At 41.7% G+C, this 144,179-nt stretch overlaps 2 protein-coding genes across 2 annotated transcripts; both read left to right on the top strand.

Annotated features, from left to right (window-relative positions):
- Window positions 1-28,388: 28,388 nt before the first annotated feature.
- LOC139638315 (CXADR-like membrane protein) lies at window positions 28,389-94,577 on the top strand. Its single transcript, XM_071512417.1, has 8 exons — window positions 28,389-28,410; window positions 78,537-78,578; window positions 87,631-87,788; window positions 88,556-88,754; window positions 90,904-91,071; window positions 91,732-91,854; window positions 92,821-92,962; window positions 94,202-94,577. The coding sequence occupies exons 1-8, from the start codon at window positions 28,389-28,391 to the stop codon at window positions 94,575-94,577; spliced, it is 1,230 nt and encodes a 409-aa protein (XP_071368518.1).
- Window positions 94,578-106,493: 11,916 nt separating this feature from the next.
- LOC139638312 (protein Aster-B-like) lies at window positions 106,494-143,992 on the top strand (the record flags this gene model as incomplete). The annotated part of the gene is given in 10 exon segments (XM_071512415.1): window positions 106,494-106,579; window positions 124,412-124,438; window positions 129,545-129,800; window positions 135,088-135,108; window positions 141,889-141,973; window positions 142,593-142,601; window positions 142,604-142,695; window positions 142,857-142,952; window positions 143,448-143,528; window positions 143,877-143,992. Coding segments are annotated over 10 exon segments (869 nt in total), but the record flags the coding sequence as incomplete, so codon positions are not given.
- Between the last annotated feature and the right edge of the window lie 187 nt (window positions 143,993-144,179).

The raw sequence follows: 144,179 nt of genomic DNA, 5'->3' as shown, positions 1-144,179 counted from the left end.
TTTATTTTCTAATCCAACAGCATATTCTCTAATCCAAACCATTCCTTTTAACCACTGGCTTGATAATATGCCTTCATCTGTCATATACTCAAAACGTTTTTCTTCACTATATGTCATCTACTGTTTTTTTCTCACTGCGTCACTGAGTTTTAATTTGGCTTGATGAAAAGAAGAAGACAAAAGCACCAAGGTCTTTTGTCTTTTTAAAGAGTAACTACTGTAACCATTTTTTTCAAATTGAAGTCAATATTACCTATTAAGTCCCAATATATGTGCGCATGTATGAGTAATTTTATATTGTCACAGCTTATTACTCCCTCTAATGGATCAAATCTCCCTTTGAAAATTAGAGTGTAATTGGGTACTTTATCTAAAAATGACGTCTTATGGGATTTCCCACCCTTGCTTTAGTTTCTGCTAACGAAGCCCCTGTTCACCCTCTTGTGCTTATGGCCAAAAGACATTGTAGTATTTTGTCTTTTGAAATGGTAAAGGGAAGGGAGAGCATCCAAAACTGACGGTGATTTCACAATTTAAAGAAAGCTTTGATTTGATATGTCACAGCCCTTTTATTTGAATATTGGCCAGTCAATGTTGTCCACTTGCACAATTGATAAAAAATATACTGGTTGCTTATAGGAAGCCCTTAACCTAAATTGATTCTAATGCGACATTTTGATCATATTCCACAGACGCACAAATATGTTGTTATTATTATTATTATTATTATTATTATTCCTGGGTTTCACTGGAGAGTTTTAGTGTCTCATGGTCTGAATGCTGTTTCAGAGGCTTTTCCATTCTGCCAAGAATCAAATTCTGGAGGAAACACTTAATATTAATAGTAATATATGTGTATACTTTTGACATGAAAATGGTCAGATTTGAAGATATTGAATGTCAGCAAGAATATTGGGTGGTGTCAGCTTCAGTGCAAAAATATCAGCATCGGCCTTTAGAAAAAGACATATCAGTCGAAATCTAGTTTGCATCATAAATGAAGGGGCACAGTAGGGGAGTTTCTTAAATGAGCCAGTTAAGATGAACATCCAGTTACTGGAGCTGTCTTGTTTTCCTCTCCAGTGAAATAGTGATTCCCAGGATACACCATGAATCATTCAGCAGCGTTGCATACATGCTGCCCCTGGCTCACCTCAGTCAGTAGCTGTCGCTGCTCTCTGTAAAGTTAGGGGAGAGAGTGACACACAGCGCAGGCACACACACAGCTCGAGCTTAGCACTGACACACTCACAAGGTCATGCATGAACAGTCCAGACACTGTACATGACAAAGGGCTAACGAGAGGGGACAGTGCGTCTGGGAGTGCAGCCATTTTAAGTTCTTTAGTTGAGCCCTGTCGCAATGAAGAGACACCTGCCAGCGGTTAATAGGCCGAGATGGAAAAATCCATAGAGTAGTGCAATGCTAATGCAAGCTGGCCGCCAAGTTTGCAAAGACTGTTGTTAAAGCTGTGCTAGGCAAGACTTTAATGTAAAAATACACCCGTATTATCAGCTTAAATCATGAAGTGGGGCTGCAGTAGAGCGTCCCATTCCACTGATTGAGTCATTCTCCAAATTTGCCCAAATTACTTTCCACTGACATCTTCTCCGCTGGAAGTGACAAATCAAAATTTAAGAGCGCAATGCAAACAGCAGTGAGCAGCACTCTGTCCAGAGAAAGCTGGACTCACCAACGTTAGATCTTTAGCATCTCTTGTCCCTTTGGTTTCCTTTGGTATAAAGCATTGCAGCCCGGCCGGGTTGGTAAACATGAGCGAGCTGTGTGCAGTTTACTGACGTCACCGTACAGGATTTCTGAGTATAGAAGTCAAATAATTCAGTTACCTCTTGCTGCAATGTGGATATCCTAATTTGAAAATTGATTTATATGTTTAACAAGTGTTATTTTTCATCATTTACACCATTTTTATGTTTCATTTGTGGTTCAACGAGCATCACAAAATTAGTTGTACCCACAAGACGGCAGTTTGTAGGTTACTGCATTCACAACAGGGTGTTCCTCACTGTATGTGGCAGAGAGAAATAAGAAAGCTCACTGTAGATGAAAAACAATAAGGAAAAGCTTGACAACAGTAAATGAAGCTGGTCGTCCCCAGCTTGCAGATAAACAGGGTGCCAGAGGGGAAATCTGATATTACTTACATAGCCTAGTAAAAATGTAGCCGCAAGTGGTCGTTATGGGGTCCAAGCCCATGGGACAAATGATTTGACAGTGACAATATAAGCTTGATGCATTTTGGAAAAGTTCTGCATCCCAAAGAGAGAACATTTCGGTGAAAGTCTTGCAATTGCAGGTGAAATAGTGTCTGACATATTGACATTTGAAAAATTGCTAGTTCATAACAGTCTGTTATTTTTATATCATATTGTGTGTACATTGTCCTTGACGTTTAGCTTCAGAGGTTAGTTTTAGTAGCTTGTAGCTTGTCTCATTTTCTCACTTTTGAGATAATGCTACTATCACTCAACATAGTGTGCTAAAGTGTTAGCATGGGGCCTACTATCACTCAACATAGGCTGATTATCAAAACCAAGAACGCCAAGTCCTTACTTGTGTCCTTGTGGAGAACGTTCTTCCCAAGTTGTAAGTAAGCACAGAGAAGCTTCCTTGCAATGTGAGCTGGACTGTGTGCTCCACATCCAGCAAGTGATTAATTAAGACACACAGCTGTTAATTTTCTGCAGACTGCAGCGCTGCTCGCCGTTGTCGCAATGAATCTTGGGGCTTTCAATTCGTTCTCGTCGGTCAAGTCACCATCCGATGCATCCTCGATATTTTGAGGTTGGCAAGGAAACTTCCGGGGTTTCTATCCGTCCTCAGTCCTATCGTTCTTTTGATTTGGAATCGTGCTTCGGCGGTTAGATATTACGTAAAACGCTTCACGGAGGACACAAGAACGCGTATTGATAATCAGCCATAGTGTATGCTAAAGTGTTAGTATGGAGAACTGGAGCCAATGATCTATTGAGGACACATGGATGATTTTGGTGTCTATCACTTAACATGTAGGTTTACCAAAATACCAATCTCCCAAACACTTGGTGTGTTCCTTTAAGGGCTCCAAGTGAATTGATACAGTACATTATCTTAAATATATATATATATATTTATATATTTCCAAATTTCCAGTTGAATCAACATGGCCCCTTGATGAAGTCTCTCTTGTTTGTTCAAAACAACAGTAGCAACATCCCTCCCTCACTGCCTCTCTCCTCCTTCCCTCATCCCTCTCTCCCCCTCGGTACAGCCCCTTCCAGTGCATCAGAAAAATTACAGCAGATTGATTTTGCTGGGGCCTCAGTGGAGTAAAGTTCAACCTGAATAGTGTGTGTGTGTGTGTCTGTGTGTGTGTGTGTGTGTGTGTGTCCAGCGCGCAGCCGACCAATGAGGTGGGACCTGGCATAAAAGTGCTGATGCAACTCCTTGGCTATATGGGATTGTCTCATCCCATCAAGTGACGTTATGGATTGAATATTGATGTGCACCTGCCTGCCAGCCACTGAAACAAGACGGCAAGGACAACAGCTACAGTACCACCGAGGCAGCCGGTGAGCCAGCGCCTTTTTAGGGCTTTTTCCGTCTTTTGCCAGAAATTGAATTTCTTAGCCCCTGCAAGAAAAAGATGGGGCTATTAAGTATACACCGCATGTCTGAAGGGGACAACTCTCAGGGAATAAGACATAGAGCTTTTGAATAATGCATCCGTTTGCCAATTAGAGGTAGGACTTGTGCTTCTAACAGATGCTGCAGATCGTACAAGTTTCTTTTATTCCATGAGTACTATTGGATGTCTTGAGATACGATACAAACTTAGGTCAGCAAGTGACTCGCAATCACTATTAATATTCACTTACAGGACATCCAATTGACCTTATGACCTCATCTCACGTGTCTAGTGGGCTAGATGGGAGGTTTAGAGCTGAAATAGGATATATACAGGATGTATAAATATTAAATGCACTGACAGCCTAGCAAACCAAACCATTCTTGGGTCTTTCCCTCATCCATGTCTCCACATGGGGCTCAGGGAGGCGTCTATCAGGACTCCACCGGGGGAAACATCAGCGCTGTACCACAGCATGCCGCTTTTTGATTGGGACGCCGACCGCAGATGCAACTGGACACAGGTGAAGGCTAATCATTAGCCGTTCTTTAAATAGATTTGGTTGGAGTAATGGGAGAAATCCGATGGTGGTGTGGACAGGGGGGTGGGTGGGGGGATTGCTTCGGGCTCTCAGCATTAATCTGAATTGACCTACGGGGACGGATTGATCTCCCGCTGCGCCGTGCCCCAAAGCACCCCGGATAAATGGGAGGTGACAAAGATGCTATCGTGCAGGGAGAGGGGAGAGTTAAAAATGGCACATGTGATTTTTTTAACGGTGCCCTAGATTTTGGTCCAACTGTGATTTTGAAATAACCTCTATTGACAGATGTAAATGCTTTCCAAGTATTTAAGCTTTGGCTAATTGAGAATTCAGTGGGGAAGAATAGAACAGAATAACACTGTTGAAGCTGGATTTCGTCTGGATTTCGACTGTATTGCATGAGGAAATGGTTCTCAAAGTGGGTCTGGGTACCCCCTGCGGTCCTTGAGGGGGTCCCAGGCCCAGGAGTCCCCAGCAAAATGAAGAAGAAGAATAACGTAATTTTACTACAATTTATTTCACTAGAAATGATCCCAGTTGGAGAATGTAGAAAAACGACTACTCTAATCATAGATTTCACTGTCTCCACTATTATCTCCCCACATACAGTGTAGAGAGTTATACAATTCAGTGCTAAACCAACAACAGCAACAATCTTTTGGGGTTCCTGGGACTAAAGCTTATCAAATGGGGTTCTGTGGCCTAATGTGTGTCTATGTGGGGGTCCATGACTTGAAAACGTTTGAGAACCCCCCCTTTATAAAATAGTTACACACATTTTTACCGTTTTTGATTTACTTTTGAGGTCCAGAGTGGAGAAATATGTGTAATTTAGATCAGTGGTTCTCAACGTGGGGTCCGACGACCACCAGGGGTCCTTGAGGGGGTTCCAGGGGGTCCCCAGCAAATTGATGAATTGTTAAACTTCAACATTATTTCATTTACAAGAAGTTAACACAGTTAGAGAATGTAGAGGAATGACTATTTTGATCATAGTTTCACTGTTATCTCTCTACCTACAATACAGATAGTCATGGAATTCTGGACAAAATCATATCTAACAATAAAAATATTCTCAGATTTGGGTCCGAGAGACAAAATCTCATCAAATGGGGGTCCGTGGCTCTAATGTGGACTAAATTAGGGGTCCTTGATATGAAAAAGGTTGAGAATCACTGATTTAGATCAATGCCTGATTTTCTATAATCAGGCAATGATTCAGTTTATGTATAGTATATTTATATTGAGTGATACATTCAACAGAATTTCAATTTTCAATTCAATTCAATGTATATTTCCTGGTTGCATGTGGTTGATTTTAACAAAATCCTTTTCACTATAACAGAAAGGTCTGCTGGAGTGTTCAACAGCGTTTAAGAAGTTTTATCTTATTTTTTCTCTCTCCCCCCCCCCCCCATCAATAAATGCCAGATATTTTTAGAACTCAGGCAAAGGTGTTGAGTAAGAAACTGCGTGTGTTGCACCGCAGAAGAACATACACAGAAAAACACTCATTCAAACACACAATCCATCTATGCCAGTTGACTTTGGCAGAGGAATCAGATTCTGGGTTCAGACGGTTATCAACACTGCAGTCGGAAACTCTCCTCCTCATTCCATTCAGATCTATCGCTCAATCATTTCAGAACTAACTTTACTCAAGGTGACTTTGGTGATCCGCATTCATCTCTGAGTGTACAGTAGTTGTCACATTGAAGAAGTGACTCAGATGTATACAGGTGTCTGCACAATGTTGGTTTCACATGGCAAAAAATCAAATAAACCATAAGACATCAACAAAACCTACATGGGAGCAGTCATTTCCTTCATCGGTCAGAAATTTGGTGCAGAAAGGACCGGGGAAAGTAAACAAACACCGTAATGCATAGTGGTTTCTGTAGTTGGATGGGATTAAAGTCGGGATTGCTCCAGGGTTGGTTTGGAAACACACCAAGAAACGTCCCTCTCCACAAGGTCTTGGTCTGACTGTGCTGGTCCAAACCCGAAAGCGATTGCTGTGTTCTCATTCCCCCAAACAAACCGACTTCAGAGGGAAACCTTCTAGGTGTGAAGTTTCTCTCTCTCTCTCTCTCTCTCTCTCTCCCTCTCCTTCTGTCCTTGTAAGCAAACAACCCTCCTTCACCATTCACATCCATGATTTTTGAATGAGTTGGAGGAAATCGTGTGTGTGTGTGTGTGTGTGTGTGTGAATGTCTGTCCTCTATACAGTGCAATCCTCCAGGACTGCAGCTGAAATGTGGCAGCTTGCCTCTATTGCCATTCTCCAGGGCTCCAGTGCCTCTGCTGCTGCTGCTGTGTGCCCAGGACTCTCCCAAGGTGACCCCCTTTTATCATCTTGCTATCGGATCCTGGACTGCTCTCTGCCTGTCATACGGTACACACACACACACACACACACACACACATTCACAGAAAGAGCGAGATACTGCAGGCCATGCGGCTGAACTGCAGTTTTGCAGCATAATGCATGATGATAAATGATAATGACAATGTTGGTGCGATATAACGCCATTATCCACGAAACCCATCGAGGCTCAGCGGCACGTTTCAAAGGCATCACTGTTCTTGCGATGGAGGAAGAAATATTCTGGTAGGATTCAAATATCAGCGTGTCAAAAACTCAACCCCAGCTCAGGCAAATAACTCCAACAACAGCTCCTTCTTCATGGGATTTCTATTTCTGCGACATGAATATATATTTTCACAAATGGATGCACAAACCTATCCGGCTCGGCAAACGCTTTGAGACAAGACGCGCGCCAACGTCTCCAAAGTGATGACAGCGGCATTGACGGAGGCCATCTTCGCTGGCAAATCCTAAGAGCTGGAGAGCTTTGCCGCGGGCGAAGGGGGGGGTGGGGGTGGGGGTGGGGGATCACCGATGCCACTGGAGCGGAAATGAAACGTCGAATTGCGCGAGACAAGTTCAGATGTAGGAATATGTTTTCCCGCTGTCATCGGTAGGTGAAACCTTCAGAACGGATCTTCCGCTACAGCTCCGGGATTCCGCACTGGTCAGAGGTCGCGTATCTAAAATAGCTTTGGGATATGTCTGAGCGATTCATATGGTAGACAACTGCTTCTCATTCAATGGCACCCTTTTTAAGGTTATGCAGTGTATTGATTATTGTGTGGGATTATTGATTATTGAGGGTCTGCAAAGAGCATCCCGTAGACCTCTGACCTCTCAGCCCCAGAGAATGAATGATATTTAAACTGAAAGTGGGCTAAGGCCTGTGCGCTATATAAATGCGACGCCGTGGGTTCTAATCCATCCCAGGACCTTTGTCATCTCCCTCTCTCTACTTTGAACTGTCCAATAAAGGCGAAAATGCCAAAAAAATAATGTAAAGAAGAAAAAAAAAAAACTTCTTAAAAAATGGGATTCTGTGCCCAGTTGCATGCAAGTCAGTTTTAGCCCTAAACGTTTCCTTTCTGGTCACCTAATCCTTGCCTGAGTTACATAAAACCCCCTCTCTGCCGTCCTTACGTTGCAGGGATCATCCGTTTATGATCATGAGATTAGCATTTTCTGTTGCTTAAAGCACCTTAAGGGTATTTTGTTTTCTTATGGATATGCTAAATAATACCAGAGAGGCCAATACTGTTTTCCTTGTGTGATTTTGAAAGTGTGAGACCACAGGTTTGTACAGAAAATTAGCCGAGGATAAGTCATGGTGATTTCATTTCTAAAATTTAAAGCAGCAGATGGTAGCTTGGCCTTGATGTGACCAAAGGCACGTTTTTCTTATCAGTGAGAAAGCTCAAGCCCAAGGTTTTCTGGATGGATGTTACCAATTGAATCAATGATAACACTTTCTCCATGACTTTTTTTTATGAAATAAGACAAATGATGGGGACTGAATGGTTAGCTAACCAAATGGAGAAGTAAGCTAGCTTGGTAGTTGACCTAGCTGTTTGAAGCTAAGGTAAACAGGCTAGCCACCAAGCCAGGCTAGTCTGCTCACAGCACCCGAGAGACAGCTGCCAGGGAGAACTAGCCGCTAGCCAGGGATGAAGTAAATACGTCAGGCTGTAAGATAGCAAGTCCGACCTTGTGTAAGTGGTAGTTAACTTGAGGAAAAAGTGAAAACGCAGGTTCCTTAATGAGAGAAACAGAAGCAACTGAACACTCCATGGTGGGGTTGAACAGTTAAGCTGAGAACCTAGCTAAATCTAAAGGAAGCTATGAATAGGCTGTGTATACCTACAAAGCAAGTGAAGAGGCGAAGAATGAGGATTTGGGGCTATGCAGGTGCTTGAGCAGTGGGGCTGCACACCTGCTTAGCCCTGATAGGCCCCTAGGCGTGACTGTATAGGGATTCAGCGTATAACCTTCAAGTCGGCGGGTCCCATGTGCGATGTCAACTGAGAGAGAACAGCGCTTTGCTTTTTGGAGATGTGAATGGTAAATGTCCCAGACTTGATCAAAATCATATAATGTATAAAAGGCGAAAGAGGGATTTCAAACTGTCACCTCCTCAACATCACCTGTGCCAAGAAAACCAAGGGGCATGGATCATTTCTGACGGTTTATGGGCTGTGTTACTTTTGATGGAGAACGAAATAGGAAAAAAAGACTGCACACTGGATTGATGCTCGTTTAGTGGTTTAATCAGCCACCTTTTGACCTCAATTGGTCTTTCTCAGGCGTGTATCTTTTTTTTTCTATTTCATTGTCTCTCCTTTTGCATTAAGCAGCGGGCCAGAACTTTGGGTGTGCATACATTACCTCTTTGCTGGGTGTTTGATGGAGCTCATTACGAAAATGGGTTTTGATTTGACAATATTTATCGCTTTTAGTTCAAGGTAAGCAGGATGGGGTTATGAATGACTATATACCACAGTCTAAAACGGAGTCTTAATTAAAACATTTATGGTCAGATTATCAATCTGATAAGTCAATGGCAGTGCCAATTTAATAAATGAAATGTACAATGTCCTCAGCAGTGGGCAGTATATGAAACAAAATTCAGTTTAACAACATTGATTGATTATCAAAGTTGTGGCATATGCGGGATATTGGAAGGAAAAGCCTCCAGTTCTTTGAGTATGAAGAAGGTGGAAATCTAAAGATTCAGTGATTAGATCTGCTGGTTGGGGAGGCCATGAAGGAATTTGACTACATCCTGCTGTTAACGAAGCCAGAGCAGTGTGTATTGGGGCATTATCATCCTGGAATATGGCAACATCATATCATCATACAATGACCAGGTTATGCTTATCTGCGCCCTGTAAACCTCCGTTCCTCTTTGCCGACGCAGTTTGTCACGATTTTTCTGTTCCCCTGTCGGTGGCCTCGTGTCACTTTGAAAACTCACAGATGAAAGGCCTCTTCTAAAGCCGACACGTACCGCTAATAGACGCGATATCTTCCTAGGGCCGAGATGTCTCAGTTTCAAAATTACAGAGAAAAGCCATTAAAACGAGTCCTCTAAGCATGTACCGGAATTCCCGGCTATCCGCCCCTGTCCCTTCCCATGGGGCGCTCGGCTGAAGTTCAGATCCTAGGAGCCGCTCTGAATATCATCGTGCTTTTATGCAGTCTTTCTGGCTCAGATTACCATGTGCAGTTAACACTATATGTATTATATGTATTGAATATCGTTTTTCAAGTACTTATATTTCTATGCTATGCACTTGTGTTTTTAAACCTTTTTAAGGGTATTATGTATTACACAGATTTTCATGGAGTTCTTATTGAAGAATATTGTGTCCACTGATTCTGAGGCTGTAGCTTTTCTCTTGACATTCACACATACTGTATACCATTATTTGCACTAACCAACAGATTTACTTTCAGTTCATCCCGCTATTTAATTTACCGACCCTGAAAATGACATGCTCTTTGATTGTGCTGGTGTCAGGGGGATGAGCCACAAATTCCTGTTTGATGTTTGCAATGAAGTGGAAAATAGACTTGACAGATACATAAATAAGATCTGTATTCCCAAAGCAAAGACAGGAACAACTCAAATTGTGTTTGTTTTGTTATTGTCTGCATACAGTTCTGGGTTAAGTCTGGGTTACTGTCCTCAGACCAAACCTTAGTTTATTAACTGCAAATGACAGCTGTAGGATGTGACCATTTTGGACTATTGAAATCAGGATTTACAGTGGTGACAAACTACTTGGGGCATGATATCTAATCTTTATGGAAGACAATCCACTTTTTGATAAATTTTCAACCTACAGATATACTTTACATTGACATATATGAAGATCAGTATACCAGCTTTTTTCAGGAAAATGTTTTGTTCCATGTATGATTAAAAAACTAATACAGCAAAGTGTTTTTTTCTTCTTCGTTGAGAATAACTGCAGCATTTCATCTTTGAAAACAAGTCTGCAACTCGGCACACTTGATATACACCGGCCACAAAACAATAGAACCCATAGATCCAAACAAAATATGGCATTTTCTGCCATGTTTTTATCCCACCACACCCACCTGCAGCGTAGACCCGCACATCTCATTATTCATCATCGCCTCCTGTAGAATTTCAAATTAATCCAGATGCATTGTAGCTGACATAAATTGTGTATTCAGTCAAAGTTCCCTTTGTGAGAAAGGTGTTGTTGTGAAACTAATGAAATTAACTACCATATTTCACTGGGAAATGAAATCTGGTTTTATTTCAGACTTGGACTAATGTATGCAGAAGGCTGTGCATATTAGCATAATTGCAGCATCTTGGAAATAAGACCCTGGCACACTTATGAATATTGTTTGCCATGCCATACAGGAGATTTGCCCGTCTTAGTTTTCGCTGCAGATAGAGCGGAAATCGCCCGTCCCATCAGACAAAATCAGAATGTGCCACTAAAATTTTAAAGTCATTCTGGGAGCTTACTTAGGGAGCCAAATCTTTGCTGTGTGACACTCTCATTCTTGAAATTCTTATATTTTTTGTTGTTGTCGAGCGTGTCGAGGGCATCCTTCATGCGTTCCGATTCCGCTTGTTTTGTGGGGAGAAACTGTGCCAAATTTAAGGTCAGATATGCAGAATAAATAAGGATTAGCACCGAGAGTCATAAAGCCAACATCATTTGCAAGTCTAATGGCTCGCCGAGGCCCGTGCCGCAGCCTTTAATGAATTTAAATAACCCACTTAAAATTATGACACGTGCGGCGGACAGTGATTGATGCGCACATCATTCACTTCCCCCGCTCCGGAAGCCTCTGAGGCCTCTTGAGTCTTTTCGGACCCGCCGGTGTGATCCTGCACCCGGCGTGAAGGAACCGTTATAATGAGGAGGCTTATACGTTTCTGATTCCCTCGGGGAAAAAAAAGAAAAAAGAGTGTTTACCTGTGAGTGATGCCAGTCAGTAATTGAAACTGTCCCAAGGTTAATTAGTGCAAATCATCTCCCCGACACGTGAAATGAATCCCCCCCCCGCTAGGGACCCTCGCCCGCTTGTTTGCTCTGGAAACCCGGCGTTTATCCCCTTTCATCCATCTGAAGGCTGGATCCGGAACCTTGAAATAGCACCGCAGTCACCTTTTTCCTTTGATAATGATGTGCGCATGTAGCACCTACTGCAGCTGTGGCGGGGTGGGGGGTGGGCGGCTCTAAGGTAGCTATACTTCGGCCAATTGAGTCCCCCCACTATTTTTAGCCTGAATCCTGTGGTATGTGAGGTGAGTTAATTACCTGCCTGGCCTTTTCCCCCCTATCTCTGCTTCACATGAACGTGACCACCAGGAAAGATCACACTGCACTGTCTGCTCCTCCTCTCTCTCTCTCTCTCTGTCTTTATCCTTCTCTCTCTTCTTCTGCACCTCCGCCAGCTTTCTCCTATATACTTCTGCTGCAACCCCCCCCCCCCCCCCCCCCCACCTCTCTCCACCTCTCTCCGGTCAAGCAAGCCTTTCTAGTCTAAAGTCTGCCTCCTGTTCCTTTTTAAGCCGTAAATTATTCATGTTTTTTTTTTTTTTTTTTTTTTTTAATGTAAAGAAACCGCCAGTATGCACACAAACTGGGAAAATCCTCCGCTCTCCTCCTCCGTGTGTTGTTTCTTTCACACTTCTCGCAAGGCAACGCGCATCAGGTTGTTCATTAGGCAAATGCGGTCCAAAGCCCTTGTGTATTTTCACTGCAGGGTGATGCATGACCCCTCCCGGTGTGTTTTTTTCCTGCATACTTGAGTGGAGGTGTGTGTGTGTGTGTGTGTGTGTGTGTGTGAGTTAAAATCCTTTTTGAGAACTAACAGTATACAGTATGCGCTGTGCATTGTGGTTAATGCCATGCCTTTTAGTGACTTTCTCAAGGGCAAGAGTGCAGAGTTTCAAAAGGGCACCATCCATCTAACAGCGCCATTAGGGTGTGAGGGCATGGTTGTCTGGAAAGAGATTTTTTTTTTTTTTTTTAATGGATCATAAAAACACATTTCTGGTGACTTTTTGGGGGGTTGTGACTTTCAAAGTGTAATCTTTTGAGTTTATCATTATTTTGTGTTGTCGTCTTTGTTGCTAAGTGTTTCTGCACTGCACTTCCCAGAGATCAGCTGTCAATCAAACAGTGTGTGTGTGTGGGGTGGGGGTGGGGGGGCCTTGACTCACAAGGCCTTCAGACAAGCAGAAGGAAGGAAGGACAGACGGGGTCTACGGAGAAGCTCAAAGGAAGATGAGAGGTAGAGATAGAGATGTGGAATCTGTGGAAAGGGAGAGTAAGGAAACAGGTGGAGGAGGAGGAGGATGGAGGAAGAGGGAAGGAGAAGCCACTGGGAGGAGGATGAGGAAGGGCAGCATGAGGGTTAGATGTAGAGCAGGGGACCGAGACGAGGAAAGGAAAAGCGAGATAGGAAAACAAATGAATACTTAGCTAAACTAGACCTTCTTTTTTTACGCTTACAAGGTGCAGTTTGAATGAAGTTTTGAATGAAGTATGTCATGTTTTGTTATTTTTTTGTTTGGTTGTATTTAGAGTCATTTTTTCCCCTTTTCTCCATAAGTTATACCAAGAAAATCCTTGGTATCGCTACTGTCATTTTTTGCTCTAGCTCTAACATGGCGCCCCCTAGAGGCTGTTGAATTCACACACTTGCTGATGGTATTCACTTTGGTCCGCAACACAAAGCATGCCTTGAATATTTTGAGCCCAGAGTCTTCAATGGATCTTCTCAAAGTCGTTTTTATCAGCGACTCTAAAGGATAGGAGGATAGGTTTCTCCTAAATAATTTGGCATAATGATTATAATGAGTGAATATGAATTTGCGCTACATGCAAGCAGCATAAGTTGTCTTTGACTGTGATCCGTTATCTTCACAGATGTCGGATGCACATATATTCATAACCGAATCAATTGAGTAACCCTCCTAAGAAACGTTTATGCTAATATTCAAAGTGGCAGGTGTGACTATCTCCCACCATATGGTGTTGATTTCCTTACACTTTCAAAGATGCATGCAGACCTCGCTGGTCTATTTTTCTTAGGATCAAAGTTTGGAAATCCTCATCCTGAACACCATATGTTCATAATATATCTGCTCCTCGCTGGCCCGCCACCAAAACAGAGTTAATTGCTTCTTGTAGAAAATGAAATACTCTGGTTAGTATCAACTGTGCCTGGTGTGTGTGTGTGTGTGTGTGTGTGTGTGTGTGTGTGTGTGTGTCCTCTATAGAATCCTTCACATCCAGATGGGAGTGGTGGCTTGGCTGAAGGGCTGAAGGGAGTTACTTGTGGGAGGCTGCATGACTGGCTTCTTGCCACCAACTGTACCAGTGCAGGAAAGTTGGGCATGCAACTGCAACAAAAGAACAAATCACACACACACACACACATCTGCACACACACATAAACCCACACATAGCATCGCACACAATGAATATCTATCAAGCTGACCTTTGGCTAATATCCCAGACAGGAAGAGAGTACATGACCTGAATGATGATCATATAAGTAGACAGCACCTCAATAAATATGATTTATGCAGCAAACATTTTTTTCATCATTAATTCTGAAACTGCTGGACATTAATAATTCAAATGCTGTGAGCCTTAGGTCATTGGGGCAGTAATCCTTACCAGCATGTTTCACTATATTTCAGTCGAAGCAATCTCAAAGCAAAAAGACTGGCATTGTTGAGCTGGTGTTCATTAGCAACCAAAATAAATTGCTGTTTTTTTCTGTTTAATTTTCATTTTAGAAGTGAGAAAACGTTTTTTGTATTTTTGGTGACTCGCCGCGAACCTGACTGCACCGGAGTGAGAGGAGAGGCACAGCGGGGGGGCGTGTCAGTAACGATCAAGCGGCGCAGCATCGAGGATTACCGGGATTTGCGCGCGTGTGTGTGTGTGTGTGTGTCGCCCGCCTGTTCAGACCGGGTCAAAGACGCATGCCGCAAAGCACAGTCATGTCCCGTGCTATTTTGGTGGCTTTACCAAGCGATGCACACAGCCAAACACTACTCAAAAAGCTTTCCGACCCTTTTTTGTGGACGTTGGCCAATTTGACTTTGATATAAATCCCTCAAGCAGGGAAAAAAACAAGATGCAACATTTATCATTCTAACTATACACACGTGGCTGAGGTGTGAATGACTGTCATCCAGCATAGAGCTGTCAGTATGTGCCGTGACGCACAGAGTGAGGATGGCTGTAGATGTCAGGGACTGGCTGCTGGATGACCCACTGGCTAATATCATTGCACCATTTCCTATATTGAGCAACGGTTCTCCTAGGAGCAGAGCAACACGGTAACCAAAGGTGTTATCTCCTCCCAGTTGACTTTACAGTGCTGTGTATTGGCCTGGGGCGATTGTGCTCCTGCCGCACAGCACAGGGACATCAGTTTCCTCTAGGGAGAGGTGGAGCAGAGCCCACTGCTTTTTAAAGGGAAGGAGAAGAGGTGATTTGTTTTGGTCATGACGACACCAGCCTCCACTTTCTGGACAGCTTCAAGATCAGAATGAAGACCACGTTTCCCATGAATTGATAGCACCCCTTAGAAACAGCCAATATTCATTGTGAAGTTGAAATAAAGTTGTGTATTACTTGCGAAGAGAAACGGTTTCCTGCCTTGTATGACAAAGCGATCCAGCAGATTTCCCACTAAATCTGAGCCGTTGGCACACAGTTTAAAATGCGGTTTAGAGGCCGCTAGAGTCTAGAGAGTGATGTTAAAATGCTACATGTATCACCTTATCACCGTACAATTATTTTAATATCATATTATTGTTACAGCCACTGATCCAACATGTCTACTGTGTTTATATAAAGAAGTGTAAGGGTTTTTAAAGGGCGATTCCACCAATATTTCCCCAAATTTCCCACCAATAAGTTCTCGAGCTCACGAGTTTCTGAAACTGCAACACAGATTTTTTTTCGAACACAAAAATGTGTTATCACAACTAATTCCACAGCAATATCCAAATCAGAAAACATTCCGCTTAAGTTCAGGCCTTGACTAGAAGCACTTGTACTCCATATCACGTTATGGAGGAGAGCGCATAACTCTCCTCGAGGAGTTCATTTATCAAGTGTCTAAATAAAGCAGCACTCCCAGATAAAATGGTTCACAGTCCTAACGTACCCTCTGTGGGTGCTTAAAGAGTACTGAAACACACTGTTGTCGGCCTGTCAGCTGCGCAGTTTGAAGAACTGGGTGGAGAGCGAGAGGGAAAGAGGGGTGCATCTCTGTGACCCAAAAATCAGGCTCAGTCACACAGCTGGCTCCGACTACAGTACAGAAGTCCTTGCTTTGATAGATCCACTAATGTCTTGTTGGGGGCGGCAACAATGTTCTACTCAGATTTTGTGGTACTATTGCGTTGAGTGTATAAAAACCTAATCTATGTCCAGAACTGATACACTTCACCCTATAGATACAAGCAGGTTTACGGCTCAAAAAATGAGACTTAGGGTTTAACCTTGTAAACACACTCTAAACACACCATATTGAAACCAGCCGGAAAGCTAGGCTCAATTAAGAGCAGTCATCAGTTCAATGGGAATGCTGAGACAGAGGTGGGAAAGAAGAAATTCCAGCATCACTTACGGTATTAAGAACAAAGACTTATTAGTAAAACTGACATGTTTCAGTATGTCACCTTCATTAGGGTTCATCCCATGGGAGTCATTCCTATGTTCCCAGGGTCCTGTGTTCCCCAGATTTATATGGCACATAATGGGAACATGACAAAGGGTCCTATGTTCCCCAGTTCTAGGGTTAGGGTTAGGGTTAGGGTTAGAGACCTTCAAAATCAAATAAAATGATAACCACTGGTTTTGTTTTGTTTATATAGCTGTTTAGAAGCCTTGTTCCACGGGTCAAAAGGGGGTCGAAATGGGTCAAATCTGACCCGAACACAATAGGAGGGTTAATGTGTGTTAACAGAATATTGAACTGGAGAACATAGGACCCTGGGAACTTAGGACCCTGGGAACATAGATACGCTCCCCATTCCATGCACCTTCCCATACAGTGCCGTTCACTCTAGTGGAGTTCCCAGACCCGAGTTCCTCTACCACTGCTGGTACCCAACAAGCAGGACCAAGCACTGTGGTTCAGCCAGCTCAGGAACAATCTAAATTCAGAACACCCGGCCTGAGCTGTAGACGTCGCTTCATACACTGTACATGTATGGGCAGCTTAGATACAGCAAAGGAGCAGCTGTGCACACTGGGCTCCGGGGTATTAAGCGGGTAATGCTCCACTGGCAGAGAGTTAAACCACAGTAAAGCCTCCATACTGTGTGCATATCAAGGTGGGAGCAACCAGGGTGGAGGCTCTGAGGCCCCCGTCGTACATAGCTATCGTCTGGATCGTGTCTAGATATGATGTGGTTGGATTACATCTACACCTGGCATTAACATGCGTTTCCGGGAACACACATTCAAATCACATTTCTCACCCCCTCCCAGTCCTGAACATTTTCTCATAATGGCGGAAACAATGAAGCAAGGGAGTAAACTTAGTAAACTAGTAAACTTGCTACCTCCCTCTTCAGTTGTCAGTGTAGGACATGTAAACAGGTAAAGCAAGAGTGGTAACTGGTGAAACTTCTCCGTAGGTACGTTTAGCTTAGCTGTTAGCCTTTATGCTTTGCAATGTATGTCCTTCGCTGGCTTCCGTAGTGCAGTGGAGGGAGGGAGACAGTTTCCATGGTTTTTGTTTGCTTTCACTTGCGCTTGTGATACCTGTTATCGCCTCACCTGTTATCGCCTCACAGAGTTGGCCTATAGATAGTAAAAACATGGCAGAAGAAAAGAAGACAAGAAAACCAAATGTGTCAGAGGGCGAAAAGATTATACTTCTGGAGGAATACAATAAAAGAAAGCACATACTAAGAAGTAAATTTGATCCGCAAATAACAGCAAACAGAAAACAACGAATGTGGGAGGAAATTGCAACGAAAATTAATTCAAGAAGTCTGGTGAAGAGGTTCATCCAAGAGGTCCAAAAAAAATACGACAGCTTCTTCATTTATCGCCATAAACTCGGCCATGTTGCAGTTAAGATAGAGTCAGAGGTACCTTAAGTTTTTTTTTCCTTATTCTGGTGGCTAAGGTCTTTTGTGCAACGGTTTAGCTAACTTTAAGGGACTCCTTAAGTATAAGACCAAGATAAAGAGAAAACCTTAATTACTTCAGTGAACATTTTAAGGACACCTTAACTCGGACAAGGAAAATCTTAACTTGTGTTTTGTGCAACCGGCCCCAGATCCTCAAAGCATTTTCAGTGTGTTTACACCTGGGTTTTATGTGTTTTTGCACTGCCGATTACAATCTCATCACCCAGGTTGCCCGCCAGGTGGAAAGGGGGAGTGTGTGTGTCTGCATTCGAAGCCTCAAGAGACGTCCTGCAGTCTGGGAACACCGGCAGAAATGGAGCAACCCTGGGTATTTGCTTTGATATTTGCTGTGGGTATTTTCAGTGGGCACACTAAAGGCTAAGGCCTCTCTCTGTAACCTCTTTGTTATTTCATGTGGTGGTTTGGTGATGTTTTATTCATTCCCTATTTTAATGACTTGCTACATTTCTTTTACACAAGGAGCCACACCTGTCCCAAGCAAGGAGCACGGCAGTAAATATAAAACACTCAGTAGACCCCTGGATGGCTGTGACGTTGTGACAAAGGACAATAAATTATAAGCATAAATAAAACCCTGGGGTAAACAGATGGTTGTACAGATGAATTGCACATGGCTACAGTATAATAAATAGAATTGCATTGTTTCTTCCCCTGCTTGGGCACTTTTCTGTTAAAAACTTGTATGTTTATCCTCGGCTCTGGAACAACTTCCAGGATGAGATCAGGCTATCCAACTCAGCGTCTTCCTTGTTTCTTTTCATTTTGTATGTATTTTTTATACATTTTCTTAATTTAATTATCCATGTGCATTTGCTCTATTTTATTTATTTATTTATTTTGTCTATTGTTAATGTGTTGTTAGTTGTAGAATTTATATTATTAGCATTAGTAGTGATATTATTCCCACATTCCTTTAAAAATCATCATACATCAACAACACTTTGTTCAATGTAGAATGAGCATGATTTGCCCAAAATGTGGAACATGTCATGACTCACATGATGTTTATTTAGATATACATACATTGTGGTTGAATTTTGCTGTTGTTTGTCTGACCACAAATATCACCAGAGAACCAAAAATCTCAATCTATAATCAAATTCCGACTTTATCAATTTTGCTCAATAGACATTAAGTTAACTACAATACTGTCATTGTATATTTCAATCTGCATCAGTATTTTTCTGGTTAAGTTAGGAAATCTGATGTCAGCTATACAGACAGCATTTCATTTGGATCATGAAGGAGCTTGTTTGTGTTATGGCTCTAAAATGTACGCTTTTGTTGACATTATTCTGACACTATGTCCAGAATAATGAATTATGTTTTAATCTCTAAGTAGATGACGAAAATAATGAAGATTTTTTTGGTATTCATCAACCCTATCATGCTTTTAGTTTCATATCAGCACCTAAGGAGAGAGTTTTCTGCAGCAACAGCGGTGCCTGAATATAGAATGGTCTTTGTTTAAGCCGGGGAATTGCTATCTAAAGACCCTGTTTGTGAACAGGTGGGCTAGGTTAGTTCCCACTGACCTAAATAAGGATGCTAAACTTAAATGCCTTGTTACTGAGGATCTTAAATTAATCATTGCCAAGCCTTTTCGCTGTCTCCAAAACGGGCTGCTAACAAAGCTTCCTTAAAGGAGAAATCCACCCTCGCATTCTGTTACACTCTTATATATAATCGATTTGTGATGTTCAATGCATTCCAAGAGTTATTTTATGATGAAGTGTTTTTTTTGTTTTTTTTTGTGTAACCACTTTCCCTCAACCTGCTTCATCTACTTCTACATTTTTGATTTGATTTCCTACATTTCCCAGAATGCCTTTCAACAACGCCCAGAGAACAGGCCTGAATTTGTTGCTTGTTAAGTGGAGAGAGTTGCAGAGATTGAGATAGCGTAGTAAGAGCATAACAGCTAATTTGTAACTTGCAACATGTCTTGTGGCTGCATTGCATTCTGGTCTATGGATGCTATACCGTCTGTGGAGAAATTGGTATCTCTTCTCCTTCTATGATGAATTTCTCCCTGTATGATTGTTGACAAAATGGTGCAAATGGTGCAAAATGGTGGCTTTAGAAAGAAGCCCTTGCTCTTAGATAGCTGGAAATATCTTGACATGACGTGACGTTGTCTATATTTGTCCAGTTATCCACAGGAATAAGAAAAGCACACCACCAAACAACAAAATGGGCCCAGGAATTCAAGAGACATCGCCAATAACTGTTTTAACAATGTTAAAGCATTTTAGCATGGAAGTTGAGCATAATATTCTGCTTTGACAGCTAGAGATATAACTTAAGAGAAACAAAACTGAGTCATGATCCATGAATACCAGAGCTTTTCTGTCTCACTTATGACTAACATAACACAGCATGTTCAAACTAAAGTCTTTCCTTGTCCGTCATCGCTTTCATTTTCATCACTTTAAGAAAAAAACCCAATAAAAATACAAATCCCATGAATGTAAGGGCATTGCGTTCGTTGGCCACTTAACTTGAAAGTAATTCTCGTTCCTTCTGGCTGTCAACTTTGACAAGGGGCTGGCTGTATTGCAGTGTTGCCAGTCTCTACTTTCCTTTAATCAGGTCATGATAATAAGTTCCAAACTCCCTCTGTGCTCTCCTCTTTTTCACAAGAAGACCTTCATGAATAATTGGGGGTGGGTTGGGGGGGAGGGGGGGCAGGCCAAAGCAGCGAGGCTTTTGAAGTTGTCCATTCCATAACACAGAGAAAATAATCTAAGCAGAGGAGGGAAGAAAGTCCCTGGGCGAGTTGAATGAATATGGCTGTCCTCAGTAATAAAACATAGGATGTCTGAAGACGGGATTTCAGCTAAAGACAAACTCGCTGACTGTAACAAATGTGTTTGTTTCTATGCCTGCCATTCCAAAGAAGAAGGAAAAAATGATAGGGTTGCTCCTTTAACGTCTGAAGAATAACAAACTTTGTCAGTCAGCTCTGAGGTAAACAGTCTATAATGATTTATGTCATTATAGAGTGGATATAAAGGGATGGCCACAAATAGGCCAGATATTAGTGTTTATCTGATATAATGAAGAACCTGTTTTTCATTGTTAAGCTTTTAGAACCTGCTTAGCTTTAGATCCATTGTTTTTGGGGGTTTTTTTGCATTAGGACCCAAATTGGACATTGTATTCAATAACAATATATTCACAAAGCTGCCTTCATGAGAAAAATCAACAAAGAAAAAGAAAACAATTGATGTCGGCTTCAGCAATGTGCCTGTTATGTCTTAAAATCAAATTAAAATTGATCACCGCTTTCACAGACTTGAGACCCCAAATTATTCCCATGCATGAGAAGACATGGTGCGCTTTTCAATGAGTACACAGGATCTGATGTAATCATCCTTAAACTACCAAGAACAGCTACATAAAAACCTGGCTCGGATGTTCTGAAATCCAGCAGAGCTCATACACTCACCTACACTAAACCGATAACAACACCCATCTGTACCATTTGGTTTAGACCACACTTAGCTCTCACCATCCACACCCAATTTCCAACCCAATCGTAAATCTCATAGGCTAATGGGATGGCTGACCCTTTTCGCTTGTAACGGCCCACTCAGCAGTTCAGACTGTATTGTGCGAACATTCATAGGCTAAAAGAGCGGCTGCAATGTATCAGCAAACAATAGACTTTTGTTAAAAGAACTACCCCAGGAACTGTGGACATTGCATAACTACCCACTTGTGCTACAATGTGTATGCCGCCATATGATTAATTAAAGCTCCTATCTTGGGTATAGATTTACACACTTTGGACCCCGACTGGTGTCCTTCCTTTTAAGCTGGCGCCACTGGCTCCTCTTTGTAGCCTCTGACAACAGATCCAGAACTCCCTGAGTAAACTGCTACAGGATGTGGACACAAATCCACAACAGGTCCAGTTTCACAGGGCCTAACCCAGTGTTTCAGGTGTTTATTGTTCAGCATTGACTGCTACATCAGTGTGTCTCAGATTCTTCCTTTCATATGCCTCTTCCACTGCATCATCCTAATGACACAGTGGGCCTCATGCAGCAACGTTCTCTTAAATTTCTCTTTCTGTTAAGTGAAAAAAATAAGAGAAGTCAACTCCAAATGCGCCAAATGTTCTTAACCATCCAAATCTGCTCTTACCCAGGTGTGCTGAATGATGAATCCCACTTTATCATAACACACGCAATATCATCCAAGGGTTTTTATAGTCTTAATTGGGATCAATGAACCAATAGTATTTCTTTAGCCCATGAATTTAATAATCCTATCATTATAATTACTCTAAAACATGTAATCTAAATTTGATTATATGATAATCATGTGTTTTTTATATGTTCTTTAAATTTAAAACGTATGTTTACTTGTGTTGGACAATCAATTTGTGGACTGTGAAAATGAGATTTTCTTATCTTGGTAAGAGTGCTCTCGACCACTCGTAAAATTTTCTCTTACCTAAGAGAAGAGCAAAAATAAGAAAACACTGGTGAATCCCAGAAATCAATGGGTACTACCAAAATAAGAACAAATTGTGGATACAAAAAAAAAAATTTGTTCGTATATCGCTTCCTGCGTGAGGCCCATTGTTGGCGTTTCCCGGTCCTTTGCCTTCCTTAGCTGCCCTAACTTGTGCCTACTCAATAATGATTCTCTCCTGATTTGTATGTGTATAAAAACAATTCGATTCATATGGTTCTCTCTTCTTCGTTAGTTTACTTTCTGTGGTTCAGGAATAATAGCGTTTGTAAAGGGAGGGACGATTATGCTGCACCACCAGAGAATAACGGACTACAAGCCCACACAAGCACTATACTGAACCATCCAGTCCCTATGAATGGTATAACTTAAATTAGATAAATATCAGTCTGATGCTACCTGACGGTACCTTGCTGGCAAACCAATCTCCTGGTTGGAAGGGGGTAGTGGCACTCAGGGGACCCCATTTAAACTCTCATTAAGTGGTGCGAGGAAAGCGGGGCAGTCAAATATAAGGGACAGTATACTCTATAAGCCCTTATTGCTTTCTGTACTAAACCATTTGGGAGATGGACAGAGATTTGCATCTTTGCATGATACAACTTCTCAGCCAATTGAATTGGAGGCACCACACGGGGGGACATAAAGCGGTGAGTGCTCCTCATCAGATGAGTCATCGTACAGCTCACTGGAGAGCGGCGGTTATCCCGCAAGTTGCTCACTTGTAATGAGAGGCTTGCAGCATTTCTGGGTGGGAGGGGGAAGTGTTTATCACAAGTCTGGAGTGCTTTTTGTGGTGGGTCTACGGGAGTGGGACATAATGGGACACACTGTTGCACGCAGCAAAATCGTGTTTTAATTTAACTCTGAGGGTGTAAAAATCAGTTAATTTAAGTTAATTTAACAGTTTTTGATCTGAACAGCCACAGCAGAGCCATATCAGATCTATGAGTAGACAAACAACTCTCCAATCGACACTTGTCAACATGAAATAATTGTCGCTGAAAAATGAACACTTATTAAAGAGTAACTAAACCCCAAACCCAAATCTTAGGTGAATCGTGAAACCAAATGGTGAAAAGTAGGGTACTAAACTGTCAATCTGCTATTGACTGGTCTTTGAGCCAGATGATGTCACCTTCTATAGAGTACAACAGGTGGTGACATCACCTGGCACAAAGACCAGCCAATAGCAGAAGGCCCGTTCAGTTCACTTTTCACCATTAGGTGTCAGGCTCCACCACAAATTTGGGTTTGGGGTTTAGTTCCTCTTGAAATTTGCTGTGTGGGAAAGTCAGTCAATCAGTCAATGGAGGGAGCTGAGATCTTTGAAGTGAACGTTACCTTCTCTTCATCAAAGCACAAGCACAGGGATGGGGATGGACACATACAGGCCTACAGCTTGACGGAGTACCCTCTGTCCCCTCAGGGAGTCAGATCTGCCTCTGTTCTACAGATACGTTGCACCTCCTGTGTGTTGTCAGGCTCCCTGCTCTGTTACACTAGTGCAGGTGAGTGGTGAAGGCTGGTGGGGTAATGGAGGCAGAGGTGGAGGCTAATGCCTGGTTCATACTTTCTGTGCGTCTTCATGTGCACAAGCTCTGTATGAACGCAGACGAGCCAGTTGTGTACCTTGGCATTCACGCTTTCATGACGACTGCACCCCTAAAACCTCCAGTACTTTGAATATGATATGAATGCTTAGGATAATATGTGAAAGCATATGCAACATCTCAACTTTCAAAGGAAGAAGAGTCCAGATGATTTCTTCCATATTACATGGCTCTATTTTGACCTGGCTCTTATATTTTCTATCAGTGATAGACGCCAATGTTGTTCCAGTGTGTCCTTTTAAAGTTCTGTTTGCACGTTGTTGCCTTTTAATGCCATTTGGATGTTTTTATCGTCCGTTAAGGAAGAGTCATAAAGAGGACAGTATTTTTGGACCTCTTCTTGACATCTTTCATCAAAATTATCCAGTGACTTATAGGTAAACACTGAGCTAAAAACCTCTTTCTTCAGTTTGTTAGTGCCCACGTTGGTTCAAATTCCACGTGGTACATGACCTCGCACGTGACTCAAATACAACGTGCCCAATCATTTTGGCCACAATTATGCTATTTTGGCCATGTGCACTATGCAACACACGTGTTTCCGCACAAAGCCCAAACCAGCCATAATGCTGCTTTCTTCCTCGCTCTGCATTTGGTGTCAAAGAGCATCGGGAGGAGGTTGAGTGTTTGGAATGGAACAGATGCTTCATCAACAGCACTTTTTCCTCCTGTCCAGCCCGTATCTTCTCATTGGTTGCACCTCCCTTGCATGAAACCTTCCTCAGGAGGACCAGGCCACATCTGCTACTATTGCTGCTTTTCTTTATTCTTCATTAGGATCCCCACAGGCTGGTGAAGACCACCCATCTTTCTGGGCTCCACAACAGGACATCATTTTACATAATAATTTGACATCACAAGACAGAGTACGACATGATAAATATTAACAAACATAGATGATACAACTTAATAACATTTTGAGGAATTCAACAGACATCTCCTAAAAGTGATATATAGCCTATATGATGAATGTTGAGGATACAAGATTAGTTTAAAACATCTTAAGGCAAAGGTATTAGTCATGGGAGATTCAAGGTTTTGTTAAATCTTTGGCCTCAAAAGGAAGGTGTGGCCTGTTTAAATCAAACTCAGGTAATCTAAAGAAGAAGACCAAGAAAATAGAAATGTTGCTTGCCCTCTTGTAGCATTGATGAATTTTAGTGACATTAAAAATACCAAGTTTGAGCAGTAGAGCTGGCTTCGTCACATTCTGAAAATAAAAAAACAACATTTTGAAAGCCTGCACTAATATTTGTTGGATGCAACAATGGTGATGGTGCAGCTCATCAGTGTCACATTATCAGGTAATCAATACAGTAATCTATGACTCAATAATAACATGCAATAGCTAGGAAGAGAAAACTGAAAAACAACATAAAACATTAATAGACAAAAAAAAAAATCGTAGGCTGTGGTGAAAATAACAACTTATCTATCCAGTGTTTTATTCCTACATATATATTTCTAGTTTTAAGCAGTGGTTCCTTTCCTATTTCAGATACTGAGAACTGAGAATACAGGGTGGTCCGAGGAAAATTACCTATTGCCTCCTCACAGTCAGTCTTGCCAGAGTGAAATCCTTCAAATCAAGGTTGGCAAGGCGTTGACGGTCACTGAGAAAAAAAGGAGACTGATGATAAAGGGGAGGAGAAGCTCACTGTAAACACAGATACTGAGTCCACTGCTGAGTCCTGCATGGTCTGCTGCAGTGACATGCCCACCACCACCCCAGGCACTTGGATCCGTCATCTCCATCTCCAGCTTCATGCCCGATTCAAACTTGGCTGCCTCAAGAGGGACCTTCTCGCTTCAGGTGGAGCTTGTGGCGGTTCTGGGTACGTCTCCTAGTGCTTTTCTGGAATCTTTACGGGGGTTGCCAGCTTTGTCCAGCAGTCCAGCGTCACACGAGTGGCAATGTTTTCATCTATCGAGTCCGGGATTTGCTTGATGATGCCACTGGGTAGCAGATCTCATGAAGAAAAGTGGGAGGACTGAAATGATAGCATGTAGCTGACAATATGTATATAATAAAATGAGCCAGAGATTGATTATACATGTAGACACAATGCTGAACTTTCGGAGTGTTCTCAAAGCAGTTAGAAACAATGGTGGAAATGAACTCCGGAATGAAAGGCGTGGTTGGAAATGATGATAATGTCCTTAGCCTTTATTGAGCCATGAAGAATCCCTGAGCAAGGAGAAACACAGGGGCTGCTGTACCCTTGATACATTTTTAATGAGCCTGTCTTTGTTCCGCTCCCTGCTATTTCAGGAGGATTTTCACAGTCAACACACATTTGATCATGTAGACGCCTCTTGTCTCTGTTATTCTGGTGCGAGGAACGAGTCAGTTTTGATGGTTCCACTGGCCCGGGGATGTTAATAGGTGTAATTTTAGGATTAATTTTAGATTGGTAACATATGTAAGATCACAACCTTAAAACTAACACTAACACTTCTTTCCAAGCCCTTTGTAAATTATAAGATTAGTGTGGAATTTAGCTGATATTGATGTTTTCAAAGCAAGGTCTTTTTTTTAAAGGATAATTCTGGTTATTTCCAACCTGGGTCTTATTTTCCTAGTTTTTTGCCATCTGATGATTGATTGTGATCGAAATTTAACTGTAGAGCTTTACCAACCTCCAGTTTGCAGTGAGTCCTGCTCTCTAACACACACACACACACACACACACACAGAGGGCCAATGTAATCTCCAACAGTCAAACCCAAAAAGCGATTAAAACATGTCCTTTCAACATAGGAACACTCACTCTGCAATGACACCTGCTTATATTATTTCCGATTATCCAGTTTCTGCATATATTGCAGTATTATGTTATTTTAACTAGTCTGCAAGTAGACCGTTCAAGTATGTGTATCAGATTTTTTTTTGTAAATACAAACTAGTCAGCCAACTGGGAAAAAGCGTTCACGTCCGCCTCCTAGTTGTAATTACAAGACGAGAAATACAAGAAACATCTGCTGTAGTTCATTTATTGCTGATTTTAAATTCATAAGTACAAATCATTTTGGATGTGAGCGCTCCAACAAGTAAACCGACTAAGACCAGCAGCCAGCAGAGTAAACAAGGAAGTGTGTGAGCAACTATCAAAAGGAGTATAACTGAAATGCTGCAATAACTGTTCAATCACAGCTATATAAAAGCATGTGGAACTGCAGTGTGAGTTATGGTGATGAAATGCCGTGTTTTAATTGCTTTTTGGGTTAAACTATTGAAGATTAGGTTGGCCCTGTGTTTGTCAATTGGACAGCAGCACCTGGCAAACTGGAGGTACATAAAGCTATTGACCAAATTTTGAACACAATCAATCGTTACGATGGTAAAAAACAAGGAAAATAAGGCCCAGGTTGAAAATAACTGGAATTATCCTATTAGTTTATTAATGTAGTTATTCAGCCATGTTAGAGAATAATTCTTTCTGATACTTTTCATGTTCATGGTGCATTTAGTTTAATTTAATTAGTGCTTGTCAAGGAATTACAACAAATAGGTAATTTATTGCATGATTTACTGTTCTTGCATATTTTCTTGCATATTCAAGCATATATTCTAATTGTGTATATTTACACTGTGAGATACATGTGTTCACTTTATCCGCTTCTCTGCAGGAGCAAATCTTTTAATTTTTGCCTGAGTAACAAATTGTTATGGACAAATAACCTTGTTATAGATTCTACGCATTAATTACCCCATCTGCTCTCTTGGTGAATGTAAATGTTGAATGCTGTTTCTGATGCTTGTTATGAAAGCATCATCCACCAGAAGTAATATTTCAGCATTACCATTTTCAGTTTCTGTTTGCTGCTTTTGCTAAATTAGCTAAATGGTCCATATTATTGTTTTCTAATTGCATATAGTTAATAGCGTATTTCTTGAAAGAACGTGAAGATTAAAAAGTAATATGTACAGTATAACAAACACAGTACTGGTCCTGTGGTCCAGGCACAGGACCAGTTTGAGTACTGTCTTTCACCACTATACACTATAATGTCATGTTTACTTTAACAAATCATTAAGTCACCCCCCATGGTCAGATTGTTTCACTTCCAATGGATTTTAAGACTCAATATTACATCAAATGACTTGTTAAAATACTTAGTTTTGCAAAGGACCACAGTTGTATCGAGCTATCAAGCTTTTCTAGCACATGCTCATGTGCCCTTGAGTATACACTCAATAGAACTTTAGCAAGTACGAAGGTGTGCTAAGGACAAATTAATATGTCAAATAAAGCAAAGATTAGGTAGCTTTAAGTTAGCTCCAATTAGCCATGTGGCACAGCTAGCTGAACATTCCTTGAACATTTCATTAAGGCTTATATTTTTTTTCATGGAAACCCAAAAAATTATTATACTTACCTATCACTCTGGTGTAAAGATTTCATGGAGGAATAGAGTCTTTCATCATCTCCTGCCTGTCATTAGTGATCCCTGTCTCCCAAAATTGTGTGCAATGACCACCAATGTCTTAAAATGCAAATGCATGCTCCATGCACGAAAAGTGAGACAATGTTTTCCCATGACAAAAGGTTTAAACAATGGCGGCACAACTAGACACAGGTAGGAGTCTGACGTGGAAATAGCGTGGTGTAAAGTACGGGTGTTGGTCAGGTGGGGGTGGATGGGCTACATCTGCCTTCAACTCCAGGTCTGATTCCCAACTCATGCCAAGAAGTGTGCTACTGTGAGTTTTAGTTTTAGCTACAGTGTGTCTTATTTACCATGACCAAAACCTTAACCCCAACCTTTACCAAAGTTTGATTTGTCTAAGCCTAACCCTAACGTTAAACCGTAACCGTCAGCTAACCTTTTCACGTGACGAACAGGAGAAAATGGCGGGTCCAATCTGTGTGAGCAACGCATAATCTGAGGAAAATTTTATGAGACTCTGCATTCTGGCAAGTACAAACTGCACATGATGCTGGAACATTGGCAGTGTCTCTGCACAACACCTGGGATGCCAGGTGAATGCAATTAACTGCAATTAATTACCTAGAAAACCAGCAGTACTCTGGATTGAGAACCACTTTTCTAATGCACCAACTAATGGTTATACAACTATGACAGAGACATGGGAGTGACACTGTGATTTCTAGAAGGTTGCGGTGGACAAATAGTCGACAGATAACCTTTGGCTATAAAATTTTATAAGTATAACAAAAGTTTTTCCTCCTTAAGCATAAAAACATTGCGATTTTGAGGAAACATTTGTGATTTGCTCCCCACTTTCTGTGACAGAAGCTCTTGGATTAAAGCCTTGGAAGCCGGTAATTAAAAATGATTGTTTTGTCATTTAGATTGCATGGTGTAAAGCTTATTTGTATTTCTATATTGGTGGTGACTATTTGGCTTCCGGGGTGATGGCATCAGGCGATTTTCAGCCTGATCTGAAATTTTGTGAAATGAGCATTATGTCATAAAATGCATATATGCTCCGTGTGTGAAAAGTGAGAGAAATATTCCCACCAAGAAATGATTACGTGAAGGAGAAACAGGTAGCACTTTGACATTGAAATAGTGCAGTGGAAAGTAAGGGTGTAACGTTTGCCTTCAACTCTTTCAACCTCTACCGAGTGAAGTTTTAATTTTTAGCTAAACTTTTATCTAAATTTTTCTTATTTAGCTATGACCAAACCTTTCCCTAACCTTAACCAAACTGACGTAATTGCCTAACCTTAACTGTTAGCTAACCTGTTGACGAACAGGTGAAAATGGTGCGTCCAAATCGCGCTATTGTCACATAAGCCAATTTGTGGTGGAGGAACTTGATCTTCACACACTTTGCATCAAAGCTAGCTGCAAAATAGCCGCAGCCATGGAACTCTCATTCCCATGCGATGGAAAATTTCTAGCCTTGAGGGCACCTAAGCTGTCAATTTCCAGTTAAAACACCTCTGATACGTGATCATATGTAACCCGAAATCTGTGTACAGAGGGTAAAAAGCCAGAGAAGACCATGAGTGCCCTACACAAAAGCCCAAAACGTTCAAACCCAACAGTTTTCCTGCATATTATGAGATGCACAAACAATTGGAGCATTGGAGAACCTGCAATCCTGTGGCTGAAAAGTGTTAGTGTTCAAGGTCTTAAGTACAGGGTTATGCAGACAGTGTGGCAGTGAAAGACTGTCAAATAAACAAGCTACTTCAGCACATGTGTCTTTTTGTTTCCAAGTCCTGGTTTGATTGCAACTGGAGAGTGTAAACCTAAATGAACCAAATACAAAAATGCAACAAAGTTAACTTTTCAACTAGGGTTTGGACCAAAGAAAGCAAACTGTAGGTGTGATTTCACCTTTAAGGATTGGTTAAATGGGTGTCAGGTCTCACGCTATTGAGGTGCCAGGTGGTCTTGGTGTAAATGGGTCCGTTCTTTACCAGTGAGTTTTTGGGGTAGATGGTTATGTGGGTGCACAGAGCAAATTGCAATTCTTCCTGCCCATTTGGTAACATTATGAAGTGAGAGGTAAAAATCTTTTAGTTTCATAGCAACAGTCAGCCCTCACTGCTTACAGCCCTCATGTCCCTCACTGGTGTGTTTCTTTTGGAAATGATAATTTGTTCATAATTTGTTTGTTCTTAGTCTCAAGGAACATTCACTGACACAATAAACACGTTTTTAAAAGGTCTTAAAAAAGTTTGCGGTGAGAAATCTGCCCAGTCATGCAGAGCTTTACTCTCACACAGGAATGCTGCTGTTTTCATTTTAACATTTATTTCACTTATTTCAAAATTGGCCTTCTATTTCATCCTAACTGGCATTAAAAAAGGTCTTAAAAAAATCTTAAATGTAACTTTCTGTATCTTGCACACAGCCTCCTCCACTGAAACAATACATATTGCACAACTCCCACACTCACATTTCCCATCTGGATATTTCACAACCAAGGTCAACCCACTCCTCAACTCACCAAAACCTCTACCTTGTCATTTTGCTCAAATCTCCCCCTATCTGACTAAATGTATTCCTCTCCCGATCACAGATGGCTGTCTCCCGTCTCATCCTCTCACTCCTTTTGCGACCGATGCTCCAGCCCTTCTTTGATAAACCTGCGATATCCTAATCTTACAAATGTCACTGCTACATTCACTTTTTCCTCCACTGGAGATGACGGCCTTTTCTGCTTTGTCTGCTGTTTCGATATCCTCTGCTCCCACATGGGTTGGTACCAAGAGGAATTCCACTCTGCACCCCACTTACTGTAACCTACATAGTGCTGTATGCCTTAGACTTCCCCTCCCGTAGGACCATGAAGGCCAAGCCTGAATCACAATTTATCACTACATCATTTGGCCTCGCTTCCTCCACCCACCGAACTGCTCACAAAAGCTCCATGATTTCAGAAATAAAGACTGGGACTCTATTGGAGGGCCTCTTTCCCTAGGAGACCTGAAGCAGGAGAAAAAGCTAAATATACCAAACAAAGGCAGTTGCTAAGGATCCACAACCCAACCCAAGTCTCAGAAAATTTTCGTGAAATGAGCGTGAACTCCAAAGTGCACATTAAGTGCTGTGGAGGCCAATTCTGTGAAGATTATGTTCCTCCATGTTCTATTTTTGTGAATCAGTGGCGCACGGTGCAAAGTGCAGTCAAAGGTGCATGGCACAAGCGCAAAGAGCATGGCGACAGATTTTTGGTAATTTCATGGCCAACAACATGCCCCGAAATCAATGTGACAACAACAATAACAACAACCAGTCATTCCTGACAAAGGTCCCTTCACTCAGCCCAAAACTTGACTGAACCATTCAAATGTATTATCAGGTTAGAGCTGACCCTTGCTTTTATGTGTCACAATGTATAATCACATCAAAAACACTAAGATTTTCAATATTTACTTTCAGGTATCAACATTTTTTTGTTTTTATGTTGTTTTAGTGTTTTGACTTTTGACTGTTGTAATCAACTTATTATTAAGAAAGTAAACATTTGTGTAATTGGACTTTTGGCTCTAAAATATTTCAGAAATAAAGCCACTGAGACAACTTACCCACGTGACAACTTGCTCCCCTATAAGTCCTGTGTATTATGAATAATAACACAGTGATTCTGTGGGGAAGCTACCTGGGACAACCCTGAAGAAAATCACTTCAATATTGTTATAATATTCATATATGTACTTGTATCTCTGGTACTCAGTAGTGATTTTATATAGTATTTTTCATCTCCTATAGTATTAATATTCTAATGATATTTCCTTAGGGACCTTCCAACTTTCCAGTATTTTTTTTTTTTTTAACTTTTTTTTTTATCTCCTATGGTATCACTATAATATTTCTAGGGGTGTCAGTGGTAGTCAATCATTTTTAGTGACATTAGCGTATGTTTTTTAATCCTATGATATCACCATACTATCCCTATAATATTCATATAGGGATTTACAGCTTGTCTGTGGTAGGCTATTCATTAGTGAGTCTATATTACCCTTATGGTACTTTGTGGTATTTCAGAATTTCTTATAGTATTATTACAGGATTTTCCGCGGTTTAACTTTTGACCTGTAGTGGCTGCATTCCTCTATGGTATTTGTATAGTATGCTTCAAAAATGTATTACAGGGATTATTATAAAGGAAAGAGAGACCAGTCATCGTCATGCTTGTCCCGTAGGAGGATGCCGGTGTTGGGACGCAGTATGTATTATATACGCCTGTTAAAACTGTAGAGGTCCCCCTTTTACTGGGTGCTACAGTACACACACACACACACACACACACACGCACACACACACACCTTGCTTGCACCTCCTCTTTTGATTTCCATGCAATGGACCACAGGGCAGGACAGAGAAAGAGAGAGAGAGAGAGGGACAGAGAGGGAGAGAAGAAATAAGCTGCGTATGGATTCGGGGAGAAGGGAAACACCCCCCCACACACGAACTGAGGGCGAGCTCAAGGAGAGGAGACGCTTTGCCGGTGATTATTGTAATAAAGCAGAAAGATGCTGCTGCGCTTCTGAATGAATGAGGATGTTGGTGCTGTAGGCTGCACGGCGCGCTGGAGACATGCGGCACTCTTCACTCCTCTGTAAGGTCATACTGTAGTTACTGTAAAGTCGATCCGGTCAGTCACAGAGACATTATTCTCCCTGCGTTTTATTCTTTTGCTGGGATTTTTTTTCCCCCCCTTGCTGGATGCCGGGATGCCTGGGTCTCCTCTCATGATTCTGCTCTTGGGTAAGTTCGATGCAACATTCCCAGTTGCAGTTGTGATCAATGATTTTGTGCTGAAGTAGACTGTTATGATATTACTGTGTGGCAGCAAAGGACAGACTCAGCTTTCGGTAGTGATTCACGATTTTTGTTGTGATGTTTATTCTGGGACAGCTTTTGAATTTATTATGGGAGAAAACTTTTGTTATATGAATTCATTTGATTTATTGTATCCATGTTGCAAACTACACCCTCACAAAAACGAGCTTTAGTAATCAGTTAATGATTAATTTTTGAAGGACAAAATACCATAGAAAAACAGTATAAATATAGGAATATTGTAGGAATATTATAATTATACCAAATATAAAAATACCATAAAGTATATAAGGTCACTAAACTCACAATTGAGTACCATAGACACAGTATAAGTCCTTATAGGAACATTATAGAAAAATTATAGTGATGGCATATTATACTAAAAAAAACACTATTGAGGACCGCAGATACACTATAGATCCTAATAGGAATATTATAGAAATCTTATAGTGATACCATAGGGGATAAAAATTAGGAAGGTCACTATAAACTCACTATTGAGACCACAGACACACTACAAGTCCCTATAAGAATATTATAGCAATATATTGTAGTGATTTCACATTGGAGCAGGCCTAATCATTAAAAATGGAAATGTATTACCAAATATATTCATGCTATAAGCAAGATAAAGTCCTGAAAAGTTATACCAAGCTGTTTGTGTAACATAATGACTGCAGATTTTCTTACATTTATTTGCATTTTAATAGGGATACACTTTTTTTTTTTTTTTTTTTTTTTTTAATATGTGTTATGAGCGTTTAAGAGTGTTAAGAAAACCTCATTCATTCACAGGTAGTATTTCTAAGTTCTAGGTACAGGGGTTCCCAAACTTTTTCATGTCAAAGACCCTGAAAAAAAATCCTCATTACCTGACCCCCATATGATTTTGTTTCAAGGAACCCCAAATAAATCTAAGAAGATTTTTGTACCTATGATTTGGAATTACATACGTCAATTCTGTAAATGAGGTGATAACAGTGGGGAGAGCGAAGCCTATGATTAAAACAGTCATCCTTATACATATATTCTCTCATTGTGCTACGGTCCAACTACTCCTCCCCTCTGGAAGCCCCTCAAGGACCACTGATGTTCTCCACACCCCTCTTTGGGAACCAATGCTCTAGCATAGTCCAATCACTGAACACGGATAGTTGTCCCATACCCTAGAGCTGCACCACTGGCGATGCACAGGATCCTGGATTTGTTGCACGTTTGCCTCAACTTTTACAATGTACTTTTATTCCCAGTAAACCGTCCCGAGCGCTGTCAAAGGCACCTTTTTCTATATTCTACAATCCATTCTCCGTGGACCTTTCCATCTGGTACCACTGTTCCGGGGGAAGCGCAAAAAATCTCTCTCTCTTCCTCCTTGTTCTTTTGTTTTCGTCTTCCCGTCTCAGCCCAACCGTTCTAGGGCAAAGTACTAACGAATTTGAATGCGGGAATTAGGCGCCGTCCCCTTGCAGAGACGATGTGGAAAGATATTACATTTTCCCTTAAAAGTGGAGTCAAAGCGAATGTGAGATACGGCATGCAGTATGTCGCATGCACACCATTTTCTCTGCAGAGGAAGTTTGATTTTTGCTGGCCTTACCCTCCAAAATGGCAACAAACTTGATGGCTACTCTGCTGTGTATCAGTCTGAAAAACACATATTAGTTTGGTGCAAAGCTATTGGATATTATGTCCATCGTTCTTTAGGGTGATATTTTCAGAGGTGTGAACATTTCTGTCGACACTGATTTACTTTGCTGTATCTCAACCTCACTGATTGTGCGGAGGTTGTTGACAGAGATCACAGTTAGACAGATCCGCAGTGTGTCCACAGAAGACAAGCAGTCTTTTCTTAGGCTCCTTCTATTTGCTCATGTGTGTTTTGGCGAGCGTGCCCCCCTGCCCCCTGCCCCCTGCCCCCTGCCCCCGCCATCGCCCCCATCCCGGCCGTGGCGGGGCACGTCGTCGCAATTAGTCCAGTTGTCCACGGGGCGATGAGAGCTTTTCATTAGTTGCATTACGGCAGCGAAGTTCGACAGGCCATGGCGGAAAACAGCGCGTTCTACCTCGTGGCGCTGCCTCCTCCTCCTCCTCCTCCTCTTTGCAGTTGAAACGAAACTCGCCCTCGCTTTTGCCACAAATTATGCGCAGTTGAATAAATGTAGCGCTGTCGTCTGCCGTTTTTTTTTTTTTGGTTTTGTTTCATGCAAGCGGTTGCTCCGTCTCCTCTCGATACAGTACAGCCAAGAAGCAGCTGAGAGATGGTAATTAGCTAAGAGCATATTTTGGGGGTGGCACACATTCTGCCTAGTGCTGACTTTGCGGTAATTCACCTCCGGATTGAGCCATAGCCTCACACCCCAGGTATGAAGATTTCCAAGGCAAGCTGTGCTGAGAGCTATTATCATCCAACATCTGCCTACTCTCATGACCTTGAAAACGAAGTGCAGGCCAATACGGTTTCCCAAGCCAGTATCCTACAATTACAGGGTTTTTTTTACAGTAAGACTTCCCCCCCTCCGCGCTTCATTTCGAAAACAGCAAAATTAGCCTCTGATGAAAATGAATTGATTTGCTAATTGTCAGAGACAATGAGTAACCATCGCAGGATTCCCGTGCCAAGGGGAACGACGGGGAGGAGAACGAGGCTCTCGCATCCTTTCGGCTGGACTCTCCAGCTCTCCCCTTGGATTTGTCTCCTTCACCCAGTTGCTTGTCGTTTCACACTCTATTTTTAGTACACTTTCATTGTGACCTTTATGATACTCTGGCTTTTTTTTTTTTTTTTTTTTCGCCGCCTCCAGTCCCGCGCAAAAACACAGAGGAACATCACAGAGATTCTCGAAAGATCAAACCGACACCGATACCTACTGCGTGACCCTCAGCATTCCCTGATGTGGCGTTATCAAGTTGATCACGTAAACAATGAGTTAAGCCATATCTGTCCCCCTCTGTCTCTATATATAGAGTAGATCACCGGGGGCAGGCCAAAGGATCTGTCAAGTGCGGAGATGACAGAAGTCTCCAGTGCCAGAGGTTAGGATGTGACATCTTGCAGCGCTCTGGCCTCGAATCACTGGCAGCCACCCTCCCCTCCCTCCCTCCCTCCTTTCCTCTCTCTCTCTCTCTCTCTTCTCCTTCTCTCTCTCCCTTCACAGCCTGTCTCATAGGTGACTTTGACAGTCAGGAGGCTCAAATAGGTACATAGCTTTAGATTTGTTGCTGTTCTTTGGGATGAGGGACCAGGAGAGTCCGTGGACACCGCAACTACAGAGGCTCTCTCTCTCTCTTTCTCTCTAATGCACATGCCGTCTCTTCTTTGAATCAGTTAGCGTTCACCTTGGGCCCTTGCCTTACTGCCTGCACCTCGCTCAGGTGCCCATCACATCAGTAGGTCCTGGCATGACACTTCAAGTCAGTCAGATACACTGTGCCACTCACAGCCGCATGAAAAACCCAGTGGGTGAATAAGAATTAGCTTGGCTTTTGGTGTAATTATTGCATTATTTCAAAGCTAGCAAGTACTATTGACTGCCACACATGGAAAATTGATTTAAACGATGCTAAGAGTCCCCGGCCTATGTTCACTGTGGGAATAGAGTGCATCAAGACACCATGATTGCTTTCTGAAACCAGGAAAGCAGGAAAACCTGAAAACCTTAGCTGAAGACTGCTGTTTGTGTAAGGGTTGAAGATCAATCCAGTTAGGGTACTGATACATTAAATGTGCCTTCAAAGACATTTTGAGTTTTTGGAAACAACCAGAAACTTGAATCCAATGATGTGAATCATTGTGTTGTGTTATAATAGTTAAAATCTTTCTCCAAATAATCATGACTCATTTCACTTGGAAATAAGGTCTCAACTTAATACCAGGGTTGGGATATTATGAGTGCATTTGGATGGGTTTGGATTTGGACGCATGGGTTTGCATCTGCCTCATGCGAAAATCCATATGTGAATTCAAATGAGCTATTTGGACACATGTTGGTTTTCATATGTGACCAGTGTTTTTTTCACATTGTACGCTGACATATGACAGTTTTTACTTTGACTTAAATTTCAGTTCAGAGGTAAAAAGTGTTTTTCTACATGTGAACAATTTTTTCACATTTTCACCTGCCATTACATATGACAATATTTGTTTCACATGTGAAAACTTAATTTCATACGCAAAGAGACAATTCATAGGTAAAAATGTCATTTTCACATGGGAAATTCAAAATTTTACATATGAAAACCAACATGTGTCCAAAAAGGACATGTGCTTCCAATTCACATGTGGGTTTTCACATGTGACTTTTTTTTTTTTATTTCTGAAATGTTTGGTGTAGTAAAACACCACATCAGGTTTCAAAATGCTTTCCATTGAGCGCTTCAGTGCTCCTGCAGTATCTGCTACAATCTGTGTTGTGTGTACAAACTAGCAATGCATACACTGTGACTCCCTGTGTAGCATGGCAGCCACAACATTTTGGCTTTGGGTTTCATTTTGAACTGATACCAGAAATATATTTAGTTCCCGATTTCACAAAATGTCATATTAAATTTCATGTTGGTGCAGGCTGTATGGACATCTATTCAAAATGCTGAGTGGTGTTCATGATGGCTGAACATAAAATAATGTAGCATAGAATTTGCATGGCGATTCATTCTTATGAATCACCATGCAAATTTGAAGAGTGCTGAAAACTGCGATTCATAGGGGCTGGATAGGCTAAAAATAATAAGTATTAAATGGCATTATTTGGGGAGTTGGAATAAAACCAAGGGTGTATGGATTCTTCTGGCAGTAAACACACAACATGATCCTGTTGACCTTACGTCTATCTGTGTGTGTGTGTGGGTTGCACAGGCATGTGCAAAGGGTGAGTTTTAATTAGCTGAGCGCAGCACAGCAGGGGGGAACCTCCCCTTACTGAGCGCCTCTTCAGCCAGCTGACAAAAATCACTGTGACACCGTCTCTCCTCCCCCCCTTCACTTCTCCCCTCCCTCCTTCCCTGCCCACACTCGGTCCATCCAAACAACCCTGCCATCTCTCTCTCTCTCTCTCAAGGCATAAATGGAGACTTTGGAGGGAGGCTGTGCAATCCATACAAGCCACTGGCGGTATATAAAGCGAGCTGTGTACCCAGCAAAGATCTTGAGGCCTTGTATTTATTGCAGAGAGGCTAATCGCTTCCACCGTATGCTTACTTACATGATAGGTCCTTGAGGAATTTGCACTAATCACACACTTTAATGAAAATATTCTGTTTTGGTGTTTATCCATTTGAGAGTCTCCAAGGATTTTTCTGTTGAGGTGAAAACAAGAGGCAGAGGATATGATTTGTCTGATTTTGATTTTGGTTTCTTTCGCTCAAACATCCATGCAGGTGTAGCCATCGTTTTTCTCCCCTTTATTATCACATTATTCAAGTCTTACATGCATGGCCGCCAGAACAAGCCTCATGTAGGGGAGTCATGTTACGCACTCTACTGTAGAAGTGATGGATTTCTTCCTTTTTAAAAATGCTTTTAAATCAATGAGAATGATTTTGTTGGCTGGAATTCATGCCTCGATTTCAAAGATTCAGATGATCCCATTCTCACAAATTGCATTATTTCAGGTCCTAAGATGGTTGTTAATATTTCAAAATGACTTTTCCCTAAATGTCTGCACTCATCTCGTTTTGGAGCAAAACTCTCTAAACGGGCTTCTATTAGTTGTTAGTGGCATTGTGCTCCTATATGTATTTCAGAAGTACCTTGAGTTGCTATTGCAGCAAGACGATCCACTAAACTGTGCTGCAAGTCATTTGGAGCGGCGAAGAATTTGCATTTGGAGCAGATCGAGAGCAGGAACTGTCCTCTTGACTCGGGGTGTTGAGGGAGGTTTTTGTATGGCTCCAGTTCCCCGTAATGCAGACCATATGCTCGCCATGTTTTCACTGTGAAAAACGAGGTTGATATTCATTTCCAAAATATTTGTCTTGCAATATTAATTCCACCCACCCTCGCAGATTTATAGACTATTCAGTCATGCATGTGGGTGTGTACGCGTTCTTGTGTGTGTGTATGTGTGTGTGTGTGTTAGGGGGGTGGGTGTCATGAATAGTTTTGTCTGTGCGAGCGTGCTGCACTGTGATTTAGCACAGTCCTAATGGAGTTGGGTTTTCGGAGAAGCGGAGGGGGTTTGTCCGAAGTGTTTCGCAAAGTAAACAAGCATGAAAGACGGCTATCGTGCTGATAGTGGTTCCTGGAGATTCACTGTCTCGCTCATTAATGCTCATCTGGATCACTGTGAAGACGTCTGGAACCGCTGAGGATTGCAGATGGCGTACGCCTATACAATTGGCTTTGACAGACTGGCAGTTATATTCCCTCTAAATGGGATGCTGCGTTCATGTCAATACGAACAATCTGGTCTGCTGTAAATGACAGAAAATAAATAGCTGCAGTAAATGTAATGTATTCCGACAGTGTATCTGTTTTGCGGCTTGACTGATACAGGATGCGTCTGATACTGGAAATTAACAATCTGTGATAAGTCTGACAACACTGCTGCAGGGTATGTCTACTGTCTGAAAAGTTTCTTCAAACAGAAGAGCAAGAAAAATCACTAACTCTAGCAAGCTAGCCACCAGTTGTATTATATATACTTACCAATACATTTGAAAAGACTAATATTGACTGGTAATGTTGATACATCAATGTACTGGATCTGGAACTTTAACCTGTTATTACACACTCCACCCCTTCAATGCTGTATATAGTTACTAAATAGGTATATTTATTCTACTTTTGCAGTTAATTCCATCAGTGACTGCAGTTCTGGTGAAACACTGTCTACACTCAACTAAAGGCTTTTTTTTAATGTTTTGATTAATCAAAGTGAAGACAGTTTTTCATTCTCAAACTGACGGATACAACTGTTGAACTGAGGACTGAAAGTATAAATATGGACTTTAAATATATTTTGTTGATGCAAATGATGTAATGTGGACATTAAAGTAAAACAGTCCAACTAAATTCTGTATTAGGGAGTATTAGTTTATGTTGCAGATATAATTAATAGGGTTGATTGTGTCAGCCTCAGCTGCAGTGAATGATTTGAGAGAGTTATGAAGGCACAGGAGAGTACCATTAACATCCAATGGCTGGAGAGCATCAGGAATGAAACACCTATTTTCTCTGGAAATGAAAAGCAAACAGAGTGGGAATTGATCCCTGTTTGCTGAGGATATCAAGTCACCCATTAAGCTGAGGTTAGGGAACTGCTATGCTTATGAAGCAATTCTGCTAAACTAAACTTCCTTCTCTCTCCCACACACACTTGTTCTTCTCTCCCCACATTCCCTCTTTGTTTTCCCTCTCTGCTCATTTGGCCCATTGCAAACAGATGGCACCAACATCTAAGGTCTTTTGCAAATCATTAGACTAAACTTCTAAGTGAAATGAAGCCTCTCTGCTGCTATCCCAGACCTATAGATATGCATTATTCTAGTTTTATCTTTCTGAAGTGTTTGGGAGTGGATTCTGCACAGTTATTGACCCAATTCATTCATTCATTCAGCCATTTTGAACACTCGGGATGGGAAAATCTACCTGGAAGAGCAAGTGCAGCCCAATATTTGTGTGCCGAGATGGGCTTACTAGCTAGTAAGCTAGCTAACTTCCCAGCTAAATTCAAGCAATTGTTCCGGTTGTTGTTCCCAAGATTGCTAGCTAATTTGATAACTGTTTAAGCTATCCTACGTCCTCACTGAAGTAATGCTAGTTTTACATAGTATATGCCAATCTTCTGGGTAGACTTTCCCACCCCTAGTGTTCAAAATGGCTGACTTCTCATTGCTCCGACCTGGAAGTGTTCACGCGTTGCATTCATTGGAAACTTTGAAACATTTGAAACTGCTCCTTCTCTTTACAGTAGCCTACTTTACTGTAGCTACTACTGTACTTTACGATCAACTGATACTACTACCTTCTTCTGAATGACTTGGAGGATCGAAAGAAACAAAAATGGTAATTCTTTCAGTTTTCTCACATTGACACACTGTTTTTTACCGTCAGGACGGAGATATCAGAGTCTTCAGAAAGTTCCCGTATTTCCTAATCGGAATTACCACTCAGAGGTTGACATGAACCTTTTTTTTCCATTTGGAAGCTAGTAACTACAGTAACTCCCATATGACGTGAATGCGGCATTAGTCATATGCTTAGTCACAATTGATGCAACTATTAGAATTGCTCCTTTACTCCTGTTTGTGCTTTTCCTACATGGGTTCCGGCTTTGCGGAAGCTGCTCTTCAGTAAAACCTTTTAGAGTACCAACAAATTCAACCTTTTGTTGTAGATTCAGCGGAAGTATGTGCTGTTAATGCAGGTGCTGTTTTCTCTCCAGCTCGCCGTTGTTTTTTTTTTTCACCGGCTGTCTCTCTTATGTCTATTCCTGGCCTTTCTACCTTGGTGCTCATGCAGGCTGACAGCCTAACTGCAGTGTACAAGGCTCCCAATAAAAAAACAAAATGCTACAGTTCCGTCTCTGATACCTACCTTGGCTTTGTCTATGGTGAAATGTGGCATTTAGGGAAAGACATGCCATTTACGGAAGCGGTAGCTAGGAGAAAAAGGAATCAGTGTTACTTGAGTTTCCAGGGTGCTGTAGATTTAGGACGAGATATATAAGATGTGACATACAAGATTGCCATGTCTGGATGCCAGGAAATATAACTCCACATCTGGCTTTTTTGGGGCTGGTCAATTTGTTTGATTGAAACCGACATTCGATTTCCGCAGCAAACAAAATGATACAATAGGCTCGAGAGCTGAAGAAAGGAAACGCTCGCGATTACAGTATCCGTCTCGATGCCGTGACATGCTTCTTATTTTTGTAACACTGTGTCATGGTGAAATGATGGGAGATAACAAGGGCCTCGTGCTTATGTCACCGCAGTGGTAACGAGCACAAACATCTCAAAATGTAAACCTTTTCTGACAGGCAGCCAGGGATACTGTATGCCGTCCATGCTACTCTCCACTCGGTTGCACTCCTGACACTGAATTACACGCAAACACAGGACTGTTAGTGTTCTCCCATTAACGTGGCAGTTTCCAGTTAGACCTCAGCTGCAATCAAGCAGTACATTCCTATACAGTGAATAACTACGGCCTCGCTTGCCAACCGGGGAGACTCCTGATGTTCATGCCTGTCTCCCATTGTTCTCTCGTGGTCATTTCTCCCGATTTTCTCCCATATTTTGATCAAATTTCAAAAAGTAGCACAAAAAATCTAGGTCCTATACTACCACTGCTGTTTCTGAATGGTCAAAAAAAGAGAAAGAAGTATGTCTGCAAGTTTCAGTCGTCATGGAAGGATGAATTCACCTTCCTCGCTGAAAATTTTAAAGTGAAAGGGGTTTGCAGTCTGCAAAGTTTTTCTGTGTGGAGCGTGGGGGTCGAAATGAAATGATTTCTGTCAACTGATTTATATTTCTTTAAAATAACTTTTTACAAGAATTGAAGTGATGCAGATGCACTTTTTGTACTATATTGTCATTGATATTTAATGCATAAAATGTCACCAGAATGGAAGAAATAAGGTCTTTGAATCTTAAAATTTTCTGGGGGAAAATCTGGACTCTCACGGTTGGCAAGTATGTGGCACAGTCACTTCATAGACAAGCAAAGATATCAGGAAACACCTATAATAACAGAAACATCAGAGTTATCATATGGTAGATTTAGTGCCTTCATCAAAATCTATTCCTAAATTGTATACTTCATATGCAAGAACATTTTGACTATGCCAGTTCTCAATCCCCAGGTTTGTTAGTTGGCTGCACTAAAATAATGGTTATAGTCTGATTCAGAGGCTTTTCATTGCAAGGAGCATAACACACACAAGGAATTTGTCTCGGTAACAGAGTGCTGTGACTTGACAAGTAACAAATGCAGCAAGTGAAAAGGTGACACGGTACTAACTGCCCTACACAGTAGAAGGACATACAGGGCCTTATGTATACTGCAAGGAGGCAGTGTAATACATTTAGACAGTTGATTAGAAATACAATATACGCTGCACAAAACATACAATCAACATACTGGAATAGCAGCATTGGCCTTGTGTAGCTTTGCATGTGTATAGAGGTAGTTGTAGGGAGTGTCCAATTAGTGCAGTGTTGGTGTAGCGGTGCTAAGGGGAAGAAGACCACACATCATTACTGACACATGGTGTGAGGCACTTATTCTGAAGGCAGGCAGCCCTTTGGAATCCGCTTTTGAGGCTATGATAATTTATCAGGAGCCATCTTGTATTGCGGCTGCTCTATTCTCATGTCCTTCACTGCCACGGATCTCTTTTGCATGTTTAAGTCACTCCAGACTAAAGGACGTTTGAAAGATTCCCGTTTGTCTTTATCGCACGCCGCATTCGCACATTTGAATAATTCCATTTCCAGGTAATCTTCCCCCTAGCAGATATTTCAGGGTTTTTATACGGTATTTTCTTCTCGTCAGAAGCCGTAATCCCGTCCGAGGAGAAAAATAACCGACAGCCGTCTCACAACCTTGACCGTTTGTGCTCGCTTTGTGACGACGGCCTTAGTCATGGGAAGGAATGTGCGGATTCGGCGCGCGGAAGCCGACAAATATGTCTAGAATGGATTATTGCCCCTCCGAACTCGCACATCGGCTTATCCGTCAGTGGCGCTGGATGAGGCGTGGGTCCCAGAAGCGCTCTCTAACATGTCAACAGTAATGCTGGCTACAGTGATAGGATTGACATACCAGTGGCTGGAAATTAATTGGGTAGCTGTCCTGAAATTTCACAGCACAGTGGAGTGAAAACAGATTTGGTGTAAGGAGGAGGGGGGGGGGGAGGATTTCAGAAAGGAGACCAGATCACAAGCATACAAACAGGATTCAATTTTCCGCAGTTGTACTCGGAGCTCGATAATGTGATTTCTGTCGTCGCGAACGTGCTGAAGTGGTGACTGATTTGACCAATAAGCCTCTGCTCTACCAGAGGAGTCTGAATTACCCACGTATCCGCCATCAGGAGGAGCCTAAGGTCACGCGATATGCCCCCGAGACAGGGGCAAAACGGTATTCCCGGGGGTGTTGCTGACCTTTTCTATTACGATTTAACAGGAGGTAAGGGAGCTCCAGGACAGGCTGCGGAGAAGAAAGAGCTCCGTCACGGCGTTTCTGAATGAACCCGAGAGAGCAGTTAGACGGCTGTAGTGGCTGTACTGGTGACGCTGAATCATTGTGGTGGTGATGGGATTAATTCAATTCAATAAACTCTATTTATCCCCGAGGGGCAATTAGATTCTGGGCATTCATCAGACAGACACAAGAATGCTGTGATTACACTTAGTCTGTAATGTATTTATGATGCTGCAAGCTGTGTGCAGAGTTCTATGCGGTCTGGTGTATCGAGATGAAACTGATCAGATCAGTGTTTATCGTTGGAGTACCGCAACATCAATTTTCATTTCAACTCTCAATTTGCTGACAACAAACTTTTCATCATGACAGCGTCACGGCCCAAAACAACGCTGGTGTATCAGTGCATAAATAGATTAAATCCAACACATGCGACACCTGCATTGCAATGGCGGATTGATGCAGTGGTGCCAATTGTCCCATCTGAAATCAATGAAACTCCATGGGAGAGTTGTCGAGTCCAGCTCCCTCCACTGACTTTGCGTGCATTTGCGATTTGCATGCATTTGCATTTGTGATATTTATCTTTTTTCGCATTCTGCCTGAACGTAGCGTATTGAGTGTATCAAGTATGATCCCGGAGCCAGGTATGAAATAACATAAATGGTGGGGATTATTTAGTCCTGTGAATAACATGCAAGTGTTAGAGAAAGCAAATGACACATTGGCCTACAGTATATATCTATTTACATTACAGCCATTTGGCAGCTGCTTTTATTTGAGACACTGTTTATTATCACAGTAATATCCAAGAGGGCATCCTTTAGTGTAATAATGGTTATGACATGATGCAATACATACGAGGTACAGTTGAGTACCGTTGGCAACACCAAAGGCCCTATTATCCTCGTAAAAAACGCCTTTAAGTATTATGGCTTTTATACAATGGTTACCAAGGCATGTGTACTGCCTGCATAGTTAAAGAAGTCTACATACAGCAGAATGAAAACAGGAGAAGACAAGGAAAATGTCTCCCTGGTTACCACAACATTTACCACAGCAACCAATTATGCAAAGTTAGCCTTGCTTTATGGGAATTATCAGCACAGTGGGGGCGCAATCAATCAGATTGCTCGGATGACACTAACCAACGTATAATATGGAGTGTCTGTTGTCTTCCCATGGTGCAGTGCAACACACACACAGACACACACACACACACACTAATTCCTTCTTTTTCTGCATTTAGGGCAGAGAAAAGGTCAATGAAATGACTGTACAGGCTGATGAATGTCTTTCAGAAACATATTTCAACTGCAGTGTCATTTGAATACAGACACACTGGCCCTGCCTCATGGTATGGGCATGCGCACACAGGCCAACACAAACCCACATAGGCACACACACACACACACACACAAATACACATTTGGCTTGCTATAAATTATAACAACGCTTCCCAGATCAATTCGGTTCTTGATGCATTCAAGCTAACAGGCTTATGTAATCAACTGTCAGTTGTCTGCGCGTGCATGCGTGTGCGTGTGTATTTGCAATTTTGCGTGTGTGTGTGCGTGTGTGTGTGTGTGTGCGTAAGCTGCTCATCTGTCCTTGGCGTGCTGCTGGCCAGTTGGTTCCCCTCTGAGTAACATGGAGCTGTCAGTGTGACATTGTTTTGAACTCTACCTAAGATTAGAAAATAGAGGAGTAACAAGCTGCTGCAGCACAGCAAACACAATGCTGTCTGCACACCAGACTGGCTTCCCCAGGTATTTTTCTCTCTCTTTCTAACTCACACACAGTCTATGTCACTCTACCCTCTTTATCCCTCTCATTTTCTCTGTTTTTCTCCCCAACTTCGCTCCAACTTCATCTTAACAAGTAATGTAGTCATTCTTAAAATCTTATTTTTCCTTAAAACAAATGAAAAAGTCTGCCAATGGGGTGAGATTATTCTACTTGTTTCCCCATTGCAGTTCTTTTCTAGTGTCAGTATCTTGAAAGAAGGTAGAATAAGCATCAGTAATGACACTTGATTCAAGAAAATTCATTACAGTTTGATTAAATGAAATCAGCATAATTAAGATTTTAAGACACAATATTAGTTTAAATGACTTGTTAAGATGGATATTTAGTGTGACATAGTTATGAATTTGCTGACAGAAATAAGGGAGGACAGATGTGTATCATGTTGTGTGTCAGAGGGCTTTCAGGGGACGCAACACATCCTCTGGCGGCCATATTGGAGGTCTTCAGCTCTTAGGCAACAATGGCTGTGAACTGCTAATCGTGTTTCTAAATGTACAACTTGGCCTTCTCAATAGATTTCAATAGACATGGTTATTTTCTGTCCTGTTTTTGAATGAGAACTTATCATTTCACCACTGATTTTGTGTTTAGATAATGTTATCTTATTAGCTAGCTAACCTGCTCAGCTAACATAAACACATCTGATTTGGGTGTCATGCCATTATTCTGACGGCCCATTATTCCGAAACCCCAATAGTCCAAAAACTCCATGCCTGGCTCCATCCACAACCGTGGCTTCTGACAGCCTTGACCGTAAGCTTGCTCTAACCCTAACCTCAGTGACCCCATGCCTCAACCCAACCACCTCCGGGATAACGGGCTGTCGGACAAATGGGCTTTCGGTCCAATGGGTGGACATTTTTCGGACTATTGGGGTTCGGAATAATGGGCCGTCGGAACAATGGGCAGTCCCCCTGATTTGTACACGAGCTAACAGTAGAAGCTAACGTTATTCTTTGGAGGATTTTTCGGAGTAGAGAATAGGACTAGAGAATAAGACAATTTACTGTGCCACACATCAGGTAATTCACTTAATTCACTAATATTACTTATTATTAGGCTAGCAACAGCCTTGACAACGACACATTGATTGATTGGCACACATACAGACAAATCAGTGTTGAATTCAGACGCGTGGTGCATTGTTTATGTTTTTTGATTGGGTTAGGTAATAATGAGCGGGACAGAACATGATAAACATCTATGTAAGCACTGAAAACAAGTATAATACTATTATTATTATTATTTTAATTGTGGTGAAAACCAGGACAATTTGGTAGTGAATGTTGAAAACGGGGACATTTTAGTGTTTTACAGATATTTGTCGGGACTCGGGACACCCATCTTGAAACCGGGACAATCCCGGACAAACCGGGACGTCTGGTCACCGTATCGGCATTGAACCAATATTTGTGTACAGCCAGTTCTCCAGTGGACCGCCATGATGGCGGAGATTTGTGACACAAAGCCTGTATCAGTTGTGTATTTGCAGCACACTAAGAGCCCTTACATACACCTTTAGCAAGTGTGACAGTGTGTATAGCAATAGTTCAAACAATGCTTGCTTTTGCAACTGGAATTAATGAAATAATGATAGTACATATAGCAATTGGCAGTGAAGGTAGTAGGCAACATATAGCAGTATTATTATAGCAGTATTATTATAACAGGTTAGCTAGCCGGCTGACTATGCTAATGTTGTAGCACAGCTAACTGGACGGTGGGGGATGGTGGGGTGATGGTGTGGACTGATGTTCAACATGTTAGGATGGATATTTTTTGCAGTGCTCTGTCTTGAGCGCACACACACACACACACACACACACATCCCACCGTTTCTCACAGTGGCACTGCAACAATACAGCACCTCCGCCCCTTTGTTTCTCTTCGAGTCTGTGGTGTCAGTCTTTTTAAACCTCAGCATCTCTCGCCTGCTTACTCATTCACTTGCACTCTCTCTCTCTCTCTCTCCCTCTCCCTCTCTCTCACACGCATATGCGCAAACACACACACACACACACACACACACACGTGCAATAGATGTTATTCACGTGAGCAAAGACTATAGCTCTCTCTCCAAGTCTCTCTCCGCTCTTGAACTCACAGATCCTGTGCCAGGCCCCAATCAGGCCAATTAAAAGCAGGATTTTTAATTATATAAGGGATGTTTTTTTCTACAAGAGCGACTTTAACTGACTTCCTTCCAACTCTCTGACACATACAGGCATTTACACTGCACTCTCTGCAGCTGTGAACTGTAGTCATTTATTTATTTATTTATTTTGATACAGCGACCAGTTCTGATGCATCATATTTTGCGGTGTCTTTGTGTTGTGGATGACAGCACTTTTCATAATGTGATCTGAGTCAATTATTTTCTGACATTTAGACAACTAGCATCTGCTTTTCCAGGCACCATATCCAGTTGATTTTCTCAATAAGAATGTCCAATATTCTAAGAATCCATTATTTTCCAACCTTGGTATCTTTTGTATAGGCCTACCCTTTGATGCATTATAAATGACTGATATTGATAACAAAAATAATTATGGTGCTAGGAGTTTTCAGTTTGTCAGTCATTCTTTTCTTCTTATCTCAGTGTCTCTCTGTGAAAACTGAGATCTACTTTTTCTCTCTCATTGTTTCCCCCTCTCCTTGTGTTAATTGGCAATGAACCGGCAATCAGCATCAGTTCATTCTGGGGAGGGATGGGTGTGAACGGAAGAGTTTTTGCGAATAAAGTTTTGTAGTATTTTTAGTATTATGTATTTTTAGAACAAATCTGAGCATGTTGACATTTGAATAGAATACAGTTTTTTTTTCCAGACGTGAAGAAAAAGTACCAACACACACACACAGCACGAAGAATAGCATATACCTATACACATATCTGTACAGCCATATGTTCAAATACACACTCCTCATATACATGCATATTCATACTACACATGCATCCGTGCATATATACAAATGTGTGTTTATCATTATATATATATTGCATCACATTACATATGATGGAAACACATCAAGACCCTGGAGCATTTGCACCAAATTTCATTGCATTTGGTCAGCCAGATTTGACAATATAATTGTAAGGCATTTTGTGGTGATGTGGATTTTGCGGTTGATAGTCTGGTGATGTTTACGGGCCTCAGACATCTGGAAGTCATCGCACAGTGAGAGAACGTTCAAAAAATGTCGACTTTACTAAATGCTATCTGTCCAAATACACTTTTGGCAACCGGAGATGGGGGATCATTAACAAGCGGGGTTGTGTTTCTCACATTGTTCCTTCCAAAAACTGGCTGAAAAATTCCTTCAAATTGAAACTGACAAGCTGCACATGGTCAGAGTCAATTGTCTTTTCGCATTGGAAATAACCGTGAAGTTGCTGTCTTTTACATTTGAAGGAATGCATGCTTCCATATAGTGTTTCTCTCATTCTGAGTCATCTTCATATCATCTTTTTGTGGATTTTAGACGTGTGTGTGTTGCCTCTGCCTTTCACTTTAAGCCGTTGCAGCTTAAAGCAGGCGGGTCTGGCATGCAGGCCCCCCCCCCCCCCGACTGCCCGTTGCGCACTGTCTTCCCTCACTCTGCCTCCACCTGCATCATATACAGTAGAGAGATGAGAGGGAAGAGAGAGCCAACATGGAGGGGAGGAGGGAGAGGGAGGGAGAGAGGGAGCGTGAAAAGCAGGCATAGACAAATAAGAAGAGAAAGGAAAAGAGGAGGAGAGGAGAGAGGAAGGTGTCATGTCTGGTCTGGTCTGGTCTGGTCTGGTCCTTCCTCCCTCGCTGTGCAGAGGTTCCCACTTCCTCCTCTTGTCTGATCCCTTCCCTCCCCCCCCCCGTCTATCCAGCCTCTCTGCAGTGCTGGCACATCTCGTCTCCAGGACCCACCTGTTCTGCGCTGTCAGTAGGGAGGACCTCTCCTTACACACACACACACACACACACACACACACACACACACATTTTCACTTGATTATTCACCAGAACAGTCTGGTTCTCCGCAGGTAACCCATCACTTTCTCCTCGCCATGTACACTTCGAGTCCACAGTGGCACCATAATAGCACCTTCCTGCCAGCACGCCTACCGACAGCCCATACACACACACAACCCTACCTGTGTGTGTGTGTGTGTGTGTGTGTGTGTGTATGTGCGCTTGTGGTGGGAGTGTGGAGTGCGGCGTGTGCATGCAAGTGTGTTAGTACACATCTTAAGGGAATTGTAGCAATAATGGGCCTCATTTATCATTCAGCGTACCAATAAATCTGTATTGAAAGCGTTTAAATGCATATGCAATGGGAAGCGCTTCAGCAGCAAATTAGACAGCGCCTACCTGTTTTAAAACCCATTTGGCAAGCATATTTTGTGTCGAACGCTTTGGTTCAGTCGTTTCTTTTTAACTCGGCGTTTAATGTTTTATGCATCGCGAACAACAAAAGCGGGCCGGGGCGCCCACCGGGGGTTTTTCGGCGCACATTTAGAGCCCCCCTCTTTCTCTCCGACCCGCTTCATGTAAACGCTTATTCATGCCCGTACTTCCACATGGGCGCCATTGACGACACCCCAGCGCCTCCCTTCCCAGTGCCGTACCCCCAGCTAATTGCAATACACACACACACACACACACACAGGTAATAGTTGTCACAACGATCATATGTCAGCAGCTTTTTAAATGAATTTCTTTCCCCCCACTTGTTATAAAGGTATGGTGTTCCAAGTCGATTGATTGTTTAAGTATCTGCACAAAATCAATGGTTAAGCTGGTGGGTGGGTGGGGGGGGGGGGCTTGATTGTCTGCGAGTGAGTTATGCCTACATGTAAATCACAACAGTCACACACATCAACCGACGAGGGCTTTGGGGGCCAATACCAATATTTTTAGACTGAAGCTGCCGAAAGCCGATATTTTGTGCTGATATTCAATAAAGTATTCAGTGTTTCACCCAGAATTGTATTCTTGTCAGGTTCAAAAGCTTCTGAAACAGCATTTAGACCATGGGACACTAAAACTCTCCATTGAAACCCTGGATATTAAACACATATCAATGCATGATCAAAATGTCTCATTAGATTCAGGTCAGGTTAAGGGCTTCCCATAGACAACCGGTGTAGTAGTGATCAATTCTACGATAAATATATTAAACTGCTATGATATCCATCATATCAGAAAAGGCCAGTATCAACCTGATGCATTGACAAATTCATATATCAGTCTAACATAAAATACACATATCAAGTAGGGAATATGGATGCACAAAAACACGTGTAAACATGAAAGTATGGACACAGTATGTGCACTCACACACACTCAAACACATTGCTTTACCTCTGAGCTGGCAGGTAGGTCAAAACAAAATCACAGCCCAGCGTGGACCCAAGTCATTCTGTGCCGCACATCCATAACGCCGCAGCTATAAGAACAGGGAAAACAGTCTCCCAGCTCCCTTTTTCCAATGAAAAAATGATGGCTTGCAGTTTCCATTAGCTGCTGTGAATGCTAGGTTTTGGTAAAAATGATGAAAGGCGGGTAAATTAAAAGCCATCTGGTCATTTTTCTCCAGCCTGCCGTTGGATTCAGCCTTATATATGGAACTGAAACTTATGAATAGACGATAGCGAGAGTACAAAACAGCAGTATTTAGGCTAAAAAGGGGACTTAAGCGCATTTTCCACCCATAAGATGCAAGTGGGCACTAATAAATGACTGAAATCATGCATGTTGCGTTGCTCACTGCTTTTGACTATTAGTTTTATTTTCTCACTCTTAAGCTGGTTATACGTTTAAATGTTCCTGCCGTTAATGACTTCCACTGGGCATTTGCATTTCAAATAATTTCACATGACAAATCTCAAAGATGAAAGTTGCACTATTTTTTTTCTCCTGCGATTGTTCCGTCCCTGACAAATTATTCCCAAGACTATAACTGCACTCAGCAAAGCACACACAGTTCTAATGAATACATCAATAAAATACATTCATGAAATGGCTACAGATATTGGATAAAATGTCATTACTGCATATATTGCACTTTTATATTACATAATCTAAATGTGTTATATATCAATACATTTATAGTTAGAGATTTTGGTGGTGCACGATCTAGTAAATATAAATATGCAAATGTGTAGTATTGTGGATTTACAAGTCAATTTGCACATTTTTGTCACACTACATCCTGTCAATAAGCATTCCATTGAGCTAGTTATACAGTATATTGCCTGCAAACCAAAGGAAAACTACATTCCCAAGATTACTTGTGCTGTATGCCTGCATGGAATTAGTTATTAGTTAAGTCAGTATGTGAGCAGTAAAATGAAACCAGCATCAAGTGAGTGACAGATGTTCCAAAAACCACAAGCAGCTGAGAGCATTGCAACAAGGTCTTGAATTCCCGATGCTTGTAGGGTGCATTCATTTGATATACTTAATATTTGGCTTGCTGTTTGAGCTATTTTTAACCACTACTTGTTTATTTTTTTCCTCATCCTTATTCATACATGTTGCCCACCTGTGTAGTTTTCTCAGTAGAGACTAGAGAGTGCTCCTCAAAGGATTCCTTGCTGAACGTTAGCCTCATTTTCCAGATTGGCATCTCTCCCTCATGAAATTGCTGTTGTTTTTATATTTTACCTTTAGATACAATGCAGTATTATGCTAACCTTTTTAAAACAGCGTCCTAGCAAAGAGACCCAGCTAAACTAGCTTGTTATTGCCAGCAGCTCCAACTAATTTGATAAAGCTAGCTTATTCCACATGGACTATTTTCAGGCAGATAACACTCTTTCACACCTGAACGACTTTAAGTAACCATGCAGGACGTTAGCAGTTGGTGAGAAGTGCAAGTTTGAGAAGTGCAGGTGAAGGTAGCGTAGCTCAGTGACTCTCAACCTTTTTCATATCAAGGACACCTGATTTAGTCCACATTAGAGCCACAGACCCCCAATCTGAGAATATATTTATTGACAGATATGATTTTGTCCGGAATTCCACAACTATATGTATTGTAGGAAGAGAGATAACAGTGAAACTATGATCAAAACAGTCATCCTTCTACATTCTCTAATTGTGTTAACTTCTTGTAAATGAAATAATGGTGAAGTTTAACAATTCGTCAGTTTGCTGGGGACCCCCTGGAACCCCCTCAAGGACCCCTGGTGGTCCCCGGACCCCATGTTGAGAACCACTGCCGTAGCTAATGTTAGCCATGCTAGCTAGTCTAGCTTTTGGAGAGATTTTTGTTGCAGTCACCCTTCCTTATTTGTTAGAAGACATTGTTTTCTTCTACTTCTTGTACACAAGAGTATGATAGACCCAATGAGAGCTTTCTGAGTAGGCTATGTGCATTTGAAAAAGCAACTTTTTTTCATTCACAAATAAAATGTATATTGTATGCTTTTATAATACTATTTTATGATTTTGACCCGTAACTCTCCTCCATGGATTACGTTACTACACATGTCTAAAGTCTGGATTTGATATTGTAAATGACGAGCGATATATCATGAATGGTATTGACTGGTATCATTTTAGCTAACTGCGTGATAATGGCGTGTAAACATCCACAGCAATTTCATAAGAAAGGCCAATAATTTGTATTTGTTGGCTGATGCAAGTATATTCCGGCTTCCTGCACTGTTTCTATTTCAAAATTCCATACTTTTAGATGAAGATTACTCTTCACAGCATCAAATGTCAGAATATGTGAGATGACTGGGGTCTAAAACCACAGAAAATGCATAGTTATATGACAGTACAATATTGTCCCATACTTTCCAAACTTTTTGTGCAATTTTCAAACCTTTCAAGAGCTGTGAATGATTTTTCCATACATTTCCAGACTTTCCAGATGTGTGTAGGAACCCTGTATTTTGACAGGGAACATAGCATCTCCTGGACCACTTCTATGCCAATGCAATTTGTGAATGTATATGAAAATAAAATCTATATAAAAATACATTGTAAAAAATGCATATATCATGCGCTGAAAAATGTTTGTCACAATATGCAAATTATGTATCATTGTATTGTGTACATGCTCGCTAGGCCTATATGGAATATATCAACTATTAATGTAAATTTGGTGAATAAAGTAACTGTTTAACAAATTCTTATATGGATAAATAGGTCTAAGGCGCATGGCAAGCAATAAAGGCAAACCACAAGGACCAAACACAATAGTTTTCACCCATACATTTATATTTCAGGAGAAAGGAGCGCTGCACTGTTGGTCACTGTCCATAACACTGAGCTGCAGCACCATTAGGAACAATGGTGCATAACAGCAGAGTGGCAAACTCTGCATTCTCTCCCACCCTGGCAATGCCGCTGTTGCGTTCTTGCTCGCTGTCTGATTAGCTGATTAGTTAATTTGTTGAATTCTAAATGTTTATCCGAGCCGCTCTTTGCAGCGAAGGACGCGGCTCCCTCATTATCGTCAAATATGCCAACGACGATCAAAGGGCCCGATGTTTCACACAGGGCCGCGCTTCAGCGAGGTTTGAATTTTTGAACTTCTTCCAAGGAATTTATTTCTTATTTTTAGTGTGATCATTTCAATAATTTACTTGTATAGAGGTTCTGCTCGCTTTAATGAAGTGGCGCCACTGTCTCCCGGTCTTAACAAATACAGTGCAGCCTTTCTGAGCCGGTGAAAATGCTGTTTTCTCTGTGGCTCTCCGGTGGCTTGGTTTGCAGTCCTTTGAAGATTCCCTTGTTTGCTGTTTTTCGCTTCACGTGCTGTTGTTTGTCTAGAAATAGGGCTGTTAATTTACCACTGTGCTGCTAATGATTATATGAAGCTTTATGGAGACGCAGTTTTACATAACTTCTTGTAGTTGCTTCTTCGGTCTTCAGTAATGTCATATTTAATACCAGTGGTATAGGTTTTAATTTAGTGTTACTAAACTTAAAGGACTAAAAGTGTCAGTCCCCAAGTTCCTAAAAGCTTATTCTTCATCTACAAAACTCTTCAAGAACCTACTATATGAGTATCAATTAATACAATCAATTTAATTATAAATTATAAATAAATTCCAGATTGTATCTATCTATCTATTGAAAGAACAGCATAGCACAACCAAAATACCTGACAATAACATTTGAACTTCAAAACTTATTTCTGAATTCTGTACGTTTTGCAAATAGTATGACTGATTTCAAACTATTAACTTTATATTTCAGCAGGACTATCTCTATCTTCTGTCTATATGAACACATTTGGTATCACATGGTAATAAGCACAACATTATACTGATAGAGAGGTAAGCCTTCCTAACATCATAAAATATTAATCGCCATAGCTTAAGAGTAATTGTTGAGCTGTGCATCTCCCACGCTCTCTTTTTCTCCGCTACTTGAGAATGAGATAATGCATGGTAAGCTTGCTAATGCTCTAAATTTTTCATAACCCCCATTCAATTCATATTCTGTGTGATCTTAATGAAAAGCTACAGTTGCATTAATCATTGTCCTTGCCAAGCATTGGCCGGTGAAAGGACTTCATTTGTGCAGCAGGAGCTACACTGTGAATGGGTTTTTCCACTTCTTGCTTGATAACTCAAATAACAATGTCAATTTATCAATCGTTTTTATTTTTAAGAGTCTACTAAATTACAATAATGAATTTCATGTGATCCATCTTGCAGATGAGACGCATAAATAGATTACAGTATTATACAGTACTTAAATTCCACCCTCTGATACTATTGTATATAAATCTGTGATGTTCATTGCATTCCAGGAGTTACTTTGTGATGAAGTGTTGTAATTGATTTTTTTGTTGTACCTACTTTCCCTCAACCTGGGTCGTCAACTTGAAGTTAGTGATTTTCTACATTTCCCAGAATGCCTTTCGACAACCCCCAGAGAACATTTCTGGACGTGTTGTATCCAGCTATTGATTTTGCATGTAGGTTGATAACGATAATGATTAGTAGCCTATATTAAGAGCAAGATAGCAAGTTTTTCCAGTCAAGAAAAAGTAAAAGTCACACCCGTTACTCAAAACGCAGCATGTGGCTGCATTGCATTCTGGTCTATTGAGGCAAGTGTCGAAATTGTCATCTCTGCCTACGATGGATTTCTCCATGTATGATTGTTGAACGTCAGTACAAAATGTTGAGCCCTTGCTCTTTGATTCTGAGGGACCAAACCTGACATTTACTGTTGATGTTTTAGATAGTTGATGTGGGTAGTGGATGGACCGCCTCCATCCACTGCCAGTGTAAAAGAGCCAGTACAAGAAATACAATCTGAGAACAAACACTTCCCACATATAGGCTACATTCAGTGAGTGCATAACCTCCCAACTCGCACCATTTGAATACAATTGCAACTTGGAATTTTCCACTTGTGCAGTGCTACAGTGTACAAATGAGGCAAGAAGTACAGATGATATTGTTGAGGCAATAGCAGCATGACAATCAGTGACATCTGGTTACTATTAAGTCACTACAGACAGTGCAAAGACAGCATGAGTAATAATAAATATCAAAATCAATATCCATGTTCATAGAGTCAGTCGATTAAGGACCCAGTGATAGGGAAGATGTTATCGAGCCAGCAGGCGGTGTTGCTTTTAATAATCTGACACACTACAGTGGAAGGTTTCTGGAACAGGTGGTTAAGTGGCAAACTTTCCTTCCTTTCACTAAGGTATCATGAAAGTCCTAGCAACTAACGATGGCTTCGGCAGGGTAGACAAAACGCTGCGGTCCTTCTCTGGAGTGGGCAGAAACTGAGCTAAACCAAACTATAGTGGAGGCTGTGAGGATTCCTTTGATTATGCCTCTGTAAAATGGGAGTAGGATCAGTTGTGAGATGTAAAGTTATCTCAGACGCCATGTAATGCCACGTCTCATTCTGCATTTTTATTAGACAGGAGATGTTCTTCTCCCATTTGAGGCTGTTGGAGGAGTTAACCAGGAACTTGAAAGACTCAGCCATGTTCACAGCTGAATAGTTGATATTCAGGGCGAGGAAGTCGATCCCCATCTCTACAGTTTTGATTGTGTTTAGCCCCTGGCAAGTCAAGCCCCCTGCCTTTGGTTGATGGACTTCTTGTTGTTGGTAATTGGGTCCACTAGTGTGGTGTTGTCTATACCTGTAGGCAGTTTGAAGGACAGATCGCTGAAGGTGCAGATGCTGCGCTTGACGGAAAGTGAATAGATGATTTCGAGGTCTTGAAGCATTTGGGTACTGCGCAAAAAGTGAGAAAAGTACAAATGTTAAAAATGTTACTTTAGAGACTCACCATGTGTTGTGCTATAAAGCCAGAGTTCTAACCATGGTAGTTCAGGCACCTTCAGATCCCATCCTGACAGACTGTTTTCCCCCACTGGGAGCTGGCCTCACTCCTCCTGCATCCTCTCTTCTTCCTGTTTCCTCCTCACCTCTGCTCCCTCTCTCCACTGTTCCTCTCTCTTTCTCACCTACTGTATCTCCTCTCTCCCTCTTTGCTCATCCTTCCACTTCCTTCCCCTTGTCCTACTACTGTCTGGCTCTGCAATAATAATTCACCAAGTTTAAGAGGGGTAGGTAATTATTCAGTGTTAATCTAGAGCAAAATGCAAAATTAGCCTACGTTTTAACTAGCAATGTATCATGAGCCTATTCTGACATTGCTCCCTACACTGAGGACGCATGTATAAATCTAAACCTTTAGAAGGTAGATCCAACCTTATTCCACATTAGCCTACTAGTTCTTGTCCAACTTTACCTGACCCTCCTCTTCTTCGTCTCCTGCCTACCTCTTCTTTGAAAAATACCACAATAAACTCATCTGAAAGATTAAGCAGGGAAATGTTTTGTTTTATCTGATTTAGCCAAGAGGGTCTAATGAGAGGAAACTTGACCTACAGTAGAATCTTCAGTTTACCAAACATTAAGTTTCGCTAGCACTCACAAAAATTGCGGTCAGTAACTGTTAGCTAGTCACGTCTTTTAGCCTTAGCTAATTCTTGACTGTAATGCAATTCACGTTTGTTAATGCAAAACCAACTGAAGACTTGAAGCAACATAGCGCTAGATTCATGGAGAGACAATTTCTTCTAACTGGCATTTCAAGTCCATTTCCCAATTCTCTAGGTATTGCCATGGACCGTTAATGAATCTCATTGCCATTGGTCAAGGGAGATTTAACTATAACATTACTCATGTTGACTAGCGAACATCAACACTAGGTTGCTCTCAGACTCTCCGATGTGCTTGGCTGCTTGACTGACTGAGAACCTGAGTGAGGCCATCCAGGGGAAATATTAGGAAAGACAGAAGTGCAAAGCAGCCAAGCCCACTTAGAGAGATTATTTTAATTTTTGGTACAGCAAAAGGTGGCCTTGTCTCTCAAAGCATAGAGATCATCAGCATAGGTTTGAAGGCTCTTAATTTCTCTTTCTGTAGTTTGTGACTGGATTCGTTGTGTTCCACTCTTGGCAAAGTCTCTGTAGCTTGCTTTTTACTGTGATTTTGCCATCCTAGTTGCCTTGTTCAGCTTAGTTCTTGGCCAACTGGAATTCTTCCCTCTTTTCCCTCTTTTGAGAATGTTCCTAAATGTTCTTTAATTCCCTCAGTTCCCTCGATCTCTTTTCATTTTTTTTCTGTCTGCGTACAGTAGTTAGACCCAAAGCTCTTCCATCAAAATTGTCAAACATTAGAAATAAAGGAGCATTCAGTCAACATGGGTCCGGCTATTAGTGCTGTCAAGTTGAGTCAGTGATAGTTGAATGGTGTCTGTTAACTGGAGGAGAGAAGACACCTAAGATTTGTCTGGATTGCATTGAGAAAGTTAGTTATCATGATTGTATTTAGGTAATGTAGCTTTACTCTATTTTGACAAGCACCGCTATTAAAGTGTGACATGTTTGAGCTTATTGCATGATGCCCACTGCCACAACCCGACCCTTGGCAAGTCTACTGTATACTGGTCTTCACAGTGGTGGACAACTGGCTAGTGTATGCCCCCATACCTGGCACTGCAGATGGCATCCTGCTGTCGTTGTTGTCTTTGCTCTTCCCGCTGTTGTCAGGGGAGTCTGCTTGCCTGTTCCATCCAAACTCCCAATCTTACAAGCCCTCTGAATGGTTTGAATGCCAACCCCCAATCCCCCAGATGGTTGAATAATGGTCCAAAAATCTCGAGTCCATAGAGATTGAGCTCTACTGTTAAATTTGACCACAAAGACAGATACTTAGTGCAGCTATTGGTGCCATTTTAGATTCTCTTTTTGGCCTTAATCATCCCTTGAAAAATTGTCTTTCATTTCTGCAATGAATTTTGGCTCTGCTAAATGGAGTACTGTTCATTAGTAGCCAAGGCACTTCAGGATCTCAGTGCTTTGGCAACTGCTCATTATAGTGATATGGCCGTGGAACAAATTAGAGTGACTAAGTATAAGTAACCTTGAGCTGACCGCCTTCTGGATGATGGCTATTGTTCGAGCCAACTAGGAAGCAGAGCAGTACTATAGCTGACAGTAGGGATCCAAAATCAATGTCTCGTTTGATATAATTCTCACTACTGATAACCTACATGGTTGTATACCGCTGATGAAGCTATATTCTTTTGAATGTAGAATATGAACAGATGTGTTGTCTGCTGACACTAAGAGATGCAAGCAGACTTCTATTTGTTGCTCTTCGATCCCTCGAGGCTTTCCCTGTTTTCCTCTTTGACTACACAGTGATGCTCTTCTGCTTTAGTGGACAAAACACAGAAAGCAAGGTGGGGGCGAGTGGGCATTGATTACATTAGTGGACTCCCTCGCTCTCTGTGTCTCTCCCATCCTCTTTACTCACTTAATCAGCTATTTTGCTTTGTCTGCCTTTCACTCTCAATTTATCCGCCTTTCATGCGACCTGTCTTGGCTGGTAGTGAAGCTCTTATCTTATTCAGCTTGTGGGGCTGAAGAGGCGGATAGTCTTCAAATACCATGCAGTCTCATGACATTTATTATCATATTCTCCCTATTTATATTACTGTGTCTAAAAAGGGAAATAATGAGAATTTAATGAGAATTATATTTGCTGCCCTTTAAAACTATATTGGAATTTACTGTTCATTTTATTCTATTGAGTGTCAATGCTAAAATAGACTGTGCACACCCAAACATTTTTACACATATTGATGATCACTGTTTAATCAACTGCTTTGATAGAGAGACCATTCCATAACCAGAAGGTTGCAGGTTCAATCCCAGCAACAACAGCTACAACCCTATCTTTAACCAAAGTTGATTTACTTGCCTGAACTTAACTTCAGCTAACCGCTTCATGTGACAAACCTGTGAAAATGGCAATTCATACTATTGTCATGGTCACTTTCATGGTGGAGGAATTGATTCATGTTCAGAGTTCATGCTCATATCACAAAATTTTGCGAGACTGTGTTGAATGTACAGTAAAATGAAAATGATGGGGAAATGTTGCAACTGTACATAAGGTACCCAGGTGGGGAGACATGCCCAGAACCCGCACCACCCATGTTTACAACTTATTGCGTCATGCAATCTCATTTGGAATGGGCACAGTATGTGTCTTGACATAAAAAACCCAGGAATTTCACTCTTTCTACACACACACTCTCTAGGTTTGGGCATTCGTGTTTGTGAGTGCATCACCCTCCATCTCATTTGTTTGCTCAGTCGTAAACAGGGATTGCGGTTTCCATGTAGCTGTGGCTGCATGGGACTGTATCTTTATGTGGCTTTTAAAGTATTAGTCATAACTGGATCTGTGCAAGCTGGGCTTCTCTGCCAGCCAGGCAATCTTTTTCTATGAGGATTGCGTATAGCTCACACTGCCTCATACTTGGCATTGAATTGTTCTCTGTGAGGCGTGTGATAAATACCCATTTTGTCCCATAAGTACTGCAGAGATGTATTAGTTTTGCCATTGTGAAGCAGGCCGCTACAGTGATGGATAGGGGCAGAAAGAACGTTTTCAGGGGTTTCAGTTCCTGGGCTTATAAGAATACAATGAGATGGTAGCATGTTCCCAAAGGAGACATTTAAAGGGAAAAAAAATACCCCCAAAAATTCTCCACACATCCTATGGAATGAACTCAACATTTTGTTGAGTTCGCAAGCTGCTATGCTAACTATTGTATGCTAATTGCAATTGTATGCTAACAGCCTGCATGTTAACAATTGTATGCTAATAGAAATTGTATGCTAACAGTCTGCTTGCTAACAATTGTATGCTAACAATCTGAATGCTAACAATTGTATGCTAATTGCAATTGTATGCTAACAGCCTGCATGCTAACAATTGTATGCTAATTGGCAGTTGTATGGGAATGGGCAAGGGAATGAGGCCTTGAAAGGGCATGCGGTTCAGGCGAAGTAGTCCACTTTAACCACTTCCCTCCCTCTCACATGCATTATTAACATTCATCACCCTGCGGATATTTAGGAGCATTAGTGGCTTACGCAACTGATTATTATTTTACACCCTCGGCATTTCCAGCCAACATCCATCTGCGTGGTCGGACGGGTGTTTTAACCATGCTTTTTGAGCCCATGCTTTATGGATGGGATGGAAAGCTAACTAGTGGAAGCCAAGGAGGTAGTTAGAGGTAGCTTTCTTCTCATATTTCACAGTAATGAACAGTATTACTGCGATAATAAAGCATCTCATTTTTGATTTATATCCTCAGCAAAAGCAAACAGCAAAATAAAAATGACCCCCACTGCATTGATTCAATAATGCATGCCCTCTGTTTGGGAATAGCATTTAGCTGAAAAACCATGCCATATCTGATTTTATTAAATAGCCCCTGAAGACTTGCAATTGCCCAAAATGAGTAAAAGTAAACCATAATGAATTATGAAGAAATTTCAGATACCAATATTTACTGCCCCATGGAAATTGCTCTATTGAATCTCCAATGTGGTAAGGCAGCTTCGGTTTGTTGTTGTGTGTTTATGAATTATTTCGATGAATTGGCCTCATATTGCCATATAGGAGTGACTGGTTGAACCCAGGCCCCCAGCATATTGTAGGTTCTGATCAATTTCCATATCCTTTAAAAGCTCTCTCCTGGGATAGCCTGCCAATGTGGCCTGGGGTGGCTCTGATCTATGGGCACGTCTATCAAAGACGTGTGTGTGCATGTGTGTGCTTGTGTGTGAGCGCGTGTCCTTGCCTCGGTGAGTCCACCCCCCCTCCCCCCCCCACAGTGAGTATGTGTGTGTGTCTCTCAAGCTATAATGCTTATGTGGGAGACTCCCAGTGCTGACAGGAGCAAAATGCCGTGGCCTTTTTGATGGATGCCCACCGTTACCATGACGAGGTATGGGCATCAATCTTAGCAGCCTGATTAAAATACACGGTGATGGGCAATATTTACACATCCAGGGGACATGAGACGTTTCGTGGCCCCTTCGCTGCTAAGGAAAACAAGCACTACTAATATGTGAATGCTTTAAAATATATATATGATAGAGTCTTTTCTGCATAGGCTTTGAAAGGGTCATGTTCTCTCTGTTGGGGATTTGGGATTTATTTCCTAGTTTTGCCTCAGTGTCTTCTGGGTACTGTAGTTTTGAGGGTGTGGATGCTAAACTGCAGTGTTGAACTGAAGGTCATCTCAGTCAAAATGACTGAAAGAGGCTGAGGCTTAAATTGCAGCAGAGCATAGTCCTCTCCAGCATGACATCATCTTTTGGTCCAAATAAGGGATTCCTGATCCCGCCCCGTTTCAGTGAAAATGAATACTGGTGTAAAATGATACATCCAACGCTAATATTGACTATTTTTGTGCTTTCATGGGTTCCTCTGCATTTCTGTAGTTGCTGAGGTGGATTCTGATGAGTCTTGAAGCTGCAATATATGACGAGTAAGAACTTTAAACATCAGCTTACAAGGATATTTAACAAGAGAAAGATATGGAGACTGACTGAGCAGGAGGCAAAATCCTCCCTCATAGATCCTTACGGATATTGTAGCAGCTTATAAAAATGAATTTAACACGTTTCCACCCGACGAGACACCCTAAAGAGTTCACTGCTCTGCACAACCACAGCAGTTTTCTTCTGTTTAGGCAAGCGTGTTTCCTCATAATTTGTTTTTCTGGTGCATCCAGAGATTGCAGTAATGCAGTAGGTGCTGGGCATTAATGGGAGAGTACCACTAAAATAAAAAAATAAAAAAATCATGTTGCATTTCCATCTTTTCCAAGTCATTTTCTGTGACATTACATCTTGATAACATCATCATCATCATCAGGTTTGAGTCTTAATTCTCTGGTTTCTGGCTTTCTCATGCTCAAAAAATCCATCCGAAATAACATTTACAGCATGCATTCTTCAATTGGAAGGTATTCCCCTTTAATCCTGTGCAGCGTGCAGACAACAGCATACAGCTGACCTGGCAAAGAGTCAGATCTCTTTTAGAGTCAAACGCTATCGTCTGTCACTGGGTTGCACTACAGGGGCTCCCTTCTGTGGGGCATACTGTGTTTCCACACACACACACACACACACACACACACACACGCAAACTCATGAATACCTGTCTACCACCCACGCTCGTCGCAACTTCAATTTGACTTTACACTCTCATTTTCCCATCCTTTTATCTCCTCTCCATGTCCCTGCCTCCCAGACTGCATTGCAGCATCAAGTGTGACTGCTGGTTTAGTTTCAACTTACGGCTTGCCAGAAAACATAAGGAGAGAGAGCGTGAGTGCCTGTGTGCGTGTGTGTGTATGAGAGAGAGAGAGAGAGAGAGAGAAACATCTGCAGTTTGCGAATAGGTTATTGAATAATTTTGCTCTTTTATTAACACTAATACATCTTTTTTTTTTCAAAGAAAGCCCCTATATTGAATTATTGAAGGCCTTTAGATTGATCTTTGCTCGAGGTATGAAATGAATCAAACATCGGTAGGGATGCGGCTGATCAAATTTACTGACGGGGACTAGCGGTAATAAAGAAGGGTCAGCGGGCCAAGCGAGAAACGCTGAGACTTGGAAACAGAGCGATTCATGGGCCTATAACTCACCACAGTGCCGGAGAGAGGGAAAGGAGGAGGAGGGAGGGAGGGAGCAGGGGGGGGTTGATGATGGGGTCAAGATGGAGTGAGGAGGAGGAGGAGGAGGAGAAAAGGGGGAATGGCAGGGGGGGGGGGAAAGATGAGAGGGAAGGTCCCAGTATACAGTCGCTGGTGAAAAAAGTGAACCCTCCAGCTAGCCTTCCCTATGCGAGGTGTCCCATTGAGTGCAGCACAATAAATGAGAAGAGGTCGCGCATTATTGGCTCCGGTTACATGGGGGAATATTTCATCATTACGAATGAAGCCCTGAAAGTGATCTGATAAGGTGTGCGGTTACATGCGCCAAAGCATGTAATTAGAATAAATGTTGAGAAGAATTTTAGACACACCTAATCTAAGCATGCAGAAAGAATATTATGTATTTCAAACCAAAGACAGTAGTAGACAGTTTAAGTGTTTACATGGCAATTAGCTGCTCATATTCACCTATTGAACAGATTATTAAAGGGTTACGGTTAGGTTTAGGGTTAGGTTAGAATATTATGTATTCCAACCAAAGACAGTATAGTCAGTTTAAGTGTTTACATAGCAATTAGCTGCTAATATTCACCTATTGAACGGATTAACGAACAAAATGTAATTTAGAATGGGCTAGGCTATTCCGTTTAAGATGCTTACATAAGGTGTTTTTATTCTGATTGGGCTGTTATTCTGATTATTGATGGAATATGAGGCTCCATGTAAACCCATCTATTGATAGGGCTTAGTATTAGTAGGCTTAGTATTAGTAGGTGATAGGCTTAGTAGTATGAAAGAAAAATTTAAATCTTAGCTGAAATACAGGACTGTCTATTTTGAATAAAAGCTCATAACCCAGAATGAATTGCAAAAGCCGTTATAGCAATACGTTCAGTAGCTTATCCATTTGTTTCATGCCAGTTCAGTATAAGAGAGCCACCATAATGTGGGCACACACACGCCCACATACACTCTCTCTCTTTTTCTGTCACTCTCTCAGATTGAAAAATCAGAACAATGCAAGTCCCCAAAAGTCTGAACAAAATGTCCTCCCAGTGTGGTCACCTTTGAAACGCCAGCTGATCTTTTCCCCCGAAGAAAACCCCAAAGCTCATCGGCTCTAGTCTCCAACACAAACGCTTCAATCACTGTTGTCCCGCCGAACACAATAAAAGGACAAATGAGAGAGAGTTGGCTTCAGGAGAAGATCCAGATCCGGCCCCATCTCTCTCACTCTCTTTCTTTCTCGCTCTGTCACGCACACACACACACACACGCACGCACGCACACACACAAACTTCGACATCGAGATGGGATTTCTCCCCCTCTCCTGCTATTGTCTCTGTCCTCCCACTCAATTACATCCAAGTGAAACAGAGCGGTGTCTGTCCAATTTGTCGTCTTTGTCGGGAAAGCAAGCCGCACCGTGCTCCTTTTGAATCCCTCTCCCTTTCATCTGGAAATAGTTTGCATATCAGCACTTCAAGTACGCCACTATTACAACCACTTACTCTGTTCCCGATTGTCAAACACGGGGCAATTATTTGGCACAAGAAAGGTATTGTACAGAAAACCTGTAATCTGACACAGGCCAGTAGACGAAGAAATGGAGGAGTAACAAAGAAGGGATAGATAGGCATCGTTCAGAGCCATTTGGATTTTTTTTTTTTATCTTCTCTCATCTTTGCTCAGAAGGCATAATATACATAATACCTCATTATGATAAAGCTGTGGGGGGGGGGGGCATTCGCTGCCGTCCCGGTGGCAGTGAGAGGCGCGAGGCGAGGCGGGGCCCGCCTCCCAGCCACATCATTAAGACGCTCTGAGATGAGAGTCTCTTCACGTTTGTTCCCCTTCATGTCAAACTCCTCATGAACACGCCACCCGCTGCACCAATGTCAAATGACTCCCTGGGCACCAGCGGGTTCACCCCACATTAACATTATTCATGCTGACAGAGAGTCACGACTCCTGGAAGAGAAAGCTCCCTCCGCCTCTCCAGGTAGACTCGCGTCGGGTCGAGCGCTCAGCCCGGCTCCGAGCTGGGCTGTGAGCGGGCGAGGCCGGGGGCAGGCGACACGGCTTTTAGGATGATTATAGCCGCGAGTTGGCATCGCGGGACGATTTTCAAGATCAGACGGTCGCAATGGATAGTTGGCACAGATGATCTTGCGGCGTGTGAGGGGTTAAAGACATGGATCTGTTGCCTGCTGATACAGTCAGGACAATCACGATGACTTCAAACATGTCTGACTTTTGCTAATGAGAGCTGAGCATAAGGGAGGGAACAACAAAGCTCCGTCTCCATGATTGTTTCAGTTCCATGTTGTGTTTTCACATAATTGTGTGGCATGACAATTAGTGTGTAGTGTGTTATCTCTGCCGTGTCCTATGATGCAAGCTGCAAATTAAGTGTGTAATGTCCAGTCTTTTCACAGGCGTGTAGTGTGTAGTGTGTCTCCAGCCTAAGTCATGCCAGTCAGGCCATGTTCTGTTATCTAGAATGGAATTGTATTGGAGTAGCTTAGACACTTAAGGCCCATTCACATCTAGAACGATAACTACAATGGTATCTATAAACTATAACTATACATTGTTGCTCAAGCATTCACACTACAGCTATACCTGTAATCAGTTCTTCAGCAAACAGAGCATCACTGCAGTGAGCTATCCAATACTCCGCCCCCTTTCTTTCATTTGATTGGCTGAAAATGTTTTATCATTGTTTCTGCATTGAAAAATTTGCTGAGATTGAATATAGTTATTATAGTTATGGTTTTGGATGTTTTTATAGTTATCATTGTGGGAACACAGACATTCTATTTACTTAGAACGATTTCAATCTTTTTAGTTATCTTAATAGTTATACTAGATGGGCCTTTCACCTCTCTGACAAGTTTAGTTGAGATGCCCTTCCATAATGTTAGGACGGGGGAAGAGGTCACGTCACAAACTGGGTTTGCACAGAAATGATACAGTACCACATAGGTGCATATTCATGCTAATCCGTTTTTTGTCGTAGAAATCGTAGCGTAGCGTAGAAAAACTTCCTCAACTGCATTTTGTGCTGATAATATGAAAAAGTGGGTGGTGCAACACATTTTGGGTCCATAAAAACTTCAGTCGTTCTATTCGGCTGGTGACAACATGCGATGATTGCATTGTAAAAAAAGACACAAGTTACATAAACCAACAACAGATACATTCATGCATGTTGCATGTACCATGGGCTGTCATCCATGGCAAAGAAATGACTGCTTGCGATAAATTTGGCAAAAGAGACAGAGAAGCCAATCAGCTGCCTACGCAGTGTGAAACCCCGCCTCCTCTTTGTTGTGATTGGCTGGCTCACAAAAACAGAACTCGATGTCATGTATATTCCTCTAATAAGCTGAACTTGTGCCGAAAAAGAAGCCAGGCACAGTGTCTTTTCCAAAGTGTTTGCCACTCCTAACCATGCAACAAACATGGTGGCAGTTAAAACAAAAAAAACACAGAATGGTGTGAAGGCCCCCTAATTCCTTATGAAGCACTAGAGCATGACACGGCCACCTCTAACCTTATGATTAAGCTTGGTCGACATCAGGAGTAGAGATCACTCTCAATCGCCCCTTCCATTACCATCAAACTTGATTGCGTGCGCATCATGTCAAGCCAGCTGTCATTCAAGGCGGCCTCGCCCTGCCTTTGCCGTGACCCCCGACCAAGGGCGGAATGTTGGTGGGTTGCGTGACAAGACAGTGACAAGGCTGTGACTAACTCCGCCGCACCGATGGGGGGGAAACAACAGTGGTGATGATTGCAGCGATGATGGTGATGTCAGTCTGGCGCTGACATGTCACGGCTGTCCTCATTAAAAGCTTCTGAATTCTGAGCAGGCCTTACAGCTGGCTCCGCTGCCAGCATGCCAAATCACATAATTAGTGAAGGGGACAGATCAATTGAATACAATCAGAGGTCACAGAAACACAGTGAAGTCCTTGAGAGGGATTCGTCTTTTTTAAAAGGTTTCAAAAGGGCTTTGGAATTGGAATGGGGGAATATTTTTCATACATGTGCAAATGAAGCTGTCTTTTTTGTGGAATCGTGCAATCTGTGCAATGTTTCTGAGTATTTTGCATTTGTGTCACCAATGTGTGTGTGTGTGTGAGTGTGTAGAGGAGGTCCTGTTTGAGCGGTTCACGCCGTATCATGGAGATCAATCACGATCAAAGGCCATTTCGAGGCTGTCAGCTTTCTGTAATCCCCTCTTCTCTTTTCGCCTTCCCTCCCTCCTCCATGCCTACCTCTCTTCCTTGTTGTTTTAATAATAGAGTTTTAGGAACAACCAGTCTCTGGCTTTTGAGACGAGCGGACTTTCTCCGGTGACAGCAGAGCATTGTTCGCAGTGAAAGGGGGTTTATATTTTGCATAACAACACATTCCTCTCTTGGCGGTGTGCGAATATGTCAAAAGTGAGAGATTCATTACCTCTGCCGTTTTGGAGGAGGAGCGCCCTGATATTGGCATGTAAATGTATTCTTATGACATAAGTGGACAGTGAGTATGTCGTCTTAATTTCAAGGAGAATACAGATTTAGGGGACAAACTATAATAGCAAAGACCAGATAAGTCTAGATCTGGCAAGGTTCTAATTCCTAGAGGAAATGGGGTGGAGGCGCATGTCTTAAACCATAACTGAAAAGTTAATGGCAAAGGTATGTGAGTTTTGAAGGGGAACAATGGCATCTGGTTCATGAAAGGGATTGAGAAGGGAATAGAACACAATGGCACATTTGATGAAGACAGTTTCAGGTTGAACAAAAGTGCAAAGAAAAGGAAGATGACTCATGAGAGGTTGAATGGGAATATATACCTAGTGGGACTGGAGGGTTAGGGTTAGGGTTGGGGTTAGTACATAAAAATGCAAGTGCGAGGGCTATTTTCTGGAACCAGAATACAGTTGTTATCATCGACAAGCTGGGAAATGTCCGGTCCTGTGGGTGAATGTAACAAGTGGGATGGTTGTCAGGAAATGAACCGGCAAAGCAAACAGACTTTCTGTTTACCACAGCAACTGGAGTAGCTCCTAAAGAGATTCTGGGAAGTTGGAGGTATTTGTGAGAATTGTTCATGTTTTCACTATTCCCCCCTTTAATTGTAAATGAATGCATCCACAAATGAAATACAGTTTAAAATTCTTAAAACAAGGTAAAGATGCACCTTGTAAGTTAGTAACAGAGCATGCTGCCCCTGAATTACATTTCAGCCAATATATCCACAACCTCTGGTAGTAAAACTATCAGAGGCCCACTGTCAATTGACCAAGTCTTGGTAAGTCATTGAGTGCTTAAATCAGGTTCTTAAGTAAGAGGACCTTATGGTTAACTGGCTTGTATTCTGCACTAAATTACCTGTTATTGGAGGGTGGTTTGGAGGCCTAGGGTCGGATTCACAAGAGTGCTCTAAAGATAGTTCTTAAGAAGTTACCTCAACACTTAAGGAGCCACTTAGTTCACACCGCAAAGTCCACTTAAAGTCTGAACCAGAGTTTGCTAGGTTGTTACATTGTATTGGTCCGGTTCGTTGCACACCGACTAAAATATCAAGCGGACCTATTGGACAGATATCTTGGTGGGAGTGAAAACAAGTACCGATCCTGTACAGGCCCATGGCACATGTGTTGAATTTGAATGAATTAAATTGAGTGAAATTGAATGAGTTGAATTCAAGCCGCCTAGCTTCGCTCATAACGGAGCTACTTCATAGAAACAAGTTAAATTCACTTGAACACATTGTTTTATCACTCACATTGGGTTGAATATAGGAAGGAATGTCTAGTTTCTTCTTTCTCTACATTTTAACATTACAACCTATCAGCTCCGTGGCTCAGATTAAACTGCCTGTCTGTCATTTGATTGTGCATTTGTTTAATTTTCTGTTTTTAAGGACTGTGATTGGCTTGAAGGTCCAAACACCGCCCAGTTGGAAAACTTTGATTATAAACGAACCAAGGCAGTACTTCAAGTTCCTAAAACAGGTACAACCACCGGTACTGCTACTGTATTTTTAATTTTTTTATCGTAATTTCCTTTCTTTGGTTCGGACTTTATCAAAGTTGCTTTCACACCAAAATGATCGGCACCACGGTCTGAATGGAAGAAGACCAAGACCGGCGATTTTTGACGAACCTTTTGCAAGATTTTGGTCCGCACCCGAGTCTATATGCCATGTTCACACCAGTCAAAATGATCCGAATTTAGCAAAAAGGGTCCTAAAGTCTGGACCAAACGATGCTGGTGTGAAAGCCACCTTAATTAATATTAGTCTCATCTCTCATCAACTTTTCTTGGTTTCTTACTTACAAATGTCTCAAACAGGACCTACCTAGCCACTGCAATGCAAACAAGCGTAAAAGGGGGATTTTCCTTCCTAGCTGCAACCCGTAGTACTTCCATCTAGAAAATAATTTGGAACAATTATGTAATGTGGCTATATTTATGGTTTATTTAAATAAGTAACTTTAAGTACATGAAAGGCTCAAAGACTGCTTGCTGCCTTTTGGATAAAGGCCTATTAAATGAAACTAGCATCTTTTTATGAGACATGAGAAATACACCAAATAGAATCAGTGACAAGGTAACCTTAACAATAAACCTGTAACCAGTCCATCCCCATTACAGTTTATGCGACCATCCTTGTCAAATCCTGGAGCAGCAGCACCAGGCCTGGCTCCTGAATTCCTAAACAAAGAAAAGATCCTAAAGGAGTGGAAATAGAAGTGGAAGGGGGAAAAAAAAGAAGTGTGGGAACAAAGGTTGATTACTGAAGACCTGGAGAAGGGAAGAGAGCGAAGAGAAAAGATTGAGGAAGTAGAACAGCGAGCAGGGGAATAAGGCTAGAGGAGAGGAGGACTGGAGGTACAGGGGAGAGGAGATAAGAGCAGGTTTTAGTGGATATATAGGTCGTCCATAGGGGTCATGCTATCCTTAGTGGCACTCTGAGACATCTCCGTCTGTCTCTGCTCTCCACCTAGTTCCCCCTAACACTGCTGGAATCACACACACAGTCCCACACAAAAAGATGGGTTGAAAGTATTCAAGAAGTATTGTCTAAATATATTTATAGCCAACAAAGAATCTCCCCCATCAATTGTCTGTTCTTCATTGGAGCTGCAGTGACTGCTGCAGCCTATTTCTTCTCAAAATGCTTTGCAGTACAAGCTAATAGACATGTTAGAGTATTTCTTCCAATGGCTATTCCACCGCAAGATACCCTTATAGAAAACCTGGATATTGGACCCATACTCCTCCACGATGCAATGCTTGTGTGAATGTGTGTATTGCCATGCTTTCTTATGATGAAGCCCACTCTTAATCAGGTCAAAGATTGTTGCCCTTTGAAAGCAATATGCAATACAAATCAGCTATAGTTGTCCAAAAACACATTAGGGGAGAGTGGGGTAAGATGAACCAGTTTTTACTCCAAATGTTATCTTGGCAAGGAAAAACAAATATTTCAGGATGTTGACTTTCAAATTAACTGGTAAGAATGCAGCTAAACGAAAGATGAATGAAAATATTGTACAACTTCTTAAAAAAAAAAGTGGTCCCTTGGTTCAATTTACCCCATACACACCTTTTACAAAAAAATCTACACACTAGTTCACTGCTAATGTTTTGCTAATGAATTCATGTGGTTTTAGTCCTTGATAATAGACACAGTGGGTGGCTCAGCTTACCCACTGGCTCATCTTACCCTGCTCTTCCCTATCTCTTGAAATCATCGTATGAGAAAAGGTTAGACGAAAATGTATCAATTTGTGTGGATTCCCACCTGTGCCTGCACCAAAACTTGAGAATGTAAGCTGGAGAATCTCATGATCTTCAAAAAAAAAAGTTGATAACCCTGCACCCTACCAGTATGCTTGACAGTATCTCACAGTTAGCAGCCATATGGAGCAGAAGAGGTCTCTATAGACTTTATTAGCCAGCCTCACTATCTTTGCTTTAAGCATCTGTTCGGGCTAGTTTTTCAGGGACGCTGTAGCGACTATCAAGAAGGCATTCACTGGGCATGTCAGCTCATTAACTATCTGTGGTGGATGTTTGACCCCTCCAGGGTATTTGGCCCCTGGCTTGACCTCACAGGGCGTCAGATACACACCAGTGACTCGTGCTCATCAGTGCACATTAACTGAGACCCTGCGGGTGAGAGCTGGGAGGGCTCAAGAAGTTGGACATGGGAGTTGTTGGCAGATAGACGGAAAATGTCCAAATGTTTTTGCGTGGGTGGAAAGGGAGGGGGGATTTATGGTATGCATTCATGAATTTATGGTACCTCTTTGTGAGATACATTTTTTTTTATTGTTTTCCTACACCAAACAAAGCTAGTTTTACACTGACAGGACTCCCGCTGAGACACTCGCATTCTCCTCTGCGCTCGGAGAGGAAATCTCACACCTCGGAGGGCGTCTCCCTCTCTGGCACGCATGGACACTGTCACACCAGATGACCTTTGAACCAGGCGCCTGTATTTCCACCTTATCAGGCTGACAAACGGCCAACCCCCCCCCCAGCCAACCTCGCCTTTTGCTTTTACTGCTCTACGATTTGTTGATACTTATTCAGGCGGACACTGCAGGGACTTGCAAAAAAGCGCGGATAGCAAGCGTTGGCGTCGTCTGCGAGATAGACGCTCCCCGCATCCCAGGTGAGCTATAGGTGACCGCAGGGGTGGTTACATAGCTGAATACATGATTTTTAATAGAATAAAGGGGAATTGATGCTGTCACAGCGCTGGCATCGGTGTGGCTGACTCCACGCCCGCTCCTCCTCCTCTCCCCGTCTCTTCTCTCGCACCGCTAAGCCAAGTGATGGATCCGTCACTAGCGGTAGCATCCTGTTTTTCATCCCCCTCTGGTTCGTCTTGTTTTTTTTCCCCCTCCCTCCTCCTGTAATTCCTCCGTCTCTCCCCACCCACCCACCGGTCCCCCCCCCCCCCCCCCCGCTCACTGTCCTCACTCGCCCCCGCTGGGTAATTCATTTCACGTTCATGCCAGGCTCGCAACGAACGTAGCGCGACAAATCAGTCAAACCCACATCGTTCATAAGCAAGGCAGCTCGAACATGCCCATCGATTAGTCACTCACTCCCACCACACGCTAACCTGCTGCTTAGTCACTTAACACGTCTATGTTCTTCACCCACATGTTGATTTCTGTCTTCTGTCCCCTTGCCGCATGCTAAGGGCGCGATCACACCTACAGTTTGATCAATTTGGTTTCGTATTAATAAATCTGATTCCAGTCCAGCAGTAGCTTTAGCTAAGCGTGATGGCGCCAGATAGGAACACATGAAGAAATAGCTGAATATGAACATCAGGCCAGACTGCGGTGGTTTGGCCTCAGTTCATTTTGTCATGCTAGGCTTTCCAAGCATGAGGAACCGCTGGATATCAGATGTCAACATCCATCTCCTTCTACCCATAAAACCTTGCGTTTTTGAGGTTGTCCCTCCTAATGGACCGCACCACAGTTCACCAGAGGACAGAGATCTGCATTTTCAGGCGTCTTCTGCCATTATTTTGTGCCACCAGAGTTTGAATTCTCACCTGACCAAACTAACCAAACCGAAGGAGTAAACGCTTTAGTGTTGTGCTTTAGCCTCATTAAATAAATCGAGTTAATAAACTGATTAAGTTGAAATGGCCAAAGGAAACTCCACTGCGTGCCACATGGCTTTAGTCTCGGCCCCTTATCTCGCTGCGCTGACCCCCATCTCACCTCAAAGGCTCTCTTCAATTTCATCCGTCTTTTTTGGCACTGTACACATTCCCTTCCCCTTAAGTGCTACTGACAGATAGTAGCCGCAAAGCCAAGAGATGAGATTTTACTTCCTGGTGCTGAAGGAAAAATCCATTTATTTTGGGCTCCCAAGTGTTGTCTCCAGCTAAAAGGGCTGACGCATTGATTACATTCCAAGTGCTATAATACCCTAAGTGCTTCAATAGCGTGGGACCCCCCCCCCCCCCCCCCCTCGCAACACACCCCACCCCCGCTTTCAAAAGTTTAATGAAAATAGAGGTATGCGTTTTAATCAGCGGAGGAAAGGACGGAGGAAAAGAAGGAGGGGTGGGGGGGGGGGGTTACGTTGAAAAGAAATAAGTGGAACTAATTTGGTTATAAACATGGACATGCAGTGAAGAATTCGTGTTCCCTTTCTCCACGGTCCTTCACGGTTCTTGTGGCTATCTGCATTTCTTCTACCAGCGTCTCACATTATGGCATTTTTGGCAAACCCGTCTGCCTTCTCCTTTAATGGCACAGTGTCAGCTCATCTGTTTCTCATTGTGACTGTTATAATATGCCTGCAGATAGGCCTTTGAGTTTCTCTTTAGTTGATAGATATGTCAAGATATGTATTGATAGGTATGTCTAATGTGCGACATAACTCAAAGTGAACGCACGCAGCCTTGACACATGGGAGTTTGTTTTGTCTGCCTCTTCTCAGGCCATTTTTGCACGCTTTTAGTTTTTTTGACACATGGCCGTGCACACATACACACACACACACACGCACACACACACGCAAACTGTCAGCCTGTCTTTCTATCTTTCTCGCGCACGCACTTATTTGATGATGGGGTTTTGGCACGCCATCTCCCACGTTGTTTTAATCTGCTGTAGGGCTTTGGGAGGTGAGATGTGAAAAGGGAGCCAAGGGTGGGGAAGTGAGGGAAGTGAAGAGAGAGAGAGAGAGAGAGAGAGAGAGAATAGAGAGAGGGTTGGGTTGAGTTGCGAAGCTTTAGCCTGACCATTCATCTGGTTCCAATCACTCCACCTCTTCTGCCTCCTGCTGTCAGACCCGCCTGAATGTAGGACAGGAACTGTGATCAGCTTCATTCTGTACATTTATATTTGTGTGTGTGTGTGTGTGTGTGTATGTATGTATGGGCAGGTTGTGAGGAAGGAGGGAGGTTGTTGTGCGTTTGCCAGCGGTGTGTGTGTGCGTGTGTGTGTGTCTACATGGCGGGAAGTCTGTGTGTGTGCCAACTGCCAACATACAGTATGTGTTGTGTGTGCAAGCATGGGGGTGTGCACATGTTTGTGTTGCCTGTGTGCCAATAATAGCTCTCAGTGCAAGAGTTAGGGCGTATAGAAAAGAACGGCTGACTGAAACATTAAAGGAAAACGCCAAGCTTTTGGGAGGTTGTCCAGTTGGTCAACTGAGCTGTGAAGTGATGAGAACATAGACACTAAAATCTTCCATGTGTGCGTGGATTGTTGGCTCTGGTTCTCCATGCTAACATTTTAGCATGTTGAGTGATAGAAGGTGATGCATTATCCAGAGTAGGAAAACTGACCAAAGTTGTTAGTAGTTTTTATTATATGGTAATATAATACATTTTAATAAATAGCCTACATTTAATAATTTATTTATAATAATAATAATATATTTTATTTAATACATTTTATGAACTGAAATATCATTAACTCAATATAGCTGATGTAGCTAGCTTTATTTTTGGAACTATTTCAGATGAGCAACCACATATTCATCCAGTGTGCAGTGATTTTTAGCAGTCTATCACTCACCACCTTCACCTTCCTAGGTAAAAAGGGAAAGTAGTCCCTGCTAAATCTACCCAAAACTACCAGAGTTATCATTTAAAATGACTTGCCATTTGCTACATCTAATTTCCTCACTTTTGAGATAATACTAGTGGCCTACTAAGTGTATGCTAAAGTGTTAGCATGGAGCCTACTATCAGTGAACATAGTGTATCCTAAAGTGTTAACATGAAGCCTGCTACCACTCAACATAGTACATGCTAAAGTTTAGCCTACTATCACTCAACATAGTGGATGCTAACGTGTTAGCATGGAGCCTACTACCACTCAACATAGTGTATGCTGGTAACACTTTACAATAAGGGTCACTAAGTTAAGGGTTAGTTAATGCTTTATAAGGGTTAGTTAATGCTTAATAAGCATTAACTAACCCAACTAACCCAAATTAACTAACAGTTAACTAATGTGTAATTTACTAATGGTGTTCATGTTAACTAAGGTATTAATTTATACATTATTTCATAGTTTATAAAGATGACTATTAAATCATGTATAAATTAATACCTTAGTTAACATGAACACCATTAGTAAATGATTACCAGACACATTAGTCTGTGTTAGTTAATGCGTATTAAGCATTAACTAACCCTTAACTTAGTGACCCTTATTGTAAAGTGTTACTTGTATGTTAAAGTGTTAGCATGGAGCACCAGAGCCAATGATCTACATGGATGATAGCCTACACATGGATGATTTTGGTGTCTATGTTCTCATCACTTAACAGCTAAGTTCACCAACAAGACAATCTCCCCAGAACTTGCCAGATTCCTTTAAACAGTAAATTTTTTTTCTATTTAGCTACTTAACCTCATCAAACTGCGTTGTGCCCACCTAGTCACAGCTGCGTCATCTTGTTACTTCCCCTCTTACATAATTAAGCTGGTATGATCCACTATGCATGCATTGGGTGTGGGGCTACGGGGAAGACCTTTACAAAGCCTGCTGAGTCTAGTTCCTGTCCTGCTGGCTCCCTCTGTGTGAGGAGGACAAGGTCCAGACCACTGGGGCTTTAATCCATCTGCTGAGATAAAGAGAGGCCAGAAGGAAGTGTGTGTGCGTGTGTGTGTGTGTGTGCGTGTGTGTGTGTGTGTATGTGTGCAGGGAGGTAAGGAGGGGCTGCTGAATCTTAAAGATGGATGGAGCTCTTCCATTCAGATGTTTGCTCATGCATTTTCTCTATTACTACACATTATAAAGGATATATGATGTTAAAGGTCAATACCACTGTTTTTAGCATGGGGGTGTGAACTCATTCTTGGCTTGATAAGAGTTGTTTGCTGTTGAAACAAGTCACAGAAGTTGCTCCATTGTGCCACAACACAATTTCTGCAGAAGAACCTCCTCTTCTTCCTCTTCAGATGCTGGATTGCTGCAGCACCAATGCATTACACCAATGAGTTTACCTTGTCTACCTGACCTTTTCATTCAGTGTGATACACTTTCAAATGTACTGAATTCATCACACATTTAGACCTAGAGTGAGAAGATACTGGAATTACCTTTTAATTTTGGAAAAATATACCTTTCTTAAATTTCTACCTCTCTTGGTTCCTCTTCCCAACACTTCATGTTCTTTGTTCTATTCCCATATGATCCATTGCAAATTAAAAGCATTTCCTGTTAATCAGCAGATCCTTGGCTATCCCAGTTCATTGAGAATTATCTATTGCAAACATATACACAAACAAATACACTCTTAGCCCAGAATATCTATAACTTTTATGTATTTTTGCACCTGTGTCAGTACAATTATATTTGAAATGAATATTTTAAAATCATATTTTGAAAAAATATGTAATTGCGATTATTTGGACTGATATTGCAATTGTGATATGATTTGCGATATTAGAGCGAATGATCATTTTTACATCATTATTTTCATTTTCATTGAAAAACATATGATTATGGTGTGACTTTTGCGGGGATCTGTACCAAACAAAGATGTTTTCTTAAGTCTGTAGAATATGATGTGTAGGCCAGGACATCTCTGCAGTACCACAATATTTCATTTAAAATGGTATTTTGACATTTCCCCTTTAACAAATATTGCACCTCCTGCAATTTGAAAATTGCAGTGGGCCATATTGAGATTTCGATAAAATTTTGATTAATTGTTCAGCCCTAGAAATGAAATACAGCAATGCCACATATATCTCAGCGTAACTTTACAAATAAAACAAACACTCCAGTAGTAATGCACTGACAAACTCAAAACTGTATGTGAAGAGGAAACCACTTATAGCCAGCAGGATGTGGTTGTTCTAAAGCAGCTTGTCACTCAAAGCCCGCAAATCTATCACAAACTGGTCAGCTGTTAAAATATTAAATCCTCTGGGTGGCCTTTGGGTGTTTGAAAATTTCAGTAACACTAAATAATTAGTGCGGTCTCTTCAGATTCTGCACCCCGGTCCGAGCAGAAGCATCTAGCGTGAGCGCGTCAAACTCCCTGTTCCCAATTTCGTCTCGACTCCTTCTTTTCTCACGCATATTACCCGACATTATGGGGAATCAGCACGCCCGGGACATGTGTGCATGACATGTGTCAGTGCTAGTGTTTATCTCTGGGAGAAGGCTGCAGTAAATTAAGGGTAGAAGGTTTGCTGCCTGTTTCTATTTAGCCGTTGGAATACATTTTTTGCAATGTGCTGTCGTTCAAGGAGAATCCCCCCCCCCTTTGGATCCTTTTGTTTTATATCATCAATCTGTGCTGATGCATTCCAGGAGTTATTTTGTGTTGTAGTGTTATAACTCACTTTTTTGGTGTACCCACTTTCCCTCAACCTGCCTTGTCTACTTCTGCTTCAGTTGGTGACTTCCTACATTTCCCAGAATGCCTTTTAATAACCCACAGACAAGGGGCATCAGCTTATTACTTTAAAATCAATATTTATGGGTGTATAAATATAGTTATAGAGTTAAAAATACACCAAATAACAAAATGGACCCAGAAATTAAAGCTACATCGCCCCTAGCTGTTTAATAGTGTTCAAGTGTTTTAAGATATTAAAGTTTTCCTTTAAGACAATGTGGGGTAGTAGATACATTAATACTCAACACCTTTATTGTTGTCTGGCTATAGTCTTTCCAGCTTAATGGAGATGCATAAACTTATCATGGTTCAGGTTTTGAATCTAATGCAACCGGCCCAGACTGGGTCCAGCACCCTCATTATGCTCTCTTTCAAAGGAAGCAGTCCATCTTCCTCGTGTTTTAATGGATCGCAGAGTGTGAAACGGGGCAGAAAGCAGAATGCAGGATGGAAATCATGGCTCAATAGAGCAGAAATGGCCGCACATGTGACGGGACGGTGCTGGGCGCAACCCTCTATCCATCCGACAAGCCAGGGTCACTCTCTGTTTTTTAAAGGCTCTTAGTAAGAAATGACTAATCAAAGTTTTCCTCCGCTCCAGTTGAGTTCCATGTTGCTGTAATTGCCCCGGACCTCAGTCTAGTTTTTTACAGCCATGTATGGTCTAGTTCATGGTTGGTTGGGGTGCCATCCAGCCAACTTCTCCTCCCCAATTAGTCATGTTTTTACACCACACTGTCTGCAGTGTTAGGCCTGTTTTTACAGCCTCCCTGCAAGTGGTAAAAGAATGTCTGTAACAGTGTGTCAAGCTGCCCCGGGGCTGCTGCACTAGACTTAATGAAAACCAAACCTACTTTGTGGCTTTTGATAATTGGCAAACTTTTAGATCAGCCAAGGAGCCAATTGAAAGGGGGTTTTAAATGGTGTATTAGATTGGGTTTTTGCATAATGACACACATAAGCGCACACAGAAACGCATTAGCATACACACACACGCGCACGCAGAGTTTGAATAATATATTTGAATCCACAGAATTAAATAATAATTGCATAAAATTCAACTATTACTGAGATTTAACACAGCTTAAGGATACAAAAAGTGTCTTGTCCTCGACTTAACAGACTTCTGCTTGTTGTTTGCGACCTTGTTTGGATAGAAGTGCAATTTCTAATCCTGTAACAGCAAGTTTGTGAACATTCTCCTGCCTGCTAAATATCGTTACAAACATATCCAAGACCCCTGAAGTGCAGGTACAAGCTGATACTAAGTCACTCTGTGTGATAAGGCTTGTTCCATATAAAGGCCAAATGGGGAGCCAGAAATGGCAGACAGAAATGATGTAATATATTGAGAATACTGGGAGAATTGAGTGACTGTAAAGCTTTCTGATATGAAGCATGCATGTTTTGGTAATGCCTCTTGCGGCCAAATTAACAATACGATCACGTCTTAATATGCATTTCAATTGGTATTAGTGGGAAATTAAAGGAGGGTGAACTATGACCTCCAGGTGGTTATTATGATAAGGCAAACAACCACCAATACTATGAGGTATACTATGAATTTAAGTCAAAAACATGGTTCAACTGCATTTCATCAAATAAAAAGACAGGTAAGCTGAGTTTAGGTGCGTTTACCCACTATATCCCCTGCTGACAGCCATTCCCAACATGTGCAGTACGTTCTAGATGTTGAGCCGAATCAAAGCGCACGCCACAAAGGTTACACTGCGTTCGCGACACCTGAAATCGAGCTCTGACGGTAAAGCGGACGACGTCCTCGCCTGTAGCGACATCAGAAATACATGGAGTGTGACACCGAAAGATCAGCAAACTCCGGGGAAGCGAGCCTTCCCCGCAGCCTTCAGTCCACTACAGTGTGGCTTCGTCTCTTATCCGTTTCACTGAGGAGAACTCTCATTCACGCCGTGTGCTGGGGTGTGTGCTGTGGCCACACACACGAACACAGTCAGCACCATTTCCCACCTAATGGGCACAAAAGTTGCAAATTGCAGCAAAAAAGGACTTGGCAGCTCAGAAGTGTATTACATATTGATCGGAGAAGGTCAATGCTATGGAGGCAGCAGCACTGAATCCTTAAGGCAGCTGGTCCCGAGATACTGAAAGGTCCATATATACAGTCACAGTAAAATGTCACTGACACTCCGACTCGTACGGAGTGATGGTACGTTAGGTGGCACTCTTGTTTAGGGTGTGAAATGTGGAAGGTGATTTTACAGAAATCATAAATCACGCCGTGAGTGATGCCAAATGGTGTAACTTCTCCAACTAAGAAGCACATATTGATCATAACCGCAAGTTCCCCTTAATCATTCTCGGCTAGACAGGGGCTACGCAGTCAGCAAAACACATATAAAACTCACAGTACAGCATGTTAGTGCTGACAAGGGCGTCTACTTTTGGTGCTGCTTGAAAAATGAAACGAGTGATGAAATCTACGCGTAAATTCTAATGAACTGTTTGGGATCGGTCTCATTTTTCTACCTGAGGCAGGATGCGCTGCTACTGGCATGGCAAGATCTTAAACTCTGGGTTGTTTGATATTGTGTTGAGGAGTCCTAAGATGAGGTGCTTCTAATCCTAGGGATAGAGGGAAAGCATGCAGTGGAAAGTAGACAAGTCTGTGATCAATACTTCCTTTTCATGAAACCCAAAGATGCGGATAACACCTCACCTTTAGGGAAAAACATCCAAATCGAAAGCCGCCAATTCAGGCCCCTTCTCTGGCAATTATCGAAAGGCATTCTGGGAAACGTAGGCAATCATTAACTGGACCAGAAGAAGACGAGGCAGGTCGAGGGAAAGTAAATTACAACACTTCATCACCGAACAACTCCTGGAATGCGCTGAACTGCACAGATTGATGAGATCTAGCAGCGTAAGCGTAGATCCGAGGGGGGAATTTCTCCTTTAAGCTGCTCTAGGAGATGAGATGAGTGTGTGTTTATATGATGTGTGTGTGTGTGTGTGTGTCTGTACAGCTTTAAGGGATTCTGTGACTTATGCTGGAAGGTTTAAAGATCAACATTGATTAAATACTTAGATAGAAACCAGGCGTGAAAACAATGACGGTGGAAGTTTGGGAGTTTCACATTACAATCGACAATACAAGACGGCAGTGAGTAACGTTCTGCTCCAGCGAAAGTAAAGACAATAGGCGTTCAATTTGGCGTCTTGCAATCCCAAAATGACAAGGGATTATCTGCATAGTTTACTATTGTTGCTTGGATCATGCATTAAACTGTGGACTATTCCGTTCTTGAAGGCCTAAACTACGGCGATGGTGGCAAAAGCATTTTGAGTGTAGGTTCCCCCCGTTCCTCCTCCAGTGTTCAAGGCTTCGGTCAAATGATTGCACGCGCCAGATAGCAGCTAATGTGCAGAGAAACAGGTAAAGTAGCAGGGCGGAGGGACGCGAGATAACGTACGTACATTAATCATTGCGCGTCAAATGAACTCTCTGTAGGCCTGCAAACATTCAGTAGATCTGAAAGATGTTCTTTGCATTTCTGGAATTTTCTTTGGCTTCTCTTATCTTCAAGAAGTAAGAGGTTTGAGCAAATTTAAAAGCAGTGCAAACCCCAACATGTACAGTAGTCCTTTCCAAACCCTTCAAAAAGCAGTTCTCTGTCTTTCCATCTCCACCTGTGAGTGCCTTCTCAAAATTTTGTCTTTATTACCTCCGCCAATGAAATCTGTCTCTTTCTCTGTTTGTTAGTGAGATATCTCAAAAAGTTACAGAGGGATTTTACTTGGACTTTAGTAGACAGATAGGCCTTTGCCCAAGGATCAGTTGATTGGAATTTGGTGGTGATCTGGATCTAGGATTAGACCCATTAGACGATTTTTTTAGTCATAAATATAATGCTGCGTTCATGTGCAGGTGGGAAAACCCGACATCTGGGACTTCCAAGTCGGCTGCTAAACAGCATTGCATTCACACGGTATTTTATCGGAAAATCAAACCTGCAAAAAACAAACGAGAAGCATAAACCGTTACGGAGGCTGCAGCTTTGCAAGTTGAAGATTGGTGGAGGTTTGCGCTCCACCGAGGACCTTCTGGTTTTGATTGTGAGTTCTTTGTGGTGCTTTTCGTTTGGTTTCTGTGATTTTAAAAGCGTAAAATGAAGCTGTTACGTTTAATGAAGCGAAGCTAGTTCAGGCAGTCAAGCAGTTGGACGGTCTATTTAAGCTGTCAAGCTCACCTGCTCGCTCTCTGCTGCTGCTGCCTGTGCATTGCAGACCCAAGCACCACCCAGTATCCACCTGTGGTCTCTGCTTCTCTATGTTGGGTGGGAGATGTGTGTGTGTGTGTGTGTGTGTGTGTGTGTGTGTGTGTGACATACGAACACGCATACGAAAATCTATTATTTATTCTCAAACAAAATCCTGTAGCCGTTCAGCCTTTCTAATTCACTACATCATAATTCACATAGAAATACATGGATGGAAACCCGGTTAAGGACATCTTTGATCTGAAGATGCATTTCAAGGTTACCAGCCATCAAGGCCAATTTCTCAGCTATTGTAGTTCTGCTTTATTAGATCGTACGCAGGAGAGAATGACAGGAAAGATGGGCGGAGATGACAGGAGACTAAGGTCATCAGCTGCATTTGAAACCTTGACGTCACGAACAGTCGAACCACCAAGACATGTATCACCTCAGCTTCTTTTGATGGACTTTTACACTCAAGATGTTCAGTTACGCATGACTGACTGAGCATGCGTGTGTGTGTGTGTGTGTGTGTGAGTGTGAGTCTTTTCCCATGAGTAGCCTGCTGCAAATGGGTACATGCCCAGACTGTATCATGTCCCTCTCAGACAGTTGTTTATTCTGAACATACCGTTATCAGGGACACACCTTGAACTGAAATTTTCTTACAGTCCAACTCATCATGATGTCATGGCAACAGAAAAAGTAACTTTGGTGGAGAAATTGGTCTCTCTGCCTCTTCTCCGATGGATTTCTCCCTGTATGATTGTTGAACATCAGTACAAAATGGCGGCTCTAGAAAGAAGCCCTCGCTCTTTGATTTTGAGGGACTGACACCAAAACCTGACGTTTGATGTTATATGATGGCTGAACAATTTTCTGCTGTCAGACTTCTTTGTAGCTGTGCTGGAAATATCTGACGAGGCCACTTATCCACAGGAATAAGAAAAACACACCATCAAATGACAAAATGGACCCAGAAATGCAAGGATGTGGATTTTAGGATGGATTTTCCCTTTAAATCACTAATAGTTAAAACATTCTCATTGCCATTCAAAGTTTTATTGTACACACACATATTTGTCTCTGTTTTCATCAGAAAGTGATCCAGGTTTTGATTCATCACTTCCTGCCGGTGACCATACTGACACCGGGGTAATAACAATAATAATTTGCGCTAATAGGGTGAATCTATGGCTTGTGAATTAGTGCAGATGGGACGCTCTTCTCTGTTGCAGCCCCACTTCTGTGATTTAGGCTGAGAAGACCGGTGTATTTTTACATCAAAATCTTGCCTAGTGCCGTTTTACACAGTAGGAAACAGGCTACAGGCTATGCTATGCTATGTTATGCTCTGAGTTATGCTTACATCCTGACCAGCCAGCAGAGACATGATCTTGGAAATACAACCATTTTCCAACAGTTGCTGTACTGTACCTTTGACCCACTGTTGTCCAAGCTGGACAACCTGGACTGTTGCAATGTAAACTACAGTATATGGGCACAGGCTGGTATAGCACTGATTGCTGATTCAATACCAAAGCATTGCAAGTTTGGCATGACTAACATCAGCTACCAATGACCACACTCCCAAAATTACCTGACCAGCAGAGTCAATAGAGATATTTATCTAGCTGCAATCATGGCTGAAACACTGAACATCTTATTCTTCAAAGTTATTATACTTATATTATACAGTACTTACAGGTAATATTGAAGTAGTAGGCATGGCTTCTGACTACATCATCAATCTTTTATCCTCCTGTAAGCAGGAAAGCAGCCTGAGATCCTCCGGCAAGGGTCTCAGCCATGCACAGTCCAGGTTAGACTCAAAGAACCATAATGCGTCTGTAACGAGAGACCTATACTAGGCTTTTGGAATGGCCTGCATGAGGAGATGTGGTCAGTAAAATGACTCTAGGGTTAAAAGCAAGAAATGGTGTGTAACCCTAAGCCTAAACCATGAAATGCCTAGCCATAACCTCAAAACAGCCATAAGTCTTACCTTGATCCATATTTGGTGGCATCATTCCATCCCAGCCCATAAAGCACGAGAACTTTGACCACAGTGAAATCTAAGAGCAAAAACCTAGAGCTACAATACATGGAACGAAGCAGGAGATGACACTTAAAGAAAGAATAACCCCCCCACCCAACGAGAGGACGGAGAAAGAAACAATTAGGAGCTCCAGAAGAACCGGGCTCGAAGGCAGAAGTTTGTCCTCCTTTCTCTATTTTAAGTCTTCCTCCTCAGATCGGAGCTTTTCTGCGGCGGCCGCCTCGGAGCTCGGGCCGATGTGCTGACTCGCCATGTGAGCGAGCGGGGCGGGGAAGGCGGCGGTGACTTTTCCACCGTTTGAAGGGTAACCGGGTCCGCGGCCGTGTCCCGCCGGCGCCCAGTGCCGCTATAATTGGGTCCGGCGAGGAGTCTACTGGGAAGGAGGAGGGAGTTTACTGGAGCACAACTCACCCCCTGGGCTTCTGCTTTCAGAGGAACAAAGGAGCTCCCGTGCACCTCTCTCTTCTCAGTGAGCCACCCTCCCAGCCAAGAGGCTCCGGCCCCTTTGTGGTGATAATCGCTTATGGACAGGGGTGTGCATGTGCATGTGTCAACGTGCACATACACACACACACACACACACACACACAAAGACACATGCCTGTTAGTGCTCATAAACATCTACTTCTACACCTAATACGCACATACACACATATACACACACACAAATATATGCATATGCACAGACGTATGCACACATGCATGGCTACACACACACACACACACACATACACACACACACACAAACTCACAGACACATGCCTGTTTGTACCCATACACATACACATTCTACCACTAACAGACACATTCATACATGCACACACACACAGATACACACACATAATGCACATACACACCCACGCACGCACTCACACACACACGCAAACTCATAGACACATGCCTGTTCGTGTTCAAAAACATGCACGCACACATATTCTACAGCAAAAACACACACACACACACATTTTTTTGGTTCTATTTTGGTCCCGGGCTCCCCAGACTGGGCACAAACGCGTCCAGCCACCAGGACATCACAGCCCATACAGTTGATCACTGTCCAAAGAAGGATAAATAAATAAAAGGGGAAAACAATTGAAGGCTCAGGCTTTCATCCTCAGCCTCTTGGTCATTCTATCCCAGAAAGCACTGCCAGTATCACTATCTGTCCTGCTGCGGTTGGTAAGCTGAGATCCCTTCTGGATCTTACCCATTGGACCATGGATCCTGTCTGTTACAGGCTTTTTATCAGTGTAACCTGCATAAAATACTTAGCTCTTGGTTCCCAATTACTCATGGTGACCCTGTGAGGTATTTATGGCTGAAAGATGATATTTGATATGGTTGGGTTTAACATAATGTGGTGCTACTGTTCTTTGAAGAAAGTACAGGCATTGTTTGTTTTTTTTGGCAAATTCTCCTCTAATCAGTTCCAGATTGGCTTAATCTCCTAAACTGCATCCTTTGTCTCTTAAAATCATATTTGCTCTCATTTTGACGACAGCCTCATTGATTTGATTATCTCGTTCAAGCTCTTGCTGCTGATCTACAGTATAATAACAGATTTATGTGGAATTAGTGAATGGCTCATTTTCACCCTCAATCCGCTGAAATCGCTTAAGAGATGACTTCCAGATAATCCCTCCAGAAAACGATCTTATCTACGCCGTCTGCTGTCTGGCATGGCATGTCTCATTCTGTTTTATACTGTACTGTAATTGTACTGTACTCTAACTGCCACAGACATGAATTAACTGTGCTGATGTTTGACTTTACATACAAATTAATGCCTCTCAATTCACAGAAAGGCCAAGTTTAATTGTGTTTTTGTGTGTTGTGACAAGGTGAAAAAGCTGTTTCTGTGCACTGTGTGGGATTAAATGTGATGTAAAATTGTTAAGAGTATTGCATATACTGTCATTAACAATGATTACATCTCTAAAATGTCACAGATGTCTGGTACACAAGATGAGTGTGTGTGTGTGTGTGTGTGTGTGTGTGTGTGTGTGTGCATGCTCCTGCTTTTTAGTGTGAGTAGAGACAACGTGCAGAGAGTCGTAAACTGCAGCTACTTTGTTACAAATGGAAACTGATACAATGGAAATTCCCATTGTAGGGGTTCTACTGCTCTACAAGGGTAAATGCTGCCTTCAAGTGCTCCTAGTGTTGTTTGATTTTAGAAATCAAGGAGCACAGTGCTACTGTGAGAGAATGAACATGCAGAATGTAACTGATGTTACATGCTTTTACTATCAATTGTTGGCATGCCTTTCCTCCATTTTTCCATAAAAGCACACTCCTTAAACATAACACCATACCCTACATTTGAATATCATTGGAAATTCTGACTCTACCAGTTGTATTTACCACTTTGTTGTGTCGTTCATGTTCTCACAACTCAAAATGACGAATTTCCAACAGCAATTGAAGGCAGCAATAGACCGTATTGGTTCCAGTACTTATCTAACTGGCCCATGTGAAGTGAGTGAGTGTGTTAACATTTGGTAATTCTCTATAATGAATGTGCTAGGGAAAAAGAATGTGGAGCGCTCTGCACTCTTAACTGCCAAATGTGGAGGTAGCACTGTAAATTGCCCAAGGCAAATCCTCCACAAAGTGTTTGGAATTGGAATGTGAAATGCCTGGGACCTACAAGCTCATTTCACCGCTTGTAGCAAAAATGTCCATGAATTTTGTTTTATTTTCATTGTGAAATGAAAACCTCTTACCGCCTTTATCTCTGTTTATCTTGTAACACCTAAGGGTCTGACTAACTGGAACTCCATTCCATATTTAACATGAGATTCTTGACCTATCTTTGACCTGTCTGTCTTTCTACTTGCAGTCCTGCTGGGTGTGCTGACGACATGTGCCCAGACGGAGATGAAGAGGGTTGTTGGAGACAATGCCACCTTGCCCTGCCACCATCAGTTCTGGGCGGGCGACGCCCCGACGCTGGACATTGAGTGGCTGTTCCTCAAGCCTACTAACAGGCAGAGAGTGGTAAGTGTCTCCCCATGTGAGGGTAAATGCTTATTCAGGGCAGCACACACCAAATTAACAACTCATAGAGCTGATATTCATAGTGATTTTTCCCCTCATTTACATGTCACATTTGAGGTACTAGTCTGGTTACGGTAAACAAACAAGACCACAGTCGAGAAGTTTGCCTCTACCAGCCTCTACACTGTATTATTGTGTGTCACCAGGTCAGATTTGACAGGAAATCTGTTGAAAACATATCATAGACTGTAAAACATCATAGACTATAGACTATAGTATAATCACTCTACAAATATGCATTCAGTATACACTATATACACTATGTGTGTTTGGGTAGCATGGCACACAACATAGCTGCAGAGGAGGTGCAGTGAGTGTCCAATATTGCATTGGACCAGTGTACCATGAGGTATTTATACTAAATAGGATGATATGCATGAGGTAAATTATAAGAATTATACAACATGAACATAATTGTTAAAGCAAATCCACGTGAAAGCTATGACCCATTATTGATTTCACCTATTAAATCCACTTAAATCATGTAGATGAAACGGAGAAAATGGATTAAAGAAGGATTTTTAAGACAAATGAGACAGGGATTGTACAAAAGAGAGGGCAATGTAATATTAATATGTCTAAATAATGCTTTTAAATCATGATCACGTGGTAACTTGAAATTGTAACACAATAGTACATTGTCTACCTTGTTTACCCCCACCCAACTCCACCAACACACCCACCCACCTATTCCCCTTTCCTACCAGGTGATCACCTACTTTGCTGGACGGGTGTACGACCCCAATGAAGCGGAGCGGGGCCGGGTGGCCTTTGCAGGAGAGTACTTAAAGGGCGACGCCTCTCTGCTGATCAGTGACTTGTCGCTGATAGACTCTGGGGAGTACAGCTGCAAAGTCAAGAATGGTGGGAAATACCACTGGAGCACCATCAGCCTCATCGTGCTGGGTAAGTGGCTGCTGGACCCTTGGGGTTTGGTATGGAAGAAACCAGAGATGGAGAGAGGGCTCACTGAGGACACTGTAGAACAAGAAGTGTCATGAAACCCCAAAACTCTTGGCACGAAAGATAGTCAAACACCTCATCTTGGTGGTGTTAAAAAACATGCAGCGCCCCAACATACTTGCTTGGTGAGTGTTTTGTGGGACAAGAATGCTACACTGAAGTTTTGCAACATTTTTGTGGTGTTTTGAAACACCAAATCAGAGGTTCTTCTGCACCTTTCTGGCAGTCTTGTCATGCCATACATATCTGTTCAAATAGGGCTGAAATATAATAAGAATGTCTTTCCTGTAAATTCTTCAAAGGATTTTGCATTTGTTTGATCAGGGATTGCTGGGCCATAGAGAATAAGGAGGATGATGCTCCCCATTAAAAAAAAAAACGTTTTACTTAAAACATAACTTGCTTAGTCTTGTGTAAAGTAGACTTAATAGCTATATATTTTTGGGCCATATCCTTTTATCCTGCAATTTCCCAAGGCCTGTTCTGCATTTTCCAGAGACCTGCCATCTTCAACTTTTTGAGCCGCCAACCTCCACTGTCATAAAATACAGCCAAATTATGACATTTCACACAGGCCAACAAAACAGGTTATCATTAGACAAGCTGAATGTTGGTGATCACAATTTATCAGAATTTATTCATGATGTTCAGAAATATCATGAGGAAAGTAAATCGCTCAACTTAATTTGATGCTAATATATTGACTAGAATTGTCTTGCAAGAGGTAATGATGTAGGACTGGGATTCAGGAGACCAGAATTCAATTTGCCTTCCACTTCCCCTGGAATTATATTATTCTAGAAGAATATTACTTTATTGCCTAATTTACACGTGTGAAGGACATAGGAATAAGTAATTCTGCATATCCCTGATTGAAGCACATATACTGAGCTTGCTTACCTCATTCCATTGTTGTTCTCACAGAATTGGATGCATCATTGATGTACTGCTATCCTCCACAGGTTTAAGAACAAACACAACATTACCATCCAATACATCACTGGCATAAATGAACCCCAGTGGTTTATAGCACCCGTTTCTGAATAATGCACTGCTTCATCTTCTAGTCTACTGAACACACTCCATTTCCCAGAGGCAGCTGGATTTCCACACATAAGTACATTGAATCAGTTGTTACAGCAGTGCACTCCCACTCTCTGCTCCACCACACTGATCTCCGGGTCTTGCATAATGGTTGTACACCAGGTTTTTTTTTAAAAGTTTTCCTGCTCATACTAGATGTCAAGTGCGCCGGTTGCATACTGAGCCTCACTCTCACTGTGTGAATATCCCTCTCTCCCCCCATTCCCTTTGTAGACACCCACATAATACCACTTGTAGAATAAGACATCATTTTGGCTTTGCTCACACTTTCTAGTAGACCTTCCACTTTCTTTTATGCACTACCTAAGCTATTTCTTTGCCCTGTCACTCTTACAGCCTGCTCAACTCAGTTTAAAGGTTGAAAAAACACCGCGGGGGGTTTGTCATGAAACCCAACCGTAACTGCGGCCCACTGCGTAAAATCTGCTTCCCGTTAATTAGATGTGATTCGGGAGTTTACGGTGGCAGTAATTGCTGTGTCAGAGTCAGATTACCATCAGCCTATTTTGAGCAGTGGCGCAGGTGACAGCCAATGAAATCATTATGCTAATTGGAGGTTGCACATTTAATGCATATGCTACTGGGTGTCCGTGCCTCTGAGCAAATCCAATGCACCACTTTTAAGACAAGACAGGGCATCAAAGAAAGCCAAACTGCTTGCCTGCAGAACTGTAGTTTAAGAGAAACAGTTTTGGGAAATTTGTATGTGTTCCTGATGCCCTATTACACCCTGTAACATAATTTGTAAATGCAATGTTTGTAAAGCAGTTTTTTCAGATTTAGTTTATGCCAGGAAGAGAGTAAAACAGCAGAGGACAGTTGCTATTACTGTATGATACACTTTGCAAATGGAGGGGTTGTGCTGATAAAAACCCCACAAACCTGGACATGAATCATGGAGTGTAATAGTGCAATCTACTGTATGGAGTGTGTGTGTGGAAGGAACATACAAGGACGCCTGTGTTTGTGCCTGATTATGTTTCTGCAGTGAAGCCATCCAAGCCGCGGTGCTGGATGGAGGGCAAACTGTTGGAGGGTGGCGATGTGAAGATGAGCTGCAAGTCTGCCGATGGCTCCGATCCCATCCGCTACAAATGGGAGAGGGTACTGGACAAGGGCAAATACGTTGGAAAGCTGCCTCCACTAGCCCTTATAGGTAAGCCTGCTGAGACACTGTGTGTGTGTGTGTGTGTGTGTACGTGTCTGTTAGTGTTGTCACGATACCAGGATTTCGACTTTGATACCAATAGAAAGTTTAACATTTAAAAAAAAAGATAATACAGGAAGAAAAACCTTCAAGCAATGTGTTACCCTGCTTTGTAGCAATTTTGGGGTTTTGATTTTTCAGTTAGGTGTCATTTATCGGCTCTGAAATTTAAATAGTTCCATATTTCACTCCTGGCACCAGTTTTGTCATCTTTAGGTGTTTAGATGGGCTGGGATTCAGTTCAAGACTGTGGGCTGTTTGATGCTGTTGCCATGTTTTCATCTGTTTGACTGTTGTTGAGTTTTGTGCTGACTGCTGCAGTCCACTGTCAAGAGCTAGACTGAGGCTCTGTCTATTCCAATTCTTCTTTTTTCGTCTTCGTCTTGTAACTATTCCAATCCATATACGCCCCCCGGAGGTGATGTTGAAATCGCATGTCAGCCTGCAGAAAACACTTCTTGAAAGTATCGCACGTTTCTAAAATTCAATATTGAAGAGAATCTTTCAGAACTGTATTGAAGTATTGAAATGTCCATTTTACGCCACGACTTTACATTTTACTTGTGAATAATGTTTTGCGTCCTCCTTCCTTTTCTTCTGTACTACCAGATTTGAAAAACCCAGAGATTGTGACGTTGAGGAACTTGACCAAGGACAGCGCCGGCGTCTACAAATGCACGGCCAGCAACGACGTGGGAGAGGAGAGCTGCACAGTGGAGGTCAAGATGCACTGTGAGTGGACGGCCCTAACCCCGCCCCAAACCCTGGATCCTGAATATACGCAGCTTTTGATTTAAAAGCTGTTTGTGTAATTATAGGAAGACGGATCTGTCAACATCCTGTGGCCGCTTGCTCCCGCCAGTTCTTTTCCCACACCAGCTAAAACGACCGCCCCACCCATGATCATCACACACCTGCCTTGAGGCCTATAATTGCTAACCAACCCATGATTTACCTTGACAAACCACGTGTGACAGATTGATTGGGGCAGCAGATACATGTATGCCTGCCTCACTCCAAAGCAGAATTGAAAAGCAAGTCTTTATTGTGCCTTATTAAATGAGATGTGAGAAACATCAATCATAGATACGCATTTCTCAATCTACATCTACACCATTGCTTATTAGAAAATTAAACGCGAGGAAGATGGTGGTGGCTTACTCTCTGTTACATCTGGTAGAGACCACTGAAATCCATGCTTGCCCATGTTTAATTAGGCTCTTTTGTCTATCAGAGCAGTCGCACAGCACTCTCATATATCCATCGGCTACCACCCGCAATATGGCACAAGACAACCTGTGCAAAAATGTTCATGGGACCTGCGGGACTCCCACAGCAATAAAACCCTCTACTGTGATTATTGATCGGATCCATCAATTGCTGGCTCCCCCATAGGCTGCAATTGACATTACTTATTTCTCTGCTGCCATAAACTTCTGTTGCTCCCATGAGAGTTCACCACAAGTTACACAACGCTGAGCCTTGAGAACTATGAAGGCTGGAAGTTAACAAACAAAGCAGCCGTAAACAACTCAAGGAAGATTTGTTGGGTCATGAGGTACAACTTGTGGAAACTCTGATGCATATAGCGTAGGCCTTGTTTATATCTGTGCGTGATTCACATTGTTTGCCTTATCTACAGCACATACAGATACTATTTCAATGTGTATGTGTGTGTGTGTGTGTGTGTGTGTGCAGATGTGAGGGGAATGGGTGTGGTAGCAGGCGCGGTGGTTGGCGTGTCCTTTGGCGTCCTCCTCATCATCCTCATCATCTGGCTGGTGTTCCGCAAGAAGGAGATGAAGAAATATGAAGAAGAGGAGACTCCAAATGAAATCAGGTATAGAATCGATTGAAGACATTCTCTATGGATCATAACCACACATAACAATCAGGACAACTCTCACCATCTCATGATATGCAGCAACAAAGTGATAAAAAGGGGAACTGGCAATGTTTCTTTCTTTATACCAGCTTAAACCATTAGTCCGTGCTTTCTTGAGCCACAATGCCAACTCAATTAGCACTAACATCATCAAAGCACACTTGAAGCATAGTGTAACTATGCAACTCCACCCTCTGCCCCCAACAACGCCCCAACAGTAGAAATCCAGCAACACTTTTACCCCTCAGAGACAGTTCCTATAGGTTCCATACCCTAAATTATGGCCTGAAATGCTGCCACTATTTGTTACAACAGCAGTTTTCTTTTCTTTTTTTTTTTTGCACAATACTCCAGCATTCATACTGTTGCCGATTTGCAAGCGTCAGGATGAATTATGTAGGCTCCTGGGGACGGCTGGCTATCAATAATGTAGCGGAGCAAGGATGAGGGCAAAGATGAGGGATGGAAACCAGACAGGCACTTCTGCACCGTTTCCGTATGGAGAATTAGCTAAGCAGTGAACACACGCACACACACACACACACACTGACTCTACTGCAGTCTAGACTCAAGACTAAAGGTGATTGATTCTGACTGTCCGTCAGACTTGACTCGTGATTAAAGGTGACTGATTGTGTCCCTTAGTCTAAACTCAAGACTAAAGGGGATTGATTCTGACTGTCCCTCAGTCTAGACTCAAGACTAATACTAAGACTAGCAACATATTTATTTTGCCCACTTTTTTAATCTCGTGTTTACTTCTGGTATTTTGTTCTATTGTATTTTATTTCATTACATGTATTCATTTTTATGTGACCACTTTTTTGTAATGTATTTTTCATGTTTTTTATTTCCTAATATATTTTACTAACCCTAACCCTAACCTGACCCTATTTCTAACATTAACCCCAACCCTAAGATTAACCCTAGCCCAGAAATAGCCCAGAAATATCACTTGATTTTTGTGACACATTATAGTAACTTAGATAGGAAGTTGAGTATCAACATTAGATTTTGCAAATAAAATGTGACCAATAGTAATCATTAATAGTAGTAGCAGCAGAAGTATCAGCAATAGTAGTGGTAGTAGTAGCAGTAGTAGTAGTAGTTGTATGTAGTTGCATTTAGTGAATGTTGTATTGGTGCATTGAGGGTATTCTTTGAAGTGAGGAATCCCTTTTGTGCTCGTTCCAGGGAGGATGCGGAGGCCCCCAAAGCCAAGCTGGTGAAGCCCAACTCCCTCTCCTCATCCCGCTCTGGCAGCTCTCGCTCGGGCACCTCCTCCACTCAGTCCATGGTGCACAACATGGCACCCCGGGGCCAACGAGCCTGCGTTCCTGCCGTGGCGGCCCTCAAGGAGAACTGCCAAGCCCCCGCCTTCCCTCAGTCTCCCCCCGCCTACACCCAAGCCGTCCCCAAGACCCCCGAGCCCCGCATCCCACCCACCTCCACGTCTACCTCCAACTCTAAGCCCAGCCCACCCCCGAAACTGAGCCCCGGGAACCTGACCCGTATGGGGGCCACCCCAGTTATGATCCCTGCCCAAACCAAGGCCTTCCAGACTGTGTAGAAGAGACAAGAGAGAGAGAGGACTGAGATCAGACAGAGGAAAATACATGCAGCCTCAGGACAACCGGCTGAACCCAAGAGTTCCAGACTGATACAGATCCAGTCGTAATATCTAGCTATATTCCCGCCATTCACGATCGGACCGACACTGTCAGTTACTTAACTCTTGGACAATCTCTGCTTTACACAAACAGTAAGGGAACAAGCTTCTCCTGGTGCCGTTCTTTGACACACTTTCATCCGAGCGACGGCTGCGATGTGTTTTACCTACTTTTTGATTTTGAATGATAAGGAAGCATGTGTGGTGGGTACGAACCAGTGAAAGGAGCCAGACTGAAAAAAGTGATAAAATGAAGACAAACAGAGGACGTTGCATGGCTACTTCTTTCTCTTTGGAGAAGAAGACAGACTGCTCACACTTGCTGCACACAACTGAAGAGGCCAAAACAGGTCATGGGGGAATAGGAAAAACAGAAGGAAACACAGAAAACGTCGCACTCCCATCTACTGCAGTATGTTTTTAACCAATCAGACAATCTTGGACGCCTTGTCTACATACACCAGTTGCGTATTGATCAATTGAAATACCCTGCACCCATGACCAAACCGATGAAAGTGGATTTACCTTAGGTTGTTATATAAAGGGGATGCGAGGCTCTGATTGTACAAACATGTTAGTTTAACAGACTTCATGTGGACACTTCATATTATCCATCTATACCTGTGTCACACGTTGCAACATGGACATCAACGGTACTGAATTCCTTTGTCACTGCTTCCCGTGTGCTGATTGCAAAATAGAGTACGTGAGCCCATGTCTAGCTGTGCACACCTCCCCACTTTCAGTGTTTTTAGCCCACGGAAGGGAACAATTCAGTGGACCTAGAATGGGTTCATACTGGACATATTTCAAAGTCAGAGAAAAATTCAGAATAACATGTTATTTTTGTGACATACCATTTACATTACGTTGGAGTACCAAGATTTTTGAAGATTGTTACAGGGTTGAACCAGAAGCCCTATTGAGAAAGTGCCACATTTTCATGGTTTACAATTTAGATTTTGTTTATCCTGTTTTGTGTGTAGCATAACTTTGCTTTTTTTAATCAGAGAATGAACTGTAAGAATGTGATGCTAAATGAGATGTGTTATGTATTTTTTTTTTTCAAGTTCATAGATGGAGTCAAAATGAGTTTTATATGGCTCATAGAATCATTAAAGAGGAACTAAACCCCAAACCCAAATTTGTGGTGAAGCCTGACATCTGCTGGTGAAAAGTAGGGTACTGAAGTCACCATCTGCTATTGGCTGATCTTTGGTGCCAGGTGATGTCACCACCTGTTGTACTCTATAGAAGGTGACATCACCTGGCACCAAAGATCAGCCAATAGCAGATGACCAATGCAGTACCCTACTTTTCACCATTAGATACCAGGCTTCACCACAGATCTGGGTTTGGGGTTTACTTACTCTTTAATATAGAGAGAAACCCTATCATACTCTGCGCTCTTAATACAATAGAACTTAAATAATAATCCCTAAAGAGTGCCTTGGGTCACATACATGTTTATTGTTTTTGTCAAAGATATAGACTTGACCGAACGTATACAGTACAATACAATCGTCTTTGCAACACATTGCATGACAAATTAGCCGGCTTTCACGAGGAACATGATACTAATCAGACTTAATGTAGGTTTGGGAGGAGAGCTCCATTTATATCCGACCTACTGCATACCGGTCACAGCCAACAGGCGCACAGGACAGCATGAAGTCCTGCCCTTGTGCCTCATCTCCCATTCAACAGAGAGGACAAACCTGATCCTTCTCCATTCCTCGTTCTTCAATCACATTCCTTCCCTTCAATACATAATCTGCCTCTTATCCCTCTTCCTCTTTCAACTTGTCTCTTGAATCTCACCACCACCTCGCTCTCCTCCCATGGCACTACGCTTTATCCAGTTCTTTGCATGGGGGGTGGGGGGGCGGGGGCGGGGGCGGGGAGTTATGCACAACCTTGATCCAAGGACATCTCTCATTGTTGCGTTTGAGCCAAAGTTACTGTACGACAACAAAGAGATGCTAACTTTTCAGATGTCCCTATTATAAACTAATGACGGCTTGACTGAAAGCACCAGCTAACACCCCATGTGATCGTCACCTCCGAAGTAGCGTTTTGCCCAGCTGTAGTGCTTTCTGAACACAGCAAAACATTGTTCTCTCAATACTATGATACTTAGTGACATCTCTGCTCCTGCTTTTACAAAATACGGTGCATGCGATGAATAAAGTGTTAAAAGTATTTGTTGCGATGCGCTTTCACGGGGACATCACTTCGTTTAAGAATTTACATATTTTGTTCAGATGGTCTAGGACAGTCCAATCAATATTTGGAAACATAAACAACTCTCTCCCATAGCCAGGGAAATCCTGGTGCTGTTCCATATGTAATGAATGGAAAACCGATTGGGCGGGCTTTGTTGGGTTTGAACCAGAAAATGTGTCCTTATCAGGCACTTTTGTGCTACTGTATCAGCGGCCCTTGGACCATGAAATGGTTTGATCATAGAATTACGGATACTTCTTAAACAATGATGGTAGCAATGCATTTCCAACCGAATTAGGACTTAATTGACTTTATTGTACTTAAGTTGGCACTTCAAGGAATACACCAAGTTTTTGAGAGATTGGCCCATTGGTTAACTTATTAAGGGATGAGAACGTAGACGCCAAAATCATCCATGTGTCCCTGGTAGATCATTGGTCCTCGTGCTCCATGCTAACACTTTAGCATACACTATGTTGAGAGATAAAGACTGAACTTTTAGTGATAAAAAGTGATAAAAACTTCCTATGAAAACAGGGAAAGTAGTCCCTGCTGATAGTTCAAAACAATATCTTAGTTTTATATCATATGTCCTGTAAATCTTACCAATCTCCTGCACAAAACTGCCAGATACATATCATTTAAGATTACCTGCATGTTAGCATGGAGCCTTCTATCACTCAACATAGAGTATGCTAATGATCTACCAGGAACACATGGGTGATGTTATTGTCTAGTTCTCATCAACATTACCAGGAGATTTTCTCTAAATACATATTTGTTCATTATCACATTTTTGTGATAATGAACTTTGACTCTACTCTCTATAGGCCTTATGAGATACTCACTATCTGAATATTTCCCTCTTTTCTGCCACCACACATGTTGGCGGATAGATAAGCTGGGAACTCCAAATTGGATCAAATGGAAAGCAGAAAGGATTAGATGTGTCATCACAACTAGACAAAATCCAACTCTTACACAGCAGATTTTTGGATTGCATCAAGTGAAATGCTACAATTACCGCTTGAGTCATGGGCCATTACCAGACTGGCCGGAGAACGCAGCCAATTTGTGTCTCTGGCTCTCTTGAGTGTTTTTAGCTCGCCTGCAACTGGTCTCCACTGCTCTTTTAGACCTGGAGACGGAGGAGCAGAGAGATAAGGTGACAACACCCGAGGGAGAGCCCCTGATTACCCAAAACAGGCTTTGAATTTCCCATAATGCCCCTAAAAGCTAGCAGAGCGAGGCCAGGTAGATGATTGAATGCAGCTCTTACAGGCATACAGGGATACGGGGCATGATTGATTTTTTTTTTTTATCCATATAAGGCTCAGTTGAATTCCCAAGTAAAGTGAGCCCCACTTGTTCATCCATATTAGTTTATGTTCAGAATCAGAAATGTTACTTTGGCATCCAATATCAGAGCGATGGGGATTGTCACTAACACAGGCCGGGTTGTGCAAAACACAGGGATTGTCTTTCTTTTGTCAACTATGGCAACTCCAATGGACACTGCTATAGCCAATAAGAACGCTTACATCTTCATTAGTGCTCATTTAACCTGGAGACCAGCAGCATTATCTATGTATGGAGACTCCTGAGTTTGGACCATGGATACAGTGTAAAGTTAAAGAGAAATCTTAAGGGGGAAAAAAAATCCCCCCATAAAAGCTGAGGAATGATGGTTATATGCATGTCACAGATACTAAACTATAGGAAAAGTATTTTCTTTCTTTTTTTTTGCCTCAATGCTTATATAATATAGAAATGATACTATAGATAAAATTTAATGGTTATACAATTCAAACTGTAAATTCATAAAGATTTTCTATTTTTTGGGTTCTCCATTGGATTCCGGGTTTGTTTGTTGTAATGCATTCGATACAAAGTACTATGTTCTCTCTTGGAACTTCCATGTGTGCTTGTGTAAAAGTCCCAGCTCACTGTACAGTACGGTAACAACACAGTGCCAAAAGGGACTATATACTGTTTTCTCTCTTGAGTGCTCATGCTATCAGTGTCATGCTTTTATTTGGATTCGGGCTTAACCAAAAAAAGGCCATGTATATAATTCACCTCTTGAGTGAAAAATGTATATTTGTACAGTAACTCAGTACTGTTGTTTTATAATAAAACTTTTGACGGAGATGCAGAGTGGACTGTCTTCACCATTCCAGACTGAGAGTTTTTTTTTTACACTATGAACTAGAGCTGCCTCCTCTTTTTCAAACAGTTGACTTATTCAACTAAGATTCTTGCAAACTATGTGTTTTGGGTTATTTTTCTATGTTGTCAGATTTTTTTTGTTAAGCAAAACACACTAGAAACTCAAAGCAAAATCAAAAGAAACAGGTCAAGCATTCAAATAAGCAAATTAAAATATAATTGAGTCTAACCAGGATCAGGCAAAAATACATACTGTATATTACATTCTATAAAAACTCTATATTTGTAATTCACATTTGTCTTTTTTAAACTGTACTTTCCCGGTTGTACTGACAATTATTCAGCGTGCTGGGAATAACAAGACTAATATCGTTGTTTTAATCACTACTTCTATTGAACTGGAAGTGACGATCCTGTGCTTCTGTGAAAGAATTGCTCATCGTTCTATCAAGCTGCAAATGGCCATGCGGCACTACACTCTGTAGTAATGGCCGCTGCTGAGGCGGTGATTCATGAGCGCTGCCCTGCTGCTTCTGCATGTTGCTGAATGAAATCAACAAATTCATTTATTTTCACTGAATGAACTTGAAAGAGATGGCTAAAAGATTATCCCTGAGTTTGCTGATTGTAGTCAATGGGAAAATTAAAAGTGCTGAAGAATCCAAATCTTGAAGCTCTGCTGCAGCAACATGGTTCAATGGTTTATAATAACTCATACACTTGTTTACTTTTTCTCACCTACCCAGTTGTATACCCCGTACTACTCTGGAGACACAGCTTAAAGGAAACACTGAAATTGAAATATTATGAACTCAATATAGCTGACATAGCCAAGTTTATATTGTAAATTTTTCAGGTGAAAACCCATGTAGGTATTCATCCACTGCACAGTGATTTTTGTACTGTTTTTAACTGTAAACAGTCTCCCATCACCCACCACCTTCACTTCCTATGGAAACAGCGAAGTAGTTCCTGCTAGTTATTAAAGTTATTTTTGTACCATTGTTTGTATAAATTTCACCAACCTGCTACGTAAAACTAGTTGCCTATACTCAACATAGTGTATGCTAAAATGAGCATGGAGCACTTGAGCCAATGAGCTACTGGGGACACAGGGATGATTTTTGTGTCTGTGTTGTAATAGACAACTCCATTTGGTTATTCTGCAAAAGCACAGATGTACCTAAAAAAAATCCTAATATTTGAGTTATGAGTTCTCAAGTTTGAGGAAAGAGTAGTCCTGTGATGTCAGGTGGTTGAAAATAAATGCAGTCAGCTATGTATTAGTACGTTTATTTAATATCTACATTTTTTTTCTGCAATAAATACATATGCTTTCATCCAGATGATTGATGATAGATGGCTGAGAGGAGGATGATAGATGTTGCTAGAGAAAAAATCTTATTCTGTTATTTATCCTGCAAAAATAACCACCTAAAAGTCAGTTTTGCTGCAACGTCTCTTTAATCTGCACATCGCAAATGTCTGTAGCTTTTTTAAGTGTTTATCCACTGTGCCTGAAAATGAATCCAAATGAAAGCAGGCAGTCTGCACTGTAAGCTCGCGGTCCTCGTGCCAGTTCACATCCAGAGGAACAGCAACAGAGCCCAAACATCAGACGGCCTCTCCCTGTTCAAACATCGCACATCTGGAGCTCACCGTACATCGCTGCACAACCTGGTGGCTGAAAAAAAAAGATAAACAAATTAGAATTTCATAGGATTCCTTTGGGCAAAAGCAACATCAAGAGCGTACTATGCCTGAACTCTGGCAAGGCTTTGGTGCAAAGGTGGCATTTATTCAACGGCTGGAAGTGTATCCAAGGTAACTGCCTGACAGGTTGACGGTCCACCCTAAAACTGATTGGGGGGGGGGGGGCATTTGGTATGGTAAGGTCAGCATTCAGTGTGCAGAAGCCAACACGGTAACTATCCACTAAGCATCTACAAACACTGACCAACTTGTTGATATTTCAGCCATCTGCTTGTGTGTTTTTTTGGCCATGGCTTGTTAAAAATGATTTACATTCATTGTCCAGAGAGCTGAAAGTTTTTAAGTCTATTCTAAAGCCAATGTTGGTCTCTAGTGGTGAAATGTTGCTATTGCATTATGCAGTGGAGAAGGTCTAGACTAGGTAAAAAAACAAAAAAAAAAACAAATCCAAGTCCAATTTTCAAAATATTCTCTTCCAAATAGCATATTAGTTTCTGAGTTTCTAGAAAACTGTAATTTATATGTTATATGTAAAACTATTGAGTTCAGTTCAGTGAGTTTATTACACTAGAAAGTCCTCTGGTCCTCGTGTGCACACAAGTCAGCAGCACATATCTGCCTGTAAACCATCTGATTCCCCTGCTAACATACTTAAAAACATCATGGACACATACTGTATCTCAATGAGTTCTGGACTCTCTGTGGAGTTTCCAGGTCAAGGCTCCGCACCAGTAAACACATGTTTGCTCTGCTTGTCACATCACAGAGCTTCAAGGCTGCAGGGCTGCACAGGGGGGAGGTCATGAAGGTGGTGAGTTCTCTGACATATTTACAGTAGGCTCTGAAGAAGACTTTATTGATATTATTATTTTTTTTTACCTGCCTCAAATGGAATCAACTCGGCCAGCAACGAGATAATGTTGACCATGAAGCAACATTCCAAGTTTCAAATTGAAGGTTTTAATTGATGTTCCTTTATAGGTTAATTTATGCACCCTTGGGCTCATTAAAGCTTATTCAAAAAATTCCAAAATACATGGCAATCAGTGTTAATACACAGCTGTTTTTCTTGACATTTTGGAGATATGAGATAATGTGGTACCATCAACCACAACATCATCTCTGGGCACAATTTCAACTGGGGCTGCTGGGCTATTCTGTAACAAATAACCACCTTAACATGTCACTTAATCTGAGTTTTAAAGTCTTATTTTTCTTATAACAAATGAAAATATTCACCAGTGCGTAGAGATAATTTCACTTGTTTCCAATGCAAATCAAATTGTTGAATCAAGTGTCATTTCCTTGATACTATTGAAGCGGCACATGACTTGTTTGCAGAAAAATAAGATTTTGAGACTGAATAGGAGACTACATGATTTGTTAAGATGGAAATTTTTAGATCCTCCCCATTCAGGTTCTGCAGACTGAAATTTTTGAACAGCACTTAGAAAACCACAATGCATCTATTCTAAAAAAAAAAAAAATAATAAAAAAAAAAATCTTCTCTAAAATATCACAAGATCAGGATGCCAGTATTATCTCCTTGCATTTGCAGAAGAAGCTTCCAGTGGCTTTTTTTTCCTTTTGTCTTTTGTCAACAGTTCTATGCAAGGGGGGATTGGCTAATTTATTATCTGACTTTTTGTGTAGCATTTCCCAGCGTTTCCATGTCCCATAACTGCTTACAGGGACTTTTTCCAGCAGTTTGCAAATGGGATAGTTAGTGTGAAAAATGGTAAGAGACTTGGGCAACAGGTGGCAGGAGAGGAAGATGGATGCAGCTGTTACATCATTTGCAGCCCCATTTCAAAACTGTGAATTTTTTTTTTTTTTTTTTCACTAGGCGGTTAGCATGCCACAAAAACAATGATTATGTACCTTTGAGAAGGAATTGCTGTAGTAAATGCAATAGTTTACCTCTATAAACCATTCTCAGGAATCTCTATGACAACCACTGTTGTTTCATCACTAATAGAACAGTTAATTTAACCCTTTAGATGCATAAAACAGTCAACTCTGTTTTCATTAAAGGGTGGACCTACACACACGTCAAGGCATTTTTGAAATTGTACTTAGAGCTAGCAATATCAGCAGTGCAAGTATTTCTCAGAGGAATCACTTTATTAAAAAAACAAAACAAAACTGGAAGACACGACCAAAGACTATTATCTCCCTGTCCAAAGCCTACCCATACATTCCGTAAACATATAAGAATATTCATGGGTCTGTGCCCACTAACCCATATGTAGAATTATATATTAAAGGTGCTATGTGTAGCATTTTAACATCAATATATATCACGTGATGATCCTCCCACTCTCCTGGCTCTGTATCTTGCAGGAGCCTGGTGGGTGGGTTCGTCATCAGAGCTGATAGAGTGCACCTGGGCCCGGTGAACTCCTTGGGCTTAAGAAGGCCTCGGACTGTCAGTTGCTCAATCCAATTGTCCACCCTCCGGACTTGTGGACTGAGCCCTCGCGGACTTCAGACGTGTTCAGACCTCAAGTCTGTTTCACTCGTTGCCGTGGAAACGTTCGAAGCAACAGTGTAGCGACAACTACAGTCATGTACACGGTGATCGCTGCAGCACTTGTGTATGTAATCGTTCTAGGCTTGTTTTGTGAGTGAACAAAATGCTACTCATACATTTCTATACAACATATAGGCTACACACATTCAAATACAGAAATGTTTGTAAATGAGGACCGGACTATGGCTAAATAAATTGGGTATTTCTTACATTGGAAGACCTTCTTTTGTGGTTTTTGGCTTTTTTTTATAGCCTGGATATTTGGCATTAGACTGCACAGCTTTTATAGGCTACCATCACTTAAAGACTACAATAAGAAAATGCATTTTGATTACCTCTATAGCCTATACTTCTACATATTTCTGTGTCATGATGTGGTTGAATATTATTTCTGGCCTACATGATTCAAGTAACGTTTTAATAAAGTAATTGTTTTACACATTCATAATAAGTTCTTTTTGTTTTTTTGTTCAGCAATTGGAAAAACTACAACGTCATGTCCATATTGCAATGAATTGTGGGTAATTAAATCAGTGAAGTCCGCTTGAGGCCCCTTGTGGACTGGATGAATTGTGGATTTGGAGCCCTCAGCACTCGCAGTCTTGCTGGGAACGCGCACGCAAAGTCCACGAGTCTGCAAGTGCGGTGAAGTCTGGACATTTGGATTCAGCTAGTGTCTCTCTCCCTCCTCACCTATGCACACCTTTTGTTCTGTTCTTTTAGTTTATGTTCCCAATATGGAAATGAATTTGGAGATTTGAGTGTCCTACTTAGGAGCAGTCTGGTAGATGCACTGAAGCACACTTTTGGCAATCCCAGGTAATGGGACTGGGGGTTGCAGCCAATCTTTTGAGCAGGGTACACTGGCTACAAGCAGCCTCTTGTCAAGCCTTACAAACCTAGCAGCGAGTTCGGATAACTTTGTGGCCGACACTTTCTCCCGCACCTGAGCTGATGACAGTGGGAGTGTCATCTCTTTTGGGTGGGAGTGTGTTAGTGAATTGCTCATATCTGTGTCAGGAAGTCTACTGCTGTGCACTCTCCCTTGTTTGTCCTTCAATCGTACAACCTTAACATTCTTCCTCTTAAACTGCCACCTAGGTACCGAGGTCTGCTGAGGATGGGGCAAGCAGCTGGCCAGGGGCAGGCGGGTTGGAGACATCAACTTTAAATGTATAATTTTGTAAACTTGTCTTTTGCTTGTGTTACAGGGGTTCCCCGTGGGACCCTGTTTTTATGCAGGGGGGTGTGATGACCCTCCCGCTCTCCTGGCTCTGTATCGTGCAGGAGCCTGGTGGGTGGAGTCATCATCAGAGCTAATGGAGGGCACCTGGGCCCGGTGAACTTATGTGTTGTTTGTTTTCCCCTAGGATTTAGTTAATAAATTATTGTTTTAACTTTTACTTTGGCGTATGGCTCCCTCATTGTTACTTCCATGAGCCGGGTTGTAACACACATCACTATAATCACCATAAAAAAAACAGGACCATTGCCGAAAAGACTGGCAGCCTCTACTGGCCTCTACACTGCATTTTACATTGTGTGTGGGAAATCTGATGGATAGCTTTACGGCACAAAGGGAGAATGCTTTAAGGCACAAAACAGGAAGAGGGCGCTGTTGTGGCAGCAACAGATGGAAGGAGTGAGAGGCCGATGGAAAAATCAATTCCAACATGTTTATCCTCTTCAACGCCATCGAGAGGGAGAGGGGAAGTAGTGACATCCAGTTTGTGACAGGATGGAACAAGATTTGTGGGAAATGTAGTTTTAATTTCGAGGAACACTCGACTAACAACACCACTGGTGTGAGATAGAGACTACCAATCATCTCCACCATGGTCTCACTTGTTTATGGTTATTACACCAAGGTATCACAATTTGACAATGATACATTTTTTTGATGATTTTTACAAAAGGTACATGTTGCACCTTTAAAAAAATAAATAAAAAATAAGGGTCATTTTGACACGAAATTGCATTTGGAGTATCTCATAAACAAATTATTATTATCCCTCTTGTGCATTGATTCATTTAGACCTTTACTTCTTCCAGTGCTCCATGTATTCATATGCTGTTGTTGTTGTTTTCTAATTTGTGTTACCCAGCCTACACAGTCAATGAGCACGCCGATGCATTTATTCATGGGAAGGTAGCCCTGTAGGTCGACTCTGGTGGAAAGGTACGTAGCTTAATGATTTATGGCTATGCAAATGTAGCTGCGTCTGCAGTTGTGTGCCGGGTCTGAAGTGTGCCTTTGTACAGCCATAAGACAATATGTGTGTATGTGTGTGTGTGGGGGGGATTCACAGGGAGGGTGGTAGTTTTTATACTACTTCCATACCAGGAAAACCATAAAACTGATAATTATTAGCTGCTTTAGCCATTACATAGCAAGTGCTTTACAATGTACAATGTCGACGGCCATTTAACTCACAGATCTAATCTAACCCACCATTCTTCTCTTAATGCCTCTGAAAGCCAGCCAAGCTAAGTGAAACTGCACTGCACCATTTACTTTTCATGACTTTTAAAACCAGGCTCACTTTGCAATACTAAATCAGTCAGTTATATGGTACCTTTGAGAAAACATGTAATAACAACCAGTAAGGGCAACAAAGAGCAATGCAAGCATTCGAGCACGCATGGATAAACACAACTTTACATACATACACACATGCTCACACACACACACATAGAGGTAAATAAGCTCCAGGTAGACAGCTCATGACAAATGTGGCGACTCTCTCAGAGCATGCAGTGTTTCCCTATAGGCTCCAGGATGACGGCAGAGCAGTGTACAGTCTGCAACTGGGCAAGAATGTGAGCAGGTGTGGACCGGAGTAAGATAGACGGCCCTGGAAGAAATGGGTCACTTGGAGAGAGTGCCGCACGGAGAGGAGGGAGGGAACGAAGGAGTTAGGTGTATGTATGGGGGGGGGGGGGGAAGCGAGGAGAGGGAGGGAGGGAGGGAGGGAAATTAAGCTTAGGGAAGGCATGAAACAGAGGAGGAGGAAACAAGAGAGTCCGCAGACTTTGAGAGCCAGAAGTCTGAGATGAAGAGCATGTCTTCGATCCGGTGCCGCGTCGGCCGCTATTGGCCCTTTGCAGACCCCTGACTTTACGTTCCCGTCGCTTTCGAGGCAGTGAAGAGGCGGATAGTTACTGTATGGGTCACCATGGTCCAGAGTCGCGTGGGCGTCAAACAGGGCTGTCACCTCCGGGTGTCATCTCTCAGGAGGAGGCTGGCCTTCCACAGGGTCAAGTGAGTATCGGAGTCAAGTACTTTTGTCATGAGTTTGTCTTGTGCCTTTCTGGCGATCAGAGCTCAGCTGCTCTTATTGATTGCTGCAGTTGATATTCTAGGGCGTTTTGCTTCATTTTACCCTTGCTTTGCTGTGGGACGTTCTTGGTAGTTAAACAAGATTTGTATAGCCCTGTGTGTTAGTGTCATTTGTCCCAAGACAATGGAGTTCTGTTGCTCTGAAGGCATTGCATGCTTTCTGTAAGAATAAGTCTGAGCAAAGAACAGACCATTAGGGCGCTAATATTTTTTCCCCAGTTACTGTATGATGTTTATGCTTTCCGGTAAGGATATCAACCTGGAGATTGTTGATGTTCATGGGTTGCAGACTTATAACTTGAGTAAAAAGTCTGAACATAAGTCTGTTTCATATCGTCTTGATCTGTCTAAATGCTTTTGGAACCTTAAAATATGGGGAAAAAAACTGTTGGCTTTTGATTTTTCATCTGATATGGATGAAAATACCCTGGCTATTTGTACTAAGCCTTATTTTATGATGAGGTTAACGCTGGATGAGTCACTGTATGATTCTAAACCCAAAAGTAATGGGTAATTCATGGTACAATTAAGTTCCATTAAGTATACATGAGTTTAAGAACATGTACTATCATATTTTCCCCTCATTAACGCTAATACTTATCCCTCTCCTTTCCCTCTCCAGGACTGACAGTGGGGCAGGAAAGCTGAGGTGAGACGTATGCATCACTTATAAACATTTAGTGCTGACAGTGCACCTGAGTTTCCCAAATAGGGCTGTGCTTTTTCCTCAGCTGGTGCTGAAAAGCCATTATTTTAGCTCCTCCGACAATGATTCCTCTCATTGTGGAGAATGTGTGCATCCATCTGGATTTATTGGAGCTTGTTGTCGGGGGATATTTTGCACAGTCCAGGTGCAGTTTCACCTTTGGCAACCTGAGCCTTCGCACTAATCTAATTGATTGCCAGACTTAATAGATAAGGGAGAGATAGGGGGGAGCATTAGTGGAAACGGTTAAGTCACAATGCAGATACATTCTTGCGCCTAGTTCATATGTCCTAAGGCAATGCTGCAATTCTGTTATTGGGTTTTGGCTTTGTGCACTGCAGGTGCTGTAGGGTGCATTGGAATTGGTCAATATTTTCATCACCTAGACTGCATTATTTAACCTTATAGCCACATGCAGCAAAGCTCCTTCAAGTGTGCATCCATCCTTACACTACACCTACCAAAAGGACTGTAGGTAGCAGAGCTGTTGTTGTGAGCGGTAGTGACGGCTGTTCCTGACCCTTGCCCCATGACATCAGACTGATCTTGGATGTCAGTGTCTGGACGGCTGATGAGGAGAAACGGGACACTCAAGCCTCTGGCGCCCTCTGCTGGTGGTCCTGCACATCAAGTGCACTTGGATTTGGATTTTTGAGACAGTGATAGTCAGAATACACTGGAATGTCAATTTTCTTGACTATTTTAGGTGAAGTGAGTATTGGAGAAGCTGATGAGAGATCTCAGACTTAATTAAAGACTGCATCAATAAGCAATGACACAGTGAAAAAGCTTATGCATTCATGGTAAATCCATCACAGCTACATCTGATATTCATTCTGGCAATGTCAATAACATCAATAAAGACGTATGGATTATTTCCTACCGTCATGGGCAGAAAATCATCTGGCCTCCTTCATCCTGCTCAACACCTCTCCTGTCCTCTGCAAGGCACATCACAGCCTTAAGAACACTGCAATAAGGAATTTGAACCCACTTTTCTAACGTTCCCCCAGACTGCTCATTTACTGAAATAACAATTCCTTGTGCCTTGTGAAACCGGTGTTGACGTCAGAGGAAAGGGGCATTTCACTGCGTACGTCATTAGGTTTGTCAGGTAGGCTGATGATGCACTCTTGCCCTAGATGCACTTAAACTGTATTATATCTATGCATTTCAGTAGATGGTGGATGTCGATGGTAGATGCATTTCTGTAGATGGTCGATGTGGTTTCAGTGGATGCACTACTGTATGTTCCTTGTTGCTGAAACATTTATTAATGGGATGTGGCGATTATTTTTCCTGAATATGAGAACATTTTTTGTTTTTGAGATTGTGGGAGTTGTATGAAAATTTGCAGCTAAGATGGGAAGACTCATAGTTCAAGTGAAATTGTGTTTTATTTTGTTTTATTAACTAGATACTGCTCAATAAACCACACAGGCATTGATAGAAAATGACTTTCTCAAGTGCTGTACACCATAACTTATAACTTTTGATAGTGTGCAGATAGAGTGAAGAGTGAAGTGCTTCACCCTGAATGAAACCAATGAAGACCAATTTGACTGGCATTGGTCATGTGGATGTTAAACAATGTGAATTTACATTTGAAGCCACAAATAGTAATGGACTTTTTTTGATGATGTGGGTATTTTCATCCACATCAGATGAAAAAAAAAACAACAAAAAAAAACTACTAACTAACTTTTTTGTATGCTGTCCTCACATTTTACAAATGGGACAGATGCAGCCCGTTAACACTAACAACCTTATTTCCAACCTCTTATTTTCCTTTTCCACTCAAAAGGGAAAAAAATGGGTCGCAAATTTAGCTGTAGACTATTTTCTGTTATCATTTACCAATACACAGGATCTGATGTAACTGTCCCTTGTGCTATTTGGGTGAGCACCTATTTAAAAACCTGGCTAGGATGTTGAAGAAAATGCGTGAGAGTCATTGCGGTCACCAAGTAGGCAGCTCTCAAAACAGATATCTCATTGATATACAATAGCCCACAACACCTCCAGAGGGATCAACAAGAGGTTCTGGTGTTCCAGAACCATCCCCCTCCACACCCACTTTCAAAGCTGATCAGAAATGTACTCATCTGCACTAACCTGTATCTACACTTCAGTTTATACCTTATTCACAACATTACGCCCAATAATCTCCATGTCCAGTCATTGTTGGATTCAAAAACAGCAGGCTAAAGGCACAGCTGACCCTTCTGGCTTAAAACAACAAGCACACTAGCTTGAAACAGTGTCTTTTCCTTTCAGCCAAAGCCACTGGCTGCTCTTTTCAGCTGTTTCAGATGCTTCCTTTGTAGCCTGCCATAATCCCTGACCGCAAATCCCAAACTCCCTGAGTAAACTGTTGGATGTTGCTGCAAATCCACAGAGCACATACCCTGGCTCTTAACTTACTGTAAACACACTACCTATGGTGAACCTCTTGATACCTCTTCCAGTCAAAAGAGTGTAAGTGTAAAACCAACTTCAAAGCATCACATACTTAATTGTAGGCCTGCATAACTAAGGAAACAACTTTGAGTTTGAAAGAAAATGACAAGCTACCAAATCCCAGTGACAACCTTACTCAAAAATGTCTCAAGCTCATACTTTTGCTTCGTTATAGTGATTGGATTCACCAGATTTGTCCCACTCATGAAAGTGACTGCTATATCCTTTTCGATAGACCAAAAAAAACGAGTCATGATGTCTTGGTACCAAGGACCATGACGACCCAAGAGTGTGGAATTGGTACCGTCAAATGACATCCACTCAGTGCAAGCCCATGGCAATAAGCTGCTGACGGCAAGCTCTTATAGTGGTGATGTTTGGAGAACTGACTCAGGAGGGGCTTTGGATACACCACAAGAGAGAACTTTCATCTTTGGAAACAAGGGTTAGGGTTAGCCTGCCATGTTCCTCCACTCTATGGATGGCTTCCCCAGCCATCCATCTTTCAACCAAAATGTTCCAAATGTTTCTAATCACCTTCTTTCCTGTGATGATGTCCCACACAAACAAACACTTCTCCAATTCCTCGCCTTTTAATATCTGAGCTCAAGATTTGACTACCCCAGTTGGAAAAGTCAGTGGAACTGGGATGCTATTCCTACAGACCTGGTGCAGGTCTGTAGGAATCCACCTGGGACAGGGATATTGCTGATGAAAATGATATATACTAAGAGTGTACAGCACTAGCACCCCAAAGTGCTAGTACTGTACACTCTTAGAAAAACTACCACTTTGTACCTTTTTTTCTGACGGTGTATGGTGAAGGATGTTCTGCAGAGGAATCATTTTCACGGTGTGTTAAGATGGCAATGTATAACGATAACAAATTACACAATCCCTTTTGATCATAAAAGTTTGCCAGTTTATTTGCATGATTTCCTGATAAAAATAGAGAAGCGTTATCTTTATTCCATGTATGTGATGTTCGCAAGGAAACCTGGGTCGTGATGTTGTCTTTTCTGTTTCTTCAGCAGATAGGTATAGTTACTGGTCAAAAAGTAGCTTTGGTTACATTTGCAAGAGTGTAAGCTAACAGTTAACATATTCCCATTGTCATTTCACTTGTTTGATTAAAATGGATTATCAAATTAGATGGTCACAGCCAAAGGGGAGTGTCTCATTATGTTTAATGGAAATTGCATCTATGCGGAAAAGATAAGTAAGGCAGGGAAAATAGACCCAAGCTCCCTCATCTGCCATATTATCTTCCGTATTCATTGGCTTGTTTCTTCCCCTTGTTCCCCTGATCTAATTGGTTACATGCCTGTGAAAAATACTCTGACACACTTTATCTGGCAACTTCATCCCTCTCTCCCATCCATTCTTACTCCGACTCGCTCTCTCTCTCTCTCTTTCTTTTTCGCTGGTTCTCGCTTCCTAGTCTCTCTTTGTCTCTCGTTCCCTCTGGGACAGCAGCAGAGAAGAGAAAAGCCTCTGGAGAATACTGAGAATAGTCATTTGTATTACCTAGGTGTGTGTGTTCACCAGCCAGTTCAGAGGTCGTTCTTTCTCTCTCTCTCTCTTTCTCTCTTTCTCTCTCTCTCTCTATCTCTCTCTCTCTCGCAGACAACACAAGTTAAGCCGTTTACAAGGTGTTCAAGAGTTAAAGCCAGCTGTTCGCTTGCATTCCCCTCAGAATCTTAATGACTTTCTTTCTTTCTTCCTCTATCTCTCTAATTCCCTTGGAATCTTCCTCCCTCTCAGTCACAACTTGTTATTCATATCAAGATCAAGGTGCTGATAGCGGATGATTAAGACTCTTTCACAGCAGATTACAATTGTGTGAGTGAAATGTAGAGGATGCTTTTGTTTGTGCAGCAGCATATAATGGATCTTGTGTGTAACGTCAATTAGTTGTTGCGATATGTGGTGAAATTATGGATTCACACACACGCACACACACACACACCTAACCAAGATCATTGAGTGTGTGTCTAAAAAGTGGAGGAACGAGAGAGAGAGTTATAAATCCTATAATAATTATTAGAAGGATACTATCCAAATATCACAGCAGTAAAAGTCCCTGTATTATAAGCAGGGAGGTAGTGGAGGGTAAATCCACCTAGAGTTTGTTTACCCAGCTTTTTATTTGCAGAACAGGGTTGACCCACTTTTTCAGGCTGACATAAATCTTTAGGATGGAAATCCATAATATGCATTATAGTTAGTGGTATCAACCCAATGTAAGTTACTGTACATAGGGTCTTTTGAGCAAAAACAGTTGCTTTTCTGAAAATATTGTTGATTTTTGCTTATATTGATGTTACATTTTACCCACATTTTTATTCACCACTACATCACAGATTATGGGAATATTATAGGAATATTATAGTCATACCATAGGAGATAAAAAAAACAAAAAACAGAATGTACTATAAGGTCAATACAAACTCTCTATTAAGTACCACAGACACACTGCAAGTCCCTACTGGAATATGTTAAAAATATTATAGTGATTTTTTTGTAATGGGCATTTTGGTTGCTTTCGACTTGCATGGATTTTGGCTCGGTGTTGGCCTACAGCGCGCTCCAGCTTCCGCTCCAAGCAGAGGAAGCTTTGTTTGCAAAAGTAATCAATTTTACTCTGTGTGTATGGGTGTGTGTGTGTGTGTGTGTGTGTGTAAGAGCCACGAGCCTGCAGTGTGTGAACTGAGCCGGGCTCTCCAGAGAGTTCCAGCAGGATAGACCCAGGTTAGCATCCGCGGCTACAATTACACTGATTGCACAGCTATCGGTGGTATCGTAATACCGGTCACCTTGCCAGGCATGACACTCCTGACATTAAAGTCTCGTTCTGTTTCCACCTTAAAGAGACTTGTATCAGATCGATATGCCGCTGCAGTGATGTAATGTAGCATTGTTTCCCTTTTAAAGCACAGGGGACACTGTGGATATTCTGCCCAATATCTCTGAGGCAATAGAAACTGCTCTATCGATTGCAATAGTAATAGTAACGGTAACACAGAGATACTGTATAAGGAGATATACCACACCTATAGTTCTTGGTTCTGCCTTGCGATTTGGTGTGTTACTAGGGCTGGGCGATATGGTTGAAATCAATATCATGATAATCATAAGGATTTTTCTCGATATCAACATATATCACGATATGGTTCATGTATGCAAAATCACGTTAAATAATCAAATTAATGTTCATCTCATTGAACCGAATGGTAATGTTAGGTGTGGTGTCAAACAAAACTGAAATTTTCAAATAATATTCCTACCATACCTCATTTTATGAGAGTTTTTAAGTAAAATTTGCTTGTCATCATCAATTTAGACAGCAGAAATGTGTGTCACGATATTAAAATATCTTCATATCATCACGATATGATTCCACTGAAAGACGATAAACGATAATATTGAATTATCGCCCAGCCCTATGTGTTACCTCCCATTGATAGACAAACACCTAAGGCACAGACTGCAGTTGAAGATGAACATGTCCTTTCAGCACAGCATACTCTTTTTTTTTTTACTATCTCTGTTAATGCTACTGAGATATATATTCATCTCCATATTCCATGTATATCGCAATCTACAGTATCTAGACTCTAGCTGGCTCAGAAATTGTAATTATTTTCTGATATGATCGGAAATCTGAAATCTCTGCCAATTCAGTTTCAGGATTTCAGTTTTGTGACATTCTGATGCATTTCTTTCACTTCTGCCTGCCATGTTGGGAAGTTCAGCGCGAGGCTGCATCTATTTCAGTCACAAAACCCTCCTTGTGCCACTGCACTTCATTCTGGTTTAAAATATTTCTGAGGCTTTACTCGCTCACCAACATAAAGTCTAGCCTGACACTTAAATACACACTTCCTAAATCAGACTTTCTTGTAAACCGCATTATTTTTTTTACCTATTTACACAGCACAGTCTAGACATTTAGCAAAGCTTTGGACATGAATCAGCATAAAAAGCAGCAGGGATTACACAATGACTACACAATTTCTCACTGTTTTCTGTTGATTTTCAAATTGCATATTGATCATTGTTGAATAAATCATGTGACAAGCTGTAATGTAAATATACAAAGTGCAACACCTTTTTACATCCTGCCACCATGGTACATGGTATGCAGGACATTATGTTGTCACGGTGGTGTTATGTGAAGACAAGTATGTTGACATAGAAATATGATGTAAAAAGTGTGCGTTCTGACTTTCCACGCATTCTGGTGCACATGGACATTCTCCTGCATTATAAATAGGCTTTTTAAATTTGTAAATCACCTGCAAAAAAGTTGGATACTCGTATACATAAATAGCAATATTTGAAGTCAATAAGCAACATAAGCAAGTCTCAAAGCAAAAATCAGCACTGAAACAGATTTCACACATTATTCCTATGATCTTAGTTCAATCAATATATGTAAACATAAAGAAGTCTCCTAAAATTAGAAGCCAGGGAACCAAGACTTCCTGTGACATCATCAGGATGTACAGTAGCTGCCACTCTGTTAATAAATTGGAAGTTGACTCTAAATCAGATAATTCTCCTACACACAGTCACCTTTTCCATCATTTCTGTAGAATTGTGTGGCAAGGCGAGGAAAACATTTTCTTTTCTTTACTATGGAAAAAGGGGCAGCAGCAGCTTTTCATTCATACAAACTGATCCATCCATCATAATTACATGTGAACTTCTGAAATTCAGTTGTATTCCCCTTTAACTGCTTCTGCGCAGACGTGACGCCCGCTCAGATGATTGACAGTTGACATTTTCTTCTATGTGAGAATGTGAAGCTAAAGCCATCATTTATTTACATTTATTTATTTAAAGACTACACCAGACAACACCTTCAATCAAAGAGGGAGGAACTAATCAGTGCATTTCAACCCACCCCGTCTCTCCCGCACGGTGTCCCTGGCATCTGAGAGGTTTCCATGGTAACAGTCGCATCGCTCGCTGTATGACAGCGCGTCCCCCCCCCCCCTCCCCGTGCAATGCATTATGGGTTATGTGACTCAGCAGAATTTCAGTCCACTAGGGGATAAGGGTGGAGGGCAAAAAAAGTGAGGCGGCACTATTTGTCCACTCCCTCTTCCTCTCCTTCAAATCTCCTATTGTATCACTATGCTATACTCCATTTTCTGATGATGATGTGCTCATCACTATATTCGGCTTAAGAAAAGCTCATTTCTGTATAGACAAAGGAATGCATGGGAACAGTGCTTAAGATAGTTATTTATCTCATAGTATTCAGCTTCTGTTTTCCATCTTCTTCTAATGCTCTTTAACACTTGGCCCCTTATTCTCACTTTGTTGCACATAATTCACTCAGACACGCATACACACGCACATATTAGGAGATTAGAAGGCCAGCTGCTAGGACTGACTAGCACACACACACACACCCACACACCCATACACACACACACACACTAATCCCCCTCAGAGCCCTCAGTGTATATGATCTGGACCCTGATCATCCCCACTAGACGTGTGAGAGAGAGAGAGAGAGAGAGCGAGAGACCTTGGCAGGATGGCAGCAGCGCTCCATTAAGCGAGGAGGAGGTGTCTAGGCTGAAGGGAACAGGAGGATTGGATGGATGAGGGAGAAACGGAGCATGCTCAGTCGCTCTCTCCCCTCTCTCTGCCCGGCAAATGCCTTCAACTGCAGAGGCAGAGAGGCTGCTGCATATGGGGAGAGAGTGCATATGAGCAGTTGCTGCTGCTGCACACACACACACACACACACACACACAACACAACAAACACACACGCGCGCGCAAACTCACCTAGGGCACCTAGACATGCGCAGACACCTCACACACTTCCATCCACACTCGGCTCACACACTCTCTCTCAGATGAGACGCGAAGCAGCCGCTTTGCCCGAGTTGCGGAGGAGCTGAGGTTTAGCCGTCCTGGGCAGTTTTTTTGTTTTGTTTTTGTTTGTGTTTTTTTTTTTTTTTTTTTTTTTTTGGGGTCTGCCCCTTCCATGGGCGCTGCTGCTGCAAGGGCCCGACCCCCAGGATTTACCCCCCCGCCCCCACCCCCGCCCCCGCCGCCGCCAAACAACAACAACAACACCACAACATGGCAAGGAATGACTGGCTGGCTGAGTGGGGAGACCTCGCTATGGGCATTGGACAGCTCTTCCTGCACTAATGAAAGGCTTCAAGCTTGCCTGGTAAGACTGCTGACAGACCCCTATTTCACATGCACATGCACACACACACGCATATCTTGAAGTTTCAAGAGGCAAGGATGGAAGCGGAAGAGCATAAGAAGAGTGATGTTTCGACCGGGGGGGGTCACACGTAGTATTTCCTATACTGATGGTTTTCTTTATACCTTCACCATTCTTCTCTCATCTCTCTCTCTGTTCTGCCATCTGTTCACACATACACACACACACACCCCACCCCCCTCACCTCCAACCTCAATAGCGGGCTTTCCTGGCCTGAGCCTTCATCACCATCCACCAGTAGAGACCCTGTCCTCTCTTCTCTTACCTCTCTTTTAGCCCTATTCCTCTTCCTTTATACATCCTCTGTCTATGTTGCTGCCTATTGCAATTGTAATGTTCAGCATTCTATATGGCTGTGAGTGTAGAAAGACCTGATGAGTGTGAGCATACTGTGAGCCAGGCTGTTCTGAGTGGACCTGCATGTGTGTGTGTGATGTGTGGCTGTTTCCAAGGGTAAATGGATGGGTATCAATATAAGAATGAGGGCAGATTAGAGTGCTGTATTCCCTCCCTCCCTTTTGGTTTGTGTCCCAGACCTGTTGTCTACACTGTTAGTTTGCATAGTAGCAATGTTTATTCACTGCACAGCTAGCGTACTAGCTAGCATGGGTGGCACTACACCACTCTCCCTGGCTAAAGCACATCACCGTTCATGTTAGAAATGTAATATGTCGTTTTCTTCAATTGCAATTTTGGCCATGTAAGAGTCAAGTCGAATTTTATTATCCCACTAGGGCAAATTTAGTTGTAGCCAGGTATTAAAAACACATTCAATCCATCATAAAATACAACATGAAAGACAACATACCAGACAGAACAAGAGACAACAATACAATACAGTACAGTGCAAGATCACTTCATGTGAAAACAAAAGACAAACAAATTGCTGAGTGCAGAAAGTGCTTAGTACAATCATTTGTGCAAATTCAGCCTTCTAATTGCAGTGCAAACAAAAGAGTCTTTGAATGTTTTAGTCCTCTGAGTTGGAACTCTATATCTTCTACCTGAAGGTAGAAGCTCAAACTCCCTCTGTAGGAGGTGGTCAGTACAGTCCAATATGGCAGAAAGTGGAGATTTCTCAGTGGTTGCCAGTAAGTTGGTAGGCTACACTCTATACGAGGGTTGTCAAAAGTTTCGATACCGATAAGTATCGATACTAAAAATTTTAAACGGATACAATACTCATTTGCAACAGTATTGATACCAGCAGTGCTTTCTCTTAAAGAGAAATCAAACATATTATTTATCCACTAGCCACACACACACACACACACACACACCCTGCACTGCTGCCCACAGCCCCTCGTCCCACTAGTAGCAGTCACCTGGGTTGTTGCCTCAGTCAGCAAACAAAGCTACAGAGTGGTGCCGATGAAGGGCGGTAACATAACATGTCAAATATGGCGAAGCACCTTAAAGGGAAACTTCGCCGATTTTCAACCAGCATTGTATCATTACAATATGGGTAGTATATGCAAATGAACAATGTTTAACTTCCCTCCAGGTTGCCTGCACCCAGAGTTCCCCGCTCATTTGCCGGCAAAAGCCCTCCTCGTGACGCAAAACGCGTCGTTCGGCGGACTTTGGAGATTGGCCTTAGACTACAAACTACGTTTCCGCATTTTCTGTAGTGGTGCCTTCAAGGACGGTATAATGTGGGTCTCCCAAAACACTCCCGTCCCATGCTACGCTAGCGATAAGGAAAAGCACTCACTAAAATATCATACTACTAAATACTTCAGTATATTTGGAAGAAAACTAGTTTCTTGATACGAGGCCGAATATCATGCTGTTGAATCAGACACAACAGAGTCTGGAAGAGGAAACGACCACCGGACCGGAGCGACGTTTCAGCCGCTGCTAAGCTAAGCTGCTGTGATTCATCCAGAAGAGCTGAATCTAACACAAAAAAACAACTAGCTTTACAATATAATGTCGGAGCAGAGATGTGGTGCCACTATTAACTTATGAGGCTGAATATAGTGCTGTGGAATCAGACAAATGAAAATAAGCCTCAGTAAAGAGATATAATGCTGCTTTGTCTCTGCTAACTTTGTGTCTGGTGCTACACTGACCGTGAACACACTCAAGAGTCAGTGACGCGCGCAATGCATTCTGGTTGTTGTAGGATTCCCCCTTAAGAGCGATATGGGGAGTCTACAGCCGTTTTCTCAGTTTTCTCTGGTCATAGGGCTCCAATTTAAAAAATAATTGCACATTTGGGTGACCTAGTTTTAATAAATCATCATATTCACAGCAGTGAAATAGGCCTTTAAGGACCGACACGCCAGTCTATATAAACAATTTCGAGAGGTTAGCGAAAGCTCCCGTTTCAACATCACTGAAGCATTAAACATTTATCATAAATGTTAACATACCCTGCACATCATCCGTTTTAGTTTAGCTAGCAAACCAAACGTTAGCTACAGAGCTAGCTAACGTTATCAAGTCGGTCTGCCAGATGCCTGGTTTTCGACCGGACTGGTTTTCCTCCTTCATGTACATGAAAACAATATTTTCACGTTGTTCATGCCCACAACACGTAATCTGCATTTCAGAGTGCGTGCTCATTTCACAAAATTTTGTGTCGACTGTGTTGGGCACAAGGTGCTCTTCACTCACCTGCTATGACGTTGTGTGTGTGAATCTGAGCACAGTGACTCTTCAGCAAAGTGCTAACAAATTGACTAAATTTCTTTTTTTTTTTTTCAATCCTTTCCTAAATTTACAGTCAAGTTCATAAAAGCAGCTGTCATCACTTTCATGAGAATGAGATTTTTCCACCTAACCATACAGATTAAAGGATTGTTAAAATAATGCTATATTTAACTAAGTTGTAGAAAGTTAAGCTTGCATGCAGTGGGACAATGTCAGCCCAAGGTCATCAGGCCTGAAGTTGTGGGTTGTGTATTGTGTGTGTGTGTGTAGTTGGACACCAGAACAAAACAGCTATGAGAGGTAAATATTTGACAGGTTGAATACTGCAGGAGAATGGATGCATTGGAGGATGAAAGATGAAAGAATGGATGTGGCAAAGTGACTGGTTGAAGGCCTTTGTTATATGTCAGCTCATCCTATCCTTAAAAGTGGTCATTTCAATATCCAGAGCTCTCTATCTGTAACTACATTAAAGCTTCAAACGTAACCCCATAGCAGCCTGCAATGCCAACAGCTGGCGTTCGTCTGGTAACATTAGAATGTGCGTGTGCGAGGGAAAAGGATGCAAGAATTAAAATGGCTGCAATCCCATGCTTTCTAATTAAGAAAGCATCCGTTGGGACAGCTGCTCATCATTACACCTCTGCAGATAGTCATTAGCATACCACAAAAGTAGAACTAAGTTACCTAAGAATATGTGCATATTAAGAACAGTGTCCGTTGGGTGTCTAATGGCTGAGCTGCACAGAAAGGAGTGCGATAGAAATATGCAAGGGTGCTATGAGAATGAAATATCCATTAGATTCTATGGGACACAAGCAAATCACTTAGTCTTGGATCAAATAAAAGTGTAAAGATGGAGTGGTAATTCTCCATTTATGTTACAGATAGGATTTGATTTTGAGTATCAAAATCAATCAATTTTTAATTTAAGTTTGGATGATCTTCATTTCTAGATTGCATCACGGCTGTAATTGTCTTTCACTTGCCATGTATCATCACATGCAGGATCATAATACGCTTTAATATGGGCTAGAGCCTAGTGCAACACAGAGTACAGGCCAGAAAGTGAGTTCTGAAAGTCACAAATCTCAGCTCCTGGACAAGTAATCGTTGAGTCATTGGTATTCTTCAACAACTCGATCAACCCTCCAGAGATATATTATGGTTATTTTGTACAATGAGGTAGCAAATCTTACTTATTGCCCTTTTGATCTGGGTGATTGTTAAAAGGAATTCACAAAGCTCAAACTGAGCTGTGCCACATTCATTTAGGAGGGTGATTTCTTTTTTAGAAACTTTGCTGTGCAGTAATACATTTATCTGAATTACTTTATGAAAGTTGGATCCTCCCATCAGAATGTCACAGTTTGCATGACTGAGACCCTTCCTATCAGACCCCTTGTTGTCAGCACAGGTGTACCATGGGAATGTGCTCTCCCTCCCCTCTTCTACTCTCTGTACACCAATAACTGAACCTTCTGCCACCCGTCAAACTGCTTAATGTTGTGGACAACACCACCCTGCTGGGCATCATCACTAACAATGATGGGTCCATGTACAGGACAGAGGTTGACTATTTCACATCTCAGTGCTGGGAACTACTTTCCAAACACAAACCCATTAAGATAAGCTTTGATATGTGAAGGAAGCCACTTGCTTGTCACCTCCTGGAGATCAATGGCTCAACTTTGAACTCAGTTGTTTAAGTTCCATGGGTGTATCATCAACACCTTCAAATGGGACAGGAGCACCTCCTGCTTAAAGGAATAGTTCACCCAAAAATGAAAATTCTGTCATCATCTCCTCACCCTCATGCCAGTTGAAACACAGGTGAAGTTTGTCCATATAACACACAGGGAGGCTGCCAGCACAACTCCATAGCAGCCTTCTCCAAAACAACTGAAGTCAGTGGGGACCAGTTCTTCGGAGTTCCAAAAAGACCTACAGTATATTTACACCATCATTTAGTGCAAATCTTAACTACAGCTGATTGATTTGCAACAAATAATGGTGTATAGGTCTTTCTATTCACAGTGTGATTGTTTGGCTGTTTTTGTTTTGGAACTCTAAAGAACTGGTCCCCATTGACTTCAGTTTTCACCTGTGTTTCATTTGGCATGAAGGTGAGTAGATGATGACAGAATTTTCATTTTTGGGTGAACTATTCCTTTAAAGAAAGTCCAACAGAGGATGTTCTTCCTTTGGTAATTGAAGAAGCTCAGCGTTTCACAACCAATCCAAAGCATTCTCACATCGTCCATCATAGTCTGGTTTTGCTGTTCTTCCTCCTGTGTCAAAGACAAGTCTCAGTGTGTCAGTGTCCACGCTGCTGAATGGATGATCGGCTGTCAGTTGCCCTCCAAAAACGACCTGAATGACACAAGGACCAAAGAAAGGACAGTTGCTGACTCTGCGTACACAGGATACTACAGTATCTCTCCCAAAGGTTTTTCTCTGGGAAACCAAGACCGCCTATTACTTGCAGCTTCTTCCCAGGAGTTGCACATGAATCGACCCAAAGGTAAATGGTATTAGCCCGAAACTGTAGTTAGAACACAACATGCAATCAGCTGTACAGATACAGGTACAGTACAGATACACAGACAGGACAAATATGAGGCAGTCTACATGCACACAAGCTGGCACACCACCAACATGTAAGCATATGCTAAGGGAATTTTCATGAATCAATGGCGCATGGTGCAAAGCGCAGTCAGGGGTGCATGGCATGAGCGCACAGGGTGAGGTGACTGATTTTGGGGAATTTCATGGCCAGAGGCGCGGCGCAGTTGGAAACGGGGTGGGATTAGGAGGAATACATTATCAGTAGGTGTGGTGGGCCTGACTTCAACCATGACCAATCACCAGCCAGTCCCTGACATCTATGAGCCCGCCTCCACAATCCTCACTCTATGTTGTTCTCAGTTCTATGTTGGATGACAGTCATACAACCACTGCCACGTGTGTATATGGTTAGAATAAAAAATGCTGTATCTTATTTTTTCCTGTTTGAGGGATTTGTATCAAAGTAAAATTACCTAAGATATCATCCACAAAAAGGGTTGGTGCTGCCACACCCCACACTGCGCCTCTCCTCCCACTTAGATGTAGTCAGCTTCATGGTGAGTCACCGAGATGCCAAACAGGTGCAGGCAAGAAAAAAAAACACTGTACCATCATTGAAAACCTGTGTAAAGAAACCGCCAAAATGAAAGCTGTGATGACATCCGTAGTTGTCCATAGCTGCTACCTGCAATATTTTGTGAAATCAGAACCTAAATAGGACCTTTCTAATATCAGTTAAACAGTTTCCAAAGCTGCTGTGCCATAATATCATATTGTGAAAATTTTGTGCTCCTTTGACGTTAAACTTGGCCACCACCTGCATGCCATCCTCCATCAAATGCTTACTATGCATTATTACCAAAGTATTACTTGCACAGGCTTTCACTACTCACTGTATGACCTATGTAACTGCCATCATTACACAACACATCACGTTTTGTAATGATACTAAATTCATGCTTATTTAAGTTTAATTGAGATTGTGAGATTGATTGACAATCACCACCAATGCGAATACAAATACATCATATGTATGATTATAGGCTACATAATTATACATAGCCATAGCCATAGCCATAGCCATGCCCCCGTTTTGTCAGGTTGATAATTCGAGAGGATGTAACCTACTCAGTGAACCAAAAAGTGCATCTACTGTATTAGGTCTTTAACTCTCACCTAATGGAGATCGAACATAACTTACTGCTGACTGTACTGGACTAATGGCTGCTGAGGGAGGCCTTTGTTGTTGCCAGGAAGATATTGCATCATTGATTCATCTTAAAATCCTGCCATGTGCTGTATATAGTTGCAGTAAACTAAAATGTGCAGTATGTAAAATCCCTTGTGCTAGGATTGACTGCAGGATTGGCACTTGGCTTTTTAAAGCTGCATTAGGGAAGATTTTTATGTAAAAACACATCCATCTCATCGGCCTAAATCACACATTGAGAACCATAGATTTGCCCTGTTTGCCCAAATTTAAAGGTGCAATGGCTATTATTTCTGCTTTTGTGTCGTCACAAATGCTGCCTTGAATAATTAGACCCAACTCTATAAACCTCAACAGACAGTTTAAATTTCGCAGTATCATCCCTTCCATAATGATACTGATTCAGCTACTACACTCCTGACCCCTCCAGTTTACCTATACCTCACACTTTAATGGGCAGCGGCAGCAGGCTGGCAAGCCACCTTTCAAAACCATTTCACATCAATCGTTGTGATTCAGTCACTGTGCCATCAGCAGCAGCATCCATACTAATGCTGCTGACAGCACTGACAAGTTAATGTCCCTCTATGAACTCCTACTACCAGAGGTGATCAAATATCCACTCGTACTAAAGGGGAGCCTGGATTACATATCAGTAGCTCTCACTCCATCACTCTAACACAGGAAAGAGAGGGGAAAATCTGTATATGGTACCTGGGGGAGAAGGATTACATTGATAAATGCTGTAATCGTGGTATAGAACATTTGCCAATGTTCCTTCCAGGGAATGATAGTAGCTAATTAGTTTTACTCAAACACTGTAGTTAAAGGGGCATAAAGTAATCTATGAGCTTTACTGACTCTATCAGTGACCAGTAGGAATTAGAACAACATCGATAGAACCTGGGTGGGGAGTTTTTGTTTCCCAAACAGAGTACGGGCTGGAAAGTGAGTTTTGAAAGCCAGAACTTTCAGCACCTGGCCAAGTAAGGGTTGAATCATTGGTATTGATCAACAGCCTTGTCCCCCCCCCCCACAGATATATTATGGTCATGTTGTGCTATGGGGAAGTAAAATCTTACTTATTTAATATCATTTCACTTTAATAGACATTGTCAATTTTCCACACTCACATATCCACTGGTGTTCAGAAGTTATCGATAACTGCAAACAGTTCAAAGTATGACCGAATGATCATCAAGCCTCTGAATAATCACTAGTAAGTGAAATATCTCTTCATTTTAGAGGTACTTCACTTGAATATTTCAATTTTAAAGCAATTCATCACTTTTAATCTGTTGCGTTTCAAAGCAAACCCGTCCTTCTCCACTACATTTATGAAGGAAGCTGTTGTTAATATTTACTTTGATGCGCCATGTTAAGAACACAAATTAAATTTCACGAAAAGATACATGCACAAGCTGTAACATGTCAGATGATTATCATTTCCATAGTTAGTGACATAATTTTTATTTTGGTTAAAATCCGTTATTTAGTATCATTGCCTTAGCTTCATAATGAGAAATGCTCACTATTCTCCTGTCTAGTACCTACATTATATTCAAGCCCTTCTCTGTGTCCTGCCATCTTTCATACCATGGAAAGTGGATCCATCCATCCAGTTCTCTATAACATCCACAGCCTCTGTCTATACCCAATAAAATGACCTTACATCTTAATCATTTTCACTGACGGCAACCTCTATTGGCCGCATCCCGGATAACTCAGCCCTGATTGGCCGCCCCGCGACTCAGGGGGCTGTACAGAGCGTCGGGATTGGCTGCTGCTGTCTCAGGCCACATCATAAGAACTTGTCCCGGGGGGGGATTGGGAATCTGGGTTACTCGACAGAATGGGATCGACTGTATGCAGGGGATGGAGCACCATATAGGAGGGAGAGCAATATGACAAATGTTCAGTATTAGTGTTTGTAGAGGGCGATGCTTTCTAATATATAGATCTGATGAAAGCTATAGCAGGGAAGCAATATGTTTAAAAAGGATGCTACTGTTAGAATACTCTAACAGTATATAACAAATATAAATAAGAATATATAACAAGGGTCTTTTGGGAGCCTTTAGTTTGATTTCATTTATCTGATCAAACATGTGAACGTCTAGCCACTCTATAACTGTCAGCTAACCAATCATAACATAGTATTAGCCCTGTAATACAGCAATTATAAAAAACAGAACAAAAATATAGCAAAGACGTAAGTAGTTATGGTTTTATGACAGAATAATCAAAAGATATTTATCTATTAACTAAGGCCCTGCAGAATTAGGTATGTAATTTATTTTTGGTTGCCATTTTTCGATTATAGCTTTATTATTATTATTATTTTTTATCAGATTCATCCTTCCTTTTAATTTCTTTAAACATTGTAAGACTTTAATAATGTTATTTGATATAACCCTAAGGGCTCATATGTTGTCTAATGCAGCTGCCATCGCTTATTTGGGTAAAAAGAAGCACTTGGAATAAATGAGTGATGTTTATCGGAAATCATCATATTAACTCACTGACAACAGACATAATCCTTCAAAGACAGAAAGCCTGTAGTCAGCTGAAGTCGTAGGTCAGCAAGAGGTCAACATCTCTCTCTCTCTAGAGGCGGGCAGAATACGATCTGCACTCATTTACACATAGTGTTAACAAATCCAGCTCTAATCTAGAAGAGAACAAATCAGGGGGTCAAATACTACTTCAGTTATTTGATAACTCGTGGAATTTAATTTGCAACCCTTGTTTATGATCATGCTAATGGGATTCGCAAAGATTGAATTAGCATTGAATGAAATATCTTCTGTAGATGGTAAGAGTCACTGATTATATTTACTGTCTATGCACATTTGAAATAAAAACAGATAAAAGACCCACTGCCTTGGCCCATTGCATCACCATACAGTCTGCTGAATGAGGACTTCTGTTTGTCAAGGGATACAAACTGAGGCAATAATTTCATAACTATTTATCAGAAACAATATTGCTGCAACAATATGCAAAGTGCAAATTTTCAAAACCTGACAAACAACAGTTTGTATATTCAAACCATATTGAGATGAGACGAATTGAATTGGTTTCCAAACATGTACTATACAACAGTACATAATCATCATGATCATACAATCATTTCTTTCATACATACAGTTCCATTGTTAACTAGTGCTTGTAAATTGTAGAGGAGTGAAAAGTTTGCTTTATTTTCTTCAGTGATTACTAGAGTAACACAGCACAAGGCATAACAGGATACAACTACATAGATGAGACCAGATTGTGGAAAGATCTGAATGCATATGTGTGTGTGTGTGTGTGTGTGTGTCTGCAGAGTGTGAATATATCTTTTTAAATATCTTTTTGGCTCACCTGTCGAGGGCTGGTAAACTAATTCATATACATTCATATATGTCCGAGTTTGCAAGAGGTATAGCCTACAGCTTTGTGTGGAACGGCGTAACAGGCAGCCAATCAGGAACTTGTTTCATACAGAGCCATTGTTTTGCTTTGGTTTGATTGGCTCATGGTCAGAGAGTGTATGGTGGTCAGCAGGGACAAAGTTTGAAAGCAGGCAAAGGTCAAATACCGTGTGTAACCAAGGCTTTCAAATGTTGTCGTCTCCAAAAGTTACTGGCCAAGTGTGTCAGGTGATCTTGTGTGTGTGTGTGTGTGTGTGTGTGTGTGTGTGTATTACTACAGCAATATCCTGTTGTATCTGTTCAAGGGCCCAGATCAGAGCCAGCGCCTCCTCAGGCCAAAAACCTAGCTGTCATACTTCACTGTGGTTTTACCATCATTGAGAAAGCAAAAGCGGCGTGTTATGTTATAATACTCCTCACACCTAATGACTTAATGTCACACTGATATATGATTACTGACATCAACACAGCGCGCACGACTACATCAGCAGTTTTCTCGCGCTACGTCTAAATCACAGCCCGCCCGAAGATGGGAAATCGAACGGAATCGAGAGAAATGGCACTTAGTGAGACGACTATTGTATTTCCGCTAGACAAACCCGAAGCTGAACGGCTGCTCTGATTACAATAAGCAATAAATCGCGATCGGAATCAAAGAACCGTAAAGAAAAGAGATCAAAATTGAAAAACGAAAAATCTGAACTCACATTAGAAATAGACAGATACCTATACAGGATACTTAGAATTTCAGCTATGAAGCAGATAACGAGGAACTGGTTAAAACCTACTCCACCTTCATTTAACAACTGGAAGTCAAATGTAAACAGCATTTTAGAAATGGAAAGAATAACTTATAGAATCAGAAATCAAGAATTGGAATACTGGAAACGGTGGAATAAATGGATTAAATATGTGGATCACAATTAAACAATATTGAAGGATTCAGCCTTGAAGAGTTAACTTTTTCTTTTTTTTATGTGTACAGGTATGTACAGATGTGCATGTATGGATGCATGTATATGTATACTGTATATGTATGTGTATATATGTATGTGCACCATCATACTAGCCTGTTTATCTTATCATTCTTTTCCTCCTTTTTATTTTACTTTATTATTATTATTATTATAATTCCTTTTTTATTTTTTTTTCACTATAAAATATATAAATATTGTAAGATGCTATAAGTATGAACAATATCATATGTAAGCAAATGTAAATTTACGTAAATTCTTGCAATAACGTATAAAAAAAAAAAGAAATTGAAAAATGGAGCGTTAACATTTTTCCATTTGCACTGGATAAGAGGAGGTATACAGACGACAAGGGCCAACACACAAGTGATGGAGTCGAGCAATAAACTGAGAAAGGGATTATCATGTACTAAGTGTATTAGCCAAGCATATGGGAGAGGAGAGAAGACAATGAAGAGGAAAAAAGGGGGGATAATACTGCAGGCTTATTTGAGGAAGGAGAGTATGAGCATGAGATGGCAGAAGTGTGTGAGTTGTGTGTGTGTGTGTGTGTGTGTGGGTGGTCTGTTTAAGGGGGAGGGGCCCGGCAGCATGGTGTGACAGTGAGGGTTAACCGACGTCAGCGGCTTTCATTCATGAAGATCATGAATAAGTGAGCGGGAGGGAGTGGTCGGCCTGTACCCGTGTGAAAAAAAAGCCTATGTATGCAAAGCGGCAACAGTAGCAGTCACCGGCGCTCTGCTGTGGCATCCAATCACGGCAGTGGATTCGGTGGGTTTAGGGGTGGGGGGTGGGGGGTGGGGGGGGGTCCAGAAAGAGGAAGGAGGAGAGCGAGGGGAGAGAGAAGGGGCTTTGCAGCAGCAGCAGCAGCAGCCTGTGAATCATCCTGCAGAGAGAGAGAGAGAGAGAGGGAAAAAAGGGGAGGAGGGAGCTAGAAAAGAGCCAATCCATTCAGCTGTATTTTCTGGAGGGAGGGAGGGAGGGGGGGTCCTGGCTGTCTGTTTATGACCGACCCCCTATGTACGGACCCTCTGCCTTCTGTCTCCTCCTCCTCCTCCTCTTCTTCTCTGCTTCCTCGGTCTCCTCCTCCTCCTCTTCTTCTGTTGTTGCTGTCTGAGTCTGAATGGATGAATGAAGCAGGTAGAGTCTGATGCTGTGGGCACAGTCTTCCATGGCTGCCAGGTCGGTTAGTGTCTCCTCCTAATTAATGCATTGTCTCTGTCTCGGTGTTGCTTTGCGCTTGCAGTAGTGTGTTTGCGTGTTATTGACGGAGGGAGGGGAGGGGGAGTGTCACCTTGCACCATTATACATCCCACCATGTCTGGGTCCTAATGCATCAGATGCTCTGATTAGCCTTAGTTTATCTTAGGCTAGTCAGACAGTCAAGCCACAACCATGCATCCTATTCATTTTCACCCTCCCATGCGTACTATTCATTTCCACCCTCCAATGCAAGCTATTCACTTTCACTCTACCATGCAATATGAGCACCGTATGTGTTTGCATCCACAGTTGCATGCAGCGCAAAGAGGGGAATGTGTGATATCTGACTGTGATGGCTGGACTGTCTGGTTTTATATTTTATTGAATTGTAAAAAAAAATGCTGCATATTTACTTAAACATGGAATACGCTGTCCATAAGTGAAGGATTTTATTGCATGAAGAGAAAATAGAGGTGATCCTGTCTTACTATTGAGGCTACTGTAATTTACAAGTATAGAGTGCAGGCTATTTAAAGAAGCATAACGCTGCTGTGGTGCTTTAGTTGGAGGGAGGGATATTTTCACTTAGCATATACTTAGCATGCAGTAGACAGTCAGTGTCATACATCAATATAGGCTATATATCATAGGCTGCCTTTCATTGACAGTGAATCACATGCTAATGTCCGGAAGAGACGTGTGTGACCTCAGGAAGGCTGGATTGACCCCTGTGTGTTGTTATGTCATTTGACCTTTTGACTGAAGGGTGCAATGCAGGGGGGAGATGGCATCCAACCTCACTGCGTATTTGACAATCCCACCAGATCTCCAAGGCTGCGCTTGTTATCAACACCGGGAGTTAGCCGCTAAAATAAAGTACAGACAACAACAATACTTTTTTTCCAGTAGCTAGGCGTGGCGTAACCGCAAAAACATGTTTTTCACAAGGATAGAAAAGCATTAAAAAGCTAAATAATATCTTGCAGGAGGAAACGCAAACCCTCACCACTCGATGCTTATGTTTTATCTGGTTTTTACGTCAGCGCCTGTCTTGCCCATCGGGTTGGAGCGCATCATCCGGTGTACTACAAGTGAACACTGAGTGAGATGCCCTGACACAGAGTGTGAAGCGCTGGGATTGGTCAGGAGTTGATGATTGTAGAATAATTCATCATACCATTGCTTTAACAGTGCTTAATATTGAATGGTTGCTGATTTTTCTACTTCATGTGTTGTGACTAGGGTTAGACCAAAATATTGGTTTATTGAATATAAGCACAAAATATCAGTTCTCCGCAGCTTCAATCCAAAAAATATCAATATTAGCCTTCAAAAACCCATATTGGCCGAACCCTAGTTGTGACCCTCGCTGCTTTCCCACTGACTAATTAAAGACTTCAAGCTCTTTCTCTTCCCTTCCAGCACTGCCAGTAACTCGAACCGGAGCACCCCTGCCTGCTCGCCCGTCCTGCGGAAGCGCTCCCGCTCGTCCACGCCCCAGCTGAGCCCCGAGGTTGAAAGCACCATGGTGGAGAAGGGCTCGTCAGACCAGGCCTCGGACCGCTCCCCCACCACGCCCGAACAGCTGGCCCAGCAACAGCAACAGCCGTCCCAGCAGCCGCGCACCTGCTCCCAGTCAGTCCATCCCACTAACAGTAATACCCGCAGTGGTGGCAAGAACTCCAAGGTGAGCAGACAGACACACGTTTTAGGGCAAACACCAATGTGATTTGTTCTACATGCAATGGTGGGAACACTTAGGGGAATACAGCAAGTTTTTGGGAGATTGGCCCATTGGTCAACTTACCTGTTAATTGATGAGAACATAGACACCAAAAACATCCTGGTAGATTACTGGCTCCATGTTAACACTTTAGCATGCACTATATGTTCAATGATAGCAGGCAACTAGCATTATCTAAACTGCAAAGAATTACATGGTTTGGACTGTAATTTGACCAATCTCCCACACAAAACTGACAGACAGTCACATATCATGTAATATTACTTACCATTTAGCTTTAGAGCTGCTACAACTTTTCATTTTTTCACTTTTGAGATGCTGGTGGCCTACTATCACTCAACATAGTGTATGCTAAAGTGTTAGCATGGAGCACCAGAGTGAACAAATTTATCTACTGGGGACATGTTGATGATTTTGTGGTTTCTATGTTCTCATCACGCAACAGGTAAGTTGACCAACGTGACAATCTCTTGACCAACATGACAATCTCCCCAAAACTTGGTGTATTCTTTTAATGTGTATACTCATATGCTGAAGTGCTTGTGTGCTCTTTCTGAACCACATACACTTACAGAATTAACTTTGCCACTTTGCCGAAGTTAAAGTGCAGACTCACTGCCAGCTTTAATGTTAGGATAGCCCATGTTTAGTCATGTTGAATGAACAGTCAAAAAGCTACCTTTATATCTGGTCCCCTCCATTCCAGAGTTCCAGAGTAGGTAAACAGAAATGATTAATGTGCATTGATATGCAACAATGCAACACACCAGACTGCAAATATCATTATCTTGACACAAGTTTATTATATATAGAAGTACATTATAGCATACATACACAGCCAGTACACATATACCAACATATATTCAACAGTCATATACTGTATATTGAACAAGCATACTGGCTTTGTTTGTTTGTTGTGTCAAGCAACAAACAAACAAAGCCAGTAACTCTTGAGAGTTAACAAATTAGCCATTATGTGTAATGGTTAGTTTGGTTGATTTCAGCCAATTTTGCAGGCAGCTTGAAAAACAGATTTTTTTAAATGGATTGTATTTATCATGGTTTACAGTGTGCCCAAAAAATAGCTGGCATAGCTACTAGACTTGGATTAGACTTCATTGTTTTTTATTAACTTTACTTCTACCAACTGCATAAGTGTACAGAGATTGAATTATCTGAAATAGAAAAACAATCTAGCCGGCTGTAGTATTCACAACTTGGATAATACAAGAAGTGTATTTTGTTACTCATTCTTGTCATACTGAAGGATGAACACATTAAATGACTATGATGTTTTCAGAGTGTGGCACGTTTGTCACCTTACCCAAATCACCTCTGTGTCTCTGGTAGATAGCTCTGTCCAGTGCACATGGTAACACTTTGGCAAACAGTGTGTTAAGTAATCGTAGGCGATTAGCATTATCCAGAGTATGAAGTATGAAGATAAACCTTTTAGTAATCCAAAGTTGGTATTGGTTTTTATTCTAAGGCCTGTATATAGATAATTTAGGAAAACAAAATCTCAAGCCTCATCATTAGTGAAATCTATTATGAAACAACAGCGCAAAAACTTTAGCTGCTTCAGCTTTTAGCTGTGCAAAAGCTCTAACTTCACTCACTTCCTGTGTAAATAAAACAAGTCCCACAGGAAGACAGATAAGCCATTGAAAGTGCATTCTTTTTGTCAAATTTTATGTCTATTTCACCAATCCCTTAAACAAGCCTGGCAGGTTGAGACACATGATTAAAACTAACTAACCATCCAGCCGAGAGCTGCAAATATACTAATTTTCTCACTTAGTTGCCAGCGATTACTTAAAGCTACAACCAGTAGAATCTGAAACTTACTTGATGACTTTGGTGACCCCTTGAGTCCCTCAGTGGGAGTATTTTACATTGGCTGTTGCAAAGATGACTTGCCTCAATACTAACAAAACATTTTGGCTAACAGGCTAAATATCATACCGAAAGAAAGCAAACCTACCGGATGGTAGCATTAGAGTATCTATTTATTCTTGACAATACATTGGTGAATTATGTGGTTATCCTGATTATTCCAGGACTGTAGTAACTTCAGCTACAGCTACAAGTTAATGCACAGCTAGCTAGGCACCGTGCGATTGTAGCCTACTTCAAAGTTGTCCTTCAAACACAGAGAGCAACCCATAGACTTAACCAATTCACACCATGATGGTTTCATTTCTCTAAAGCCATACTATGCTATCAAAATAAATAAATGATATATTGAAGTAAATATTCTAAACATAGGGGCTTTGATATTATGTATGCAAAAGCGTTAGCATGCGCACGGAACATAACTACCAGCTACCAGACGTACAAAGATGATTTTAGTGGCAATCCTCTCATCACATCTTGGGTAAGGTGACCAATGGGCCAAACTCCCAGCATGTTGGAGTAGTCCTTTTATGTTGCATATCTGTAAGTATTGTAATAAAAGAATGCAGCTACAATCACTTTAACTGTAGTCCTCTTTGAAGAATAAAATGAATAGCACTAGCAGTGTAGCACACACTCATGACCTTCTCATTCTCATAACTCCATTCCATGCCAATGTTGTTGTTTTGGATTTGATTTTGTCAAACACACATCATCTTATTATTTTAACCATTTCTTATTTTTTATTTCTTACCTTTAGAGATGGCGATTGTATAGTTTTTGCACCATCTTAATTACAAGTCAACAAAGTCAAAACTCACATGGACTCTTTTATTTCCTCCCCTTTGTACTTTGCTATGTCTTTGTTTTTGAATCTGATTTCTTTCTTTCCTTCTCATGCATGCAATAGTCTCACAAGCGGCATCCTAAAGTAAGCATCATTCTTTTCTGGATCTTTCTCTTTCCTGGGATTTTATTCTGTCTGGAACAAGCCTGCTAAGCTATTATCGTACTATTATGAGCTGTCCTAACCTGTTTCAACATTGTGCTAATTGGCATCTCAATTCATTTGAATGAATCCACCTTAATTCCCAGAGCAATTGCTCACAGCCAGCTAACCATATATAAATCTGAATAGTATCCTACAAAGCATATTAAAAGTAAAAATGTAAATTCACTAATTATTTCAGCAACTAAACTTTATTTCACTTCTTCTAGTATATAAACTAATATAGACCTGACTCTTAACTACCCGCTAATTGAACCTCTCTTGTTTCTAACCTCTTTATCTCCAACTCCAGGCCTCTCTAATCTGACTTTACCATGCCTGTACACCTTTACATCTGTGTTTCCCTGTATTAGCCCTGCCTGTTAAATGTGCTTGTCTTATCTCATGGGCCCCACACATTGCTCCTATTTTGTTCTTGCTTTCAATAAGGACTATGGTTTCTGTAGCCATTTTGCAGTATTGAGCGATTCTAGTTATACTTTGTAGGGATTGATGAAGTTCATGGGGTTGATTGGGTACTCACATGTCCACAGCAACACAAGCACACACACACACACCTCAAACATGCACATACACAGAATGTTCGCCAATGAACACATCTGAAGCCAGAAAGAGAGAAACTGTAGCTTAGACTGAGAGTCCTTCCAATAGACAACCTTTTTTCCAACTGTTACTGTTGCTGTCTCTGTGTCTGTGTTTTTACCTCACCCTCACATCTGCATGACCATGTTATCTCTCTGTTTATGGATGTTCTTTCCAGTATGACAGGTTAAACCTGATTAAAGTAAGCACTCGCATTTTCTCTCTTATATGTTCCTCATGCTCCCCTAACCCACATTTTAGAAATACAACTGACAATTGACCTACCAGTATGTGATGCTGCTCCCCAACTCATCCCGTTCCCAACTCCTCAGTTATCATCTTGTATTCAGCTCAGCTCTCTAAATCTGCTTCTTCGTACAACACAGCGGTTGGATTGGTCATAATTATGGCCTGGGATGGCCTGTGACAGCTGCTACGCTTTAAATGCTATCCATAGAGATAACAGAGATATGAACCTCATTAGTTTGAAAAGTTATGTAATGATGGTTAAATCTCTTTCTCTCTCTCTCTCTGTCTCTCTCTCTCTGTCTCAATGGACACTTTCCCAGTGAGAGAAAAGAAAGCAAATGAAGAGTTTCATTCCAAAATGTTATCCACTATTTGACAAGTGACACCTACTCTTACTCTTGATCAACAGCAAAAATGAAAACCAAATTATGGTATATTTTGAAGGATAGCAGGTAATTTAAGTCCTTGGTTGACAAAATGATGATACTTACAGACTGGCTACTGACTGGTATGTTCAAGGTAACAAATGTGGAACTTAAGGTAATGAATTCCTTTTCCAAAAAAGGATACATACAGTATAATGTTTTGGAAATTAACTCTTCAAATGAAATGTATTCTAAAAGGCAAACTGTTCTTATAAAACACTCAAACAGGGAAAATCCACCCTAAAACAGAATTCACTTATGCAATCTGTCTACCTGTGTATAATCTTCAACCATTCAATCATTATGAATCATGAGCAATTGTTCCTAAAGCTGGAAACAAGAATGCCAAGCTTTGTTTTGTCATGACAATGAATTGGAGACAGACTTTGTGGACTCGTAGAAAACTTGTTTGAGCTTTCATGTTTGATTGCTTGTTATTTCACTGTTGTGACAGAGGATTAACCAGAAAATGTATTCCTATCCCTGCAAAACCATTGGCTCTCTTGTTTCCAGCTTTGAGACAGACCTGTTTATGGTATTAGTGTCCAATAACCTAGGAACAGCATCTGTGAATCCTGTTTTGGGTTATATATGGGTTTCATATATGCCTTCTTTTTTTAATCAATGTATGTACACATAGGTCGTGTCATTTTAGTATGAAAGTAGCAGATCCCTGGGTAACAATGGCATAATGTTTGAGTGTACATTATTTTATTTCTGTGAGGTACTGCTGCCACTTTGTGGCAAGTATGAGTAATGTGTGATATATTGCTTTAAAGGCACAATCCCATTGAGAAACACTGAATGTTCTTATGTCACCAATAGCTCGATGTTTGATGTTCCAACTCCCATCTGCTTTCAAAAAATCTGGCAGAGCTTTTGGTTGGAACTTGATATTGTGGCTTTAAAGTAGCACATGCACTCGTATTACTGTACAATACAGTGCACTGCTAAGATTGTATTGTTATCAGTTTCTTTGTTGATTAAAGTCTTTCTAACTTTTGTCTTTCTCACCTTTTGCCCTGTTCTGCACCTTGACCTCCTCATCCATGCTTGGTTTCGACAACAGAAAAGTCAGAGCTGGTACAATGTAAGTCCATATCTATTTTCTACCTTTTTTAAGTGCCACAGTATATGATGTGATGTTTGTTATGTTTTATCATGAGTAGGTATGTGGTCTGACATGACTGTTAAGCTGTACTACATTTCGGTCTTTAATTTGTGATCCAAAAAGTGTCATTCACTTAATATTTTGTGCAACTGTTTCATTCATTTTTTGATTCAGGGTTATTTGGCTGAAGAGCTGTGCACAAGTTTGCATACAGCTGTAATGTAGCTGTATGTAGTGTAGCTTTTGACCATGATTTAATCTTTACTTTGCATGCAACATTTTAACAGCAGTAAATAATGACAAAATCAATAACATTTATTTTGAGGCATTAATGTATTTACCGTAAAATCTGGGAAATACCTGGGAATTAGCGGTAAATCTGCTGGCACAAAGAAAGATTGCTTTATGGCACAAGACAGGAAGAGGGCACTGTTCCTCCTAAAGCTTTCAGAGTTTCTGGCAAAGGCAGATGGTAGAAGGAGTGAAAGACCAATGGAAAAATCACTTCCAACACGTGTATCCTTTTCAGCACAAACAATACTACTGATGTGAGATAGAGGCTACTATTTGGCCATGGTCTCATTTACGATTTTACGGTAATTATATCAAGGTTTCATAATTACTGGTATTTATCCCATTGGACAGGGACAATTTAGTGAAGCTGTGGTCTATGTGTATATCTCTATTTGTGTATATAGCTGTGCATATGCATCCGTCCAGTCCACTGAGTGTGTGTATTGAAATTTCCTCAGACTTCCATGTCATAATTCACCCAGCTTGTGTCTGGGGGCAGCAGAAATGCAGTGGAACAGACAACAAGAGACATTGTTCAGCTGATCTGTAGAGCGCTCCACTAGCATGAACTTCATTTGACTGGGAGAGAGAACGATTAGCGACTCTCTGTCACAATGTGTCTCTTTGGCTGAGAGTAATAGTGGGTTTGGGATGTGTTTGGTCTTTTTCATGACATTTTCCCATTATGTAGATAATGGATAGTGGCTATTTTCTGCTGTATAACAATTTGCAGGAGGTGAAGTTTAGGTTAGGGATGTTAAGATGATGTTCAGACGCCGAGGGACTAGGCCTCCCCTCAACCATTAATTCACTAATCAAGCCTGGTCTCCCGAAATGTGAAATGAGCACATTGATGCAAGACCGGCTGCTGCAGGGCTTTAAATTGGGATGTTCTCCAAGCACTAGGCCTCCCTGCTGCCCCACCACAATGGTGTGGGAGTGTGTGACTGTACAGAAGAGGAGATATTGAGAAGGTATTGTTTGTGGAAGTGGGTCACTGATGGATTAGTTCAGTATCAGCTTGAGCAAAGCAGTGGTGGTGTTTGTGAAACAAGAAAAGTTTGGGCCATGTCCAGTTGAGAGTGGTAGTTTTTTTTGTGAATGGAATATATGTTCCTAACTGTAACCCTGGTACATGTTGGTACCAGGGTTACAGTTTTGAACGTCCTATGTTTTCTCTAATGAGCCATAGCACAAACTTTCCTAGTTTCCTTATGATGCAAAATAGAGGAGTAAAAGCATGTTATGTTGCTGTGGAGACAAGCCATTGTGTTTCTTAACTCAGATACTAAGGAACTGGAGATGAATTTCACAGTTATTCACAGGGCTTGTAGTATGTGCACTGTGTTAGTTTGCGGTGGTTTGAATGCAGGGCTGTAGGACGCAAGAAAGCAACATGTCTGAGGAGGAACCAACATGAGGATGTAGGTGAAGAAGAGAAGAGCTTGTCTTCTTCTGCTTATTTGTAGCCCAAACTCTGTTGTTCAGTCATGAGCTCAGTTGGAGGGGCCGATGAGAGGCTTGTTTTTGTGGTGAGTCCTGTGGAGGTCAAACTCGTAACGATCTTTCTATTTAGCTATCCTGCAGAAGACCATAGGCTTCTTAGAACCAATGCTAATCCAGGGGGTTGGATGTTGCAGCAGCACTTATTTTGAAAGACCAATTGCTGCCAGTCAGACAGACCATTACCACCTGTCTGTGGACTGGGATGATGATTGAAGGTCACCAAACATAATGATCTTGTTGATACAAGGGGTTTGAAGGCAAAGATGATGGTTCCACTGATTAGCACAGCCGATTATAGAGCCGGTTTGTGCTGCCTTTGTCCAGCCTGATTTCAGGAGCTACTGCAAAGGCTGCTGCAGCAGAGCTGCTCCAATGAGGCAGAAGAGAGGGACTTTCATTATCAACTGTGGCAGCAGCAACTGAGAATCGGCAGGAGATAGAGGACTGTGCTAGCTCTCAACACACTGCCGCAGTGATTACATGTTGTTTGAAGCTCAGTAGACATAGCAACAAGTCCGCAGTAATTGTCAAATCCTTTGGCTGGAAGGAACACATGCTGTTTGTGATGTTATTGATGTTCCTGAAGTCGTGGTCAACTTAATTCTCTGTTTTTTCTGTTATTAATAAACTTGCCTTGTCGCAAGAGATGTGTGTAAAGGGAGCTCTTCTTGTGTTGAAAATGACACCAAAGTGAAGTTTGGTGTAAAGCACTAAAGTGCTACATAAATAAAGTTACAGGAGCTCTTGAAGCAACAGTATTACCATGGGTCAAGATGCAAATATAAAAGTGCACTGAATAATAAGAGGCAAAATATAAAGTCTTGTGCTGGTATATAACTTGGTCTGAATTTTTTTTTTTATTTGCCCATATAAAAGGAGCCAAGCATGAATTTCTTCCATTGTTAAACATGGCATCAATCCAGATTCACCAGTCCAGATAATGGGTCGTGTTTAATTTTGAGTCCAAGGCACAGACATGAAATTAATTTATATCAACATTACCGGGTCTAGAAGAATCTTACAAGGGAGTCATTCCTATGTTCCTAGGGTCCTATGTTCCCAGGGTCCTATGTTCCCCAGATTTATATGGCACATAATGGGAACCTGAAAAAGATGTTCCCCAGCTCTGTATTAGCTTAATATGGTTAGTTACGGTTAGGGTTAGGGTTAGGATTTAAGGTTAGGTTGGTTGTTTGTAGATGTTAGGGTTAGGGTTAAACATAGGACCCTGGGAGAGCACATATGTAGAACTGGGGAACATAGGACCCTGGGAACATAGATACGCTCCCGCTTACAAGGGCTGTAACTAATGATTATTTTCATTATCGATGAATCTATTGATTCCTTTTTTGAATAATCGATTAATCAACTGTAACCTTCGGTAACGTTAAACATTACCGGCAACATTCGTCAAATGGAGAGCACTAAGAAGTCGAAAAGTGAAGAGCTAGCTATAGTCTTGCTATGGTAGTAAGTGAACTTTACCATGCTAGTTAGCGTCAGCATGCTAGCTAGCCAGCAGGGTTAGCTTTTGCTAAAAACAAAGTTTACATGCATTGTAATGTCTCTTGCACAGCCACCAGAGGGTGTACAGGAGCACAATGCAAGCATACTGTAAGCTCTCATATTGTGTGTGTGTGTATGTGTGTGTGTGTGTGTGTGTGTGTTGGGGGGTCGGGGGGGGTGAATTGCCTGTCTAGTATGAAACCCACGCCCACAACACCGACCTCAGCACTGATCCCATAGTAGAGTTCACTCGAGGGAGACTTCCAAGAAGCTAGACAAATGGAGATTGTGAGAGGGAAAGATCGGGGCTGCAATAAAAAAAGAAAAGGCTGCTGAAAAACAATAGAGCAAAGGGGAGTGAAATGAGAGATTGAAAAGATTGAAAGAGAAAGAAAGAAGAGGAAAGGGGGAATGGACAGAGAGAGGGAGAGAGAGAGAAAGGGGGGGGCGTTGTCCTTGGCAATGTTAACGTGTTTACATCAGAAATCCACACACCCCTCCCCACATGCGTGCACACACACACACACACACACACACACACACACACACACACGCATAATGAATGTCTCTGTGCTGCTCTGTCTCTCTACACTGAACCTCAACATTCAATATTTTTCTCTTTCGAGGAAGAGAAAATCTACAATGGCTGTAAAGGGAACTTGTTTTTCTCAGAAAGTTGGCACTGCTACACACACACACACACACACACACATGGATGGACTCTTATTGCTGTAATTGAGTAACTTCCTTGTGTTTCTTTTTTGAGCATTTTTGAAGTCAGTAATTTTACTTTTATTTAAGTGTGTTTTGACACATATTAAACGACTCCATTACAGTGTTCATTTTTATTTTGTACTTTTATTTATTTTATTTTTTTATCGAAATAACCTAGCTTGACCTCTGTCCTTTCATCCATGTGTCATCATACTGTATGTTACAATGTTCACTTTTGCAACTTCCTCTTTTTCATAAGTAGGTTTTTAAACCAATGATTTTAGTTCTTCTCAAGTAAAATTTCAGGAAAGTATCAATTGTGTAGGACACACACACACACACACACACACACACAGTCTTGGAGAGAGATAGCTTCTCCAGGAAGTCGATTGGTTGCTCCACTTCCTTATGTTATTTTGAGTTGCTGCAGGTTCCAGTCTCCCTCTCTTGACAGGCTGAGAGAAAGCGAAAGAGAAAAGAGAGAAGAGAAAAGAGAAAAGGGGATAGGAAATAGGAGGAATAAAGGATTTGGGGAGACTTTCATGACAGCATACACTCACATGAGGAAAAACAAACAGCCATGCACACACACACACACACACACTCGCGATGAACTCTAGTGAACCCAGACCCTCCTCTGTCCTCCCTCCCTCCCTCTCTCCCCTCTTTCTCCTCTTTCCTTAACCCACAAAAACACTCTCACTGTGGCTCCTCCCACTCCACTCTCCTCCACAACTGTTTCCAAACATTCTGGGCAGCCAGAGAGTAAAGTCGGAGGTGGAATCTTGGAAGTATGTTATCCCTGATGTTTGATTTGTGCGAGCCTGTTTCGTAGTGGGACATCACAAGTGCGTGTTGGGACCGCTGGAGTTCTGCCACTCATGGAGTGATGCAAAGAAGAGCGTTTTCTGCACAAAGTGATGCGCTTCTGCTTCGTTAAGTCCAGCTATTCCCTTGGAGATGTGATATGAAGTGAAGGGTCTACATGTTGAGAGATCCTGCAGAACTTAATGGACTACCTGCGGTCTGCTTCAACTTGACGAGGGCGCAAAAACTCCACAGATACTGAGAGAGAGGACAGACCATTCTCAAGCATTGTTTGGAATTTCATTATCTCATAAGACTTAAACCTATATCTTTAGATCTGATTGAGGAGACATCTAAGTGTCTTTACTTAGTTTTGCACCTAGAGAAAAGAATTTAAGTTTCTGTGCTTATCATAACCCCAATTATTTGACTTGATTAAGCTTTCATGATCTAAATAATATTGTTTTTCCCCCTAAAACAGGAGTGGTAGGAAACTAACCTAAAGATGGAAGGAGATACCACCTTTCTGGCTTGCTAACCATTACGCCCTACCCTAAAATATTCTGGTGTACCTGCCCAGTTAATTTCATACAATTTCTGTGGGAGAGAGAAAAACTAGCAGCATGTAAGTTCAATAGTATTACATGGGTACAACAGAAAGTGATGCATTCTGAGTGATGCTTCTCAGGAGTTCAAGGCGTGTATTTACCCAAGCCTGCTGCTGCTGTCCCTCCAGGCGGTGCGAGAGTGTGTGACAGGAGGGTGTGTTTGTGTACGTTCAGTGATGACCTGAATATGCGCCACTAATACCTAGAAAGAGACAAACATGGAGGGAGGCAGGGTAGACGCAAACAAAAGAAGGGAGCACAAAGGCCAAAACAAGAGAGAAGACAAAAGGAGGACAAAAAGGAGAAGGAGGAAAGCGAGCGAGCGTCCGTCAGCCGTGGACTCGGAGACGGAAGCGAGCTGGGAGTGCGACTGGGAGGCGGCCCAGTGGCAGAGGTGGGACTGGGACTCAGAGCAGGTCCCCGCTGTAAGTCACTTTGTCTGGGCGATGGGGCCGCTGTGGGAGAAGGACCGGACATGATCATGAATCTGATTTCCAGTGTGAAAATGTGAATTTGGGGTTAAAATGACCCTTAGATGTTTGGAGAAGTGATGTTAGATGTTGAGAATAGGGTTGAAAATAGTCAAATTTACAATTATTGATTATATTGTCACAGCCTTCAAAACCCCAAATCAATCTAACCTTTGTTGAGAATGGACCAACGACCATTAAATCAATTGTGTCTCAAGCTCAAGCCTGGATTTCACATTTTGGATGGTGTGTGTGTGTGTGAATGTGTTTCAAGACTAAATGTAATGCCTTTGTTTTGGGTCAAAGGTTCTGAGCTGTCATTCCAAGCTATAGCTTTCAGCTTTTAACTGTGGCGGCCTGTTTGCCTCTCTATGCGCCCTCTGGTCCTTTCCTGACTGAAGAGTGTAGTTTGACTTTCACAATCAGCCAGAGGGGCTTGACTATGACCAGACTTGTTGACGGAAAAGTGTTGGTTCGATCTCTCAGAGATAAAAAGGGAAGGTAACAAAGGAGAAGAGCAGAGAGGGAAAGAACTCTGGTTGAATATAGTAATTCCGGTTATAGTTTTGTACATAGTATGCATTATAGCCATTTGAAAGCTGTGGAAAATAGATTGTGCCTTGTCTTTCATGTGGTAGTGCAATCGTGGAATGTCCGTTTCTCTTTGTCTTTCTTTAAATTCTTGTCTAAAGTCAACAGTCTCTTGATCACTAAATGGCTGTGAGTATAGAAAATACGTAAATGGCTGCTTGGAAAATTAATGATTGCAAATATGCATATTGTGCACATATATACACTGGGTTTTGATAGAGCCATCCATATTTATTGTAACTGTCCCTTTGTCTCCCCTGTAGGTGTTGAGTCCCACCTACAAACAGCGTAATGAAGACTTCAGGAAGCTCTTCAAGCAGCTGCCGGACACTGAGCGCCTCATTGTGGGTGAGTTCAAACAAGACAGCTACAGCACAATAACTCATCTTCAGAGATAAAATACATTGCCACCATTGTGCAGTTATTTTTTTTCCCCATCTTCACTGGCAAGTAATGACTTTCTGCCTACTCCTGAGAGCTTCTGTTCCATCCACAATTTTTTTTATCCATATGTTGACAATGATGCTGTCACTCTGGTGTAGAATAGTAAAATGATATATGTGACAAATACTACAAAATTGCTGACATCGGGTGACTTTGCCATTTCCGTAAACAAGCTGATCCCATGTAGGCCTTAACTGCTGGTAATCCTGCTTCCTTCCTGTGCATATGACTTCCTTATAAATAACATTGTCCCTGGCAAAAGGTTTGCAATGATGTAATTTCAATGGACACAGACTCGTGTCAGTGTTTTACATGCATTTTATCTGCACTTTTGAACTGAATCGAAGTCAATGTGAGGTGCAGAGCAAGTAAAAACACGATGCATTTAGGGTCAATGGCAAGCATTTATCCAGAGAAAACAACGGAAATAGAGTTTTTTAACAACAAGCAAAGCAAATGAAGCAAATGTACTTGTCCTAAGACAGTTTTCATTTGTTGACCTTTGACCTTTGACCCCTTCCAGACTATTCCTGTGCCTGCAGCGAGACATCCTCCTGCAGGGACGCCTCTACCTCTCCGAGAACTGGATTTGTTTCTACAGCAACATCTTCAGATGGGAAACCCTGGTGAGGACTCTACCATTCTAATTGGAGAACTCCTACAGTGTCTCTCTTGTAGTCTTACAATGTCTAGTGCTATATACCATTCCTTACTTTTTTAACAATTCTGAGCACGTTCAGAGGCTCTTCAACCTCGAAAGTGACCAAGTCTGTTCTTTACTCTCAAGCTGATGGTTAGATTGAAGGACATCTGCTCCATGACCAAGGAGAAGACGGCCCGCCTCATCCCCAACGCCATCCAGCTGTGCACTGACAATGAAAAGGTGGGCAGGTCACACACGTGAAGAGAAGGGACATTTAATAAGAAAATAATCTGGAAATCTGAGGGCTCGCAACTGCTGATTTTAAAAGTTTATACAAAATCCAATTTGAGGATTAAGATGTGGACTGGGTCTGAATGTGGGTCAAAATTTGCCCAGTATGTCTTGCCCATTTTTCCTCAAACATATGAAAGGCAAAAATGCAAAAAGTTTCAGATTCCAAATTGGTAATAGTGTGTGTTGTTCCTTTGGTCTGTCAGACTGAAACTTGAGAAAACAACTTCATAGATTAGTTGCATGCCCAGATACAATGGCCTTTCATTGGGACAAACCACTTTGTAATCAACAATGACTTTCCTCATACTTTGACCTTTTTTCCTTCCTTGGTTTTCTAAGAAATCCCAGTTGCTTTGCTCTGATTGGAAAAGGACAAACTTTCTTCTGAGTCATAAACCACTTCTTTATCTGACTGTTAATTGTGCTCCTCTCATCTCCCAGCACTTTTTCACCTCATTCGGGGCGAGGGACCGGACATACATGATGATGTTCAGACTCTGGCAGAACGCTCTCCTAGAAAAGGTGAGAGTGAATGCATTGTCAGTGATTCAACATCAAAGAAATTGATGTTGAAGATCTGGTCCACCTCCAGAGGAAGTCAGAGAATATGACGACATATAATGACAAAGTGGAATTGTAATGTGTCTTCAATCCACATAAATACATTAATCATATCCAGACACAATCCAGATACACATGGCCAGGTGTAAAGGGACCAAACTGTATTTTGTCTGACAATTTTGTGATATATACGATACCATCTCTTCTTTTATTCTCCTCCATCCTTATCTGCTGTACTTGTGTACATTTGTCTTTCTGATCTCTCTCAATTTCTCTCTCTTTCTCTTTCCTCTCATTTACCTCCCTCAGCCCTTATGTCCCAAAGAGCTGTGGCACTTTGTCCATCAGTGTTATGGTAACGAACTGGGCCTGACCAGTGATGACGAGGACTATGTCCCTCCCGATGATGACTTCAACACCATGGGGTGAGTTTTAACCCCAGCCAGAACATCACACTCTCACTAACATGCATACATCATTGGTTCAATTTCACATTACACGGCATAACTTTTTTCTGCGTCTGACTTGACTACTTTAAGTGTGAACCTTTAAGTGTGAAGTGTGTGAATCTCTGGACAGCTGACATCTTTGGCTGAGTGGATGTTGACTGAT

Source organism: Centroberyx affinis, unplaced genomic scaffold, assembly GCF_046629955.1.
Source record: "Centroberyx affinis isolate AG114_WGS23_722 - 3 ecotype Tasmania unplaced genomic scaffold, CSIRO-AGI_Caff_v1 ptg006264l_1, whole genome shotgun sequence".
Taxonomy (NCBI): Eukaryota; Metazoa; Chordata; class Actinopteri; order Beryciformes; family Berycidae; genus Centroberyx; species Centroberyx affinis.
Note: the sequence above shows the minus strand (reverse complement) of the source record. Positions and strands in the feature narration are given on the sequence as shown.

Bases quoted from the DNA above. Each gene is read 5' to 3' on its own strand.
- LOC139638315 (XM_071512417.1), top strand. From the start codon at position 28,389: ATGGCGGCACAACTAGACACAG. The intron at 28,411-78,536 runs GTAGGAGTCTGA...AATAACCCACAG, and splicing joins GGCGGCACAACTAGACACAG to ACAAGGGGCATCAGCTTATT. The intron at 92,963-94,201 runs GTATAGAATCGA...TGCTCGTTCCAG, and splicing joins GAGACTCCAAATGAAATCAG to GGAGGATGCGGAGGCCCCCA.